This window comes from Mirounga angustirostris, unplaced genomic scaffold (genome assembly GCF_029215605.1).
Source record: "Mirounga angustirostris isolate CCGP_5_RB_7025 unplaced genomic scaffold, mMirAng1.0.hap1 SCAF_16, whole genome shotgun sequence".
Taxonomy (NCBI): Eukaryota; Metazoa; Chordata; class Mammalia; order Carnivora; family Phocidae; genus Mirounga; species Mirounga angustirostris.
The window spans coordinates 25,769,546-25,910,174 of record NW_026991724.1 but is presented as its reverse complement, the minus strand read 5'-3'; the positions used below and the strand labels follow the sequence as shown (position 1 = coordinate 25,910,174).

The 140,629-nt window shown below is 44.3% G+C and overlaps 2 protein-coding genes across 6 annotated transcripts; both read right to left on the bottom strand.

Annotated features, from left to right (window-relative positions):
• Window positions 1-27,204: 27,204 nt before the first annotated feature.
• On the bottom strand, window positions 27,205-40,365 carry SLC38A7 (solute carrier family 38 member 7). Of its 4 annotated transcripts, none has more exons than XM_045891005.2 (12): window positions 39,079-39,354; window positions 38,638-38,768; window positions 37,113-37,534; window positions 36,034-36,232; window positions 35,651-35,795; window positions 34,565-34,663; window positions 33,875-33,932; window positions 33,549-33,663; window positions 32,047-32,194; window positions 31,444-31,643; window positions 30,595-30,649; window positions 28,588-29,020 (listed from the first exon to the last, which is right to left on the bottom strand). In XM_045891005.2, exons 3-12 carry the CDS (start codon window positions 37,380-37,382, stop codon window positions 28,918-28,920), a joined length of 1,392 nt encoding a protein of 463 aa, XP_045746961.1. In that variant the 5' UTR covers window positions 37,383-37,534; window positions 38,638-38,768; window positions 39,079-39,354; the 3' UTR covers window positions 28,588-28,917. The 4 variants fall into 4 exon arrangements, 3 of the variants coding, with proteins under 3 accessions (XP_064437315.1, XP_064437314.1, XP_045746961.1); XR_010408206.1 differs by having other exon boundaries at window positions 28,899-29,020; window positions 30,513-30,649; XM_064581245.1 differs by lacking the exons at window positions 30,595-30,649; window positions 39,079-39,354 and adding an exon at window positions 39,361-40,365 and having other exon boundaries at window positions 27,205-29,020.
• Window positions 40,366-43,332: 2,967 nt separating this feature from the next.
• Window positions 43,333-68,846, bottom strand: GOT2 (glutamic-oxaloacetic transaminase 2). Of its 2 annotated transcripts, none has more exons than XM_045891004.3 (10): window positions 68,626-68,846; window positions 57,385-57,541; window positions 55,602-55,730; window positions 53,042-53,101; window positions 52,355-52,516; window positions 52,016-52,120; window positions 50,481-50,631; window positions 49,633-49,798; window positions 45,130-45,280; window positions 43,333-44,569 (listed from the first exon to the last, which is right to left on the bottom strand). In XM_045891004.3, exons 1-10 carry the CDS (start codon window positions 68,712-68,714, stop codon window positions 44,447-44,449), a joined length of 1,293 nt encoding a protein of 430 aa, XP_045746960.1. In that variant the 5' UTR covers window positions 68,715-68,846; the 3' UTR covers window positions 43,333-44,446. The 2 variants fall into 2 exon arrangements, with proteins under 2 accessions (XP_045746960.1, XP_064437313.1); XM_064581243.1 differs by lacking the exon at window positions 43,333-44,569 and adding an exon at window positions 44,758-44,896 and having other exon boundaries at window positions 68,626-68,834.
• Between the last annotated feature and the right edge of the window lie 71,783 nt (window positions 68,847-140,629).

The window sequence follows — 140,629 nt, the reverse complement described above, 5'->3', positions numbered from 1 at the left end:
TTGCTTTTTATTCTATATATTACCACACTGTTTGAACCATTTACAAAGAGGATGTATTCATGTTTTATTTGTGTAATTTAAAATTTTTCTTTTTTTGAATTTTTAAAAAAGAGACAAAGTGAGACCCATAAAGGTCAACTATCTAAGGTCAACTCGGTAATTCTACAACTAGTTCAGGCCTCAAACATAGATCTCCTAAAATAAGTTGAAATAAAACTGAGTTGCCTTTCCCCACTTCGGTCTGTCTTTGCCAGAAAAATGGTTTGCTACTTTATACTGAGGCTGTTCCAGGACATTCTTAAGCCCACTGCCAGTCCCTCCCTTGAAACTACATCAATACCACTCCTAGAATTTGACCTGTCCTGGGGACTTAGCCAGGTACCTGCAGGATTCACACAATAGCCTGAAGATCAAAGTCCTTCAACTGTGTGTTGTCAAGAATTCTGGGTGGCTTCTGTCCCTACTAGAAAGCAAAGAGACTTACAGAATGTTCACAAACTGTAAGAGGTAATGGAGATCACCTGGTGTACCTTTTTCATTTTACTGAAAGACATAGTAGGAAATCATGCCCAGACAAACTATTTTACTAGAGACCTTCACAAAGGATTCACTGAATCGCCTATACAACTCAGCAAATATGTGTCCTGGTGTTCAAACGTATTTAGAAACAGGATATTTCAGTCACCTGTTGATTACTCACCTGGCCTCTTTCCTTAGCCTTCTTCCAGTCCTTCACCCTCCAATTAATTGTGCATCCCCAGCTCTGGAAGAACTTTACAAACTCTTTTAATTGTTTCCCAAAATAGCCTGGAGGAGGAAACCTACCTGTTAGGAAACAAAACCCTTATTGAACTGGGTTGCAGTTGGTGGAGGCAAATTTACCCAGAAGACAAAGGACTTTGAGACTTTAAGATCTGTGTGAACTATATTATTTTTGAGGTGCTTGGAAGAAGGGTAAGGAGAAATGCAAGACTTATTATTTCATGCTCCTGTTTTTCAGTCCCATTTATCAGGTGATTCATTAATTTAATTCACAATAGGTTCTTTTTTTTTAAGATTTTATTTATTTGACAGAGAGAGCGAGAGCAGGAACACAAGCAGGGGGAGTGGGAGAGGGAGAAACAGGCTTCCCGCTGAGCAGGGAGCCCCATGCGGGGCTGGATCCCAGGACCCTGGGATCATGACCTGAGCCAAAGGCAGACAATTAACGACTGAGCCACCCAGGCGCCTCTCAATTCACAATAGTTTTGACTACCTTACGATTCTCTGTCCTATCCAAAGCAACTCCCTGACAGCCTAACCCTAAATCCTGATCTCCTTCCAGCCCATCACAACTGGCTAGCAACAAACTCCCGACTCCCCAGGCACACATGCTTCGGTATTATTTTGGTGGCTCTATCCTGAGGGGAGGATGTCCAGGGAGGCACACTGCAAAAAGCTCAGGGAGAAATTCTGAAACCCAAGTCCTAAACCAGGCCATACCCCTAACTTTCTGTGTAAGTTTAGAGCCCATTCCAGCTCTAAAATCACTTCCCCTCCCTGGGCCTTTATTTCCCCTTCTTCTCTACTCTGAGGATATTGGACAAGCATTACATGGCTCCCAAATTGTGGTCTGTTGACTTCTAGGAAGCCAAGGACTTGCTGTGGGGTGCTGGAATTCTTACATGCACATAGATTTCTTTAATCAACCTGTATTCTAACAGTACGATTTTATACTATCTCATCCACACTTCAGGACCCTGTGAGGTAGGGACTGAGTTATTTACCCCATTTTACAGATCATAAAACGGAGGCTCAGAGAGGTTGAGTCACTCACCCTAGGTCAAATACCTAGTCAATGGCAGAACAAATGTTGTAACCCAAACAGTCAGACTTCAGGGCTCACATTCTCAGGCACCACACTCTCAGCTGTAGTTTGGAAAAACCCCTGCCCAGGTAACCTAGCCATAACGTTCAATGGCCCATTAGCAGCCAGATATTTTCCAAACCAAAAAAAAAAATGTGATGTGTCATCTGACAGGGTGTTACGAATTAGTGATACAAGGTTCTGAAAATACTGCTGTGTGTTTGGTGTTTTCCAGTTGAGTTTACATTTAAATTATTAGATCCTCTCCTTAACAGGAAATTTATCCTAGGACTGTATAGGAGCTTCTGACTTAATTTAAGGTTACTTATCCCACTGCCTCTTTTCATGAGAAAACAAGGAAGAAGCTAGGAAGTAAAAGGTAAGGCCACACGTCACCTCCTTTGGTTCATAAATACTTTAGAATTATCTAAATGAATGTTTGCAAACAAATTGGGGCAAGTCTAAGAAGCCTGCCTGGGCTCTAGGCAGATGAGTGCAACTTAGGACACCTGACAGAATTCTGAGCTGGACAGAATCTATGACTCTGCTTTAATTTTCTGTGTCGTCCCTGATTACAGACCTGCTGTTTGAAGTAATTGCCTGGAAGCTGGACCATGAACCCAAACTCTTCATCCTTCGCCCATCTGGGCCCCTGCCTTGGCAGATAGTTCATTTATTATTATAAATTTCTCATGGAAACTCTCTCAGCTGCAACTTAGACTTAACATTATTTTCTTTTTTTTCTCCTTTCCCCGGACTTAACATTTTTAATCTAACATTCATCTCTACTATCAGCTTAGGGAACTTAGAGACCTCAACTTATACCATATCCTGAACTGCAGGTGGGAGGGCGCCAATAAATCAAGATTGTCCTCCAACTCCTCTTCAGCACTCCATATTTCCCTCTTTAAGGTATAAGTCCATCAAACATTTAATCTCTTCCAAATACAGCATAGAGTCAGGAATCTGAGAAAAAAAAGACCCCTGCCTTTTACAACCATTTACAGTCACTCTCTGGAGAAGCAAAAGACAAACCAGGTAAAAAGTAGTGAGCAAATGAAGCCTGTATGTTACCTACAGAACGAATGGGTCAAACATCTCAACACTGGGGGCACCTGGGTGGCTCGGTCTGTTAAGCATCTGACTCCTGATTTTGGCTCAGGTTATGATCTCAGGGCCATGGGATGGAGCCCTGCGTTGGGCTTGCGCTCTGTGCAGAGTCTGCTTGTCCCTCTCTCTCTGCTCCTCCCCACCTGCACTCTCTCCTTCTCTCTTTCAAATAAATAAATAAAATCTTAAAAAAAAAATCTCAGGGCGCCTGGGTGGCTCAGTCAGTTAAGCGTCTGCCTTCAGCTCACGTCATGATCCCAGGGTCCTGGGATCGAGCCCCGCATCAGTCTCCTTGCTGAGCAAGGAGCCTGCTTCTCCCTCTCTCCCTCTGCCGCTCCCCCGTTTGTGCTCTCTTGCTCTCTCCGTCAAATAAATAAATAAAATCGTTAAAAAAAAAAAAAAAAATCTCAACGCTGGAAAATGGTCCAGGAGAAATACTTTTGCTAAAACTCTTCTAGGATGGGAGCCTGGGTGGCTCAGATGGTTAAGCGTCTGCCTTCGGCTCAGGTCATGATCCCAGGGTCCAGGGATCGAGTCCCTCATCAGGCTCCCTGCTCAGCGGGGAGCCTGCTTCTCCCTCTGCCTCTGTCTCTCTCTCTGTCTCTTATGAATAAATAAATAAAGTATTTTTTTTTAATAAAAAAATAAAACTCTTCCAGGATACACACATTAAGCTAATCACCTGTCCCCTTTCCGAAAAAGGTGGGCTGAACAGCCAACCCTACTGACCCAAAAAGGCTTTTCATGACCAGGGATCCTTGAACTCAAATATACTACTGGGGTCCTATGAACAGCTTTCAGTATTTCAAAATGCATATCCTTCCCCACTCTTTTACTAAGTTCATTATTTTTGGTAGGTAAAAATTCCCAAATTCAGAACCCACAAGGAAAATAATAATCAAAGATCTTTAGAATAAAACATGGATCTTTCTATTTTGAGGCCCATTCCAGCTCTAAAATCTGAGCTTAGGTAGTCTCATTCGTTCACCTGAAGATAGAAATATGCCCATATTTGTCTTTGTGGCCCTGTGGTGCTTGGTTTGTTTTAGAGTAGTGAAAGATGAAAAAATGTACATGACAGGGGCGCCTGGGTGGCTCAGTCATAAAGCATCTGCCTTTGGCTCAGGTCGAGATCTCAGGGTCCTGGGATTGAGCCCCGTGTCGAGCCCCGCGTCAAGCCCCGCGTCAGGCTCCCTGCTCTGCGGGAAGCCTGCTTCTCACTCTCCCACTCCCCCTGCTTGTGTTCCCTCCTCTCTTGCTGTCTCTCTCTCTCTGTCAAATAAATAAATAAAATCTTAAAAAAAAAAAAAAAAAGAATGTACATGACAATCTCCAGGTCCAAATAAAGAAGAAAGCATTTTGAGAAGGGTCTTAGTCCATCCAAGCTGTTATAACCAAATACTAAAACCGAGTAGCTTCTGAACAACAGAAAATGTATTTTTCACAATTCTGAAGGCTGGGAAGTCCAAGATCAAGGTACCAGCAGATTCGGTGTAGAAAATGGCCTTCTTCTTCTTTTTTTTTTTTTTTAAGATTTTATTTTTACGGGTGCCTGGGTGGCTCGGTCGATTGAGCTTCTGCCTTCAGTTCAAATCATGATCTTGGGGTCCTGGGATCGGACCCTGCATGGGGCTCCCTGCTCAGTGGGGAGCCTGCTTCTCCCTCTCCCTCTGCCGCTTCCCCTGCTTGTACTCTCCCCCCACCTCGCTCTATCTCTCAAATAAATAAACAAAATCTTTAAAAAATATATTTTATTTTTAAGTAATCTCTACACCCACCATGGACCTCAAACTCACAACCCTGGGATCAAGACTCACATGCTCCACCCACTGAGCCAGCCAGGCCCCCCTCGATGGCCAACTTCTTGATGTAATCTTACATGGTGGCAGGGGCAAGGGAGCTCTCTGGGATCTCCTTCATAAGGGCACAAATCTCATTCACAAGTGCACCACCCTCATGACCTAATCATTTCCCAAAGGCTCACCTCCTAATATCATCGCATTGGGGGTTAGGATTAACATACAAATTTTGGAGAGACACAGACATTCAAGTCCATAGCAGTAAGTTTACTTGTATTTTGGGTTGTTTAACTTTTAGCCATCGGCCTCAGGATGGCTCATAGTAGGTGTTCTATAAATATGGAACAAATAAATGAATGAATGAATGACTCTTGAAGAGAATCAACTCCAGAGAATAATTTCTTTTTTTTTTTAAAGATTTTATTTATTTATTTGACAGAGAGAGAGCGAGAGAGGGAACACAAGCAGGGGGAGTGGGAAAGAGAGAAGCAGGCTTCCCGCTGAACAGGGAGCCCGATGTGGGGCTCGATCCCAGGACCCTGAGATCATGACCTGAGCTGAAGGCAGTCGCTTAACCAACTGAGCCACCCAGGTGCCCAAAATCATTTCTTGTTTAATAGGCTGTTGATCAAAAATAAATACATATATACATACATACATACATACATAAAATAATAGGCTGTTGATCATATACAATATCTAGTCCTGCCTTCTTGATGCAGACAATAGACAAAAACAGAAACATCTGTTCAAAAAAGGGGGGATGGGTAGAGGTGTGGGGAAGTAGCTTTCAAAGTTACCTTTATGTGAGAAAGCCTATCAAAGTTCCACCCATGTTAAGGTTTACTCTTTCCAAAGCGATGTCATGAATTGGATCCCTCCCATCCGCTCTGGGACGCAGGATATGAGCCAGAGAAGGTTTCTTGTCCTCTGCAGATGGGAAAATAGAGACTCAGAAGAGGTTAGTGACTCTATTAAGGTCACATAGCAAATTCAGGGCAGGACCTTCCCTGGAACCCAGCACTTCTGGAGACATCCAGGAGCAGGCTACTGTCTATTCTCCTCACACAGACCTTTTTTGTCCAGATTTCACCATATTGGCGAGAGTAGCATGGAGCTTTGGAGAAGGAGAGTGAGAGTGCATGGAATGGGATGCACCCCAAAAGAAGCAGATTGGATGTAAAGGAAGACTCCAGCCGCTGGGAACTTACCCATAGCTGAGGAAGATCACAAGTAGGGGGTGTTCTTCAGGAAGCTCTTGAATGTCTCCAGAGCCTGAACAGGTTGATATTGGGGCACTATGACACCTGAGCCCTATGCAGAAGCAGGGCCAAAGAGTACCAATTATCTGGCTAGTATATGTTTCTGTCGAGCAGTGTTTCTCAAAGTGTAGTTCCATAATCAGCACCAGCAGCACCATCTGGGAACTTGTAGAAATGCACATTCCTTTATGCTCCAGCTCAGACCTCCAAAACCCTGGAGGTGGGACCCATAGCCTACCACCCTCCTAGTGATTCTGATATGTTTTAAACTTTGAAAACCACTCTTCTAGAGTTAACATTTTATACGAACTTTTTTTTTAGCAGAAAAAGTAGTACCTTTTTTTTTTTTTCTTATTCTACAGAGGCCTGGAGAGAGAAATAGGGGAGAACACCGGAGAAGTTTGGGGCTTCTTGGGGAAGGTGGTGTTTGAATGGGGACTTTATGACTCTCACCTCGGTCTTCCCAATTATATTCTCCAAGCGATGGGGCTTCTGACTGCATCTATTTTCCTCAGTTCCCCAAACCGCCACTGTCTTTAGGTCTAGAACCAGTCCTGGGCTCTCAAGCCAGGACTCTGTTTCTTTCTGGCTGGGTCCTATTTGGCACCTTTCACTCACTGAAGGGTGAGGAGCTTCCCTCCCTACCCCCAGGAGGACCTAGCCCAGATTGAGTCCCGAGTCATCTCTCCTGAGCAGGTTCTGGTGAAGCAATGGTTAGGAGTTGGGTGACCCTACCTTGGTTATGAGGAATGAGATCTTCCCCAATTCTTTAAAGAAGCCAGCAGCCTGTTTGTTCTAGAACCAAGGACGGTAGGGGCTCACTACCTGGGAGACCAGAGAAGTGGGTCACTCAGCAACTGTTTTCTCTACAACCTCTGCAAAGGGGTTTCTCCTTAAAGTTGCCCTCAGACCAACTGACTGCTATTTGGGTTTTCTCTCACAGCTACCGGCTCTGAGGGCATTTAGAGCTGGAGCATCAGGTACTTATGAGCTACCACCCCTCCACCACCGGGGCAGAACTCTCATTTCTTCCACAAATAATCACTGATCAGACATCCACTATGTCCTAGAATGTCCTTCATAATAGTGCAGGCCCTTCAGGTGCTGCTCGCTGTTGCTCACAGACGAGCAGAGAAGCCCACTGTCAAACAACAAATGGCGAGTGTGACAAAGGTTAATAAATGGGGAGGCACAGAGGCGCCTGGGTGGCTCAGTCGGTTAAGCGTCTGCCTTCAGCTCAAGTCATGGTCCCAGGGTCCTGGGATCGAGCCCAGCATCGGGCTCCCTGCTCAACGGGGAGCCTACTTCTCCCTCTCCCACTCCCCCCTGCTTGTGTTCCCTCTCTCTCTCTCTGACAAATAAATAAAATCTTTAATAAAAAAAGAAATTAAAAAAAATAAATGGGGAAGCACAGTGAGCTTTGGGGAGTCTACAACCCAGTCCAGGGATTCAAGGCCTCTCTAAGGATGTAGAAGGAGTAGTTCTCTGGATAGAGTGACAGAGAGAAGACGCATCCCAGCAAAGGTCTGAGCCTTACAGAGATGATACTGGCATCTTTGAACATCTTTGCAGAGCTGAAAGGCCAGGAGAGATGGAGCTAGAGAGGTAGCTGGCTGGAGGCCTGCTAGAGCAGCCTGGGTCAGCCCTCTATCCTAAGGGCTCGGGGAGGGGCGCCCAGCTGGCTCAGCATGCGACTCTTGATCTCAGGGTCCTGAGTTGGAGGCCCACATTGGGTGTAGAGATTACTAAAAATAAATAAAGAACAAACAAACTAAGAACTCTCAGAAGCCTTTGAAGGCTGGGGTAGAACAGGTGACGTACTAATCGGGGCACTGTTTTAAGGTCACACTGGCTGTGCCCTGGAGAAAGGGTGGGTGCCCCACCAGAGAAGCTACTGGGAGACTAACCAGGAAGCTGCTGCCAGAGGCCAGAAGAGGGGGTGGCTGTAGCGACAGAGGAAAGTGGGGCCACCAGACATGTGGGAAGTAAAAGTGTGGGGCTTTGGCAACTGATGGGGTATGAAAGATGAGGGGGAAAAAAGCGAAGGATTATCTACCCCAGGTGACTTCCCCCCTGAAGCAGGGAGACTAGAGGACTGAGTTTGGGGGCAGTGATGGTGGGTTCAGTTTTGGGGTTGAAGGTACCTGTGATTCGCCCAGGTGGAGAGATTCAGAGGGCACTGGGCTAACGCTGCTGGAGATGGAGCTGAGAGCCAGACTTCTGATGGGGACTGAAGTCCTGGGGGGGGGCCTTCAAAGGGCAGAGGCACCAGGGCTCTGAGAAGAGCTGCTTTGCTCACAGTTAAGGAGGGAAATGCCTCGGGGCACCTGGCTGGCTCAGTTGGAAGAGCATGCAACACTTGATCTTGGGGTTGTGAGTTCGAGCCCCACATTGTGTGTAGAGATTACTTGAAAAAAATAAAATCTTTGGGGTGCCTGGGTAGCTCAGTCGGTTAAGCCTCCAATTCTTGGTTTCAGCTCAGGTGTTGATCTCAGGGTGGCACGTTAAGGCGCATGTTGGGCTCCATGCTGGGCATGGAGTCTATTACTACAAAATAAGTCAATGATTCAACCTAGTAATAAAAGAGAAAAAATAGGGGCACCTGGGTGGCTCAGTTGGTTAAGTATCTGCCTTTGGCTCAGGTCATGATCTCAGGGTCCTGGGATTGGGCCCCACAACCGGCTCCCTGCTCCGTGGGGAGTCTGCTTCTCTCTCTCTCTCTCTCTCCCTCTTTTTCTCTCTCTAAATTTGAGAGAAAGAGAGAGAGTCAGCAAGAGCAGGAGGGACAGAGGGGGAGGGAAAGAGAATCTCAAGCCGACTTTTTATTTATTTATTTATTTATTTATTTATTTATTTATTTAAGAGAGATTGAGAGCGAGGGGGGGGGGGGTGAGCAGCAGAGGGAGAAGCAGACTCCCTGCTAAGCAGGGAGCCCAACGCAGGGCTCAATCCCAGGACCCCCGGATCACCACCCAAGCCGAAGGCAGATGCTTAACTGACTGCCCAGGCACCCCAAAATCTTTTTTTTTTTTTTTTAAGATTTTATTTATTTATTTGACAGAGAGAGAGATAGTGAGAGCAGGAACACAAGCAGGGGGAGTGGGAGACCCAGGATCCCCCCCCCTTTTTTTTAAAGTCGGTTAGAGCCTCAGAACAGCCCGGCCCAGGAGGATGAGGATTAGTAGAGAAGCTAAGAGAGGTCACAGAAGCCAAGAGCATTGAGGGACTCAAGTGTTTATTTACAGTCCAGCAAGGAAGGGACTGACAAGGCCTTGGGCTGTGTGACAGGGCCAGTGATGACCTTGGAAAGAGCCATTTCTGTGGAATGAGGGGGCAGAAACCAGATTGGAATGGGAGCTGTAGCTGGAAGGGAAAGGAAAGTTTGTTTGTTTTTTTTTAAGATTTTATTTATTTATTTATTTGACAGAGAGAGACACAGCGAGAGAGGGAACACAGCAGGGGGAGTGGGAGAGGGCAAAGCAGGCTTCCTGCTGAGCAGGGAGCCCGATGTGGGGCTAGATTCCAGGACCCTGGGATCAAGACCTGAGCTGAAGGCAGAGGCTTAACCACTGAGCCACCCAGGCGCCGCGCCCCCCCCCCCCCCCCCCGCCCCGCCGGGTTTTTTTTTAAGGAGAGATTGGTGCACATTCAAATGCTAATGAACCGTTTTGGAAAGACGTTATCTCTCCTTTGGCTTTAGATAGCTGGAGGGACAAGGTCTCCTTTGTTTTCTGCAAGGAAGGAAGAAATACTTGGCCTTTGATCTCTCCAGCCCTCCTCTTCCTGAAGGTTCTTCTCCACGGCAGAAGTATCCAGGGAGAGCCCCCATTCGGAAGGGCCCCGAAGCCACTCTTCCCCAGGCTGCTGACTTCTGGAAGAATGAAGGGCCGCAGCACTCCACCCCCACCCAGCTTCGGGCACCATGTCCCCACCTGCTACTGCCAGGCCTCCACACACCTCTCCCCACCCAGGAAGTTGCAAGCCAGGTCAGTGTCCCCTTTATAGACAAAAGGGCACAAAGGTCATGCTGCCCCAGCTCACAGCAGAAAGGGGCCATGTCACATGCTGCCTCAGGTCCTGAGAGTTAACCTGGGAGTTATAGAGAGAAGCAGCTGGGAACTGGGATTCCCAGGGTCCCTCTTCAATCGGCAAGAAGTTGCTCCTAGATATGGGCCTCCCCAGTCCCCCAGGATTACAGCTCTCTCCCACACCTTCTTCCTGGACCCTACGGCCCCCACCTCTATGTCCTCTGCTTCTAATTGCAACAGGGGCCTCTCTCTCCCTTAACCATTTCTTCCAACAAATATTTGAGTCCTTACTATGTTCCAGACACTGTGCAGGTGCTGGGATTGTAACTGTGAACAAACATCCTGCCCTCCATTTATTTATTCATTCATTCATGATTTTTAGAGAGAGAGAGGGAGAGAATCTTAAGCTGGCTCCACGCCCAGCGCGGATCCCTATGTGGGGCTCAGTCTCACAACCCTGAGAACATGACCTGAGCCCAAATCCAGAGTGGGACACTTAACTGACTGAGCCACCCAGGCGCCCCCTGCCTTCCAATTAATATCTGCTCTCTCTGCCCTGCCTCTCCCCAAGAAGACCCTTCAGTCCTGTGAGGTCCCAGCCTCGCTGTCCTGCCTTGACCAGTGGCTGCCAGATCTCAGTCCTGCCTTGACCAGTGGCTGCCAGATCTCAGGTTCCCCGGCACAGTTCCCCAGGCGGGGACGGCATCCCCGCCGCAGGTAATTCGGGTTCACCTACAAGTACAGGGTGGGGCACTGATGTATTCAAGCCCTGCCAGGGCTGGAACCATTAGGAGGTGGAGGCAGTGAGTGGAGGAGGGGGTTATGAGGTAGAAAGCCTCAGATATTCCTTCCCTCCATCCCGTTATCCCATGCTCAGGCTCCCCTAAACTTAGTGAATCCCACAGAGATGTTCTTTTTGGAATCCCACAAGCTCTTTCCACGTTTTATACCCCTGAAGGCAGAACAAAGGAGACAGAATTTTGTCTAGTACATTGCAAGGGAGCAGTTGGGCAAGACAGCCAAGGAGAGACTGTCTGCTGGGAGGCAAAGGAGAGACTGGTGGGGTCTATAGCTAAGGGGAGGAGTCAGGAGGTATAGGAACGTATAGAATTCTCCTTTTTTGGTCCCTGTGTCCGGTTGTAAGTAGTCTATTGATCAGCTACGGCCTGTGGATATTTAGAGGTGGGTTGCCTGATGAACCCGTTTGCATTCAGTTCTGTCGTCACTGTGCGCCCTTGGCATCACTCAGCTTTCCACTGCTCAAGTCTGTTGCCTAAAAGCAGCCTCTACATTTCCCCCCAGAAAGATCGACAGTGACAGATCTTAGGCATTTGGGCAGAGGTCTCATTTTCAGTAGCTGCTTCATGCTGGATGGGGCGGCGGGGGAAAGAGGGCAGCATGCTGTCCTTACCTAAATCTGTTGGTCCATCAGGGGTTCTGTGCAGTTAGAGACCAGAACATGGTATTGTATTAACGTTTTGATAGGTGATTTGAATGAAACTCCTTGGTGGCCAGGTCCACGGGATCCTCCAATGGTATGGGCTGGAATCTTTGCTGAATCATCATCATTCGTATGTGGAATTGTTGGATTCTATAAGAGACACATTTAACAAAGAGATTAAAGAGGGGGGACCAATAACAAGGAGCACAAGTATTGAGGCCAGGGGCAAAAGGGAAGAAGCCAGGATAGCCATGACCAGGTTTCTTTCCAGGAAAACCATCTTTTGTGTTGCAAGGTCCCAAAGGGAGGAAGCTTGTTGAAATCAAATTATGGACATTTTCTTGTATTTGTGTTATAAAAAAGCGTTCCACGGAGGGGCCATACCTCTTGATCTGGGAGTTTATACCGGGGCCAGGAAACGTTATATAAAAAGATGAGACATTTTTCCTTAGGCCTTTGGGGGGGGTCAAATTTGTTCCAGTTTTTAAGAATACAGCCTAAGGGCGAGTCTAAAGGAATAGAGGGGATTTGTCCCATCGTGGGAAAGATCAGCTGCCGATTCTCAAAGGGGTGTCCCACTAAAGGGAATGGGGCGCCAACTAGTGGTCACAATTTCAGTCGGGGCGCCCCATTGACCTGGGAAAGGACCTTTTGCAGGGCAACTGACTCTAGTGGGGCAACCCAGCAAGGAGAAGGTGGCGGCAAATGGTAATTGGAAGCCCTGCTGGGGTGTCCCCCTGCAACAGGGAAAGCTGGACAGCGGGTGAGCAACTGGGTCAGAAAAAGGAGGACTCACCACTCACACTTAGGAACCTATTTAGCCCACAGACCAGGATGGCGGCTGGCCCTGTGGGAACAAAGGAAGAAAGGTGGGGCCCTAATGAAGCAAAGCAGCTGAGAGGCAGCCAACATCAGGAAAGGCTTCCAACTGAGTCCAGAACGTGTGCCGATTCACCCTGGACAAGCTGCTGCTGCCAATTGAGCCGCACATTGGGAACGGAGGCCTGGGAGGGACTGAGTGGAGAGGGGCGGAAGGGGGTCTTTCAGCCTCATAGGCAGGGACAGTCCAACCCGTTTACTGTTAGACCCTCAGACACACTTGGGAGCTGCCCTGGCCAGAGATCTTGTTGTCTGAGGAGTAATAGGGTTAGACCAGCCAAGGGCCAAAAAGAGAAGGGAGAGGGAGGGAAGGATCCCTCCAAAGGGCAGGACTGGAAATCCCTCAGCTTTCTGGGCAAGGGTGGTCTGGCAGGTTCCTCTTTGGACTTCACCGAGGAGTAGCCTCAGCCAGAGATGGTCAGTTCCCCAAGGAGTTTAACTAGAGTCAGCCCACAGAGGGCAAGTCCCCAGAAATTCCTGGAGATTCTGAGGAGAGTCCTGGGGTTGGTAGAGGGGCCTCGTAAGGGCCACCAAATGTGGGGCGACCCAGTCGGGTGGAGGCAGGTGGCATGGGTGGTGAGAGAATTCCCCCGAGCAGAACAAAAGCATGCACTGCAAGGGAACAGTGGACAGGACAACCAAGGACAAACTGTCTACCGGGAGGCAGGGGTCGGGGCTAGAGTTATGGGAATGTATGGAATTCCCTTTTTTAGTCCCTGTGTCCGGTTGTAAGTTGCCCATTTGTCAGCTAGGGCCTGTGGATATTTAGAGGTGGGTTGCCTGATGAACTTGTTTGCATTCAGCTCTGTCGTCACCGTGGGCCCTCAGCCTCACTCAGCTTTCCACTGCTCAAGCCTGTTGCCTAAAAGTGGCCTCTGTACCCTAGGTGACTAGGATGGCACCTCTCTAAGCTTCGGTTCCTTTATCTGCAAACCTACTGTGGAGGTTTGGAGGGTAAAATGAGATGAAGTATGAAAAATACTCAGTGCCGAGCATAGGAGGAATTCATTTATTCAACAAGTACTCATTAAGTGCCTCCTGTGTGCTAGGTAGTGGGAAGGTAGCAGCAAAAAAGCAAGTTCCTGCATTCATTGATTTTGCACTAAAACGGGGAGGGGCAGGGGATAAACAATAATAAATACACAAAGCAAGCTAGGCAATGGAAGTGCTGTGAAAAGTAATGAAGCAGAATAAGTTGCTGGAGTGACAAAGAGGTAGGCAGCTATTTTTGTTTGGGGAGATCTCTCTGGGGAGGATCTGATCAGAGACCCGAATGAGCTGAGGGAGGAAGCCAGGCAGGCATCTAGTAGCACAGGGTTCCAGGCAGGGGACCAGAAAGTGCAAAGACCCCGAGACTGACATCTGGTGAGTCTGCAGGTGAGGCTGAAGCAGAGCCATGGTGGTAGTTGTGGTGGTGATTGTGGCAGTGGTGGTGATTGTGGCGGTGGTGGTAATGGTTGTGGTGGCGGTGGTGGTGGTTGTAGCGGTGGTGGTGGTGGTGGTTGTAGTGGTGGTTGTGGTGGTTGTAGCAGTGGTGGTGGTGGTGGTGGTTGTGGTGGTTGTGGTGGTGGTGGTTGTAGTGGTGGTTGTGGTGGTTGTAGCAGTGGTGGTGGTGGTGGTGGTGGTGGTGGTGGTTGTAGTGGTGGTGGTGATTGGTGATGGTGGTAATGGTTGTGGTGGTTGTGGTGGTGGTGGTTGTGGTGGCGGTGGTTGTAGTGGTGGTGGTGGTGCTGGTGGTTGTAGTGGTGGTGGTGGTGGTGGCTGTGGTGGTGGTGGTGGTGGTTGTGGTGGTGGTGGTTGTAGTGGTGGTGGTGGTGGTGGTGGTTGTAGTGGTGGTTGTGGTGGTTGTAGCAGTGGTGGTGGTGGTTGTGGTGGTGGTGGTTGTGATGGTGGTGGTGGCTGTGGTGGTTGTGGTGGTGGTGGTGGTGGTGGTGGTTGTGGTAGTGGTGGTGGTTGTAGTGGTTGCAGTGGTGGTGGTGGTGGAGGAGGAGAGGGGTAGAGTGGGAGGTCACAGAGTAGCCAGAACTGTGGGGTCCTGTCAGCCGGGGTGAGGACCCTGGCTTTCCTCCTAGTAAGAAGAGAAGCCATAGAGGATCTTGAGCTGAGGATGATAGGAATTTTAAAAGACTACCACAAGGACAGGAGACAATAGGAAAGCAAGGGTGGCAGCAGAAATTTGTTATGGAAAACCCAAGTTCAACTGCCCATCATTTGAAAAGCCAGTACTCAGGAGACAAGGTTTTCGTTTTGTTTTTTTTGTTTTGTTTTGTTTAAGAGACAAGGTTTTTTTTCTATAAATTTTTTTTAAAGATTTTATTTATTTATTTGACAGAGAGAGACATAGGGAGAGGGGAACACAAGCAGGGGGAGTGGGAGAGGGAGAAGCAGGCTTCCTGCTGAGCAGGGAGCCCAATGTGGGGCTCGATCCCAGGACCCCGGGATCATGACCTGAGCCGAAGGCAGACGCTTAATGACTGAGCCACCCAGGTGCCCCTAAGAGACAAGTTTTTTTTTTAAAGATTTTATTCATTTGCGAGAGAGACAATGAGAGACAGAGAGCACGAGAGGGAGGAGGGTCAGAGGGAGAAGCAGACTCCCTGCTGAGCAGGGAGCCCGATGCGGGACTCGATCCCGGGACTCCAGGATCATGACCTGAGCCGAAGGCAGTCGCTTAACCCACTGAGCCACCCAGGCGCCCCCCTAAGAGACAAGTTTTGATTGGAAAGGAATATGAGCTTTATTCAGGAGGCTGACCACCTGGGGAGAAGACAGACTCTTCTCCAAAAACCAACTCTGAGGTTTCTGCCTGGCCCAAAGATTTGTAAAGGAAGTTTAGGGCAGTGAAAGGGGAGCACAATGGTCTGTAAGACTTCTTGATTGCGGGCACACTCCATGGTGCCAGCTACACACATTATCTCGGTTCTCAGAGGTTGTGCGTTGGTGCCCAGGGATAGAGGGATGGTTGTGTCAGAGGGTTTAGTTCTAAGCCTTTCAAGGAAACAATGCGTGATCTATAGATACACAAAGAAAGGTTTAGTTAATCAATCACAAGGGCTAAAGGTGCTTGCTAAAAAAGACTGAAGGGAGCGCCTGGATGACACAGTCGGTTGGGTGTCCAACTCTTGGTTTTGGCTCAGGTCGTGACCTCAAAGGTCGTGGGATTGAGCCCAGAGTCTGGCACATGCTCTGCGTGGAGTCAGCTTCAGATTCTCTTTTCCTCTCTCTCTCTGCCCTTCCGGCTCCTGCGTGCGCCCCCCCCCTCTCTCAAATAAACAAATAAATCTTAAAAAAAAAAAAAAAAAAAGACTACTAAGGGGTCTTTTTTGGAGGGGCCAAGGCAGCGGCTTCAGCATCACCAAATTAGGGGCACCTGGATGGCTCAGTCAGTTAAGCATCTGCCTTCGGCTGGGGTCATGATCCCAGGGTCCTGGGATCGAGGCCCCCCGGGGCTCCCTTCTCAGCTGGGAGCCTGCTTCTCCCTCTGCCTATTTCTCCCCCTGCTTGTGTGTGCTCTTTCTCATTCTGACAAATAAAGAAATAAAATCTTAAAAAAAATAATAAATAAATAAATAAATAAATAAATAAATAAATAAAATCTTAAAAAAAAAAAGAATCACCAAATCAGAAGGATATTACAATAGTTCAGGCAACAGATGATGGTGGGCTGGACTAGTTGTGAAGGTGGAGAGAAGCGATATGGGTAATAATTATCTCCAGACCAGAGGGAACAGTCCTCATCGTCTACACCCACCTGACCAACCACTTACCCGGGTGGCCATGTGGCACTGGTATCTTGAGACGAGGTTGCCCATGTTGGCAGCGCCACGCCCCTGGGAGCCATGTGCCCCCCCAGCAGGGTGAGTAGAAGTGGAGGGTGTTGAGGCAATGCCCGGAAGCACGTGGGAAGCCTCTAACACCTGCAGAGAGGAGTCATTCCAAGGTCCTTCCAGGGTTAAGGGTAAAAACACAATATGCGGGCGCCTGGGTGGCTCAGTCGTTGAGCGTCTGCCTTCGGCTCAGGTCATGATCTCGGGGTCCTGGGATCGAGCCCCGCATCGGGCTCCCTGCTCCCTGGGAGCCTGCTTCTCCCTCTGCCTTTCTCACTCTGTCTCTCATGAATTAAAAAAAACAAAAAAACAAAACCACAATATGCTACACTTCTGGCCATAGGGTCCAATTACTTTGACACCCAACATGCTGACAACTTACAGTAGAGCACGTGAGACCTGAGCTTGCGCCCTCTGGCCTCTGACCCCGGGAACACCTCCATGCCACAGGATGGGGAGCTGAAGGCACTGCGACAACCCTCCCCGGGGAAGAGAGTTACCAAGTACCACCCAGCTCTGACAGGCCAGTGTGCTCCGTTCTGATCTAGGGGCCGGAGTTCACGATTCACGTCTGACAGTTCGGCTCACTGAGACATGGGCGAAAGCTTTCGGGTCCTCTCATCCCACCTGTTCCCGCTTGCAGCGCTCCGGCGATCTGCACTCGCGCATGCGCAGCAGGAGCTGGGCCGGGCTGCGGGGCCGCCACGCTTCTGGGCAGGAATCTGAGCTCGAGCGCCCGGTAAATTCTCAAGTGTTAATTCTTGTTTGAAAACCAAAGTTTGGTGACCTGGAATAGCTCCCTGTGTACAGTAGTCCTTTATCAAAGGTCAAATGAAATTGCGGAAAAATACAAAACAAATAAGTAAACAAATAAAAGGGTGAGGCACTCTTATTTTGGGATTCCTGCAATGGCTCCTCAGAACCCTGAGGGCCCAGCACCGGGAAGCAGAGGCAGAAACACTGCTCAGGGCACCCATCTCCCCTGAGTTGTCACCGTTCCTGGCCAGAGACCTCCTGCTGCTTATTTTGTTTAAAAACATAGAGTGCTGGGTGCCTGGGTGGCTCAGTTGGTTGAGCGACTGCCTTCGGCTCAGGTCATGATCCTGGAGTCCCGGGATCGAGTCCCGCATCGGGCTCCCTGCTCGGCGGGGGGTCTGCTTCTCCCTCTGACCCTCCTCCCTCTCATGCTCTCTGTCTCTCATTCTCTCTCTCTCAAATAAATAAATAAAATCTTAAAAAAAAAAAAAACATAGAGTGCTGGGGCCCCTGGCTGGCTCAGTCGGTAGAACATGTGACTCTTGGTCTCTGGGTCCTGAGTTCAAGCCCCACACTGGGTGTGCAGCCTATTTAAAAAATCATAGAGTGCTGTAGTTTGCATGTATCACTTAATGAGATCAGAGTCAATTCAGAGTTACCCCTAGACTAACTCTTACTTATTTGCACTTAGATGTGTACACCCTCTTGGGTGGGAGAGACAGGTACACCCTCTTGGGTGGGAGAGACAGGTGCTGTGTGACAGCAAATGCTGCAGGTGAAATTGGGGACGGTCCTATCTCTTGCAACAGAGTGAATGTTCTCTCTGATGGGTCAGGGCCTGTCCACTGAGAGTTTTGCCAAGGCCTTTGTAGGTTTCTTCTGGATTAGGGCAGGGCAGGGGGCAGGGTCCTTCTCCCAGGACGCTGTACAGCCAGGGGCACAACCCTGCCCTTAGACACAAAAAAACTGAATTCTAGTCCCCCCTCTAGGTCTCATCTTAGTGACTTCAGTCCTCTCAAACACACAGGCAACACTCAAAACCTATTAGTGCTTCCTCAGGTCAAATCAAAAGGTGGAAGTATACGGAAGTCATTCAAATGCAAACTACAGGATTCCTCGCAAATTACTGGTATCAAGGTAGAAAAGATACAAAAAAGACAGATCTTATAATATCACAGATTATCAAAATATTATACAGTTTGCCCTAACATAGAGCAGCTTTCCCAAGCTGCTGCAAAATGATCCTAAAATTACCAGCCAGAAGAAACAGTACAAGAATAAAGTTTACGTTTACATTGGCTCCCCATCATAATTATTCTCCATGCTGGTATCCTCAGAAAGATCTTTATGATACAGGCAGTAATGACAGACATTGAAATCTTTCCACTCTTGATTAACCCTCCTCAGTTTCCTTCTGCTGTAGATCTTTTTGAAGCTTTCTGGGACCCGGGGTTGAGGTAGTGCTGGTATTGAATCAATCGAATTATCCTTGCCATCCTTTCTTTCTGAACAGTTAACAAAGTCCTTACTCCAGCCCTACCCCTGCTGCTGCTGAGGATGCGCTCAGCGAGCCCCTGTGGTTTATTCTCTCTGTCCTGCTGTTGGGATGGATATTCTGGTAGAGGGGAAGGGAGTTCGATATTAGAGTCGAGAGTCAATTTACTGAAGTTCTTTGTTAATACTTCGGAGATAGTTTGAGAGGCACCTGAGCCCTCCTGGGAATTCTCTTCACTGGGCATCTAAGTGATCCCGGGGCTCAGGTTGGGTAAAGCTGCTTTGGCGAAGCCACTGGAAGCCTAGTCATAGACTGAAGCTCCACCTAGATCTTCGGGTTCCAGTGGGAAGTGATGCTCAAGACTCAACTTGCTGCGAAGTAGCCTGGAAAGAACTTTATAGCCCAGAAAGAGCGAGAAAAACCCAAACTCCAACAAAGTGTGGCATGGCAAGAGAAAGAACAAACCTCTGCATCTGCAATTTAAAAAGCAAAAAGAGGGGCGCCTGGGTAGCTCAGTCATTGGGCGTCTGCCTTCAGCTCAGGTCATGATTTTGGGGTCCTGGGATCGAGCCCCGCATTAGGCTCCCTGTTCCGCAGGAAGCCTGCTTCTCCCTCTCCCACTCCCCCTGCTTGTGTTACCTTTCTCGCTGTCTCTCTCTGTCAAATAAATAAATAAAATCTTAAAAAAATAAATAAATAAAATAAAAAGCAAAAAGAAAGGGGCGCCTGGCTGGCTCAGTTGGTGGAGCATGCGACTCGATCTCAGTGTCATGAGTTCGAGCCCTACATTGGGCATAGAGATTACTTAAAAAAAAGGGGGGGTGCCTGGGTGGCTCAGTTGGTTAAGCGACTGCCTTCGGCTCAGGTCATGATCCTGGAGTCCCGGGATCGAGTCCCGCATCCGGCTCCCTGCTCGGCAGGGGTCTGCTTCTCCCTCTGACCCTCCCCCTCTCATGCTCTCTCTCTCTCAAATAAATAAATAAAATCTTTAAAAAAAAAAAAAGGAAAATGAAATAAAGCTTAAAAAATTATTATATATATATATATATTAAGATATATATAATCTTTAAGAATAAATAAAGAGGGGCGCCTGGGATCCAAGCCCCACCTCTTGCTCCCAGCTCAGCAGGACCCAAGCCCACGACCCTGAGATCATGATCTGAGCCAAAACCAAGAGGCAGCTGCTCAACCAAATGAGCCCCCCAGGTTCCCCAATTTAACTTTCTTTTTACATTTTATTTATTTATTTTAAATAATCTACACCCAATTTTGGGCTTGACCATCAAGAACTTATGACCTTGACATCAAGAGTAGCATGCTTTACCAATTGAGCCAGTCAAGCGCCTCTCTTCTTCTGATTTTTTTTTTTTAAGATTTTATTTATTTATTTGAGAGAGTGAGAATGAGAGAGAGTACATGAGAGGGGGGAGGGTCAGAGGGAGAGAACAGGTAAAGGGCCAACTTTTGTAAAAATACTTTTGTGAAGTGAAGAATGCCTATCAAGTTCAGTTATTGTCTTCTACCTGAACACAAGACTTTCTGGACACATTGATATGGTGAGCAACTCTTAAAAAGACTGTCTTGGTCTTTTATTGTCTACTGAAGAGAAAGTCTACTTTCTCACTGACAGGTAGAAGAACATTCAGGCTCAGAGCAATGTGCCTTTCTCCAGGTGATGGAAAATATATATTACCTCTCATCTCAAAAACTAGAGTGAGTGTTTCCTTATAAACAGCTCAAGAAGATGAACAACATTGTTTAGGATGAAGGTTTAAAAAAAAAAAATTAAAGCGATGAAACTTTTTTTTTTTTTAAGATTTTATTTATTTGTGTGAGAGAGAATGAGAGACAGAGAGCATGAGAGGGAGGAGGGTCAGAGGGAGAAGCAGACTCCCCACCGAGCAGGGAGCCCGATGCGGGACTCGATCCCGGGACTCCAGGATCATGACCTGAGCCGAAGGCAGTCGCTCAACCAACTGGAGCCACCCAGGCGCCCTCTTCTTCTGATTTTTTAATTCAGCTATCATACTTTTAATTTTTAGGTGCTAGCTTTCATTTTGCTTATTCTTTTTTTTTAACAATTTATTTATTTATTTATTTATTTAGAGAGCAAGTGTGTGTGTAAGTAGGGGGAGGGAGGGGCAGAAGACGAGGGAGAGAGAGAATCCCAAGCAGACTCCTTGCTGAGCACAGAGCCTAACGTGGGGCTTGTTCTCACAACTGTGAGACCATGGCCCAGCCAAACCCAAGAGGTGGACACTCAACTGACTGGGCCACTCAGGCACTTCTAAAGAACTTCTTCTTTTTTTTAATACTCTTTTTAAAAAATATTTTATTTATTTATTTGACGCAGAATGAGAGAAAGAGTGAGAGGGGAGAGCATGAGCCAGGGGGAGAGGCAGCAGCAGACTCCCCGCTGAGCAGGGAGCCGAGTGCAGGGCTCTACCCTAGGATCCTGGGATCATGACCTGAGCTGAAGGCAGACGCCTAACCAACGGAGTCACCCAGGTGCCCCTCAGATGTGGTTCTTACCTTTGCTTCTCTGTAGGTGTTCTCCCTACCTCCCCCCTCACCTGGCCCTAGCTCCTTAAGGATTTTTAAATTTATCTTTGACTTTTTGTATTTTGAAAGTGATATGACTAGGTGTCATTTTTTCTTAAACTAATCTTCACACTCAATGTGAGGCTCACACTCACAACCCTGACATCAAGAACCCTATGTTCAGGGGTGCCTGGGTGGCTCAGTGGGTTAAGCGACTGCCTTCAGCTCAGGTCATGATCCCGGAATCCTGGGATCGAGTCCCGCATCGGGCTCCCTGCTCGGCAGGGAGTCTGCTTCTCCCTCTGACCCTCCTCCCTCTCATGCTCTCTGTATCTCATTCTCTCCGTCTCAAATAAATAAATAAAATCTTAAAAAAAAAAAAAAAAAGAACCCTATGTTCAGGACGCCCGGGTGGCTCAGTTGGTTAAAGTCTGCCTTCAGTTCACATCATGATCCCAGGGTCCTGGGATAAGTCCCGCATTGGGCTCCTTGCTCAGCAGGGAGCTTGCTTCTCCCTCTGCCTGCCACTTCCCCTGCTTGTGCTCTCTCCCTCTGACAAACAAATAAATAAATAAAATCTTAAAAAAAAAAAAATCCTATATTCTACTAACTGAGCCAGCCAGGTGCCCCTAGGGGTCATATTTTTTGGCATTTATACTGCTTGGTGTTCTCTGACCTTCCTGGATCTGTGGTTTGGTGTGTGACATTAATTTAGGGGGAATTCTCAGTCATTATTTTTTCAAATATATATATTTTTTCTGTTCCTTTCTCTCTTCTTCTGGTACTCCCATGATGTATATGGTACTCCCTTACAGTTCTTAGATTTTCTTTTCTGTTTTTGTTTTGTTTTTAATCTTTTTTTCTATTTACTCTTCAGTTTTAGAGGTTTCCATTGAGAAATCCTGAAGCTCAGAGTCTTTCCTCAGCTGTATCAAATCTATTCATATGCCCATCAAAGGCATTCTTCATCTCTCTTTGAGTATTTTTGATCTCTTGCATTTATAATTGGTTCTTAGAATTTCCATCTTTCTGCGTACATTGTCCATGTAGTCTTTTTTTTTTTTTTAAGATTTTATTTATTTGACAGAGAGAGACACAGTGAGAGAGGGAACACAAGCAGGGGGAGTGGGAGAGGGAGAAGCAGGCTTCCTACGGAGCAGGGAGCCGGATGCAGAGCTCGATCCCAGGACCCTGAGATCATGACCTGAGCCAAAGACAGACGCTTAACCACTGAGCCACCCAGGTGCCCCAAATAAATAAAATCTTAAAAAAAAAAAATTCCTTGTCTGTTAATTCCATCACTCTTGCCATATCTCACCGTATTTTTGGCCTTTAATAGGTCTCATAATTTTTTCTTGATAACTGGACATAATGGACTAGGTAAAAGGAACTGCTGTAAATAGGCTTTTTATAAAACAGTGACCAGGTACTGGAGGAAGGGAAGCATTCTGTAGTCCTATGACTCAAACACAGTCTTCAGTGTTTCTGTGTGCCCCACACACGCTTCTCATTCTCTCCTGCTTGCCGAGTTTTTATTTGCATGATAGTTTGTGAATTACCAAAATACAACTTAACTTTCTTTTTAAAATATTAATATTTATGCAGTTGATTGTTCTCAAATCATTTAATTCTTGTCTCCTGTCCTCTCTAGATGGCACAGGGCCAGTAGAGTGGGCTGGACCTCTCTATTTCCTCTCCTCCACATGGAAGGCTAGAGGGGGCTGGAGTTGGGTATGTGCCTTCCCTTAGGTCAGTTTGGCTCTGATAAAAATCCCAGCAGGATAGGCTCTGGTTAAATTTTAAGTTTCCCTTGAGGGCAGATCTTGTTAAAGAACACAATGCTCTGGCACGTTTCAAAATGGTGTCTTCTCCTCTCCCCTCCTGGAAACTCGAGGGGATTTTTCTCTGCTGTTTACTATGAGAACCTGTAGAGTTCCAGGAGGCAAAATGCACCGAAGTGGGCCCCCTTCCCATGACTGGGTCCCCCCTGTGTTTTTCTCTCTCAGATTTGTGCATGCTGAGCAATTCATCAGTGAGAGCTCTGGGGGCTCTACCCTGACATGGGTTCCTGCAGAGCTTTCTGCTTGTGGGCTTCTGCCCTATTCTTGCCTGCCACTCTCTCCGGTTTTGGGGGCGGGGGGTGGGGGAGGGCAGGGGTGTGCCCTGTAATCTGATATCTTGCCCATCTAAGAGGAGTTGTTGACTCTGCAGTTTGTTCAGCTTTTTTATTTGTTAGGATGAGCCACTTCTAAATTTCTTACAGGCTGGACTGGAAACACGTGAAGTTCATTTTTAATGGAGGAATGACTAAAAGAATCTTGTGCCTAGGAAACAGAGTGTTCCTGCACAGGACAGTGTGTCTGCCTTCTTCCTGGCTACAATGTCTCTGGCCTTCTTCCACGCCTACTGAAATTTGTTTCATTGTATCACAGCAATGAATTATTACCAAATCTGGATTTGGAGTATCTAATCTACATCTAGCAAAACTGATTTCTGTGATTATTTGGTTGGCTGATTCCCCCACCAGACTGGAGCGTAGAATCTAGGGAGGTGGTCCTGCCCCCAGTATCGGGGAATCACTTGGGAGCATTGGGCCATCGCCAGTCACCAGGAGCCCTCAGAGGAGTCTCCTCTTTCATAAGAAGAAACACACGAAGATGACCTCTATTGACCAAAGGAAGACACTGCAGTTACTCTCCTTCCTTCCAGCACAGGGACATGATCAACATGATCCCTGCCAGCTTCCAGGCACTTCACACATGTTATTACGCTACTTGTCCCTGGATTTACAATATTGACATCTACAAGGCGGGCACCATTGCTCCCACTTTAGAGGTGAGAAAAGCGGGGTTGAGAGACGTGAATTGATTCTCTGAGTTTCTGCATCGTAGGAAGCATTGCTAAAATCCACCCCAGGTCTGTCTGAGACCAAAGGCTTGCTCTGTCCACCAGTCCCCTGCTACTGAGTGTGGTCCAAGGACCAGAGCATGGGCAACATGGGGGAGTATTAACAATACAGACTTCACGGGGCGCCTGGGTGGCTCAGTGGAGTAGGTGTCCGACTCGTGGTTGCGGCTCATGTCATGATTGGCTCATGTCATGATGGGCTTATGTGATGATCTCTGGGTCCTGAGACTGGAGCCCCGCGTAGGGCTCTGTGCTCAGCGGGGAGTCTGCTTGGAATTCTCTCTCCCCCTTTCTTTCTGCCCCTCCCCCCTCAAATAAATAAATAAATCTTAAAAAAACAAAACAAAACAAAAAACCTAAAACCTTAATACAGACTTCAGGCCCCACCCCAGACCTACTGAATCAGAATTTGTATCCTAAGGAGATAAAAATTTTGTCTGTACCTTAAAGCTTGAGGAGCACCCTGACTCCCAGGAAGTGGTAGGGGAATCCGTTTGTCTTCTTGAGGAGACACTGAGTTCTCTTATTTATTCTGTGAACGTGAATTTCTGGCTACAAAGCACTCTGTCATTTTTCATGCACTGTCTTTACATAGGCTCCCTTTTCCCCTGGGAGGTAAAAAAGGTCAGTTTTTATCATTCTGATTTCAGAGCTGGGAAAACAGAAGCCCGTTGGGGTGAAGCACTCTGCCCAGAGCTACAGTCAGCAGGCATCCCAGCACTTGACATGGACTGGCTGGGAGGACGATCCAAGGGTTCCAAGATCTGGTGTTGGCGCCAGCACAGGGATCGAAGGTTCCTGAGCTTGCCTTCAGGGGTCAGAAAGCACAAGGCTGGCTCTGAGAGAGCCTTCTGCTCACTTGTTTATCCATGCATGATGAGTGTGGTCTGACTCCAATTTTACTACCTGTGTGTCCCTGAGCAAACTATCTGATAATCTCTCTTAGCCTTCTCTTCAGAGCTATTGTAAGGATCAAAAGAGGATGATGCAGGGCCGCCTGGGTGGCTCAGTCAGTTAAGCGTCTGCCTTCCACTCAGGTCATGATCCCAGGGTCCTGGGGTCGAGCCCCGTGTAGGGCTCCCTGCTCTGCGGGAAGCCTGCTTCTCCCTCTCCCTCCCCTCCCTACTCGTGCTGTCACTCTCTCTCTCAAATAAACAATCTTAAAAAAAAAAAAAAAAAGGATGATGCAGGTGAAGTGCTGGCATGAGGTCAGAACCCTAACAAATGGTCGTTGCTATTCATTCATTTGCTCCACAACTATAGGACCCGTGCCTACTATGTGCCAGGCTCCGTGCTTACTATGTGCCAGGCTCCGGGCCAAGATTCCAGATGGACAGAAGTGTTAAAAAGAAAACCACAGGCCCAAGGTGGAGTTGTTTGCCCCCGGGATAGCAACCTGAAACTTCAATGCAGTTTCAGCCTCCAGCAGAAATGTCTTTTAACTGATGAGCCAGGAATTTCTCGTCAGCACCTAGGAGGCAATCTGTCACCTGGGCCCTCTCCATCCCCCAAAGGAAGATGAAGTAATCCACCTAAGATTCCCCTGCCCCTCCCTTTAAGAGGTGACTTTGCCTGAAGCAGTCCTTTCTTTTCTTTTGCTAATAACCACGTTGTCCCACTCCCCTTCCCTTCAACACCTTCCATTTTGCACAACTCCTTGGAGCTTCTCTGTACTTGCTAGATAGGATACTGCCTGATTCATGAATTGCCTAACAAAGCCTATTTGATCTTCAATTTCACTCAGTTGAACTTTTTTTTTTTTGAGGGAGAGAGGAGGGGCAGATGTAGAGAGAGAATCTTAAGCAGGCTCCTTGCTGAGTGCAGAGCCCTATGTGGGGCTCCATCTCATCCCTGAGATCATGACCTGAGCCAAAATCGAGTTGGACATTTAACCAACTGAGCCACCTAGGTGCCCCTGAATTTTGTTTTTTGAACAGGGGATGTGCCCTTGCTCCCATGGAGATTACAGTGTAACGGGGAATATATGATCAAGTGCTTATAACTATGGTGAACAAGACAGGGAATGTCTTGAGTATAATGAATGAATGGACGAATAGGGCTATTTGCCTTTAGCTTAGGTGTAACCCTTCCCTCTGTTCACCCAGAGGAAGTGAAAGCAAACCTCCAGCTCTGGTCTCCATAGTCCCGTGTGAAGCATGGCCCAAAGCTGTCTCACCCCTCCAGCCCTTCAAAATACTAGGCCACTGGGCGCCTGGGTGGCTCAGTTGGTTAAGCGACTGCCTTCGGCTCAGGTCATGATCCTGGAGTCCCAGGATCGAGTCCCACATCAGGCTCCCTGCTCAGCGGGGAGTCTGCTTCTCCCTCTGACCCTCCCCCCCCCTCATGCTCTCTCTCTCTCAAATAAATAAATAAAATCTTAAAAAAAAAAAAATACTAGGCCACTTCAGAAGTATTTTCTCTCTGGAGAGTCCCCAGTCCCATTCCCAGGAGGGAAATGGAGTGGGGTGGAAGATGAGCTGGTTAGACTTTACCCTACGGGCAACTCTTATCCCGGCTGCTCTCCCACACCCAGGTGATAACCCACGGACAATGGCCACTTTTCAGTTCTTCAAATGCCAAGTACCAAACACGAAATTTTCCCCCATGCAGTTCCCATGGCCTGGAAAGGTTCCCCCACCTCTCCCCACTTAGTTTATTCCTACTCATCATTCAGGGGCCAGCTCAAATGCCGCTTCTTCCAGGAAGCCTTCCCTGACTCCCCAGACAAGCTTCAGGCCCCCAAAGAGAACATTCTATATATTCTCTTGTTGGCACATATCACAACTTGCAAGTACGTACTTGTGTGGCCACTTGCTTGGCATCAGTCATACCCAGGAGTCTGAGAGTGGAGCTGCTGTTTTGCTGAGTATTTTCCTGCCGGCCCTGAGCAGTGCCTGGCTCTATAACCAGGGCCTGCTCAACACATGCCTCTGAAGGGATGAGGCTGGTTGTTCAGGACTTTGAAGCTCGTCCCAGAATGTGAGGTCAGCGAGACACACAGCACAGAGACTGGTCTGAAGCCGTGCGGTGTGGGGAAGACGTGAGGACTGGAACCAAGGCAGACGCAGCGGGACAGGAGGTTGGTGGTGGTGGTGGTGGGGGTGCTGATGGGATGGGGAAGAAAGGGGAGGCATCAAGAGCCACTTATATATTCCCATCTCAGTGAAGGGAGCATGGCAGCACTCATGCCTGAAACAGGGGTCAAAGTCGGTAAGGCCCAAAGTCCTCCCGCCAGCCCCTCCCCCACCCAGCCTATCTCCCTCCCATCAGTGGCCTGGACTCTGTCCCCAGCACCAGACGGAGGCCACACAGCTCAGCAGCACAGCCCCTTTTTATTAACCATCCTCTCTGGTACGAATGTGCACAAGTAGGAAAGAAACAGTAAAATACCCTGGCGTGGAGGGCAGGGCAGGGGGCTCCTGAGGTGAGGCCAAGTGGCCAGATTCCAGCTCCTCCGGACACGGGTCTCTTTCTGGGCGGTGCCCCCCATCCCCCACCCCTCAGCTGAAATCCGACACCAGGAGGCTGCGCAGGCCTGCTGACAGGACCGTCCTAACCGTGCTGGGGCTGAGGGAAAACAGCAGCGAGGGTCTGGCCCGAGGGCCCGAGGGCGCGGGCATGTGAGGAACGGCTGTCCTCCAGTCTGGAAACTGAGCAGAAGCCCAGCCGGCCGCCGGCCAGCCTCTGCTTCTGTGATCTCAGCACCCTGAGTGGTGGGCTGCTGGATGGGGGGTCCCACTCACCCCTGCTGAAGAGGGACCGAGGAAATGCTGGGAGTTCCAGGTGGAGGAAGCCCGAGTCAATGCCTGGGATTGGTGGGTCAGAGTGAACAGCCAGAGAGAGAAAGGGGAATGCAGACCAGGAGAACAGTGTCCTCCTCACCTCGCCTGGGGCACAATCCAGTGTAACCTCAGGCCAGGCCTGGTGGACCCCTGGAGCTGACAAGAGAAGGTCGGGCACACCCCCTACTACCCCCCAGGCTTATGTGAGCCGGAGAGACTGAGCTAGGAAAATGGGGTAGGGGCTGAAGAAATGAGGTGGGGAGGGAGCAGACAAGATCTGGACTGGAAGGCAAACTTCCAGACTGGCAGGACTATGCTCAGTGACAACTCAGCAGCTCTTCTTCTCCGTGGGCTATCCTGCTAGGGTGACAGGGGAGAGGTGACTAGAGGGCAGGCAGAAGAGAAGCTACCAGAGAGGTTCACCCTGAGCCCGACCAGCCCAGCCCGCATGGGTGTGGAAGGCTCCCAGTCTTCTCTATCACCCACCCTGTGCCTCTGAAGCGAGGGGTCCACCTGGAATCAGAAAGAGAGAAGCAGCCGTCCTGCCTAGGGAAAAGCTGACTGAGGAGTCCTCACAGCACCGTGATGGTGCGGCACGGCCCCCGGCCTCGGGTTCGGAGCCGGGCTGGCACCGTTTGTAAACATTAGACTTGATGATGTCTGGGGATGGGGGAAGACAGGGAGGCCTGGACCCTCAGGTATGGGGAAAGAGGCCCCAGGATGGAGTGGACAGGGCCTGACTCGATTTACCTCTGTGCTCCCTTTGGAAGTTGCCAGATACCAGAGAAGCCACTGTGGGCCAAGCGGCTGACAAACTGGAGCAGGCCCTGAGTGCCGGGGTAATGAGCGCAGCCCCTGCTCAGGACAGGCTGCTCTGTGAAGGATGGTGGTGGCCCTTTGCCCACACTCTTTCTCCAAAGCAAAGTCAGGCTGGGTTCTTTTTTTCGGAGATGTTCTGACCCTCTTTCCCCATGTTTTTCAGGCATGGAGAAGTTGAGAGTTGGAGAACAGGGAAGGTTCTTCTGTGACACGAGACCTCCTCCCCCAATCCTCGCACTGCCGGGTTTGAGCTGTCCAGAGGTGTGAGGCCTGCTTTCACTCCAGAACTGTCCCTGGAAAAGGATGTCCAGATGTCATCCCAGCAGGAAAGACGAATGATGTTGGACTCAGGGTGGCCCCACAGCTCAAGGAGATGGGTTCCTGGGTCCAGTGGCAAAAGCCATGTGTTGCCTGTGAGGCAGTGGTTATGCCAAGAGATCCACAAAGATGGCGTTGGCTGTGGTCTGGCCAAAGATGAAGGCTCCCAGGGTGACCAAGAGGACACCATAACTGACCAGCGCCCACCAGCTGTAGGGTAGAGGAGAGAGAGGCCTAGTAAGTCAACCCACGCTTGACTTTGCAGACTTTTATATATATATATATATATATATATATATATATATACAGTATATATATATAAATGTGTATATCTGTATAAGTATATATATATGTATATATATATCAGTTAAGCATGGCCCAAAGCTTAATTATTGTAATTACTTATACCACTTCTCCCGTGGGTAGAACACTTCCTACTTCTAAATGACTTTTCATACAAAGGTATGTGGGACCAGTCTAGATCCCTAAACTTGGTCAGGAGACCAAGGCCTAATGGGATTCACTAACTACTCACAGCAAGCCAAGGGCAGAACCAGGATTAGAGCGCATGTGTTCTGATGGAAATATGTTCAGGAAAAAGCAGTTCACATGGAGTGTGATCCACTCCATTTACAAAAAAAGCAGACATCTGCAAATCCATGTATCAAAGATAGCAACAGGGCATTATAAGAATATAGCAGGATATTGAGATTAAGGGTGATTTTAATTTTCTTCCTTAGACTTGTATTTTTAAAGTTTTCTATAATGAGGGGTGCCTGGGTGGCTCAGTCCATTAAGTGTCTGCCTTCGGCTCAGGTCATGATCTCAGGGTCCTGGGATCGAGCCCTGCATCGGGCTCTCTGCTCGGTGGGAAGCCTGCTTCTCCCTCTCCCACTCCCCCTGCCTGTGTTCCCTTTCTTGCTGTGTCTCTAATAAATAAAATCTTACAAAAAAAAAAGTTTTCTATAATGAATATTTCTTGCACAATAATTTTTTTTAAAAAGCTTGCAACCTGTTTTCAACCTCTGTACTATTCGAAGAAATGTGGATATTAAAACAATGTTGTGTTTTTCATCTATCAGACTACCAAAAACTTGAAAGGCTTTTCCATACAATACCGGCAGGGCTGTGCAAAAGAGAGCACTCTCCCTCTCTGCTGCTAGGACTCTGACTGGTACCCGCCTTTCTAGAGGGACATTGGAGCCCTGTGCAAAAGTGAAAATGAGCATGTCCCACGATCCAGCAATTTCCTTCTAAGAATTGATCCTGTCAAGATCCTCAAAATAGGTGTGCCAAGGTGTCCGTGTATAAGAGTATTCATGCATTCATAAAACAGAACACTCTGCAGCCCTCAGAAAAGAAAAGTGGACGGATCTTCTTGTGCTGACAGAGAGTGATCTCCAAGACAGATGGTTAAGTGAAAGAAAGCAAGCAGTAGAAAAGCCTAGCATGAAGCCATTTTTGGAAAACCCAAACTAGACACAGAGCCTCATGTGCTTGTGCATACACATGCATGCTTCATGCACAGAGAGCTCTCTCAGGACGAGGGATTGGTGGGGAGTGGGCTGTGGGGGCAAGAGGGACTTCCACATTCTTCTCCGAAGTCCTTCAGTAGCATTGGAACTGGTACAACCAGCATGGATTAAAAAGGGATTTAGAAAACTCTTACGTTTTTCAAGTACAGAAGTCTCTTGATCCCTACCTGTTTTCGGCCCCCCGTGCCCCTGCCAGACCATCCCTCATCCAGCACTTCCCTGACAGGACCACAGGGTGCCCTGCTTTACCTGGCCGGCTTGACTTCTTCCATCTCAGAGAGTTTGGCTTGAATGAGGCACAGCCCTGGAAGAGAAGAGGAGGCCCCCAGAGCTCGGGTGGGCTCCTTCCCTCGGGCCCATCCTCCCCCTTTACCAAGAGGCCGTGGCAGTGAGTGGAGAAAGGCCTGCGTGTGCTCTTCCAGATAATACCCTGCCCCCACGCCACACACAGCTGGAGGCCAGCACCTGACAGGCACCCCGTGGGCCGCACGCGGGCCTCAGAGCTCATGGGCGGCAGCGGAAGGTGATTCAGTGGCAGCGCCCACAACACCTGGGGCCCTTCCCAGTGTCCTTCTGAGCAGGTGTGGCCGCCACTGCTCCAAGCACCGTGGCAAGGACTTGCCAGCTGGTCTCCCGGGGAGGAATAAGCTGGGTACAGGTGGAACTCGTGGCTGGGCACATGCGACCATTTCCCAGGGATCTGGCGGCAGACTTGTGTCTGAAGTCTCCCGACCTCTGCATCGGGGTGCTGCCACCAGACCCCATTACCCTCTGGGCTATCACGGCCTGAACCAGCCTGACCCCTCATCAGCAGGCAGCAACAGATGCGTGAATGAAAGGTTAAGAGTGCAGGCTGTGCACCTAGACAGATCTGGGTCAGAAAAGCTGCTACCCAGTAGCTGAGTCTGTTAACTTCCTCCCATCTCCTCATCAGCAAAGTGGAGAACACACCTGTGCTTTCTTTTCAGGAGGGGCAGGGGTTAGCACAGAGCCCAAGGTGGGTGGTTAATAAGCACTAGCAGGAAAGCAAGGGAGGAGCCGAGGCCGAGAGGCCATGGGCGCCAGTGCTGCGGGGAGGGAGGTGCCGGGGGTCCCCACCTGGGAAGACAAAGATGAAGCAGGCGGCCAGGCCTCCAATGACCGAGATGACCTTGCCGATGTCAGGGATGAAGAGCGCCAGCAGCAGGGTGAGCAGGAACCAGACGAGGGTCTGCAGCACGCGCCGCCTCCGCTCCCGCCCCACGTCCTCCTCCACCGGCATCCCCTGGTAGCGTAGCCACAGGCCTTCGACCACCGCCCTGCCCACGAAGACAGTGGCTCAGAGGCCCCCACTTCCAGTTCCCAGAGCCAGACCTCTGAGCGGGTAGACTGGGGGTATGGCCCTAAGCTCTGAGACTGTTCCCTGTTCTGTGAAATGGGCCTAGCAGGACTCCTCTTGTGGTTGCCATGGGGACTGGCTGGGATGGCGGATGCGATGCGCTTAGTGCCTGGGCTGGCCCAGGATTCCTCTCCCCCGCAACCCTGGGAACTGATACTATTATTCTCCTTGGGTACCTACAAGGCTGGGTGTTCAGGAAAGGATCTGGACTACAGGTTCTTAGAGGACTCACAGAAGGTCAAAGGACCATGTTCAAAGGGCTTACAAAAAGAGAGGAGCCTGGGGGGGAGGGAGTACCCCCATGGGATGGAGAGGGGGCTCACCGCCCACAGAAGTGCAGGATGGGGTAGGAGGTGAGCACGCTCAGGATGATGAAGGCACGGGCAACGGCCACAGCCATGTCCTCGGAAGGGTAGGACAGGAGCACGTCGGGGTCCACGGCAGCTCCAAAGGTCAGGAAGCCACAGATGCCTGAGGACAGGGACAAGAGGGCTAGGCAGGGGCGATCCTGGGAGGGTAAGGGGATGGACTGTTGACTCCTGGGTGCAACATCAGATGGGGAGGGCGGTGGAGCAGCTCTGGAGGCTAAGAGGGTGTCGGGCTGGGACCCGAGGCCTTCTCCCTGACTTCTCCCATTCCATCCCCACTGCCACCTTTGTCATCTTGAGCTCGCCCAGCACATTCCTGTGTCAGGGCATCTGCATGAACATTCTGTCTGCCCAGCCCCTCATACCCCCATCCCCTCACCATTCAGGTCGCAGCTCAGATGTCCGCTCCTCAGAGAACGCGTCCACCCTGCCCATCTACCATAACCCCTGGCCCTGGGTGCTCACTCACACCACCTTGCTCTATATTCTTCAGAGCACTACTCTCTGTGTTTTCTTTTTTAAACACTTGTTCATTGTGTATCTCCCCAGCCAGAACACGAGCCCCAGGAGGACAGGGACTCTGCCTATTTGCCTCTCTTGGTCCTGGCTTTGTCTTCAGAGGTAGAACAGTGCTGGCCCCCTAACACCTGTGGAAGGAATCACAGGGCCTGGACTTCCTGGTCTTCTGGTCCTGCTCTGTCATCCAAACCATTCCCCGCATGGCGCCCATGGCCATTTTTTGCCAAGACGTGCCCCTGCTTGAAATGCTTCCTCTCTGGCTCCCAACAGTCCTCAGGCCCAATAGGACCTATCCGTTCCCTGTCTGGCCCCACTGCCTGCCACCTGCCCCCAACTCACCCCACTCCAGACCTTTCTGTCCCTGCCTCAGGGGCTTGGCATTTTCTGCCTCTGTCTGGAATGCTCTTCTCCCAGCCCTTCAGATTCTGGCTCCTCATCACTGGGGGCCCCCCCAGATGCCACCCCCTGAGAGAGGAGCCTTCTGTGAACCACCCCCTTTCTGTGATCCATGTTGGCTGTCCCCACCTCTCCCAGTCCCACTCACATCTTCCCTGTTTGACTGTCACAGTGGCACTCGCCACTGTCTAGAATGCCTTACTGATTCCTCATTTACTCTGTGAGACTCTCTCTGCCTAGACCGTCAATTCCACGAAAGCAGGACCATGGCTGTCAGTCTCCACAGCATCCCCCATGCTGGGAACGGTTCCTGGCACTTAGCAGGCACTGACTGAGAGCTGCTGAATGAATGGATGAATATATCTCTCTCATTTGGGCGGGAGGAGGCCCAAGGCAGCCCAGGTTCAAGCCAATGCCTACAGAAGTGTTTTTGATATGCTGGGAGTGCAGGGCTATCCCCAGGAGAGCTGGGCCAGAGGACATGGAGACAAAGGCGGAGATTGGGAGCACTCCAAGTCCAGCCCTCAGAGGGGAGCACTCACCTGTGCCCATGTAGACAGCGAGGGCAATGATCATGGCGGCTGTCACCACCCCACCCCAGGTCTTCACCTTGGGCCGCCGCATGCTGTTGAAGACGGGCACGCTGCTCACATGGCACTGTTACGATGAAGGTCACAGTTATGAGGGGAAGTAACCCCTTCCCCGGTTTCCAGAGGGAGGTACTTTGGGGACAAAAGCCACAGGACAAGTCCCAGGGCCCCAACTCTGTCTTTCCTCCCAGGATGTCCCCATCCTCCCTGTAATGTGGGTTCCAGCCCGGGGTGGGGAGCAAGCTGAGAGGCCGAGACAGGAACCTTGCAACCGGCACCTGAAATCCGAAGCAGATGGTGGGCATAGCATTGAACACGGTCACCCAGGAAGCTGGCCTGTGGACAAACACACACGGATCTGCTGCCTGTGCACCCCCCAGAGCCACTGACCGCTCCCATGCCCTTCCTCTTCACTCAGCCCACCATGACCCTCCCCCAGCACTATTCTACACATTCAACCCCCCTAAGTCTGGTAACAGGGAGAGGGCACCTCTCCATTTCACAGGTCAGTAAACTGAGGCTCTGGAAGACCCTCCAGGGACCAATATCCCGAATTTCTGGCTCCTGCACTCGGGCTTTTGCTTTCCTTTCTTTCTCTTTCAAACACAAGAAACTTTTTTTTTTTTTTTTAAATGACAAAACAGCTTCATCCTCATACAGAAAATACAGAAGTTACAGATGAGCACAAGTAGTAAAAATGGAGAAGTCCACCCTGGTAGTCTCCATAACCAGAGGCCTCGTCTCATGATGACTCATCTTGTTGGATATTGGTGGCAAAGTCTCCCCATCCCTGGTTCTCACTCTTCCCTCCAATAAAAAGAGATTCCTGCCTCCTTCCTACAATGACCGATGAGTCAAGTTCTGGTGAGTGAATGAGCCTTGAGAAGAGCACCTGTGTGGCCTTTTGATGTCTGACCTAGCACCTCCCGGGGCCCAAGTGGTGGCGTCCCCCGGGGGTTCTTACCCACCTGGTCAGGATGTCCCCTGGGGTCATTTCTTTATCTGGCCAGATATATTTGATGATAATGATGGCAGTGACGTACCAGGTGCCCACGACGCTCAAGAAGCTGCCAGAAAGAATGGACTGAGCTTCCTCTTCCCCAGCCCCAGCTGCCCTCTCTCTACTTCCACCCCAGGGAGTACCCATCCTCAGCTCTCGTGACCACAGTGTCTACCGAATGAATTGGGAGACTATTCCAAACAAAGATTAAAACGATGCACAAGAAATAAGTTTTAGAGGGGTGCCTGGCTGGCTCAGTCAGAAGAGCATACGGCTTTTGATCCTGGGGTCATGAGTTTGAGCTCCACGTTGGGTGTAGAAATAAACTTAAAAAAAAAAAAAAAGAAATAAGTTTTAGAAAAACTGGTCACAGCTTGGAGGGAGCTGAACCCAAGAGGTGGCAAGACTGATATTTCTGACCATTAGGAAATGCTCTGGTTCAGCTCCATGGCTCAGAGGTCTGGGCTTGAAAGCACATCTGTTAACTTCCATCCGTGCAGCCCCCACTGGGTGACAGCTGCGAACAGGGCCCTTCAGAACTAGGAGACACTGGAGGGAAAAGGGCTGGGATGTCAACATGAAAGGGGAGCTTGGAGACAGCTGAGTGCGACCCTGTCAATTATGGATCGCAGGAAACAGCTCAGAATCACACAGCTTTTCAGACCCTGAGCCAGGAAGCCAGTCCTCTCCCTTCATACCAAGCTGCAGGGAACACAGGGCCAGGCTTGACAATTCCAAATGATCAAAAATCCACTCTCCCCGGGAAAACCATAGCCCTGGCCAGGAAGCTGCCTTCACACTCCTGATTATCATCCATCCCTTCTTTGACAAGGACATTTGGAGTGGAGTCTCTCACTGATGCAAAGGGCCACTGTCTTCCTTGTTGCTGACACAAAAGGAAACCTTAGGCTGGAAGCTTTGCAAGCCCTGGCCCACCCTGCCTTGCCCGCTCTTGCTGCCCCAGAAGGAGAGGGCTTCTCCAGCAGTGCCTGGGTCTCTAGCTGCCTGTGATTAGAGCTTCCGTCTGGCCTGGGCTGGGCTGGGGTCTCCGAACCTGGCATATTTCTGGAAGCCGATCTCTCTGGGGATGGAAAGGGGCAGGATGAAGAGGAAGGCCGTGAGGCTGATGGTGAACTTTCGGTCTGTGTACCAGGGGCTGCCGCCGGCCCCCTCAGGCTCCTTCGCCATCACAGCTATAACTGCACAGGAAGGAAGGAGGGAACATCACGCCAGGCCCCTGCAGACTGCAGCCCTCCTGCTCTGGTGAGCCTCAGGGCCTCCATCAGTGTAATGGGCTCAGCAGCCAGGAGGGAGGATTTGCAGAAGAATGCTGGACCCAGGCTAGGCCCCGGGGCAGGTGTTTGTGCCTGTTCCCTCCCCCGGGGATCCCCAGGGCCGAGGGGGAGGGATGAAGGATGTCTGGAGGGGGAGCCTCACTCTTGTCTTGTTGGTCGCCGATGATGATGAGGAAGGCGATGCAAGTGCCGAAGGTGTAGATGGCAATGGTCACCTCACAAAGCACTCCCGTCAGCTTGCCACACACGGCCCACACCACCTCCTGGTAGGTCCTCTCGTTGCTGGCCTGGGAGCAGTAGGCCAGGATGACGAGGCCGCTGATGATGAAGACCAGCATGCCCTGCAGGCAGGACAGAGCCAGAGGGTGTGGGGAAGGCCTGGCAGCAAAGGGCAGCCTGGTCTTGCTCAGCATTTACTAAGCCAATGCCCGAAGCCAGTTTGGTAAATGAGTCTCATCTTGTGGGCAACTTTACCAGATTGCTGGAGGCTGCCGAGTTGAGGTTTTCTCTCAAAACAGAAGTTTTGTGGAGAATTTCAAACATACACAAGAGTGGACCGGATGGTATCACGAACCCCCATTCACCCATCACTCGGCTTCAAAAATAATCAATTCGTGGCTCATGTTGTTTCTGCTACTCTCCCCCCCCCCCCCCCCCCGGATTATGTGGAAGGAAATAGAGGCTACCAAATTATGTCACCAGTAAATAGTTCAGCATGTAGTTCTAAAAGATAAAGGCCCAGGGCGCCTGGGTGGCTCAGTCGTTAAGCGTCTGCCTTCGGCTTGGGTCGTGATCCCAGGGTCCTGGGATCGAGCCCCGCATCGGGCTCCCTGCTCAGCGGGAAGCCTGCTTCTCCCTCTCCCACTCCCCCTGCTTGTGTTCCCTCTCTCGCTGTGTCTCTCTCTGTCAAAGAAATAAATAAAATCTTAAAAATAAATAAATAAATAAAAGGGCTCACTTTTTAGATATACACTACACAATTATTCATTTTGCAGCCGATGTCCAAACTTCCCTGATTGCTGGGAAGCACTCTGAAGCCTCATCTGGGCTCAGAGGAGAGAATGCTGGAATAGATTAGTAATGCCTGCCAAGTATGAGGGTGGGGAGAGTGGCCGCATGTGTCATGCACTGACTATCCCGGATGCAAAACCTCTCTTCTGGGGGAAGAGCCCAGACCCAGCACCCGAAGTGCATTTCTGCCCTAGCGGCCAGCACACTCACCATCTGCAGTGTGACGCCGGCCGCCAGCCCGCCTGCGGTGCTGAAGGCTGCGGGGAAGTTGAGCAGCCCTGCACCTAGGCAGGCGTTGACGACGATGAAGATGGCCCCAATGGTGGAAGTGGTGCCTCTGCCCGGACCCGCAGGAGAGGCCTCCCCTTCGCTCTTGGGGGCTGTGTCCACACAGGGACTCTGTAGCAGACGGGCCCGCTCCCCAGAGTCTGAGCTCGAGCCCCACTCGCCGAGGTCACTGTTGATGCTGACCTCGGCCATGGCCCCGGGAGCCCTCTTCCCGCGGGGTCTGCAGATTCGGCCTCACAATCACATCCCCTGGGCAGCTGAGGGAACACCTTCAGCTGGAGGGTGGTGCCAGCCTGTTTGGAACTATGATCCCAGGAGGCCTGTGAGCTCCAGCTCTTCTCAACCTAGATGGGAGAGACAGGTACTACTGTTACCCTGGGATGGGCACAGAAAGCTGAAACAACATTCTGAAGGTCAGATGGCGGAGACTCAAACCCAGGGGTGCCTCTGTGCAGAAAACGGCGATGGGTGCCACAGTGCAGGGTGGCAGAGACAGAAATACATCCGATGCGAATCCTGCTTGCTTCAGGCTTACAGACCCTCAGGGTCAATAAGACATAAACATAAAACAGAGGAGTACTAACACATCAGCACGACAGAGAGGCTCCACGTTGGGCAGGAGTATCATGGACACATCTTATCTCATTCAGTCCTTACCACAGTGGTCATAAGGTTCAGAAAGATCATATCACTGACCCAGGGGCACATATTAGCAAGACAGGATTTGGATCTAAATCTATCTGGCTTCTCAGCCTGTTTCTACACCAGAGTTGCAAGAGCAGCCCTCACCTAGAACTGGGGGTATTTCAATGTATTACAGTCCCACATATCTCCCTCTGGCTGAGTCTAAATTCTGCGTAGCTTTCAAAGCTGTTCAAAATTCAAGGCTAATTAATTCTCACTCTTCTCCCGAGTGACTGACCTAACCACGCCCATCAGAGAGGCATCCCTCTGATGCCCTCAGTACACTGGGGGGGTTTAGAATGGCTAATGAGACCCCCTAGGTAGTCAGATGCTTCTCATTTCTCCTACTGGTGATGGCTGAACAAAGGTGGGAATCGTACACTCCTGAGAGGTTAAAGGAAGAATTTGGATGCTCTCAGACAACTGTCACCAAGCATACACCTCAGCTCCAGAGGGAATCTCTCTCTGCTGGCTCCAAGTCCAGAAAGATCAGTCAGATGCTACAGGGCTTCCTCTTATGCAACCTGTTACCCAACCAGTAACTCAGCAAAAAATCAAAGCTGTGAGTAGTGGAGGTAGAGTTTGGGGCTCCCAGCTTTCCAGCATAGCTCCAGACAGAGCCCTGCGAAGTCAGCACTCCCAGAGCTGTGAGACCTCCTCATCCACCCTGCTTCCATCTCAGACACAGAGGTCCCTGCGCTGGTCCAAGAGTTCTCAGCTCTCCTTCCCAGAAAAGTCCTCAGCTCCACAACTCCCAGCTTACCTGCTATTTCCACCTGATGGTCTAAGGTGGAGGGTGTGTTGCTCCTTACAGCTCTTTCTCCCCAAAGATCTGGGATCTGATTTTCCTCACTTCCCTCGCTGGCCCCAATCTCTTCTTTCTCAAAACTTCACCTAAAATCGGCAGTCAGCAGAGAGAAGAGTTTGAGCTGTTTCTGCGCTGGTCAGCAGAGTGAAGGAAACTGAGAAGCTCTGACACCAGATCAATCAGGGGAACAGGCCCAGGGAAGGGTAAAGGGAATGTCACAGCAGGTAGTTGGCAGAATCAGAACTACAAGCCTGACATCCACAGGCTCAGGCCAGAGCTGTAACCACTGCCGCGGGCCCCCTCACATTCCAATCGGAGCGGGTTCCCAGTCCAGCCTGGGGCTGGATCCCAGAAATACGCAGGGTGGGTTGCATTGGGAAGAGGGCCAGGACGCACCCGGAGCGGAGGGGAGGATCCCCAGGACCGAAGCAAGGCGAAGGGGCTGCTGTGAGGTAAGCTAGGGAGACGCTCCGGGACTCGATCCGGGCCTAGCACCAAGTGGAGACAGTGGGGCTAGGCTGGGCAAAGCCGGCCCAACTGAGGGCGGGCGGGGGACCGAGGACGCCGGGCTTCCGAGCCCTGCAGGGAGTGGGCAGGACTCTGCCGCAGCGGGGGCCCCAAGGCCCCGGGACTTAAGCTTCCACCCTGCACAGACAGCCTCTACCTTCCTCCACCTACCTACACTGCCTCACACCCGAGCCGGCTGCAAGGACACGTGAGCCGCGGTCACATGACCGCCGGGACTCCTGCGGGCCGCGGGAGGCGCTGGGAGTTGTAGTTTTCCACAGGCTCTGGTCTTGGAGGGCAACAGCTCCCTGAATCCTCAACCCCGCAGCATTGACCGGAGACCCTCTGCGGGCCAGCTCACCATGCTTATCCTGTTAAGTTTTAATCCTGGGTGGCTCAGTTGGTTAAGCGTCTGCCTTCGGCTGGGGTCATGATCCCAGGGTCCTGGGATCGATTCCTGCGTCAGGCTCCCTGCTCTACCAGGAGACTCCTTCTCCCTCTGCCCCTCCTTCCACTTGTTCTCTAATAATAAATAAAATCTTTAACAAAATAAAAAAAGATTTATTATTTCAGAGAGAGAGCGAGAGCGAGAGACAGAGTGAGCCCTAGGGGAGAAGTGTGGGGGGAGCCCCATATGGGGCTTGATCCTAAGACCCTGAGATCATGACCTGAGCCAAAATCAAGAGTTGTATGCTTAGCCGACTCAGCCACCCAGGTGCCCCCAAATTCACCCTTTTAAAGTGTCCAGTATAGTGGTTTTTACTATATTCAGAGTTTTGCAGCCTGCCTAATTTCAGAACACTGCTGTCACTCTTCCTAAAACTCTGTAACCATGAGTAGCCAGTCTCCGCTCCTTTCTCTAAGCCCCTGCAAACTACTAATCTATTCTGTGTTTCTACGGAGTTGCCCATTCTTGACATTTCATAAAAATAGAATCATATGTGACCTTGTGTCACAAGAACATCCACCTCAGACAGATTAATATATGTGACCTTCTCATCACATATATTTTGCCTTCTACTGTTTTCAAGGCTCATCCACATTGGAGCATATTTATTGCTGGTTAATATGCCATTGTTGGGCTATTCCCTATTTTGATTATTCATTTCAGCAGTTGACTGGACATTTGTGTTGTTTCCAGTTTTTTTTTTTTTTTGAAGATTTTATTTATTTTTTTGACAGAGAGAGACATAGCAAGATCAGGAACACAAGCAGGGGGAGTGGGAGAGGGAGAAGCAGGCTTCCCGCAGAGCAGGGAGCCCGATGTGGGACTCGATCCCAGGACCCTGGGATCATGACCTGAGCCGAGGGCAGACGCTTAACGACTGAGCCACCCAGGCGCCCTTGTTTCCAGTTTTTGGCTAGTGTGAATAACAGTGCTATAAACACTCACATACGTTTTTGTATGGATGCATGTTTTCATTTATCCTCAGTATTTACATAGGAGTAGAATTGCTGAGTCAAATGGTAACTGTTTAAACTTTTGAGGAACTGCCAGACTGCTTTCCAAAACAGCTGCACCATTTTACATTCCTATGAGCAGTGTATAAGTTCCCAATTTCTCCATATACTTGGTAACCCTGGGTATCTTCTCTTTTTCCTTATACCCATCCTAGTGGGTATGAAAAGATTCTCATTGTGGTTTTGATTTGCATTTCCCTGCTGTTAGCAACTTTTCATGTGCTTATTGGCCATTAGTATGTCTTTTCCGGAGAAATGTCTATTCAGACCCCTTTTCCAGTTATTAAGCAGATTGTCTTTGTATTAGATTTGTACTGGTTCTTTATATATTCTGTATACAAGTCCCTTATCGGGTATGTGATTTGCAGTACTAATCTCAACATTTTTTAATAAGATTGTTGTTTTGAAAAAGTTGGTCTTTCAGTTACTGGATATAAGGTAAACTAGTGGGATGGCTGGGTCTCTCAGTTGGTTAAGCCTCTGCCTTCGGTTCAGGTCATGATCTCAGGGTCCTGGGATCTGAGTCCAGCATCAGGCTTCCTGCTCAGTGGGGAACTTGCTTCTCACTCTGCCTGCCCCTGCTTGTGCTCTCTCTCTGACAAATAAATAAATAAAGTCTTAAAAAAAAAGTAAACTAGTAATTTCTGAAAGCCCCCAAAATTAAAAACAAAAATCAAAAAAATCCCCCAAATTCCCAAGCCTAGAAGTAAGGAAAGAGTTTAAAAGTTTTTTTTTCGGGTGCCTGGGTGGCTCAGTTGGTTAAGCGACTGCCTTCAGCTTGGGTCATGATCCTGGAGTCCCGGGATTGAGGGATTGAGTCCCACATCGGGCTCCCTGCTCAGCAGGGAGTCTGCTTCTCCCTCTGATTCTCCCCCCTCTCATGTGTGCTCTTTCTCTCTCTCTCAAATAAATAAGTGAATAAAATCTTTAAAAAAAAAAATTTTTTTTTTTTCCAAGGAGGGATGCCTGGGTGGCTCAGTCGGTTAAGTGTCTGCCTTCGGCTCGGGTCATGATCCCAGGGTCCTGGGATTGAGTCCCACGTCAGGCTCCCTGCTCAGTGGGAAGTCTCCTTCTCCCTCTCCCTCTGCCTGCCGCTTTGCCTGCTTCTGCACTCTGTCAAATAAATAAGATCTTAAAAAAAAAATCAATTCAGATTTGGGAACTATTATACCTTAAATTATAACAGAACAAAGGCATGACTCTTCTGAGTAGGCAAACCACCTCCTCCATCATGGGCAAGAACATTAACATCTTAGAGCCTGACTAAGAAACTAGGAAGGGGTGAAGCTAACAGTCTGAACAGTAGAGAGAAGCATCAGGTTCATACCCACCAGCTCTGTTTTCAGTGAGGAATGGGACTTGGTCCAGAGTGTGCTGGTAATACATGTGTTTAAAAATAACAAGTCAGCAGGGTGGTTAAGTTCCTTTTTTGGTTGAGGTCTTGGCAGCCAACTTTCAACCTTTTGGCTCCAGACAAGGAGACTTAGCAGTCAGTCCCTTTATGGATCAGTTGATATTATTTATTGCTTTTCCTTTTAAGATATTTCCAAAGACACCCCGTGATCTGGTCCATTCACTTCCTTTTACCACCTTGGTATTTCCATTGGCAACAGGAACACAGAAGAACCAAGGGTCAGGAATGACCCCCCCCCCCCCCCACCCTGTGCACCGTGTCCCTCAGGGAGCTAAGAGAAACAAGAGGTCACTTTCTTCTTTCCCCCCAAATGTCTAAACACTGTGGATGGGCTCTGGGCCTGAGTCCTGTTCCACTGTCTGTCTGGTCAGTAGCCGGCCCATCTCGAATGGTTCCTAGCACTAAGCACAAGGGGACAGAATAACCTTGGGAGGACTGATGCTAAGCAGGTGCCCCTGCTAGATGTCTGCTGACAGCACATGACTTCATGCTAAAGGTTGCACACTGGCCAACTACTGTTTGCATCTCGCTAGCAAATCATTTTAAAACAACTGAATTAGTTGCCAACTTTTAAGCATCAACAGACCTCCCATAAAAACCGGGATTTCCATTTTATTTAAAAAAACTTAAGACCTGGGGTGCCTGTGTGGCTCAGCTGGTTAAGTGTCTGCCTTCAGCTCAGGTCATGGTCCCAGGGCCCTGGGATCGAGCCCCGCATCTGGCTCCCTGCTCAGTGGGAAGCCTGCTTCTCCCTCTGTCTGCTGCTCCTCCCTGTCAAATAAATAAAATCTTAAAAACCAAAAAAACCACAACTTAAGACCTGCAACCCTGAACTTTGATTCTCTTGGTGCTGTCACTTCCCTACCACTCGCCAACACTGAGGATGAAGGCTGCTCACCAGTCATGATCTATCTACTTCACATCCCTTTTTTACTTTACATTCACTGTTTGCTTCTATTACCTACTTGGCTCCTGTAGACACCAAGTCGTCACTGCCCCTCCGCTTCTTCATCCCTGCTCTAGCTACAGTTTCCTTCGAGGTATTCCACTTGTCTGCCAGAGTTCAAAGGATTATACCCACATTTTCAACACTGCTGGACTGGACAAGCCGAATGGCAAGACAAAGACGAAGATGTGGCTTTTGTTTACATTCGGAACAGCTCACACGCCTACTGGCTTACGGGCAGCTGAATAGGCCTGCAGGCTTCTGGGACATACGGCCACTCCTAGCCTTTCCTCCCATTAAAGAAGAACATAGTAGACACTGGTGGGGTCTACGGTAACTTTATTTTAGCAGAGAAACCAGGCTGCCAAGAAGTCTACATGATTGGAGCAGATGGTGGTTATCTTTCCAAAGGGTGAAGCCTGAGCCCAGCTGGCAGCACACAGAGGTTAAAACCGAAGTGTAGAGGTCCGCTTGCCTGGTTCTGCCCTGCATTGCGCTCATGGTGTGAGATGAGAGACCGCACAACCGTACTGAATGAATGGATCCAACCGGGCAGAGGCGACATCCCGACAGCAGACAATCAATCACTGAAGACGATGCTGAACTCAAGTGCCGTTACCTACTCTCTGCTATTCTCTGATGAGAAAGGTGAGGGTACAGGAGGAGTAGGAAATTATCTTCTTGGTTCTTTAAATAAGGAAAGCTAGAGCATGGGGCAGGTGGTCAATCAAGCAGTAGCACAGGATGAAAATGTAGGCTAGTTATAGATCTCTGTGCCAAGGAAAAGAACAGCAATGATAAGGGAAAAGAGAGGAACATTAAAATGCCTGAAAGTATTGAAAAGAAGAACCTTTTTTTTTTTCCTTAAATAAGACAGGAAACCGCATCTTTTTATTTTCCTCACTGTAGCGGCAGCAGACTTGCTGGTTTTCACGAAACATGATTTCTGTAACGAGGTCTGTTGATAAGCTTGCTCGATCGCGGGAGGACAAACACAGGGCTGCCTGTCAGTGTTAGAATGAGCTCTTCCCACAACACCTCTTGCAGGTGCTGTTCTCATGCTGCATCTAGAAGTGCCCCAACACCATAAGATGCTGCAGTTAAAGCTTCTGAAATACTGCAATGGCATGATCGACATGGTTTTGGGGCTATGTCTTTCTTGTACATGTAAACTCTTTTGGAATAGCTGAGGTTAAAGGATGAGCAGGAGTTCGGTTTTGAGCCACAAAGTTTCAGACACCTGCCACGGATGCCTCTGCCCTATTTCACTACATGTTCTTTTCTGTGAAACACATTCAGTGGTTGAGTATTGTGTACTGTGGTTGAAAGAAAGGACCTGCTCACCCCCATCCACCCTCCTTCTCTCTCCGTGTGAATCTCACAACAGCAGGGGCCATAGGCAGGAAGGTTGTCTCTGGTTCCTCCCGCCAGGGAAATTACTTGGTGACCTGGTGAATCGCATGGGCAAGGTAGCCCACGTTGCCAGAGGTGACCCCTGCCACAGAGATGCGGCCGTCCTTGGTCATGTAGATGGAGAACTCCTTGGTCAGCCTCTCCACCTGCAGAGAGGAGAGTACAGGAGCGTGTTCTAGGCGGGGGGATTTGCCCAGCCCAGGCGGTAAAACAGGAAAATAACAAGAAACTCTATTTTCTCGCTTAAACCCTATTCCCAGAATTTGGTGGGCTAGCATAGAGAGAAGGATAAAAAACCATCTTAAAGTCAGATGAGGAATTCTGAGGTGTGAACAGGTGAAAACAAATCTTAGATCCAGCATTTGTAGGAAAAAACAGATCCAGAATGCAGCTATGGAACAGCTCAGCTATGGCTCCTATCAGTATTCAGGCTCCTGCTTGTTCTGGTATCTCTTCAGAGAAGCAGCAGTAGTCTGGAGAAAGACCAAAACACGCTCTGCTTTTCGGCGATCTGCAACCTCATGGCGACACAGACAGGGAAACAACTACTAACAGAACAAAATGAATGCTACCCTCTTCCTTTACCTAACAAGCCTCCAAAATGCCTGTTTCAAGGGTAATCTGAATAGGTAGGGGATCTGTGAGGAATTCCAGTTTACGAGGACTGATCAGTCGGTCAGCTGAGGAGAAATCGGAGCCCACTCACCTGCTCGGGTGTTAGTCCTGTGAAACAGAACATGCCAATCTGGTCGGTGATGTGCTGCCAGTTGTGAGAGGAGCCCTCCTTCTTGAGGTTGGAGACCAGCTGAGTTCGCATGCTAATGATGCGGTCGGCCATGCCTTTTACTTCCTGCAACCTGTCAAACAAGAAACAATAAAAAAAGCCCCTGGGACGCAGCTCAATTCTGGACAAGCACCACAGATAAGCTGCAGCTCACAGCAGTTTTACCTTCCTTGAGTATTCCCCTAGTGTGCCTTAATTCTCTGTCCTAGCCCAAGTCAGATGCTGTCGCTGGTTCAAGAAGTGAAAAGCTCTTTTACAGCATTGTTTTCTATCAGAACACTATTTTGATTAGGCACCTAATGATTAACGTGATGGAGTTACTAAGAAAGATGAGGGGGCACGTGGGTTGCTCAGTTGGTTAAGCATTCGATTCTTCATTTCAGCTCAGGTCATGATCTTGGGGTTGTGGGATCGAGCCCTGTGTCGGGCTCTGTGCTCAGCATGGAGACCACTGGGATTCTCCCTCTCCCTCTGCCCTACCTCCACCCCGTGCTCTCTCTCTCTGAAATAAATGAATTAAAAAAAAAAAAAAAAAAAGATGGATGAATGACTCAAATCTAGGAAGGCTAAGGCTCTCCATCCTTTATGCAGGGAGCAAAAGTTGTGTTTTATTTTTTAAATATTTTATTTATTTGAGAGAGGGGGAAAGAGAGCAAGCATGAGTGGGGGAAGGAGCCCCGAAGTGGGGCTCAATCCTGGGAGCCCAGCATCATGACCTGAGCCGAAGGCAGACACTTAACTGACTGAGCCACCTAAGCGCCCCAAAAGCTGTGTTTTAAATAGTAAACTATGACCTTATTTTTAACATGGAAGGAATACACACTCCTGCTTTTGCAGTTAAGACAGTGCATTGGGAACCTATGATGTTCCCTTCTCACCACCAAGCCATGTGCTAGGTGGTGAGAAGGGAGAGTTCAGACATGGTCCTTGCCTTTAAATCTTACAACTGACACTAGGAACAAACGTGTAAACCACCAACTATGGAATAAGGCAGGACAATGTAAGAACCAACCGAACAGTGCTGTGTTGAAAGCCCCAGGAAGAGAGGGTCAGTTCTATCTGGTGGCTGAAGGCAGTCCTCTGATACACATGGCTCACTCGATTCTGGACATAATCACTGCCTTCCTTAGATCCTCCTCTTCCCATTCTGTACCTATGGCTCTAGGGGAAATTCTTGCCCAACTAGACGACTGTAAAAACATTTATAGTTTACCTCCCTGTTCTAATGTGTTCATGTTCTTAAACCATCTATGATGATGTCATACACAGTTACAACGGGTCACATTGCCAATTAGAAGTCAAACAAAATTAGTCTTAGTTATTTTTATTTGACTCAGGTAAACATTTAAAATTGGGCACTTGCACATAAAAACATGGATTTGTCCTCTCTGGAAAAAACTGGCAACACTTCACTAGCAGTGTGATTCCTGGCTGGAGCTAGAGCTCCTGACCCCTCTAGGGATGACATTTGATTTTAAATTTCCTATGGTCCCAGGGCACCTGGGTGGCTCAGTCGTTAAGTGTCTGCCTTCGGCTCAGGTCATGATCCCAGGGTCCTGGGATTGAGCCCCGCATTGGGCTCCCTGCTCACCGGGAAGCCTGCTTCTCCCTTTGCCACACCCCTGCTTGTGTTCCCTCTCTTGCTGTCTCTCTGTCAAATAAATAAATTAAGTCTTTTTTTTTTTTTTTTAAAGATTTTATTTATTTATTCATGAGAGACAGAGAGAGAGAGAGAGGCAGAGGGAGAAGCAGGCTCCCAAGGAGCAGGGAGCCCGATATGGGACTCGATCCCAGGACCCTGGGATCATGACCTGAGCCGAAGGCAGACGCTCAACCATCTGAGCCACCCAGGCGCCCAAATTAAGTCTTTAAAAAAAAAAAAAATTTCCTATGGTCCCATCTGTCCAGCTCCATTTACTTTCAGGCTGGGGTCCTAAAAGCATGGAGGCTATGACCACAGCTAGATCCAGGGCAACTCCAGCAAAGCCCTTCCACGCTCTTTGGTGCCCATAGAATGAAGTTCTGACTTCTCATGATATTGGTGAAGGTGCTTCATCATCTGCTCCCAGCTTCCCAGCTTTGCTGCCTTCTCTATCCTCCTCCCACTCAGAGTCGAGGCCACAAGAACTACCTGGGACTTTCGAAGCACGTCCTAGAGAAGGCACATCGTGCTCCTGTGCCTGTCCTCATGCACAGCTCTGTCCGGTTCTCCTTTACTCTTCATTCTCTTTGGGGGAAAGGCATTCTTCTCTCTTCAAGGCACAGCTCACAGGCTGCTGTCTTCATTATATCGTCCTTTATTCCCCACTAGAATCAATAGCCCTTCCTTTGGTCCACCTTTATTCTTTGTCTCTTGTGTCAAAGCCGTACGTGTACCTTTCTCACCGGATTATAAACTCTCCACAGGTAGAAATGCCTCACTCATCTAGCACAGTACCTCTGCTATCTTTGTACATGACAGACTTCAAAGGTGTACTGAAGTGCACACATTAAAAAGAATATCTTGATAACCGTTAGGAAATATAAAAAACCACTTACAAATAGGAAGTAAAATAAATAAATAAATAAAAAGCTTAGTATGATGCTAAGAGACAAAAACAAAACCAAACCTACAACATATATATATAGGAGTAAGGTATATAGTATGTTACCATGATGGAAAATAGTGAACAAAGACAAAAGGTGGGTTATAATGACTGGATTTACAGTTAATTTTTTCCCCTCTCCCAAACTTTCTGAAATGTACTTACACATTAATTTTTTTAAGTTTTTTTTTTTTAAAGATTTTATTTATTTTTATTTGAGAGAGAGAGAATGAGAGAGAGCACATGAGAGTGGGGAGGGTTAGAGGGAGAAGCAGACTCCCCGCTGAGCAGGGAGCCCGATGCGGGACTCGATCCCGGGACTCCAGGATCATGACCTGAGCCGAAGGCAGTCGCTTAACCAACTGAGCCACCCAGGCGCCCCACATTAATTTTATAATGGGAAAAATTATAAATTAAAAAGTAGTCAGTTTTTTGGTAGACCTTGCATGGATATATTTAACTAAAAAGAACTACCATGAACCAGACTTACTTCAATGTTTCACAGGAGTAATTTAAGGTAGAAAGAATAGCAGTCGTGTGATAAGTTGGGGAGCTGCAGATAAAGTTCCTTACAAACAACAGACAATCCCCGAGAAGCTGCTCAGGGATCTAGCCTCTCAATTAACCAGCTACAAAGACAAACTCTTGTCTGACAAATCACATTGTTCATGGGCATCTTGGCTTTTTATTAACTTTGAATTGTATAGAGCAGGGGTTGGCAAACTTTTCATTTTCAAATTTTTATTTAAAAACTTTTTTTAAAGTTCCAATACAGTTAACATGGCAAACTTTTTATAAAGGGCTAAATTACAAATGTGTTAGGTTTTGTGGGCCATTTGCTCTCTGTCACAACTACTAGAATCTGCCATATGGCACAAGAGCAGCCACAACATAATTCATCAAAAATGGGTGTGGCTGTGTCCCAATAAAACTTTTTAAGAATAAGGGGCAGACTAGGCTTGACCCATAGAACAGTCTGCCAATCTCTGATCTAGAGCAAGTTTTCTAAATTGTGCAGCATGACCTGTTAGTAGCTCATATACTCAAGGTAGTTGGATGCAACTGACATTTAGAAAATATTGGAACAGGGCGCCTAGGTGGCTCAGTTGGTTGACTGACTGCCTTCGGCTCAGGTCATGATCCTGGAGTCCCAGGATCGAGTCCCGCATCGGGCTCCCTGCTCGGCAGGGAGTCTGCTTCTCCCTCTGACCCTCCTCCCTCTCATGCTCTCTGTCTCTCATTCTCTCTCTCTCAAATAAATAAATAAAATCTTAAAAAAAAAAAAAAGAAAATATTGGAACACATGAAGCCTAAGTATTGAGTTTTTGACAATAGTTTCAGTTGCATATATGTTTATAGGTAATGTGTGTTCAGGGTCATGATACAAAATACCTGTCTTTGTGGACTATGGTCCAAGAGGCTGAGTAACACTAAGTTAGAGCACAGGTGCCAAGAGATTCAGGTGGTAAGGCTAATAAAAGTAAAAAATAAGCAGAAATAGTGATTCAATGGTAGCTATTATTGGGATAAGAACCAAAAATATGATGTTCTTAAAAAAGCTTTCCTATGTAAGTTACTTCAATTTGAACCTCAGTTGAGGAGAGGGGAGGTTTTACTTAGCAGGGAGATAATGGAATAAAAAACCCCTGTGTTTCTGAATTACGTTTATCTCCAATGTATCTGAAAGGGCTACCAAAATGCACATTCCTCTCTCCCCTCCTCCCCTTCCACATATGGAAGCTGGGTGATACTGTATGTCACTACTTGCCAATTATAAACGAGCTTGGAAAGATCGGTGGTGGGAAAGGCAGATGGCTGGGGAGCCACAATGCGCTTTTACCATTGTTTTCGCAGGTCAGGGCTGGTCAGGATGGTCGTGGCAATCCGGGCACCATTGACTGGAGGGTTGGAATACATGGGACGGATCAAGATCTTCAACTGTGACTCCACCCTTTTGGCTTCATCAGCATCTTTGCAGACCACAGTGAAGGCTCCCACACGCTCACCTGGAAAGACACACATGGATCTCGTCTTTCAGTTTTCTAATCTAACATGCTAAAGCAAATCATGATTCAATTTGCTAGATGTTATGCTTCCACCAGAAGTGCCACAAAAGGGGGCGCCTGGGGGCTGTTGTTAAGCGTCTGCCTTCGGCTCAGGTCATGATCCCAGGGTCCTGGGATCGAGCCCCGCATCGGGCTCCCTGCTCCACGGGAAGCCTGCTTCTCCCTCCCCCTCTTTCCCTGCTTGTGTTCCCTCTCTCGCTGTCTCTGTCAAATAAATAAATAAATAATCTTAAAAAAAAAAAAAAGTGCCACAAAAATATCTGTTACAAATTAAAAGCTTTCAACAACCAGTATGGTTAATCTAGAAATAACAGGAAGTTTGAGGACTCAAAGGTCTTTTTTTTTTTTTATTATATCCATCTTCTTGGTTTGTGGAGCAGTCACTTCTTATTTACAGAAGCAGTCATTAGTTTTCCCTGCTGGAGGAGTTCAGAGACATGAAAGATGTGACTGAGATCAGTAAAATCCATGTTACCTGTCTTTCTTCTCTGGGTAACACACACACACACACACACAGAGCATACACCCCACCCCCCAAATTGGTATCGCTGTGGCATCCTCTTCCAGAACTTCTTCAATCTTATCAGCACACACACATCACGCACTGGGTCCTTTAGCTCACCGTATAAGCCCATGTTCTTGGCATAGGATTGGCAGAGGCAAACATTAATGCCCTGTTCGATGAAGTGGCGTACGGCCCAGGCATCCTTGTTACCATCACCACTGGCAAAGCCTTGGTAGGCCATGTCAAAGAATGCAAAGAGATTGTTTTTCTGGGAAGGAAAAGAGAAGAGCAAAGCTTTAGGCAGTCCCTCTCAAGAAGCTCCACATGCTTGCCTGTGCTTATTGGGACGATGTTTGCCTCACATAGAGTCAACAGTTTTCTCCCCCAGTGTTGCCACTGTTGAAGATCTTGATCCGTCCCATGTATTCCAACCCTCCAGTCTATGGGGTCCGGATTGCCTCGAGAGGTTTAATTTTCCTTGAGTTAAGACATCATCATATATATTTTTTTACTTTGGTGGATATGGTCCCTCGAGAAGAAAAGATACTCTTAATTTCAATCTTCCCAGAAAGCTGCTTGATCAAACAGGAAGCTCTTTTCAGGCCCAAAGGAGTCTGGGTAATTACTCTGGTCCAGTCAATACAGGACCAACATCAGTCTTTTCTGGGGCTAATGTAACTCTGGCAGTCTCATACCCAGGACTCATGAGAACCATCTCATCTTCAAAGTGCTCTCTGAATGCTCTTTCTCTCTTTTTTCCCCTCTGTTTTATTCTGTTTGCATCTTATGTTTGATAGAATGTAAAGAAAGGGAAATCAAAAGAAGTGAAAATGGGGGTACAAGGCAACAGGAGTATTTTCCTCTGTTGGAATTTTTTTTTTTTTTTTTTAAGTAAACTCTACCTCCAACGTGGGGCTTGAACTCATAACCCTGAGATCATGAGTCACATGCTTTACCAACTAAGCCAGACAGGCGCCCCTGCTCCCTTGAAATTTTGACTAGTGCCTTCTCTGACAGCTGACCCTGTGAATGATAATGGCCATGCCAAGGAAATAGGCCAGGACAGGAGACATGACAAAGTGTATAAAGGACGAACAAGTAATCCTGGCCAGGGCAAATGTAGGTGCCAATGAGAGACACCCTGCGGCCAGTGGATGCCCACTGTACAGGCTAGCCAATGACAAGGTTCCTCAGAATTCCCTACACCCAGCATCCAGGCTGAAGAACAGAAATTATTTTCAAGCTGCTCATGTACCACCACTTAAGAACTGTTAGTTAGGCAGGGCGCCTGGGCGGCTCAGTCAGTTAAGCGACTGACTCTTGATTTTGGCTCTGGTCGTGATCTTGGGGTTGTGGGATTGAGCCCCGTATTGGGTTCTGCGCTCAGCAGAGTCTGCTTGAGATTCTCTCCCTTCCTCTGCCCTCACTTGTACGCATGTGCGTGTGCTTCCCCCCTCAAATAAACAAAAATCTTAAAAAACAAAAACAAAACAATCCCAAACTGCTAATTATGCAAATAAGCAGCTCTTTCCTGACAACTTAACAATGTGGGCTCAAGGGTAATTAATTCTCATTGTTAAGACCTTGCCCAGTTAAGCATCTATGGCCAGTTACTGAACACAAACTGTCGCCAGTCAGCTCACTCTCCTTACCTTCACCACTGTTGCTATTTCCTTCCACTGCTCAGGACGGGGGTCCACTCCTGTGGGATTGTGGGCACAGGCATGCAGGAGAAGAACGCTTTGCTGTGGCATTTTCTAAAAAGAGACAACCAAAAGATAGGTGACTTTGCAGCTCTGAAGGCGATAACTTACCTGAAATGCCACAGGCTCACTATTTTGGATCAGTAACAAAGATAACCTGAGATCTGGGAATTAGTTCATCCCCAGTATTTTAAGTCAGATATTGAGACCCAGCTGGGAGGCATCACATCTCCACAAGGAGGTTTGCCTCCTGTCCCTTCACCCCCTTGCCCTGAAAGTCACACTTACCGAAATGTCCTCTATAGCACCTGTGAAATCAAAGCCGCACGTCTTGGGCTCATAGTATCGGTAACCATGCAGCTGCATGCCAGCATCCCTGAAGATCGGCGTGTGATTTCCCCAGGACGGCTTGGGCAGAAAGACATCTCGGCTGAACTTAAAAAATCTTTGCTAAAAGATGGGATGAAAGGGAATGGAAAAGTGAAGAAGGAAGAGGGGAAAAAAAAAGAGCTGATATATTTCACTGAGGAAGACATTTTCCTCTTTGAAACTCAGCTTATCTTTATGAATGAGAGATAGTAACGACGCAGCAGCAAGACTGCGTGAGTTGGAATCTAAGCTCTGACAAGTAAATTCGCTGTGTAGCCAAGGGCCTGTCTGGGCCTCACTTTCTTCCTTTGTAAAATGGCGGTAAGTGAGCCTCCTTCATAAAGAATTAAATGAGTTAAAACAAAAGCTGGTAGTGACAGACAGGTGCTCAATAAATTAGATTTATTATTATTATCATTCTGTCTTCCTTGTAATTTCTTCTAAGTATTTTCATTTTTCTTACCCCCGACTCCGTTTATCAGAGAACAGGAACTCTTCCAACTTTGTGGAAAGTTGTCAGCAAACACACATGCAATAGGAAACGCCACCATCCTCAACTTAACAGACTGTCTTACAGCTCTTTCCTGCAGGAGTTTTCAGACTCACCAGAAAACTGGCTCCGATCCTCAAGGCCCCAGTTCCAGAAATGGTCTGCACGGTGACATACTGAAGGAGAGACAGCACGGTCAGTGAGGTGGGACACTCTCTACAGGCCCACAATGAACAGAACGGAGGCCAAGCCCACAGAGCAGAGCCCTTCCTTCTTCAGAAGCTGAAGACAACCTTCCAAACGGTATTCAGAAACGAGAGAACAGCACTATTGTTTCATTTCCCCATTTGCTAAGAGACAGACTGACTCTCCTCGTGAGTTCTCAAAAGAGCCATCTCTTCAGTTTCCCACACCTTTGCTGACGGAGAAGCTAACTCCTCACGGCTTGTTATCAGTATCATACCATATTGCAGGAGGAACATTCAGGATACAACCTCTTCCCCCACATGAGAAAGAGCTGATTTATACAGAGAAAAAAAGACACTAAGAACAGTCAGTACACTAAAATATTATTCCAGAATTATACAAAATTGAATGAGTCTCTGAACATCAAAGTTCCTTGAAAAGCAAGTCAACTTATTATTATTAGAATAATAAGGATCGCTACATTTTAAAGGCTCAGAAGTTCCACTTTGCGAGTTTCCATAGTCTGAAAACATTATCTTTTTTTTTTTTAAAGATTTTATTTATTTATTTGAGAGAGAGAATGAGAGAGAGAGAGAGAGCATGAGAGGGGGGAGGGTCAGAGCTCGGAGAAGCAGACTCCCCGCTGAGCAGGGAGCCGATGCGGGACTCGATCCCGGGACTCCAGGATCATGACCTGAGCTGAAGGCAGTCGCTTAACCAACTGAGCCACCCAGGCGCCCCATGAAAACATTATCTTTTGAGTAATAGGAAGGTGCCTGAGGTAAATCTGTTTCTTCAAATCAGTCAACTTTAAGGAATAAGAAACCACAGATTTTTTTTAAGGCACCATAGAAATTTAAGGTCTCTGAAACATAAACCTATTTTCTGCCCTGAAGGGCAATAGAAGAAATGGGGGGAACCTAACAAACTCTTTACCAAAGTTTGTCCCTGCAAACTTTGCTGTGACAGAAATAAAAACCTAACTGCGGGGGTACCAGGCTGGCTCGGTAGAGCATGGGGCTCTTGATCCTGGGGTTGTGAGTTCGGGCCCCACGTTGGGTGAAGAGATTACTTAAAAAAACAACAAAAACCAAACAAACCTAACTGTGGATCTGATAATACTAATAATCCACAAAGGCACAGCAATTTATGAACAAGCTGTTGTTATTTTAGCTAGATAGAGCTAAGCAAAAATTGCAGAAAAATATGGAAGCTTCCATGAGGGGTTAATAAGTGGTTGATTGTTCGGATATCAATCAAACCATGGATTAGGATCACTATTGTCTCACCCTGTGGTGGAGGTTGTATGCTTTTCTCTTGAGTTAATGAACTAACGTGGACTTAGACCAGCCTTATGAATAAACTGTATTTATTCTGGTCTTGGGGGAGGAAGGGGAAAAATGTTGGCTTAGTTCTGCTACTTTGTATGTTTTTCTCCAGACTTACCCAGAAAAATAGATGTTTAAACATACGAATGTATCCATTAATAAACACATTTGTTTCAAAGGAAAGTAAACTATAGTGCCCGAGGCCACAGGTCACTGGGCTGTTCACTGGCCTGGAAGCATCTGCCTGCCCAGCGCTACTCCTCTTCTACTCTAAGCACTGAGGCTGTGCATACTCTGTGGGTGCACACAGCCATCTGCTTGTGCAAAGTCTGTGTTCAGTGCCATCTTTCTTCTACAATAAGAGGGCCCCCAGGGAGACGGAAGGAGGAGACACTAGGAGACAGGTGTGCTTCTCCCTCGTGGCTGCACGATGCTCTCTGGAACTGAGAGACGAGGGAGGCAGCAAAAGGGAGCACGGTCTGCTCTCTTTTAATGTCCAAACTGGCCATGAAGGGGCAGCAGAGGAGTGCCAGACTGGTCCTGGCCCTAAGAGCCCTGCCTGTGTGCTTCCTCCATCCAAGCTGGAAGCCAAGAACATGAGGGTAGCGGCTAATTATAGGCCTAAAACTGGGCATAGTTTGGCATTTCTTCTTCTTCTTCTTTTTAAAGATCTATTTATTCATTTGAGAGAGAGAGGGAGAGCACGAGTAGAAGGAAGAGGCAGAGGGGAGGGAGAAGCAGGCTCCCCACTGAGCAGGGAGCCTGACGCAGGGCTCGATCCCAGGACCCTGTGACCATGACCCGAGCCGAAGGCAGACGTTTAATGACTGAGCCACCCAGGAGCCCCTAGTTTGGCATTTCTAAAGCATATTCAGTATAAAATGAACATAAGCGCACAGAGCAGTGTCAACTCTTCAGTCAAATTACTATTCCATTTTCAGGATTACTGCTACATTTTTACAATGGGTGTTACATGAAATCCTTTATTTAATAAGTGCCAGCTTACTTTCTAAAGAAGAGATATTAGCAATAGTGCAGCCACCTCAAAATAATCATCACAAAGTGATGTATCTTTTTTTATTTATTTAAATTATTTCAAATTTGTTTAAACTGTTAAATTTAAAAACAGACTCCGTATGATGCCAGAGTGTGCTCTGCTTACCCGGCTACTTTTCAACACTTCGTTGTTCTCACCCAGGGCTAGCTCTGCAGATGCCTTACAAAAGTCAGCAAGTCCCGCGATGGGCAGGTACTCTTTGTCCAAATTTTTTGCAGCAATCTGGGCCTCTGCCTAGACAAGAGAAAAGGTATCTGCCTAGTTTCTTCTCCTTACCTGGAATTACTATGATTAGTATTTAATGTTTTACAAATTCAGTTTATATATTAAATACAAAGGAAGTAAAGCCTTGTTTTTATTTGGAAATACTGTCCAAGAAAAAGGGTAAGTGCTATACCTGAAACTAATATGACACTGTATGTTAACTGGAATTTAAATAAAAACTTGAAAATACATACCCCCAAAAAAAACAAAAACAAAAACCTACAGTAAAAAAGAGTTGGTATTTTATACCGTAGAACAGAAATATTTGAATTTTTAAAATTATATTTTATTGTTTTTTTACAGTTAGGTTTTATATGGATGGGCATACAATGTTTTCTTGGTTAATATTTAACATACGGCATTCTTGGAATGCACAGGAACAAGATTTATGAGCAACACTTAAAAGAGATATAAGATGATAAAATCAAACTGAATACATAAAAAAGTATTTCAAGGTAAAATGCCAGTCTAAGAACTTCAAAGAGTTAATAGTAGCAGCCACATCTCTTCGTGCTTTGGAGACAGAGGTGAGATTGCCCCTTACTAGCTGTGTGACCCTGAGCAACTTAGTAACCTTCCTGAGCCCCAGTTTCTTCATCTGCTGAACAGGGAACAGCTGCTACAGCTCTTACCACTAGCTGAAGACCTGAAGAAGGAATGTACAGAAGCGTGTGGTGGTATTCCAGCTTACAAAATAGCTGACTAATACTTGCTGAATACTTTAAACTGACTGAGACCAAAGCAATCCCTGCATGACCTGAGACCCAGCAGCCAGCAGTTTTCAATAGGTCTTCTCATCACAATGGTTTCTCGAGCCCTTTTTTTCTACTCAGAGAGTTCTAGAGGTAACCCTTAACCCACACTCCCACTTCTTCTTTCAGGGGTTCATTCAGCCCATGTTCTTACTTCAGTGGCTCCTGAGGCCTGAGCCAGCTGGTTGCAGGGCGGTGCAGCTCAGATGATTCCGGAGTGCCGTACCCTCACCTGAAGTACTCCTTTGTAACTTGCACTCACTGTGCCCAGTTCTGCTCTATGGAGGAATGACACATCACCACCCCACTTTTGGAAGTGACAAAGAAGCATTCATATATCAACAGAGGAGGTGTAGATGGAAAGGAAACACACACTTCCTTTTAAAAAACTGTTCTAAGGGGATTAACTATTTGAAGTTATAGTGATAACCAAAAGAAAGACTAGTGATAAAAATACAACAAAAATAAAGCGAATTACTCTATAGTTCAGTATGAAGAAGGGACAGAGCATGCCTGTCTAGGAGAGCTTATTAAGGCAATCAACATGAGAGAAATGGAAAATAAAAGCAGTAAGCCTCATCCACAAAGGGCTATTCTTATAACCAAGAGGCAATGCTTAAACTCTTGGTCCTTTTGTGCACCTTCAGGATTAAACATGACACTATGCCTGCTTTATAAATGATCACAGAAGTTCAATCTTGAAAAAGACCACATAGTTCCAATCTGTCACTTTTACAAGTGATTCAAGCAGTTGGTGCCAGAACTAGAAGCCAGGTCTCCTAACTCCCAGCCTGGCACTTTTTCTGCCACTCTCCAGGAGCTTTCTTCAGTTTATTCATCCCAAGAAGGCAGGAGAAAGATGGCAAACTCACCTTCCGGACACTAGGGAGCACATAAGGCTTTCCATTATCATCCCGGTAGGCACCAACTCCCAGATTCATCTTTTTGCTGTTGGTGTCTCTCTTAAAGGCTTCTGTGACTCCCAGGATGGGATCTGGGGGCCCCATTTCCACATGGGTCCACCAGGAGCTGAAATGAGAAATAAAAGAAATCAGTCACAGTAGCTGGATTTCCATGGCCAGAGACATCTCAAATCTGCCAAAGCACTTCACAGAGGAGGGCAGAAGACCAAAGACAATGTAGGCCAGCCAGATGCCCTATTACATCACTCGAGTGTTGGGGTTTACTTTGCTGTGCACCACTCCCACATTCATCCTGCTGGCTTCAGAAGCCCTGCCAGCTGGAGGCGGGGCACTCCCTTCCACACCTGTGGTCTCCAGGAAGCAGCCCAAGGCAAAAACTGTTTCTCTGGTTTGTCCCTACCCGCTATTGATTTGGGGTTTGGTTTCTGGTTCAGCTATGGCCAGTAAGCTAGTCCTCATTGGCAGCAATGATTGTGAATCTGGTTTTAGGATCTGACCATTCAGTAATCTCTGAAAATGCGTAGCAGAGATCTATTCTCTGTTGGGTGAGAGATGACACATAATTTGGTTTGTTGTTTGTTTGACTTTGTTTATTTGAAGCTTAAATCAAGAATTTTGCAGTTCTGGGGTGCCCGGCTGGCTCAGCTGGTGGAGCATGATCTTGGGGTTGTGGGTTCGAGCCTCACGTTAGGTACAGAGATTATTTAATAAAATCTTTAAAAAAAAATCTTGCAGCTCTTCTTTTTTTAAAATCAGAACTGTGAGGTTTTTATATTTATTTTTGGCCTGTGGCTGAAGTTGTAAACCTAAAGAGCTATAAGAGGGGTGCCTGAGTGGCTCAGTCAGTTAAGTGTCTGCCTTCGGCTCAGGTCATGATCCCAGGGTCCTGGAATTGAGCCCCCGCATTGGGCTCCCTGCTCGGCGGGGAGCCTGCTTCGCCCTCTCCCACTCCCCCTGCTTGTGTTCCCTCTCTCGCTGCCTCTCTCTCTGTCAAATAAATAAATAAAATCTTAAAAAAAAAAGAGCTATAAGATCTCTATATGTCAGTAATTCAGAAAGGCTTTTTTGTTTTACCTCTCAGTGTCTGAATGTGAAATGTTTTCCAGCTCTATAGGGTACTGATAAATTGAGATCATAAAAATCTTGGGGCACCTGGGTAGCTCAGTTCATTAAGCGCCCAACTTTGATCTCAGCTCAGGTCTTGATCTGAGGGTTGTGAGTTCAAGCCCTGTGTTGGGCTCCACTTAAAAAAAAAAAATCTCAAAGGTACTCTGGTCTGACTGTGTTATAAAGACTGAATTTCTAGTACTTTAAATGTGCTACACAAAAGTTTTTTCTTAAAGAAACTAACTCAAATGTTTAAAAAATTCAAGTTCACATCAGTGATATAAACCTTTGAGACTAGCTGAACTGATTTAATAAAAATAGTTATGTCTTTTATTTATTCATGTTAAGCATGATACAAGTATACATTTTATTCTGTGGCTTTGTTTTTCCCTAAACTTATACTGGTTTACTGATACTATAAGCTAACATTATTCCTATATAATGTTTAAAATTATGAAAAATGTAAATTTGTGTTCAACTAATCATTACTGTGACATATTTTCACCTCACACTTGTCAGAATGGCTAAAATCAAAGACACAGGAAACAAACATTGGCTTGTGGAGAAAAAGGAACCCTCATGCACCGCTGGTGGGAATCCACGGTGTAGCAGCCACTGTGGAAAAGAGTATGGTAGGGGCGCCTGGGTGGCTCAGTCGTTAAGCGTCTGCCTTCGGCTCAGGTCATGATCCCTGGGTCCTGGGATCGAGCCCCGCATCGGGCTCCCTGCTCAGCGGGAAGCCTGCTTGTCCCTCTCCCACTCCCCCTGCTTGTGTTTCCTCTCTCGCTGTCTCTCTCTCTCTGTCAAATAAATAAATAAAAATTAAAAAAAAAAAAAAGAAAAGAGTATGGTGGTTCCTCAAAAAATTAAAAATAGAGGGCGCCTGCCTGGCTCAGTCAGTGGAGCATGCACCTCTTGATCTCAGGGTCGTGAGTCTGAGCCCCACACTGGGTGTCGAGATTATTTAAAAAAGAAAAAGAAAAAAGTTAAAAAAAGATTAAAAATAGAATCACCATATGATCCAGCAATTCCACTATTGGGTATCTACTCAAAATAAAACAAAATTAGAAAAGATGTATGTCATCATATGTGAACTACAGCGTTATTTATAATAACTAAGATATGGAAGGAAGCAGCCCAAGTCTCCATCCATAGATGAATGGATAGAGAAGATGTGGTAGAATGGAGTATTCAGCCACAAAAAAGAATGAAATCTTGCCATTTGCAACAACATGGATGGATCCAGAGAGTATAATACTAAGTGTAATAAGTCACAGAAAGACAAGTACCATATAATCTCACTCACATGTGGAATTTATGAACAAATGAGCAAAGAAGAAAAGAGACAAACAAAAAACCAGACTCTTAAATATAAAGAACTGGTGGTTTCCAGAGGGGAGGTAGGTGGGTGGGGGAGGTGAGTGAAATAGGTGAAGGGGAATAAGAGCACACCCATCTTGATGACCACTGAATTACGTATAGAATTGCTGAATCGTTATACTGTACACCTGAAACTAATATAACACTGTATGTTAATTATACTTGAATTAAAAAAAATAAAATAAAAATTACATATTTTTTCTTTTTAAATATGAATTTAAGATTTTATTTATTTATTTGAGAGAGAAAGAGAGAGGGAGAGGGAGAGAGTGGGAGAGAGCGCGCGCATGAGTGGGGAGAAGAGCAGAGGGAGAGAAAGAGAAGCAGACTCCCTGCTGAGCAGGGAGCCCGATGTGGGGCTCTATCCCAGGACCCTGAGATCATGACCCGAGCCGAAGGCAAACACTTGACCGACTGAGCCACCCAGGTGCCCCTTTTTTTAAAGATTTATTTGAGGGGGGGGGAGAGAGAGAGCGAGAGCGAGCGAGCGAGTACAAGTGGGGGGAGGGGCAGAGGGAGAAGCAGACTCCCTGCTGAGCAGGGAGCCAGACGTGGGGCTTTATCTCAGGACCCTGAGATCATGACCTGAGCCAAAGGCAAATGCTTAACCGACTGAGCCACCCAGGCGCCCCTATTTTTTCTCTTTTATTAGAGTCATTCATTCATTCTTGGACTCCACCCTCAGCATGGAGCCCAACCTGGGCCTTAACTCACCACCCTGAGATCAACACCTGAGCTGAAACCAAGAGTCGGAGGCTTAACCTTAGATTGAGCCACCCAGGCACCCCAGTAGGTTAAATTTTTTAGTTTAAAAAAAATATTTTATTTATTTATTTGACAGTGCGAGTGAGAGAGGGAGAGGGAGAAGCATATTCCCTGCTAAGCAGAGAGCCTGATGTGAGGCTCAATCCCAAGAGCCTGGGATCATGACCTGAGCTGAAGTCAGATGCTTAGACTGAGCCACCCAGGCATCCCATAGAACAGTTTTAGATTTACAGAAAATTGAGCAGCTAGTACAGAGTTCCCAACAGCTGCCCCTGAAGAGTTTCCTCTTATTATTAACATTTTATATTAGTAGAGTACATTTGTTACAATTAATGAACCAATACTGACACATTATTAAATCCACAATCTATTCAGATTTCTTTAGTTTTCACCCAATGCCTATTTCCGTTCTAAAGGCCTACCCAGATATCATATTGCGTTTACTTGTCATGTCTCCTTGGGCTGTTCTTGGTGGTGCAGTTTCAGATACCCCTTGTTTTTGATCACTTTGACAGTTTTGGGGAGTACTGGTCAGGCATACTGCAAGATACCCCTCTACTGGACTTTTTTTTTTTAAAGATTGTATTTATTTATTTGAGAGAGAGAGAATGAGAGACAGAGAGCACGAGAGGGAAGAGGGTCAGAGGAAGAAGCAGACCCCCTGCTGAGCAGGGAGCCCAATGCGGGACTCGATCCCGGGATTCCAGGATCATGACCTGAGCCGAAGGCAGTCGCTTAACCAATTGAGCCACCCAGGCGCCCCCCTCTATTGGACTTTGATATTCTTCTCATTAGACTGGAGTTATGGGTGGTTAGGAGAAAAGTAATTTTATTTTGTAGTATGTCCACTTGAAGATAATTTCTAAGATCTTTAAGTAACTTAAAATCTTGGACTAATATGAGTTAATTAATGGGTTACTTAATTATTGGATACCTAGATAATTTCTAAGACAGGATACAGACACATTGATTACTAAGCATAATTTTTATATACTTTTATTTCCTATTTTTTATTTATTATTTTTTATTTTAAAGATTTTATTTATTTATTCATGAGAGACAGAGAGAGAGAGAGGCAGAGGGAGAAGCAGGCTCCCAAGGAGCAGAGAGCCCGATGCGGGACTCGATCCCAGGACACTGGGATCATGACCTGAGCCGAAGGCAGACGCTTAACCATCTGAGCCACCCAGGCGCCCTTATTTCCTATTTTTATACGTGCTAGAGAGGTTATAGCTTTGGGTCATTTTATTAATTAAAAAATTTTTTGGGGGGGTTAAACAACAAATTTATTTTCTCACAGTTCTAGAAGCTAGAAGTCCAGAGCTTTGGGTCATTTTAGTGAACATGTTCTTTGTTGTCATTTTAAGGGGGAAAAAAAAGTATATATATATAAAGTATAAAAGGGATATATGTGTGGCTGTAGAAGCTGAACTATGTGCATCCACTAGTCTGCTAAAATGCTTATGTAGGATTGACATCAGTGCCCTCCCCTCGGTTTTGTCTGTGAAATGGAAGTTACTTTGGTTAAAAGTTATTATTAATGAGTGGTTGAGAACATACTAGGATCAACTATCACAGAGAAATGCAACTTTGTATATGTTTTTGTTTTTCAAGGAAAAAAGTTGTGTTGTCCTAAGGCAGTGGTCCTCAACCATTTTGGTCTTTGGATCCCTTTTTATTCTTTTTTTTTTTAAAGATTTTATTTATTTATTTGAGACAGAGAGAATGAGAGAGAGCGAGCACATGAGAGGGGGGAGGGTCAGAGGCAGAAGCAGGCTCCCCGCCGAGCAGGGAGCCCGATGCGGGACTCGATCCAGGGACTCCAGGATCATGACCTGAGCCGAAGGCAGTCGCCCAACCAACTGAGCCACCCAGGCACCCTGCATCCCTTTTTATTCTTAAAATATTCTTTTTATTCTTAAAACTTGTTGAGGGTCTGAAACCTTGTTTTTCCTTAAAAAACAAAACACAAAACATAGTTCCTCACATATGAAATGGCTTTACAGTCATGTTATGTTTAATTTTAATGTTGTCATTTTAATTAAATAGATAAACAATGATTAATTCTCAGGCACTCACAATCTTATCTTAATCAAGTGATCAAATATTTAACAATTTTTTTGATTCAGCCTTCCCAAATTGAATCCTAAATATAGAAAACATAAAACTTTCAGGCGATCTTTCACCTAAAACTACTTTGAGATTTCTAAGAGGGCACCCAACAAGCACCATCCATGTTTCCAATAAACACTCTCTTGGCAGCAGGATGCATTAATGTATCAAAATTGAGGCTTTACCTCATGGTAAATTACTGTTCTGAGAAAAAGATTATTCTACCCTTTTCCTGCAGGGCAAATAAGCAAAAAGCTTTTTACAGTTTTATATTATAGAAAACAAAATCTTTTTTTAAAGATTTAATTAAAAAACTTTTTTAAAGATTTTATTTATCTGACAGACACAGCTAGAGAGGGAACACAAGCAGGGGGAGTGGGAGAGGGAGAAGCAGGCTTCCCGCGGAGCAGGAGACCCACGAGGAGCTCGATCCCAGGACCCTGGGATCATGACCTGAGCTGAAGGCAGATGCTTAACCATCTGAGCCACCCAGGGGCCCCAGAAAACAAAGTCTTTATGATCTCCTAAATCAGTCATTGAGAATGTGCTATGTGCTAAGAGCTGGGAATATAAAGAAGAGTAGAACAACTCCTCACTACCACATTAGCCCAGGGGGATGACCCCGTAGGGAGTTCTAAACAATGCAGGCTGGGCTGGGGGGATGATGTACAGTGAAAAAGACAGGCTCAGAGCACATAATATTTTTCAGAGCCTTGATGACAGGACCTAATAACCTGGGGAAGGGGGAGAAAGAATAGGATTAGGGAGGCTTCCAGGAGGAGGTGACATATGAGGTGAGTGCTAAGGATGACAGGAGGAAAAAGGCATTCCCAGCAGAGGCATAAGAATAAAGGCTAAAGGTGAAAAAGAGCTTGGGGAGTGGTGGTGTTGCAGTGACAGGTGGAAGCTAGGGAAGCAAGGTTCCAAATTACCCAGGGAACTAGCTCAGGTTCTCTTAGTAATCATTTATCCAATCTCAACCAATTGAACGTTTTAGCACAGCACAGTGAGAGTTCTCTGTGCTCACCATGCTGACAAGCTCAGTGAGAATTTCCTTCTCGAAAATGGTTCTCTTGTTGAACTCGTCAGTGGCCAGTCAGCACTTGTACACCTCACTCCTCCATGAGGCACACTGGATGGCTCAGCACAGCATTACAGAGTTAAATTCATGCTCTTCTGACACGTTGAAAACTGCCTTAGTATTAGTAGCTATAATTGTTACATACAGTTAATTCTGTTATTGAAGGGTAGATTATTCCATTTTTGGATTTCCTAGGCTTTTATTCGCTTGCCTTAGATAATGTCAGTACTGGGCAAACTGCATGGATTCAAATAACAGCTCAGCTGCCTACCAGCTTGGGTGAGCACAGGCAAGCCAATTAAGTTCTAAATCTCAACTTTCCTTATTGTAAAATGAGAGCATAACAGTCCCGATTGTACAGGGTTGTTAGAAGGATGAAAGGAGTTATTAAATATAAAACTCTGAGCCTGGAACAGAGTGAGTGCTTGCTGTTAGCTGGTATCATTGCTACTAAATTATTACTTCTATGCTTTCATTTGTAACTACTGGTGAAGCAAGTATGTAGATAATTCAAGAAGCATATGGTCATAACTTTACGACCAAATACAGGTCTTTCTTGCTTTTCAATTATTTCTACTTTTTCTACAGCTTTGGGAGACAGTATTACCATCCTTTCCCCTCACTAGTTCTATTGCCAGGACTCAAATTCCCCCCTTTTTTTCATTGATGTAGGCTGCTTAGTTGTTCCAGTGTCTAAGCAACAGTATGAAACAGATACCTTGAAGCAACTTCTGACCTGGGCCTGAAGAAAGCTTCCTTTACTTCCTACCCACAATTCAGGCCCTGAAGACATGTAGCCACCTGCCTCTGTACATCACTGTCATTAACTGATGAGTGAAAGGAATACTTTGAATGTCAATGACATATTATAGAAAACTTCCAGTAAGCAATTTTCATTTTAAAAAAGATATCTCTGTCTCTAAGGCCTTTAATCAACAACGACAGGACTGTGGCCCCAAGCCACAGGACAGAAGGCACCATTCTTTTTTTTTTTTTTTTAAAGATTTTATTTATTTATTTGAGAGAGAGAGAATTAGCACACATGAGAGGGGGGAGGGTCAGAGGGAGAAGCAGACTCCCTGCCGAGCAGGGAGCCCGATGCGGGACTCGATCCAGGGACTCCAGGATCATGACCTGAGCCGAAGGCAGTCGCTTAACCAACTGAGCCACCCAGGCGCCCCAGAAGGCACCATTCTTATTAAACGGTGTGAAAAACACTTATTCATCGAGTTCTTTCAAAAGTTTATTGAGCACAGAGATTTTCTCAGAAACCATGGCCTTGAGTCTTTTGGCAGAGATCTGATCAAGAGTGGTATATTTTAAGAATTCTAAAAGCAATTTCATAATATTGAATCTTAATCTAAATATAGGAGCAGGGATACTCAGTTCAATTAGTTCTACATTAGTAATCATGTTCAGAACCTTTGTGCCCTTCATCACTCCATTCCTTAAAAGGGTAAAGACTTTATGCCCACAATATAAGAACCATGATGTTTTAGTAATAGATGAAAACAAGAGTGCTCTAGGGACAAAACTGATGCTGATAACCTGTGGCCTCCAAACCGATTCCTACCAATGTACTTTGGACATAAGTGCAAAGCCTCAGCCATTGCGCAATGTTGACTAGCAAACCAAAAGATGTTAGGTACAAACTATCCAGATAAGCATTTCTAATTCAAATGCCTTGCAATTTTTCTGGGAATCTCTCTGGTGCTTTGTAGTTTAAAAACATGCTTTCCCTCACATTCCTTTTTTTTTTTTTTTTTAAGATTTTATTTATTTATTTCACAGAGAGAGAGACAGCGAGAGAGGGAACACAAGCAGGGGGAGTGGGAGAGGAAGAAGCAGGCATCCTGCCGAGCGGGAAGCCCGATGCAGGGCTCGATCCCAGGACCCTGGAATCTTGACCTGAGCTGAAAGCAGACGCTTAACTGACTGAGCCACCCAGGCGCCCCTCCCTCACATTCTTATTTTAAAATAAGAAGAGAAGTTAATTTGCTCATGATCACAGAACTAAAAATGGCAAAGATGGTACTACAATTGTGATCTTCTAATACTGGTTATTATGCCACTATTGCACACTGCCTTTTTTTTTTTAAGATTTTTACTTATTTATTTGAGAGAGAGAAGAGAGCACGTGTGTGCGAGTGGAGGGGCAGAGGGAGAGAATCTTTAAGCAGACCCTCCACTGAGCGCAGAGCCCGACTCGGGGCTCAATCCCATGACCCTGAGATCATGACCTGACTTGAAAACAAGAGTAAAACGCTCAACCAAGGCACCCAGGAGTATCCCCCCTTTTTAACATTTTTATTTATTTGAGAGAGAGCGAGTGCATGCTGACTTACTAAAGGGTATCATGTTCTCCTTCAGTTATTTCACTAAAAATGAAATAGTCAGGATAATTAAGAACAGATCATTGTAAATCAAAATACATTAGCATATTTTCCTTTCTTCATTGACCTGGGACTAAGCTTGATTTCATGTCACTGTTTTCACAGCACAGTCAACAAGACAAGGTTAAATGTTGAGTGCTTTCTGTTTAAAAAATGCAGCTAAACGAAACATTTGAACTTAGAGTTCCCTTTAAATGACCCAACACCAATTAAGTATTTCATAGGATAAATCCTCAGTTCTTCAGAATACTGACTGCCAAGGTTGAATTGTATTAAAATGAGCTGTTTAAAAAAAAAAGAAACTTCAATTAGTTGAGTTTATTTTAAACGTTTTCCCTTTGGATTTTGTTAAAGATCACTTCTACAGTGGCAGCAGTGAAGGTTCTCACTTCCTTGTTACCTGAACAGATACCAGCCCAGGCTAGATACCGCATCTGGCTCTATCACTCAATCATACATCATTGTTTAAACCTGAACACCTTTTCAGCTGCAGATGCTCAAATATTTTAACTTTACATCAATGAACAAAGTCGGTAAGGATTCTGCTCTCATGGAACTTACATTCTCATTGTGAAAAGACAGAAAAGAAAAATGAGTCAGCCACTCAAACTCAATGACTAAAAGGTCACACCCATAGGGATTTTCACCAAGCACTTTAAGCTTTAGGCTACCCAGCCAAATCTGTAAAACAATAATTCCTGTAAGACCACTACAGTGTTGAAAGACTTTCTCTTGCCCATAATTTTAGACACCGCTTTCTCTTCTCCAAAAGTGCTGCGTAAATGATAACCCCTCTCTAATTCTGCTCCACTAGATAGGCTGGCTTAAAGAGCACACCTTGACAGGGGGCCAAGGAGGAGCTAAATCAGGGAGAGAGAAAGTGTGAAAGCCCAAGCAAAACTGTGCTGCCAACAGTGTGAGGCTGCGTAAAGGACAAACTGTCCTGCGGGCTTTGAAGACGACATGCAAACGATCGAGGCACGCCTAACAGGCCAAGGCTTTGCTGCTTTAGTCAATACCTGGCTGGAGGTGGGTTGGACGCTAGGTTCCTCATTAGGTGGTACTTAAGGATACAGTCCCAAATCGCCTTGAGTGAATTAATCGTCTGGCTCAGGTCCTCAGGAATTACTAATTCGTTTTAAACTCGGTACTTTTTTATTGCAACACTCAGCACACGGTGTGAAATTACATATTTGTCATTTTTTAAAAAAGATTTTATTTGACAGAGAGAGAGAGACAGTGAGAGAGGGAACACAAGCGGGGGGAGTGGGAGAGGGAGAAGCAGGCTTCCCTTGGAGCAGGGAGCCCGATGCGGGGCTCGATCCCAGGACTCCAGGATCATGACCTGAGCCGAAGGCAGACGCTTAACGACGGAGCCACCCAGGCGCCCCATATCTGTCAGTTTTTTGAGTGACACCTGTCTCTTCCTCAGACTCAGCATCTGGTCTAGCACCTGACTCTCAGAAACTGAGGTGACAAACTATTTACTAAGCGAGTGCAGAGCGAGGGGGAGAGGAAGAACGGCGACTTCCCTACAAACAAAAAGGAGGTAAACTACACCTTGACCCTTCTCTATGCAAAGGCCACGCGGCCCAGGGGTCACCGGCGACTCAGGCGGTAACACGGAGACGGGGTGGGGGGAGGGAAGGGAGGGAGGATGCCACCCACCAAGGTCAGGGGATGCAGAAGCGAAAGGTGGGTCTGAAAGCCAGAGCCCCCCAGGAGCCTTCCCGCCGTGTACTTCCTATCCCCCCCCCCCCCCCACGACCGGCAGCACGCTGCGGCCTCGCCAACCTTGCTCAGGGCCGAGAGAGGCCAGGACAGGTGAGCCCCGCCACGCCCCAGGGTAACCCATCAAGGGCACCCGCGCCCCTCCGCGCCGCAGCCAATCGGCGCGAGGCAGTTTCGGCTGCGCGGCCAATCGGCGCGAGGCAGTTTCGGCTGCGCGGCCAATCGGCCCCAGGCCGGTCGGCACCGCAGCCCCGTGTGTTCTCCCCTCGCCACCCCACCCCCACCCCCACGGCGCCGAATCCGCGTCTCGTGACCCCCCCACCCCTGAATGGGAGTCCGGGTGCCGTAGAGGGCCACACTTCCTAACCCCGGGGGAACGCGTTGGCGCGCTCTCCTACGGTCCTGGGGGCAAGGGAGGGGAGGGATGTAGGACCCCGACGGTCACTTTGAGGCGCCGACGCTCAGTTATCAGCCCCCAGGGAAGCCGAGGGGGTGTCAGAGAAAGTGTGTGCGTGGTGCTCGCGCTTGTGCTTGGGGGCGGCGGGGAGACGTCCTGGGGCGTCCGCAGCCCGGCTGGGCAGGCCTGTTGTCCCCAGTTCCGCCTCGGTCTCCCCTGCTTACCTGGCTCTGGCAGAAGCCGCAGCAGCGAGGCCCGGCTGGAAAGCGGCGGCGACCCCGGACAGGACGCGGCCGGAGTGCAGAAGGGCCATGGCGGGCGGCAAGAAGGCAGTGGGTCGCAGCAGGACGGAGCGCAGGGCCAGCGGCCGTCGACACGGAGGCGCGGGCTCCGGCTGAAGGTAAGGACAGCGACTTCCCCGGGGGCGGCTAGAGCGGCCGCCCGCCGGCCCGAGGGTCGTCACAGCGCACCCTGGCGAGGCCTCCTGCGCCGAGCGGTGTGTGTGGGCTCGCCGCCGAGTTGGCGTCCCCGGGACCACGTGGTTCCTGAGAACGGTGACCGCGCGGTTTTTCGCGGTTCGCGGCGCCGGAAAAGCTTTCGTTTAATCACGACGGACCGGACGGTAGAGCTGCTATCGTGCCAGTTTGAAAGCTGGGAAAATGTAGGCTGGTGTAGGCTAAGTACTTTGCCTCCGGCCTTACGGCCAGTAACCAGGGTTGCCGGTCCTCAGTCTTGCCTAAGGGCAAATCACCTCGCCTTCCTCCTGAGTTTCCTTAATCCCTGTTTGTAGAGGATAACGGGCGGGTCTCGTGGGGGTATTTGTGAGGATTAGGTGAGATTAGCCGATTATGTCTAAAAACAGCCTGGTTCAGTAGCGCAAGATAACCCGTGGTTACTAATGACAAACTCGAGTTTGTCAAATACTTGCAGTTGTGTGTGGAAGGGATTAATCACTTTTAAAGGAAAAAGTGAGTGAATTTGAGATACCAGAAGTTGAAGAACGATGCAAACAAGTCCGCTCTAAAGATCGGCTGTTTCTCTGACACTTCTAAAAATCCCAGGTAGAGCTGTGTCCCTTGCCGACTTAATTTATTTCCTGGGGTATCTCACTGCCTGAATGAATAAATCCAAACACCTATCCCAGGTCGTATTCTAGGCCCTTCCCAGTCTAGCCCCAGCGAACTGTCTCAGACTCAGACTCACTTGCTCTCTCCCTGAACTCAACCTGTGCTCCCCCAGGCCACAACTTTGGATTCCACCACTTTGGATTCCTCCACTAGATTAGCTGCTCTAACAAAGTACCACAAGCTGGGTGATTTAAAACAACAGAAACGTATTCTTCTACAGTTCTGGAGGCTAGAAGCCCAAAATTGAGGTGTCAGTAGGGTTCATTCCTTCTGGAGTCTCTGGGACGGGAATCTGTTCCCTGCCTCTCTTCCAGCTTCTGACAGTTGCCAGCAATCCTTGCCAGCAAGCAGTTCCTTGGCTTGTAGATACGTCATTCAATCTCTGCCTCTGTCTTTTTTTTTTTTTTTTAAAGATTTTATTTATTTATTTGAGAGAGAGAATGAGAGAGAGAGCATGAGGGGGGCGAGGGTCAGAGAGAGAGGCAGACTCCCTGCTGAGCAGGGAGCCCGACGTGGGATTCGATCCCGGGACTCCAGGATCATGACCTGAGCCGAAGGCAGTTGCTTAACCAACTGAGCCACCCAGGCACCCATCTGCCTCTGTCTTCACATGGTATTTTCTTCCCTGTGTGTATGGCTGGGTCTCTTCTTTTCTTGTAGGACATGACTCATATTGGATCAGGGCCCACCTTAATGGTTTCATCTTAAGTTGCCAGTAACCAAGGTTGCTGGCATCTTGCAAATTAGTCACATTCACAGGTACCTGGGGTTGGAACTTAAACCTATACTTTGGGGGGATGCATTTCAACCCATAACAATTACTATCTTTAAGACCCAGCAATTATACTTCGAAGTATAGATCTTGGAGACCTCACACATGTATAGGATGTTAGTGAAGCATTGTTTACAAAAGAAAAACACAGGAAACAACCGAGTGGCTCATCAACAGTTAAACAGATGTGCTGTTATAGTCACATAATGGAGTGCTATAGAACTACTAATGTGAATGAGCTCAATTTTTAAAAAAGATTTTATTTATTTATTTGACAGAGAGAGAGAGTACAAGCAGGGGGAGGAGCAGAGGGAGAGGGAGAAACAGGCTCCCTGCTCAGCAGGGAGCCCGATGCGGGGCTAGATCCCAGGACCCTGCGATCATGACCTGAGCCAAAGGCAGACGCTTAACCAACTGAGCGACCCAGGCGTCCCACTAGTTTACTTTTATATCCAGTAACTGAAAGACCCAGGAGCCCCTGAATGAGCTCAATTTATAGGCATCAACATAGATAAACCTCAAAAACATTAAAAAAGCAAGCTGCAGAACCCTTTACGTCAGATTTAAGATATGCAAAATCATTTCATATATTCATTCGTTAAAGTATGTATAAGTTTGAAAAAAATACAGGATCAGGAGGGGATAATAGGGTGTTTGCCCTTGTGGAGGGGATGGCACAACTTTGTCATATTTGCTTCATAAAAAATTACAGATAATATTAACAGTCATCATTTTGGGTGTGTTTATTTGTTATACTGGTTTCTGTAATATATATATTGAACTCCCTCATTCGACAGCTAATTTGAGTTACTGGTAGGAAAGATAGATGGGGAGGGACAACTCTTATGAAGTAGAGAGAAGGCTGATGCAGTAATCCAGGCAAGAAATTCTGATTGCCTGAGTTCAGGTGGAAATAGCAATTCCGGAAAAAAGGTTACAGATCTGGGATCTATCGATGAGGTAGATAAAAAGGGTTTGGTGAGTAGATGCAGGAAGAGGTGGAAAAGGGGTTCAAAATAATTGCCAATATATCAGTTAAAATTGGGGTTGTCTACAAGTAATAGAGACCCCAAATAATTGGCTTGAAGGAGATAAAATTTACTTCTCTGACATAAAAATCCAGAGATAAGTAGTCCAGGGCTGGCACGGCATTTCTGCCCACAAAGTCCTCAAGGACCCAGGTCCTTCCGGCTTGTGACTTGGAGCTCCCTGGGTGTGGCCATCGCCCAGTATTCTGAGGTGGTAGCAACAACCTTAGCGACATGTCTCCAGTCCAGGCAGGAGTCTCAAGGAAGGGGCAAAAATAAAAGATAACAGTGCAGAGGGTTCACTCTATCTATGTAGATATTTAATTTTTTAATTTTTTAAAGATTTTATTTATTTATTTGAGAGAGAGCAAGAGGGAGTGCAGGAGCATGAGCAGGGGAAAGGGAGAAGGAGAAGCAAGGCTCCCCACTGAGCAGGGAACCCCATGTGGGGCTTGATCCCAGGACCCTGAGATCATGACCTGAGCCAAAGGCAGAGCTTAACTGACTGAGCCACCCAGGCGCCCCACACTAGCTATTTTTGAAAGGCACTAAGAGGAGGAGACAGAACATGATAAAGATCAGATGGAGGAGAGGGAGCCCAAGGAGGGCCCAAGGGGGAGGACTCAGTTCTAGCAGGGAGCTATCTCGTGTCAACAGGGATTGACAAAGAAAAAGCTTCACTGGCAAATTAATAACTCCTCTCAATCCAAAGCCCCACGTTCTCTACTCCAATCCTGTTAAAGTCATAACTTCTAGAACTCTAGAAACCGAAAAGGTTTTCAGAGCTCATTTAGGACAGTGCTTCTCACACTGTAGTGTGCATCAGCACCACCCAGGGGTCTTGTTAAAATGCAGATTCTGATTCAGCAGGTCGTGGGAGGGGCCTGCAGTTCTGCTCTTCTAATAAGCTCCTAGGTGAAGCCAATGCCGCTGGCCAGTGGACCACATTTTGAGTAGCACAGATCTAAACCATACCTTGCCAGCCCTTTATAGGTGTCCCAGGAAGCTGTGTCCCCATCTCCAGGCTTCCCACTACATACATGGAAAATCTGAGGCCAGAGAGGGACGAATTGCTTCAGGTCACATAGCCAGCTGGGGATTAAGACTAGAATTAAAAGCACGGATGAAGGGTAGATTCCTTTTACCAATTTCAGCACCAATTACAGATATTTGGGAGGATCCTCAATCTGTTCCCAGCCCTGAGTCAGCCCTCTGGTCACCTGCCCAGGAATCCAAGCTAGAGGATAGATGCCGTGGGTCAGCCGTCAGGCTGCAGGCAGAAAAGAGTTGGTCTCCCCCAGTCTAGAGGACGGAAGACCCCGAAAGAAAGGGAGAGTTCTGCAAAGACTCATGGCTCTTTTGGGGAGCCCTCTGATGATCAACACCTGGGTGGTTGAAGGAGGCAGGATTGGGTAGAAGGAGAAGCTGTGCCAACAGCAGTAACAAGGATCTGAGACTGTAATGGCCCCAAAGAGTTGTCCTGAACTGGGGCAATGGGGCCTGGCTTTTTTTTTTTTTTTTGAGACAGAGAGAATGACAAAGAGAGAGCACATGAAAGGGGGGAGGGTCAGAGGCAGAAGCAGGCTACCTGCCGAGCAGGGAGCCCGATGCGGGACTCGATCCCGGGACTCCAGGATCATGACCTGAGCTGAAGGCAGTCGCTTAACCAACTGAGCCACCCAGTTGCCCGGGCCGGGCTTTTATACCTCTGCATCGACTCCCCCTCCCAGACTCCCTCTCACCCCATCCCGCTGAGTGACCTTGCCTGGGCAAATGAATGCTACAGTGGAAAGAGAGGCCAGGGGACCTGAGCAGCACCTCACAGCATCTGGTACATAACTGTATATAGAACCTCTAAGGAGAGAATATTCGAAGTGCCTGTGTGTGTGTGTGTGTGTGTGTGTGTGTGTGTGTGTGTGTAGCTGTAGATACACATGTCTGTCTTTGGTGTTTATGGAGGGCATGCATGTGCACTTGGGGTGATTGTGTTTAAGTGTGACCCTGTGTTTGGCATTTGTGTGCATATGTGGAAGTGAGTGGTGTGTGTCTCCGAGGGTGTCTGTGTGTGCCCGTTTGCATGCGGGTATTCGGTATGTGGCAGTGGTGGGGACTGGTTGTGTGCCAGCTTTCGAACCCATCAGGCAAGAAGCTCTGTGGCCCCTGTCCCTGAGGAGGACAGAGGAGGCCAGCTTAGCCAGGGTAGGGGGTGCTGGGCTGCCTCGGCGGCCTTGGGTGGAGAAGGGATAGTGCTGGTCGAGAGGGCCACTCTCATCTGAAGAGGTAGCCCTTTCTTTGGACTGCCCAGAGTCTTTTGTATCCTCCCGACCCTTGCCCTCTCTGCCCAGCCTGCCCCAGGAGAAATGCAAAGCCTCAGAAGAACGGCTGGGGGATGTCTAGGGGAGGGCAGCGCCCTGCCACCGTCAGCCTCCTCCTAGCAGGAGGCAAGAGTGGGTAGTTTCTGGTGACTGGGGCCCTCCTCGGGGTGGGAGACCATCTCCGGAGCCCCCCCAGAGTATCCTGGTCTCTGACACGTGGACCCTCTGGAAATCTCTCCCACTGGCTCACAGCGTGGCTGCAGACACTTTTCTGCGTATCTGAAATTACTCTGGAAAAGTACATCCACCCTTCTCCACCTGATAACTCTAAGGATTTTAATAAATGATTTAAAAATACTTTATTAATGGCGTCCACCTGTGGCTCCCCTGTTGTACAGCCCTATTGTGCGGGAATGCCTTGATTTCTCTCGGTTCTGCTTCACACTTGGACTTTTCACTCGAAGGAGAACCATCTAGCTCCCCTGTTGGCTAGGATCATGACAGCAGGAGCTGCGGGGTTCTGGACTTACCCCGGGCTGGTACTGGCCGCTTGCAGCGAGGGGGCGCAGAACAGCTCACGGGGCAAGGAGCACCTGTGTGGGCAGGGGCCTTGTAAGTACTCAGCAGGTGCAGGTTTTAGGAGTCCAGAGTTGAGAGTGGTTGCTGCTGGCTGGGGAACCAGGAGAGGTGACGTGGAAGAGATAGCACATGAGTGGGACCTCGAATGAAGAGATATTTCTTTCTTTTTTTTTTTTTTAAAGATTTTATTTATTTATTTGACAGAGAGAGAGACAGCGAAAGAGGGAACACAAGCAGGGCGAGTGGGAGAGGGAGGAGCAGGCTTCCCGCTGAGCAGGGAGCCTGATGTGGGGCTCGATCCCAGGACTCTGGGATCATGACCTGAGCCGAAGGCAGACACTCAATGACTGAGCCACCCAGGCTCCCCGAAGAGATATTTCAATGTCATCATCTGTCCTTTCCAGCTTTCAGTGTCTGGGAAACCAGGCTGGGACACAGATGTCCCCCCCCCCCCATTCACACGCGTGACGGCTAAGTGACTTACTCGGGGCCATCCAGAGCACCTCTCGATAGGGCCTAGCCTTTCAGTTAATTGACCTATTGTTCTTTCCAGTCAGTTCCACCCCTCCTGGCTGCCTGTGCTGCATCCACTCTGCCCTGCCCATGGGAGTGAGGACCAGGGATCAGAGCCAGGGCTGAGATCTGAGGGCCTAAACACATCCACCCACAGATCCCAAGTATGTCCTGCTCCTACCTATCCCAAGACCTGACATGCTCATAGTTGAGTCATTTCTGACTTATCTACCGATTTCCTTAAGCCAGAAATCCAAGAGTCATCCTTGATCCGGCTCTCCCTCACCTCCCATATTCCCCAGTTGACCTCCAGAACATGTTGACCTCCAGAACATGCCTGGCAGACCACCACTACTAAAACATTTATTCCCTCACATATTCTTCACAATGAGGCTATGAAGTTGGCACTCTCTGAAGTCCATAGGTGAGGAGGGGCAGAGCTGGTTTCAGCCCCAGCTTTCTCATTATTACAGGAAATGGAAGCCAACTGTCCCTTGCCGTCCACATGACCAGCACCATCAGCCCTGTGCTGAGTCACACCAACAGCCACTCACTGGACTGTTTGACTCTAGTCTTGCTCCTTCTATACATTCTCCATATAGTAGCCAGTGGGATCCTTCTAAAACATATGGCCAATCCCATCTCTCACTTGGCTTAAAACTCTTCAGAGGCTCCTCGAGATAGAGCCCAATCGCTTCCATATCACCCTTGAGAGGCCTTGCGGGATCTGCCGACCGTGAAGAGAGGCAGGGGGCTGGCCTCCCATGTCTTGGACAATGCCAATGCTGCCCCCACACCCCTTGGGTCCTTGTACTCTCTTGGTGGCCCCATTACGTGCCTAGACCTGTATTAGCCACCCGAGGGGACATTGCAAAAAAAAGGCCAATTATAAAAGAACATGTTGCATCTGTCTGTGAGCATCTTAAAGGTGGAAACTGATCTCGAGTTCTCTAAGTGCAGTAGCAAATGTAAACACAGGTCCTACTCCTGCCAGAGGAATGCAGAACAGAGACAATCAGCCTGGGATGTCAAGAAAAATCACTTGGAGGAGGAAACACTTGCCCTGATTCTAGAAGAATGAGTGAAAGTTTATTAAGGGGGGAAAAAAAAAAGGAAGGGCATTGCATGGATGATGGCACAGCACTTGTCAAGTCTGGAAGATACCAGGGACGAGGTAGATGGACAAAGTCAAGATGCTCCCAGATATCACATGAGCTGGAGAGGGGCAAGAGATGTCCCACCAGCAGTCTGATGAGGTTTTCTTGGCAGGATTATCAGCCCCGTTTTATAGGGAAAGAGAGTGTGTGAGGCTCAGAGAGGTCACATGGCTGGCTCAAGGTCACAGATCAGTGATGTCAGAACCAACCAGGTCTTCCTTGTTCCTCTCTCTGCAAGTGTCGTGGCCCTGACAAGGTGACTTAGGGGATTCAGACAAGCCCCAGGCCTCACTCAGCTGACAGTAGGGAGGGCAGGGAGAGGGTGCAGTCCGTGACCTCAAAGCCAAGTCTGGAAGCTGCCCCGGGGAGAGATTCCCCGTGCTCAGTGATTAAGCGCATTTGAGCTCCTCAGCACAGTTCAGAGAAGTAGAAGCCAATGTATACATTCATATCATTTAGTTCCCCCAAGTAAGCTGTGCTTTAATCATGCTAAGGCCCTGACAGAGCCACACACACACAAAAGAACAAACTTGAACTTCAAACTTGAAACTGTTCTTTTGCCTTAATCTAAGCCATGTGTCTGGCCTCCCCCTTCGAGGCCCAGGTGTAGCTCTCACTGCTTTTGGAGGTTGAAGTCAACTCCTTCACACAACTTAAATGAGTGTTTTTGTCATTTAAAAAGTTATTAAAAAAAGGAAAATGTCAGGATCACAGCAATCCAGGCCATTGATTTAGTAGACACAGGCTGTCCCCCAAACTGGAGAGAGCATTTCCCAACGAGTAAGAGTGACGTCAGTGTGGGCACTGACCACGGGAGGTATGATGCAGCCTTTTTGAAAAGGCCCAGATGGGCTTGAGCTGTTCCACATTTCCAGCTTTGCACGTTGGAAGCTACGAGGCTAATGCATACGCACAGGACCAGAAGGCTGCTGCAGAAGGCTGCACTGACCGTGGAACTGCTGGATCAAAAGAAATGCCATTTTGGGGTGCCTGGGTGGTTCAGACGGTTGAGCGTCTGCCTTTGGCTCAGGTCATGATCCCAGTGTCCTGGAATTGAGCCTCGGCGTCAGGCTCTCTGCTCCGTGGGGAGTCTGCTTCTCTCCTTCGCCCTCTGCCTGCCGCTCTGCCTACTTGTGCTCTCTCTCTGACAAATAAATAAATAAAATCTTAAAAAGAAGAAATGCCATTTCTTCAGAACAAAGCAGTAATCTCAAACTGCATGAGAACACAGAGACCCCCTAGCTCAACTCCCTCACTTCCAAGATGGAAAAAAATGCATGATTTGATAAGGAGGATGACTTGCTTCAAATCAGGAGTGAGTTCATGGTGTAGGCAGAATTAGAATCCAAAGCTTCCAGATTCCAGACCATTATTCTTATTGGATATCGCTGTTTAGAAGGCAGGACAAAGCTTCATGATTACATGTCCCCCCACCCCCCACCCCCAATCTGATTACTAAAGAAATGGCATTCCCAAGAATGGTGGAAAACCAAAGGGTGTTTGGTGGCAGTAAGAATGTTGGACAGTTTATTTATAAACTTCTAATATGGGGGCACTTGGGTGGCTCAGATGGTTGGGCATCTGCCTTCAGCCGGGCTCCCAGCTCAGCAGGGAGTCTCCACTAAATAAATAAATCTTTTTTTTTTTTTTTTTTTTTTTTAGATTTTATGTATTTATTTGACAGAGAGAGACACAGCGAGAGAGGGAACACAAGCAGGGGGAGTGGGAGAGGGAGAAGCAGGCTTCCTGGGGAGCAGGGAGCCTGATGCGGGGCTCGATCCCAGGACCCTGGGATCATGACCTGAGCCGAAGGCAGACGCTTAACGACTGAGCCACCCAGGCGCCCCTAAATAAATAAATCTTAAAAAAAATAAATTTTCAATATGACTGTCTTCTTTTGTGTGCTTGCTGATGGGTGTGTGTTTGACTTGGGTGGTTCTTTGTCAATATGGACCTGTTAGTTGCCTGTGCTGTGTGATTTCTGGTCCACAAGATCATTGCCTCCCACACCTGAGCTTGAAACTACAGAAAGAAACGTAAGGGTAAATGATGATAGAGAGGAAAAAAGGTTGTTGACCTTTGAAAGACTCTTAGATCACCTGGTCCAGCATTTTCTACAGTACAGTCCATGGGCTGATAGTTCGCTATCATGAGGAAGAAAGGGTCTGTGCTTAAATGACATTTTGGAAACTTTGGCTTACTTCAAATCCAACAGGTTTCTTTTCTTCAGGTCTCTCTGACTTTTTACTCTATGCCTTATAGATTTTTTTTTTTAAAGATTTATTTATTTATTTATTTGAGAGAGTGAGAATGAGAGAGAGAGAGAGAGAGAGAGAGAGAGTACATGAGAGGGGGGAGGGTCAGAGGGAGAAGCAGACTCCCTGCCGAGCAGGGAGCCCGATGCGGGACTCGATCCCGGGACTCCAGGATCATGACCTGAGCCGAAGGCAGTCGCCTAACCAACTGAGCCACCCAGGTGCCCCGCCTTAGAGATTTTTAGGGGAGACTTATCAGATGCAAAGTCTCCCAGACAATGTCTGTATCCACAGAACCCTTTCCCCACCTAGAATAATCTCATGAGTTTAATGCTTCTAGGAAAGCATCTTTTAAATGTTAACCTTTTCCAGTATTCTACTTTTGCAGATGAGAACACAAAGGTCTGAGAGAGAGAGAGAGATGACCTGTCCTTCGTCACAAATCTGGTTAGTGGTGGAACCAGAGCTCAAACTCATGTTTTCAGACAGAAATCCAAGAACCAAATCCCTTTCTTGTTGTCTGCTGTGCCCCTTTGTGTTTTTAGTAATTAATAAATAAAATAAGGCACAGTGACTGACAAATAATAAGCTAAGTGCATTATTCCCATGGTTTGATTCAAACCCTTAAGGGATAAGCATTGGGGCCAAATAATATTCCATTATGTATACCACATTTTGTTTATCCATCTATCAGTTGATGGACGTTGGGTTGTTTCCACGCTTTGGCTATTATGAATAAATTCCCCGTTTTATAAAGCACTGAGTTAGAAATTGTGTAAGTCTGAGATTTTACCTTACTTACAAGCTTACAAACTGGCCTGGCACAATTTTTTTTAAAAAAGATTTTATTTATTTATTTGACAGAGAGAGAGATAGCGAGAGCAGGAACACAAGGAGTGGGAGAGGGAGAAGCAGGCTTCCCGCCGAGCAGGGAGCCTAATGCGGAGCTCGATCCCAGGACCCTGGAATCATGACCTGAGCCGAAGGCAGACACTTAATGACTGAGCCACCCAGGCTCTCCAGACTGGCACAATTTTACATACATACTGACAGAAAACAAGAGACCCCTGGGTCAGCGACACAGATTTATTACTCACAGAAAAACCAGGATCCAGGGCAACACTTCCTCATGTTCCAAGTTCCTCAGGGAAATGTGATGAGAGCTGGGTGTTACCTGCACATGGAGTGGGGTGCCTCACAGAAGAAGAACCCTAAAATTAGGAAACTGATGACCTGTCCATCTTCCCCTCTGGAGAGAGAGATTACTCATTACCCTGGAATGTAAGTGAATCTCCCAGGGAGAGAGAAGGCTTATCTTTACTACTCTGGGACATCTCTGGGGAGGTAATATCCAAATCTCTCAGGAGGGAACTTATCTCTAGCTTCTAAGGCTGTTTGCTATTCAAACATATCTTTGGCTCAAAAGGCCCAGGCTGTGCAGAAAGTGAGAATTCCAGGGAGACTTGTCTCCCAACAATGTTATGGACATTGAAGCTTAACATATAAACTGTTTAACTTTGTACAAGTGAAAGTACTGGGAAAATAAATTAATGAGTGAATGACCTAGGCAAAGCACTCTCTACTAGAGATGTGAATGACCACCTAATGCTAGGGGTCAAGGGAGGAGTAAAGGTGTATGAGTGCACAACTATTTTGCACAAAACAGACCACACTGGCTTTGCAATATAGCTTCCCTGGAAACATGGTTAAAGCCTCAGAGTTCTCATGCTAGCCATGAGGAAGGCCTCCCATGCTGGCCTTAATGTTAGCTTCCATTGTCTCTCTTTTTATTTATTTTTTATTTATTTTTTATTTTTTTTAAAGATTTTATTTATTTATTTGAGAGAGAGAATGAGATAGAGAGAGCATGAGAGGGAGGAGGGTCAGAGGGAGAAGCAGACTCCCTGCCGAGCAGGGAGCCCGATGCGGGACTCGATCCCGGGACTCCAGGATCATGACCTGAGCCGAAGGCAGTCGCTTAACCAACTGAGCCACCCAGGCGCCCCCATTGTCTCTCTTTTTAAAATTGAGATATAATTCACATGCCATTCACATACCATAAATGAGCCATTTGAAAGTGTACAATTCAGTTGTTTTCAGCATATTCACAAGATTATATGACTGTCACCACCATCTAATTCCAGAACATTTTCATCACCCCAGATAGAAACCCCCAACCATCAGCAGTCATCTCCATTCCCTTCCCCCATCCCCTCATACAATGCATGTCTTGTGTGTCTGGCTTCTCTCACTAATGTTTCCGAAGTTCGTTCATGGTGCTGCATACATCTGCACCTCATTTCTTTTTGGGGCCAAATATTCCATTATGTATACCACATTTTGTTTATCCATCTATCAGTTGATGGACGTTGGGTTGTTTCCACTCTTTGGCTATTATGAATATTCATGTGCAAGTTTTTGTATGATCATGTCTCATTTCTCCTGGAGGTACACCCAGGAGTGGAATTGCTGGGCCATATGGTTACCCTGTGTTTAACTTTTTGAGGAACTGCCAGACTGTGTCCCCCAGTGGCACCGCCATTTTATATTCCCACCAGCAATGTATGAAGGTTTGAATTTTTCCACATCCTCACCACTTCTTCTTTTTTCAGAAAATTATGGCCATCTTCGTGGGTGTAAAGACGTGTCTTATCGTGGTTTAGCTGTGCATTTCCTGAATAATGATACTGAGTATCTTTTCGTGTGTTTATTGGTCATTTGCGTATCTTCTTTGGAAGTATCTTTTACCCACTTAAAAAGTTGATTATTTCTCTTTTTATTGTTGAGGTATAAGAATCCATGGGGCAACTGAATGGCTCAGTCTGTTAAGCGTTTGCCTTTGGCTGAGGTCATGATCACCAGGTCCTGGGATCGAGCCCCATGTCTGGCTCCCTGCTCAGCAGGGAATCTGCTTCTCCCTCTGCCTGTCCCCCCTGCTCGTGTGTTCTCTCTCTTTCTCAAATGAATAAATAAAATCTTAAAAAAAAAAGAATCCTTTATACGCTGTGGATACTTGACCTTATCAGATATATGACTTGCAGATATTCTGTGGGTCATCTTTACTCTATCTTGATGGTGTCCTTTGAAGCGCAGGAGTTTTAAATTTTGATGAAGTCCAATTTATCTATTTTTTCTTTTGTTTCTTGTACTTTGGGTGCTGTATTTAAGAAACCATTTTATAATCCAGGGTCACAGAGATTTATCCCTGTTTTATTTTAAGAGTTTTATCATTTAGGCCTTTGATCCATTTTTTTTAAGAAAAGATTTTATATTTGAGAGAGAGACAAAGACAGCACAAGCTGGGGGAGATGCAGAAGGATAGGGAGAGAAGCAGACACCCCGCTGAACTTGGAGCCTGATGTGGGGCTCAGTCCTTGAACCCTGAGATTATGACCTGAGCCGAAGTCAGATGCTTAACTCACTGAGCCCCCCAGGTGCGCCATTTTTTTAAAAAAAGATTTAATTTTATTTATTTGAGAGGGAGAGAGAGGAGGGGGAGGAGCAGAGGGAGAGAGACAAGCAGACTCCACACTGAACACAGAGCCCGACTTGGGGCTCAGTCCCACGACTCTGAGATCATGACCTGAGCCAAAATTAAGAGTCTGACGCTTTGGGCGCCTGGGTGGCTCAGTTGGTTAGGCGACTGCCTTCAGCTCAGGTCATGATCCTGGAGTCCCGGGATCGAGTCCCACATCGGGCTCCTGGCTCAGCGGGGAGCCTGCTTCTCCCTCTGACCCTATCCCCTCTCATGCTGTTTCTCTCTCTCTCTCTCAAATAAATAAAAATAAAAAATCTTTAAAAAAAAAAAAAAGAGTCTGACGCTTTGCCGACTGAGCCACCCAGGTGCCCTACCTTTGATCCATTTTGAGTTAATTTTTGTGTATGGTGTGTAGTAGAGGTCCAAATGCATTCCTTTGTATATGACTCTCCAGATGTCCCAGCATTATTTGTTGAAAAGACTATTCTTTCCCCATTAAGTGGTCTTGGCATGGTTGTGGGAAAACAGTTGTTCATAGATTTATGGACTTATCTCAGGGCTCTTAATGCTCTTCCTTTGATCTATGTCTGTTTTTATGCCAGTACCACACAGTCTTTATTTCTGTGGCTTTGTAGTAAGCTTTGAAAATAAGCAGTGTGAGTCCTCCAAACGTTCCTTTTCATGATGTTTTGGATATTTTAGGTTCCTTGAATTTCCTTATGAATTTTAGGACCAGCTTATTAATTGATGCAAAGAAGCCAGCTGAGATTTTGGTAGGGATTGCATTGAACCTGTTCTGTTAAATCAGGTTGGAGAGGATTGCCATCTGAACAATATTAAGTTTTCTGATCCACAAAGATGGGATTTCTTCCCATTTATTAGATATTCTTTAATTTCAACAATGTTTTGTAGTTTTCAGTGTACAAGCCTTGCTTTTATTTGATTAGATTTGTTCCTAAGTATTTTATTCTTTTTGGTCTATTATAGGTGAAGTTATTCTCTTAATTTCATCTTTAGGTTGTTCATTGCTAGCGTATAGAAATACAGCTACTTTTTTATATTGATCTTGTATCCTGCAACCTGCTAAATTTGCTTATTAGCCCTTATAGTGTTTTAGTGGATTCTTTGGTGTTTTTTAAGTATAAGATCCTATCATGTCTTTCTGATCTGGATGTCTTTATTTCTTTTCCTTGCTTAATTGCTCTGGTACTATTTTGTACAATGTTGAATAGAAGGGGCAAGAGTGGACATTCTTGTTCTTGATCTTGGGGGGAAAGTTTTCAGTCTTTCACCATTAAGTAGATTTTTCAAATATGCTATTAATGAGGTCGAGGAAGTTTCCTTCTCTTCCTGGTTTGTTGAGTTTTTTTTTTTTTTTTTTATCATGAAACGGTGTTGGATTTTGTCAAATGTTTTTTCTGAATCTCTCTTTTTTTTTTTTTAAAGGATTTTTATTTATTTATTGAGAGAGAGAGAATGATAGAGAGAGAGCTTGAGAGGGAGGAGGGTCAGAGGGAGAAGCAGGCTCCCTGCTGAGCTGGGAGCCCGATGTGGGACTCAATCCCAGGACTCCAGGATCATGACCTGAGCCAAAGGCAGTCGCCTAACCAACTGAGCCACCCAGGCGCCCTTTTCTGAATCTCTTAAGATGGTTATGTAGTTTTGTTTTTATTCTGTGGCTATGGTATATTATATTGATTGGTTTTTGTGTTTTGAACGATCTTATATTCCTGGGATAAATCTCATTTGGTCATAGTGTATAATTATTTTTATGTGCTGTTGGGTTCACTTTGCTAGTATTTAGTTGAGGATTTTTACATCTATATTCCTAAAAGAGATTGATCTTTAGTTTTCTTTTTTTCGTCATGTCTTTATCTAGTTTTGGAATCAGGGCAACAATATGGGTCTCATTCAATGAGTTAAGAAGTGTTCCCTTCTCTCTCTCTCTCTTTTTTTAAGTTATCTATTGTTTCCTGAATGTTGTTGAAGTATTTTCGGCCACCAAAGCCTTCTTGGAATCTGAAAATATTTCATATCCTTGCTCTTGACCTTGCAATCTTGTCTAATAATGGAAAGACATCAGTATTTCAGGTTAGAAGACCTAGAATTGGAACCTGCTTTTACCTTACCTGTTATGTGACCCTGAACCAATTGTTTGAGAATTAAGACAATCATTGCCTTTATTATCACTATCCTTTTTATCTCCATAATTTATTGACTATTTATTATGAACTTTATATGCCTTTATCATCTTTAAATTTCACAACAAACCTATGAGCAGCTACTACTATTGTCCCCATTTTGTAGGTAAGGAAATGTGGTATGATAAGCCATACTTCTTAAATTTGTGAGCTTTGGCACATGGCAGGCCTGCAATTTTAACTGAAGTAGTCTTGACTCCAGAGGCCACAGTTTAGTAACCAATTGCTAAACTCTGTTGAAGCGCCTCTCATTGTGTGTGTGTGTGTGTGTCCACGCTCCTGCATACATGTGCATGTGCACGTGTGTGTGAATAAATTATCCTCTATTTCACACAAGCCTATGAGAGATGTGTTATCATTATCGCTAGTAGTTGAGGAGACTGAAACTCAGGAAAGTTTCAAAACTTGCAATAAATCAGAAGGCTAATAAGTTGTATTAATGGCATTTGAACTAAGAGCTCCATGTCTGCAAAAGCTAATCCCTGTCTGCTGTATGATCCTGTTGTTTCTGAAACTCCGTCTCCTCATGTGCAAATAAATGTAATTAAAACTGTTTCCTGGGCGCCTGGGTGGCTCAGCTGATTAAGCGACTGCCTTGGGCTCAGGTCACGATCCTGGAGTCCCGGGATCGAGTCCCGCATCGGGCTCCCTGCTCAGCAGGGAGTCTGCTTCTCCCTCTGACCCTCCCCCCTCTCATGCTGTCTTTCATTCTCTTTCTCTCAAATAAATAAATAAAATCTTTTTTTTTTTTTAAAGATTTTATTTATTTAGGGGCGCCTGGGTGGCTCAGTTGGTTAAGCGACTGCCTTCGGCTCAGGTCATGATCCTGGAGTCCTGGGATCGAGTCCCGCATCGGGCTCCCTGCTTGGCAGGGAGTCTGCTTCTCCCTCTGACCCTCCTCCCTCTCATGCTCTCTGTCTCTCATTCTCTCTGTCTCAAATAAATAAATAAAATCTTTAAAAAAAAAAAAAAAGATTTTATTTATTTATTTGACAGAGAAAGACACAGCGAGAGAGGGAACACAAGCAGGGGGAGTGGGAGAGGGAGAAGCAGGCTTCCTGCCGAGCAGGGAGCCCGATGCGGGACTCGATCCCGGGACTCCAGGATCATGACCTGAGCCGAAGGCAGTCGCTTAACCAACTGAGCCACCCAGGCGCCCCAAATAAATAAAATCTTTAATAAAAAAAAAAACAAAACTGTTTCCTAACCGTGACTAAGAGGAGTATCACGTGAGACTGTAGTATATGAAAGCCCTCAAAAACGTTGTGTGTCATCATGATTGCCTATGCTCATTTTTGAGCAAGTCGTCCAAGACAAGTCTTCCCTGGGAGGTGCCATCTTGCTGACTTTTTGACTTCAGTATTGGCTGGCCCTTAGATTCACTTGTCTAATTTCTTTCTTTCTTTCTTTTTTTAAAGTAGGCTCCATGCCCAGCATGGAGCCCAATGTGGGGTTTGAACTCATGACCCTATGATCAAAGACCTGAGCTGAGATCAAGAACTGGGTGTTTAACCCACTGAGCCACCCAGGCACCCCCTAACTTGTCTAATTTCTTTAGGGCCTTGTACAACATAGGAGGTAATTTGCTTTTGTTAGAAGGATGACTTAGTGATGATTCCAGCATAAATAGCCCCAGGCCTATGTGTCCTTGTGGGATTCCTTCGTATCTTGGCAAAACGTAGTCAACCTGAGACCCAAGGACATGTCTTCACAGTCTTGCTAATCTAATACAAAACGCATCGAATCAACAGGTCTTTATTTTCCCCACCTCTGAGAGACTCCACTTCTCCCCACGAAACAAAACAAAGGGATAGTTTTTGCCAGCATTGAGGTTAATTGGATAATGTAAATTCCAGCTGAGCGTTATCACAAGTTACTGGATTCTTGGCCTGCATTTCTGTAGATGCTTCCTTTGAGTTAAACAAACGGCACAATTAGGAAGCAAAAGATATTTATTACACTTGTTTTTGCCTTGAGAATATGTCTCCTCTTAATTTTGAAAAGACTTTCTGAGCACAAAGTTTAGATCAGAGGATGGTTCACAGCCTCCAAATGACAGGATTTGCATGAAAAGAGAGTTTTGACTTTAATTTTTTGAATAGCATTATTGAAGTATCTTCACATAATATATAATTCACCCTTTTAGTGTACAGTCAGGGTGCCTGGCTGGCTCAGTTGGAAGAGTGCATGACTCTTGATTTTGGCGTCAGCAGTTTGAGCCCTACATTGGGTGTAGAGATTACAAAAAAAAAAAAAACAAACTTAAAAAAACACAAAATGTACAATTCAGTGGTTTTTAATATATTCACAGAGTTGTATAACCATCATTACAATCAATTTTTAAAAAATATTTTATTTATTTATTTGACAGAGAGAGACACAGCGAGAGAGGGAACACAAGCAGGGGGAGTGGGAGAGGGAGAAGCAGGCCTCCCGCTGAGCAGGAAGTCCGACATGGGGCTCAAACCCAGGACCCTGGGATCACGACCCAAGCCGAAGACAGACGCTTAACGACTGAGCCACCCAGGTACCCCACAATCAATTTTTGAACATTTTCATCACCCCTCAATGAAATTTTGTATCCTGTAGCAGCTTCCCTCCATTTCTTCCCTCCCCCACCCTGACTAAGCATCCTTTAGTCTACTTTCTGTCTCTATAGATTTACCTATTCTGGGCCTTCCGTATAAATAGAATCATACAATAATAATATGTGGTCTTGGTGACTACATTTTCATTGTGAGTCACATTAGTTCCTGCTCACAGAGCAACCATAAATGTGCGGAAATGTTTACTGTCTGTTCTTAGTGGCTTAAATCATTTGGTTCACATGACCCTGGGCAATCTCAGCCACCTCTATCCTGGCTTTGCCAAAGTTGATTTGTTCTAGGATTGCTATCTCAGTTCTTTCTCTCTCTAGTCTGTTAATAGTAAAATGTCTTCTTCCAACAGATTGAGGACAAATAGAAGAAAAGTACTGAATAAATCCAACTCGAGGGAGATCCCATGTGTTGGCTTAGATGTTAGTCATTTCCCTTCATATCTGCTTTCATACTGGTCCTCTGGCTTCAGTGTCCGTTATCATGTCAGATGGGGTCATGGTACTTGCTGAAGATACTCTCTCTTCTCTAACCTGAGTGAATTGATGTGCTCAAAACAAGGACTCAGAGTTCACACAGATCACGTGAGGGGCACAGAAAGTACGGATAATTAGAGTCTTGACCAGATCCACAGGAATGAATAGTTTGGATGTTATTTTATGCAGCGTCTGTGAAATGGTATTTCAGATACAGAAGGAAAAGTGTCTTTGCCTGATTCCCCTGATCAAAAATGTTCTCTTGGCGAACTGCTACATCTGTCACGGAGGCCTTCATGATTTTGTCCTTGATTGGGTACAGTCAGTAGATAACCAGTCATGTCCTAAGCAGCCGAATGCATGTGGGGACAGTTATTTTCCTGCCATGTCTTTCCCCACGCAGGTCACTTGTGCTCCCTAACACCTCTATGCCACCATAAGGCTGTGCATGCCTGCTTTCCTCAGCAAACTCTTCCTCATCTTTAGAATGAGCTCAAGCTCTGGCTCTTCTCTGGAGTCTTCCCTTATTTCTTCCACTTTGTGTTTTCTCAGCATACTTGTGGCAGATTGAAACACAGAGCCACAGTGTTCTGCAACTCCTCCCATGGAAAAGAAGAGTTTCTTTCCTCCTTTGCCCTCTTGGAATGCAGCCTGGGCACCCATGTGTACAGAAGCTCTGCCTAGCCTTCCAGAGGGTGGGAGGCTAGTGCGGGAAAACCTAGGTGCCCTGATTGATGTCGGTAGTCAGAGCCTTCTAGTTGAGCTACCCAGTGACGACAGCCACATGGGTGAGCCCAGCCAAGATGCAGAGTCACGACCATATAAATGATTGTGATTTTAAGCCACAAAATATTAGAGTGGCTTGTTACACAGCAGTAGGTAACTGATAACAACAGGCAATTTTTCTTGGTGTTTATAAAGGTCACATATGAGAAAGAGGTCGTAGAAAACTATGTTTGGGAAGGAGCATTGTTCTCAGTGGAAAATCCTCTCTTTCTGCCATCTTCTTTATATAGTTAACTCCCATTCACTAGGTCTCAGATTAGGTCACCATTCTCTGAGGATCCTTTTCTGACTACTCAGAGTCAGGGTCAGGTGCCCCTTGGATGGGGCTCCTTTGCACTCTGTTTTTATTATAGTACATTTCATGCAAATATAGTTATATTTACCTTTTTTTTCCCCCACTCTATTTTCACTGCAAAGGCCCTGTGAGGGCAGAGACAGAGCCTACCTCCAACACCATTGTGCACCTAGAATTTGGCATAGTGTATCATGTATATGGAAGAATTTTCTGCTTATGGATCTCATTGATTCATCAAATATTTACTGGTGCCCTGCTCAGGCCATCTATTCCATATGTGGGACAGCACTTGGTGTGACGATGCTCTTCCTTTTAATGAGACAAACTCTGTATACCTTCAGTTCATAGGCATGCATCTGATCACCGGAGCCAGAAAAGAAATGCTGTGCATATTTGAGGACAGGGGCTATGTCCCCCTTATAAAATCATCTCTTCTTTAGCTCTTGGCAGGAGAAATGGCTGAGGATCCTGGAGGCATCTGGCCTGGAGCCTCTGGCCCTCTTGATGTCTCTTCTCTGGTTAATAAAACTCATCTTATGTCATAATAAGAACTTGGCATCAATATCCATTCTTCAGTTAAGCAAAACACGTCATAAATGTAGCAAGACCTTGGCCCCATCAGGAGAGGTCTGACTAAGTCAGAGTATGATGACCATTTCCGTTGTTTAGAACTTTACTCTTTTATTAATGCAACCTAAGCCCATATTGATTTGTTGACTATCATGGTCCTGTGGCCAGCAGTAGTATATAAAAAAAGACTTCTGGGCCAGATTTCTGTAACATCTAAACTTAAACTAAGAATGCAGTTTATTTTATTTTATATATTAACATTTTTTAGAGCAAGTGTGGCAATTTTCATATAAATTAAGAAAGTTTAAGGACACCTGGGTGGCTCAGTCGGTTAAGCATCTGCCTTCAGCTCAGGTCATGATCCCAGGGTCCTTGGATCGAGCCCTGCGTCGGGCTCCTTGCTCAGGTGGGAGCCTTCTCCCTCTCCCTGCTGCTCCCCCTGCTTGTGCGCTCACTCTCTCTCTGACAAATAAATAAATAAATAAAATCTTTAAAAAAAGAAGTCGTCACTGGAGATAGAGCATATTAAATAACATTCAGTGTCAGGATTCATTAGCCCCCAAGGTCAACCAGGAGGTTGTGCTTTGCACATCCAGGGATTGCAGGAAACCCACAAACAAACGATTCACTCACGTTTATTGAGCACTTCCCCATGCCAAGCACTATGAGGTAACTTTATTCCCTTTTGTTACTTCAGGAAACTGATCCTCAGTGCAGTCTAGCCACTTCTCCATTGCCTTGCACTACATAGTAATAGAAAAGAAATTCAAACCAAATTTGTCTGATTCCAAACCCCATTCTTTCTACTGTCACAGCTTTTCATACAGTAGAGGAGGGGGGAAAACAAAAATATCCAGTTTTCTGAAAAGAATTTAGTGTCACTTGCAACTTTTTTCCCTTTTACAAATAAGATCCAGTCAAATTAAACAAAGAATTTTGCCAAATCCTAATTAGACATTTTCTTAGCAAAGACAAGCCATAGTTAAATGGAAAGGAATGTGGAATTCCAGTCAGCGTGAATTCTCACAGGTATTGCATAAAATGCAGTTTTCTGTAATCACAATAGCACATGCAATGCCTCATCACCATGTAAACTTTTTTCTTTAATTTTTTAAAACAGAGCTTTATGCCTGGTGTGGGGCTTGAACTCACAACCCTGAGATCAAGAGTCACATGCTCTACCAACTGAGCCAGTCAGGAGCCCCATAAACTTTCTTTTTTTAAAAAAATATTTTTGTAAAGATTTACTTTATCTATCTATCTATCTATCTATCTATCTATCTATCTATCATCTATCTACCTATCTATCTATCTATCTATCTATCTATCTATCTATCTATCTATCTACCTATCTATCTATCTATCTACCTACCTACCTACCTACCTACCTACCTACCTATCAGAGAGGCAGATGTGGGAGCCCGATGCGGGACTCAATCCCAGGACCCGGGATGATGACCTGAGCCGAAGGCAGACACTTAACCGACTGAGCCCCCCAGGTGTCCCTCTCCAGTGACTTCTATATCTAAAATAGGAAGTAAGGAACAGATGCAAGCTCCCTCTGCACCTTGAGATTTGGTGGTAATAAAAGGTCTTTTCTCAGCTTGGACATTTTTTGTGGTGGGTGTGTGTTTAAAATAGCAACACTTGTATGTTGGTAACAGTGCAGGAGTGCAGGGGTCAGTGTGCACCTGTGGAGAGGACTGCCCCCTCTCAGGAGATGTTTTCTGAATCAGCCTCCTGACCTTTCAGCCGGAGGCAAGGGATCAGGACCCTCTAGTGTTCTGTAAGCATATTCCAGAGTATTGCGGAGGTGGTCTGGGCTGGTTGTAGCATCTGTGGGCGGATGCTGCCATCTCGTGGTGGAAGTGTCAGAATGCTCCCCGCAGGACGAACCTCTAGGGCATCGCTGCTGAAACACTGGACTCCTTATGCTCCTCTGAGTCTAGCCCCACAGACTACCTCCTTCCCCTTTTTCCTTTGCTCCCAGAAAAGCCCAGAGGAAGCTTTTCTAGTCTAGGAGGAAGCTTCTCTTCTGTTCTACTTCTAACCAAGTAGCTTGTATTAGGGTTCTTAAGAGAAACAGAATCTGTAGGATCTGTCTGTCTACCTATAGATATTTATTATGAGGGATTGGCTCACACTATTATGGAGGCTGAAAAGTCCCATAATCTGATGTCTGCAAGCTGGAGGCCCAGGAAAGCAGGTGATGTAGTTCCAGTTCAAGCCCAAAGTCCTGAAGACCAAGGGAGCCAATGGTGTAAGTCCCAGTCCTAGTCCGAGGGGAGCTAGTGTGTGAACAAGGGGAGCTGATTGTGTAAATCCTGATCTAAGACTGGAGGCCCAAGAACCAGGATTGCCAGTGTCTGAGGGCAGGAGAAAATGAATGTTTCAGTTTAAGCAAAAAGCAGATTTGCCCTTCCTTCCCCTTTTAATTCTATTCAGGACCTCAGTGGATTGCATGATGCCCACCCACATTGGGGATTATGATCTCCTTTTCTCAGTCTACCAATTCAAATGCCAGTCTCCTCCCAGAACCCTCACAGACACACCCAGAAATGTTTTACCTGCTCTCTTGCCATCCCTGAGTCCAGTTAAATCAACACATAAAATTACCCATCACATATTCCTAATGCGCTCATACTTTTGATTCCTCTTCTTCCTGTGGCTTAAAATTTAGATAAAAATATCAAGAGGGGGCCGCCTGGGTGGCTTAGTCGTTAAGCGTCTGCCTTTGGCTCAGGTCATGAGCCTGCTCCCTGCTCGGTGGGAAGCCTGCTTCTCCCTCTCCCACTCCCCCTGCTTGTGTTCCCTCTCTCACTGTCTCTCTCTCTCTCTGTCAAATAAATAAATAAAATCTTAAAAAAAATATATCAAGAGGATTTGCATTATCTTTCTGATTTCTGCTTTGGGTTGTTTTTCTCCTGAGGCAATGGTGATATGACCAACTACTTGCTTGTGTCCTAGGAAGTGAGATCAGGAAAGCGTACCATAGAGAGAAAATATCTCAAAATATTGTTCTGTCATGTTTCACTGGTAAATCTTTGTGGCCTCAATGTATGTCTACCTTAACTTCTGATCACAATTTCAAAATAACCATTACTACTTTTCCGGAGCAGGGTAGCTGATAGGTCAGAAAAGCTGGTGAGCACTGGAAGATAGGGTGTGTGTGTGTGTGTGTGTGTGTGTGTGTGTGTGTGTGTGTCTAGTGGGGAGGGCAGTTGGGTTCTGTCACAATTAGATGGTTCAGGCACATGATTTGGTTCCTTTTGGGTTTACGAGAGACTGGGAACTAGAGAACCCTGGAATTGAGGATACTGGGATCTTTTTGCCTTCGCTACCTGCACAGAGAGCCTGTGGAAATTCTCAAAACCTACCCTCTCTCCATCTGCCTTCCAGAAAGACTGTAAAGTGACAAGGCTTATTTACCTGTGGTGTTCAGTTCCCACCTGCCTACTGGAATCACCCCTCAGTCCCCTAGGAAGAAGTTCAGTTATTTTAGAAATGCTGGGCATGATACAGGAGCTTTAAAGACAAGTTTAGAATTCCCCTCCCCCTTCTAGGTCTTCTGGGAATTGTAGAGAATTGAATCTTCTCCATCATATTTTACCAAGGCTTCATTTGCTCCCTCTTCCTTTTTTTTGCTGACAACCCAAATGTGGTTTTAAACCACTGGATAGAAATGCAGTGATTTTTGAATATGATTTTGTATTCTGCAACTTTACTGGATTTGTTTATTAGTTCTTTTTTTTTTTTTTTTTAAAGATTTTATTTATTTGACAGAGAGAGAGACAGCTAGAGAGGGAACACAAGCAGGGGGAGTGGGAGAGGGAGAAGCAGGCTTCCCGCAGAGCAGGGAGCCCGATGCCGGGCTCGATCCCAGACCCTGGAATCATGACCTGAGCCGAAGGCAGGCGCTTAACGACTGAGCCACCCAGGCGCCCCTTGTTTATTAGTTCTAATAGGTGTGTGTATGTGTGTGTGCACGCAGTCCTTAGGGTTTCCTATACAGCTGACCCTTGAACAATGTAGGCTTCAACTATGTGGGTCCATTTGTTTATTATGTGGGTTTCTTTAATAAATACATAAATGTATTTTCTCTTCCTTATGATTTTCTTTCTTTCTTTTTTTTTTTTTAAAGATTTTATTTATTTATTTGAGAGAGAGAGAATGAGAGAGCACATGAGAGGGGGGAGGGTCAGAGGGAGAAGCAGGCTCCCCGCCGAGCAGGGAGCCCGATGCGGGACTTGATCCCGGGACTCCAGGATCATGACCTGAGCCGAAGGCAGTCGCTCAACCAACTGAGCCACCCAGGCACCCTTATTTATTTATTTATTTATTTTTTCTTGCCCAGTTGTTCTGGCTGGGACATCTAGTACTATTTTTTTTTCCAGTACTATTTTGAATACAAGTGATGGGAGTGGGCATCTTTGTCTTGTTCCTGATCATAGAGGAAAAACTAATCTTTTCACTATTAAGTGTGTTGTTAGCTGTGCACTTGTCATACATGGCCTTTATTATATTGAGGTATATTCCCTTTGTACTGACTTTGTTGAGTTTTTATCATGAATGTATGTTGAATTTTGTCTCATGTTTTTTCTGTATCTATTGAGATGATCATAATTTTTATCCTTCATTATGTTAATGTGGTGTATCATCCTTCCTTATTTGCATATATTGAACCATCCTTCTATCCAGGGATAAATCCCATTTGGTCGTGGTGTATGATCCTTTTAAGGTGCTATTGAGGATTACTGTATCTATGTTCATTAGAGATATTGACCTGTAATTTTCCTTTCTTGTAGTATCCTTGTCTAGTTTTGGTAACAGGCTAGTGTAGACCTTGTAATATGAGTTTGAAAGGGTTTCCTCCTCAATTTTTTGGAAGAGTTTGAGAAGACTTGGCATTAATTCTTCTTTAAATGTTTGGTAGAATTTACTAGTGAAGCCATCAGGTCTTGGGCTTTTCTTTGTTGAGAGATTTTTTTTTTTTTTTTTTTTTTTACAGATTGTATTTATTTATTTGACAGAGAGAGACACAGCAAGAGAGGGAACACAAGCAGAGGCAGAGGGAGAGGGAGAAGCAGACTCCCCACTGAGCAGGGAGCCCGATGTGGGGCTCGATCCCAGGACCCTGGGATCATGACCTGAGCCGAAGGCAGATGCTTAACGACTGAGCCACCCAGGCGCCCCTGTTGAGAGATTTTTTGATTACTGATTCAATCTCATATGTTATCAGTGCATTCAGATTTCCTATTTCTTCATAATTCAGTCTTGGTAGGTTGTATGCTCCTAGGAATTTAATTTCTTCTAGGTTGTCCAATTTGTTGGTGTATACGTGTTCATAACAGTCTCTTCTGACTTTTTGCATTTCTGTAATATTAGTTATAATGTCTCCTCTTTCATTTATAATTTTATTTATTTGAGTCTTCTTTTTCTTTTTTCTGTCTAGCTAATGGTTTCTCAGTTTTGTTTCTTTTCAAAAAACCAGATCTTAGTTTCATTAATCTTTTCTATTATTTTTCTAGTCTCTATTTCATTTATTTCTGCTCTGATCTCTATTATTTCCTTTTCTCCTAACTTCAGGTTTAGTTTTTTTTTTTTTTTAAGATTTTATTTATCTGATAGAGAGCGAGCACAAGTAGGGGGAGCAGCAGGTAGAGGGAGAGGGAGAAGCAGGCTCTCTGCCAAGCAGGGAGCCCGATGCGGGGTTCAATCCCAGGACCCCTGGAATCATGACCTGAGCCGAAGTCAGCCACTTAACCGACTGAGCCACCCAGGTGCCCCAGTTCTTTTTATAGTTCCTTGAGGTGTAAGGTTAGGTTGTTTATTTGAAATCTTTCATTTTTTTTTAAATTAATGTAAGCATTTATTGTTATAAATTTCCTTCTTAGAGCTGCTTTGCTCCATCTCATAAGTTTTGGTATGTTGTGTTTCCATTTTTATTTGTTTCAAGATTTTTTTTGATTTCCCTTTTGATTTCTTCTTTGACCTATTGGTTGTTCAGGAGTGTGTTAATTTCCACATATTTGTGAATTTTCCACTTTTCCTTCTGTTACTGCTTTCTAGTTTCATACCATTGTGTTCAGAAAAGATACCTGATATGATTTCAATCTTCTTAAATGTGTTAAGACTTGTTTGTGACCTAATGTATGATCTATACCAGAGAATGTTCCATGTATACTTGAAAAGAATGTGTATATATTTTGTTGCTGTTGGATGGAAAGTTCTGTATATGTTAGGTCCATTTTATACTTTTTTTCCCCCTCCCCACGCCAGGTCCATTTTATCTCTAGTGTTGTTTTAGTTTGCTATTTCCTTACTGCTTTTCTGTCTGGATGATGTATCCATTGTTGAAAGTGGGATACTGATGTTCCCTACTATTATTGTATTATTGTCTACTTATCCTTTCATGTCTGTTAATATTTGCTTTATATATTTAGGTGCCTTAATGTTGGGTGCATATGTATTTAAAATTGTTATATCCTCTTGATGAGTTGAGCTCTTTATCATTATATGGTGACCTTTGTCTCTTGTGACAGTTTTTAACCTCAAGTCTTTTTCGTCTGATATAAGTATAGCCATCTCTGCTGTTTTTGGTTAACATTTGCATCTTTCCCCATCCCTTTACTTTCAGCCCATGTGTGTCCTTAAAACTAAAGTAAGTCTCTTATAGGTAGCATTTTGTGGGATCTTATTTTTTTAATTTATTATTTTTTTTTATCAATTCAGCCACTCGGTGTCTTTTGATTGGAGAATTCAAACCATTTACATTTAAAGTAATTATTGATAGGTAAGGACTTACTATTGCCATGTTGTTAATTGTTTTCTGACTGTTTTATAGTACCTTTGTTTCTTTTTAACTTTGTGATTTCATTTTTTCTCCCCAGACACAGACAGGGTGAAGGCAGGGGTGTGATTAGATGATTTTTTGTAGTCATATATTTTGATTCCTTCTTTTTTATCTTTTGTGTATATATTACAGGTTTTTAAAATTTGTGATTACCATGACCCAGATATAAGATATGTAAAATATCTTACATATATAGCAGTCTATTTTATTTTTATTTATTAAAATGTTTTTTAAATTGAGAAGATATTTTATTTTAATTAATTAATTAATTAATTAATTAATTAATTATTTTTTAAAAGTAGGCTTCACACCCAGTGTGGCACCCAATGCAGGGCTTGAACTCATGACCCTGAGATCAAGAGTTGGATGCTTAACAGACTGAGCCACCCAGGTGCCCCTAAGGATTTTATTTTTAAGTAATCTCTACACGCAGTATGGGACTTGAATTTAACAATCCTGAGGTTAAGAGTTGCATGCTCTACTGACTGAGCCAGCTAGTCACCCTTATAACAGTCTACTTTAAGTTGATATCAAATTAACCAAAACTATACTTTAACCTCTCCTACTCCCACATTTTGTTACTGATCTTACAATTTACATATTTTATATATTGTGTATCTGTTAACAATTATTGTAGCTAGTTATTATTTTTTTATTATTATTTTTAAAGATTTTATTTATTTATTTGAGAGAGAGAGAGAGAGAAAGCACATGAGAGGGGGGAGCGTCAGAGGGAGAAGCAGACTCTCTGCCGAGCAGGAAGCCTGATGCGGGACTCGATCCTGGGACTCCGGGATCATGATCTGAGCCGAAGGCAGTTGCTTAACCAACTGAGCCACCCAGGTGCCCCAAGTAGCTAGTTATTTTCAAATTCTTTTTGTGTTTTAGCTTTTTTTCACTTTTAAAGAGACTTTTTATTTTATTTTATTTTTTATATCAGAAATAAAAGTTATTTGTCTAATTAAAAAACTGAATTGTTTTATTGTTGAGTTTCACAAGTCTTAAAAATATATTCTAGGTGTAATCTTTTATCAGTGATATACTTTGCAAAAATATCTCTCCCTTTTTGGCTTCTTTTTATTCTCTTACCAGTCTTTTGGAGTAGAAGGTTTAAACTTTGATGAAGTTATTTTATTGTTATTTTAATGGATTGTGTTTTTAGGGGCATATCTAAAAAATCTTTGCCTAAAGGTTGTAGAATGTCACTCACATGGTTACATTACTATATACATGATGTGTACATGTGTATGTATATGCATTTATATGTATATATATATACATAACGCTCTGTATATTTACTATATAAGATGTGTACATGTGGAGTTGCCTGGCTGGCTCAGTTGGTAGAGCATATGACTCTTGATCTTGGGGTCATGAGTTTGAGCCCCACGTTGGGTGTAGAGATTACTTAAAAAATATTAAAAATAATCTTTGCCTAACCCATGGTCACAAAGATTTTATGTTTTCTTCTGAAAAGTTTCTAGTTTTAGGTATTATGTTTAGATTTATCATCTATTCTGAGTTAATTTTTGTATATAGTATGTGGTATGGATCCAAGTTATTTTTCTTTTCTTTCCTTTTTTTTTTGCATATAGATACCCAGTGTTATAGTATTATTTGTTGATAAGGTTATTACATTGTCTCTGTGCCTTTGTAAAATGTCAGCTCTCGGGGCGCCTTGGTGGCTCAGTTGTTAAGCGTCTGCCTTTGGCTCAGGTCATGATCCCAGGGTCCTGGGATCGAGCCCCACATCAGGCTCCCTGCTCCGCGGGAAGCCTGCTTCTCCCTCTCCCACTGCCCCTGCTTGTGTTCCCTCTCTTGCTGTGTCTCTCTCTGTCAAAAAATAAATAAAATCTTAAAAAAAATGAAATGTCAGCTCCTCCTATATACATAATTTTCCCCTCCCTGGACTCTATTGTATTTGTGTATCTTAAGGCAATGCCATGCTGTTTTGATTGCTCTAGTTTTAAAAAAATTCTTAAAATCAGGTAGACTAGTCCTCCAACTTTATTCTTTATTCTTATATTTTAAAGTTATTTTGGTTATTCTAGATTATTTACATTTCTTTTTTTTTTTTTTTAATATTTTATTTATTTAAGACAGAGAGAGAGGGAGAGGGAGCATGGGCAGGGGGGAGGGGCCGAAGTAGGCTCCCTGCAGGGAGCTTGATGCAGGGCTCATCCCAGGACCCTGGGATCATGACCTAAGCCAAAGGCAGCCGCTTAACCAACTGAGCCACCCAAGCTCCTCTGGTTCTTTACATTTCTATATGAATTTTCTAGAATCACCTTATCAATTTCTAGGAAAAAACATGCCAGGATTTTGAATGAGATTGCTTTGAATACATAAATGAGCTTGGGAGAGAATTTACAACTCAACAACCTTGAGTTTTCTAACCAATGATCAAGGTATAGCTCTCTAGTTATTTAATTCTCCTTTAATTTATCTCAGCAGTATTTCATTATTTTCTGAGTAGGGATCTTTACCATCTTTTTCTGGTTTATCCTTAAATATTCAATATTTTTAACTGCTGTTCTAAGTTGTATTTTAAAAATTTCAATTTTCATCAAAACCTAATGATGCAATGTATGGTGACTAACATAACACAAAAAATAAAATTTAAAAAAATTTCAATTTCAATGGTTGCTAGTATATAGAAACATAACTGATTTTTGTATATTGATTTTGCATCCTACAAACTTGTTAAACTACCTATTCTAGTAGTTTTTCAGTTGATTTTATCTATTTTTTCACATAGGTAATTATGTCATCTGTGCACAAGGACCATTTTCTTCTTCCTCTGCAGTCTGGAAACTTTATTTCTTTTTCTTCCTTGATTGCACTGTCTAGAACTTCCAGTACAATGTTGAATAGAAATGATAAGAATGGACATTCTTTGATCCTTGGGGGAAACATTCAAGTCTTTCACTTTTTGTTTAAATTTAGTTTCATTTTTTAAAAAAGATTTTATTTATTTATATGAGAGAGAGAGAGAGAATGAGCAGAGGGAAGAGGCAGAGGGAGAAACAGGCTTCCCGCCGAGCAGAGAGAGCAGGGAGCCCGATGTGGGGCTTGATCCCAGGACTCTGGGATCATGACCTGAGCCGAAGGCGGACGCTTGACCGACTAAGCCACCAAGGCGCCCCTCTTTTTTTTTTTTTAAGATTTTATTTATTTTTTGACTGAGAGAGACAGTGAGAGAGGGAACACAAGCAGGGGGAGGGGCAGAGGGAGAAGCAGGCTTCTTGCCGAGGAGGAAGCCCGATGCAGGGCTCAATCCCAGGACCCTGGGATCATGACCTGAGCCTAAGGGAGATGCTTAACTGACTGAGCCACCCAGGTGCCCCAAGTCTTTCACTGTTAAGGATGATGTTAAGTGTGGGTTTTTTTGTGAGTGGCTTTTTTCAGGTTGTAGAAATTATTTTGTATTCCTTGTTTGCTAGAGGGTTTTTTTTTTTTTAATCAGAAATGGATGTTGGATTTTGGCAAATGCTTTTTCTGCATATGTTAGGATTATCATTTTTTTCATAGTTGTTAGTGTAGTAAATTACATTGATTTATTTTGAATTGTTAAACTAACCCTGCATTCCTTGAACAAATCCCACTTGGTCCTGATATGTTTGTTATCCTTTTAACATAATGTTGGTTTGGTTTGCTGAAATTTGGTTAGAATTTTTGCATCTATGTTCAAGAGGAATATTTGTCTATTTCTTATCTTGTAATGTCATTTTCTGACTTTGGTGTCAGGAATGGCCCTTGGAATAAGTTGGGAAGTCTTTCCTTCTCTTTAATTTTTGAAGAAATTTGTATGGAATTGGCATAATTTCTTCCTTAAATATTTGGTAGAAAGCACCAGTGAAGCCATCTGGCCCTGAAGTTTTTTTTATGGGGTGTTTCAAATTAAAATTTAAATTCCTTTTGTGGATGGCAATTTTCAGGTTACCTATGTTTTCTTTAATGAGTTTTGTTAATTTGTGTCTCATAAGAAATTTATCTATTTTAGCTGTTTTTGAATATATTGTCTTAAAGTTGTTCATTGTATTTGCTTTTTTTTTTTTTAAGTAGGCTCCATGCCCATGGAGCCTAATGTGGGGCTTGAACTCATGACTCTGAGATCAGGAGCTGAGCTGAGATCAAGAATACAATGCTTAACTGGATGAGCTACCCAGGCACCCCAATATTTGCTTTTTATCCTTTAATATCTATAGACGCTTAAATGATGTAACTCTTTGATTCCTGATATTGGTAATTCGTGTCTTTTCTCTTTTTCTTTTAATCGTTCTGGCTAGAGTTTTATTAATTTTATTGATATTCTCGAAACAGCTTTTAGTTTCATTGTTTTTCTCTATTGCCTTTTTGTTTTCTGTTTTATTTATTCCACTTTGATGTTTATTATTTCCTTTTTTTCTGCTAAATTTCTTATTCTAGTTTTTAAGGTGGAAGCTGAAGTTATTGATGTGAGACTTTTCTGTATAAGTACCGCGTGCTAACCGATTGCGCCACTGGAGCTCCAATGTGAGACTTTTCTAATATAGGCATTTAATCTTTTTTTTTTTTGAGAGAGAGAGGGAGGAGGGACAAATGGAGAGAGAGAGAATTAAAAAAAATATTTTATTTATTTACTTGAGAGAACAAGCAGAGGGGAGTGGTAGAGGGAGAGGGAGAAGCAGGCTTCCAGCCGAGCAGGGAGCCTGATGTGGGGCTCGATCCCAGGGATCCAGGATCGTGACCTGAGTCGAAGGCAGACGCCCAACTGACTGAGCCACCCAGGTGCCCCTACAGAGAATTTTAAGCAGGCTCCATGCCCAGCTTGATCTCATGACCCTGAGATCATGGCCTGAGCCGAAATCAAGAATTGGATGTTTAACCAACTGAGCCACCCAGGCACCCCTAGTCATTTAGTCTTATAAATATTTCTCTTAGTACTGTTTCAGTGGCATTCCATAAATTCTGATATGTTGTGTTTTCATTTTCATCCTGTTCAAATACTTTCCAATTTCCTTTTTGATTTTGTTTTTGACCCAAGGGTTATTTAGATGTGTATTATTTAGATTCCAAATGTTTTGGGATTTTCCAGAGAACTTTGTGTTATTGATTTCTAATCTAATTTTTTATGTGGTTAGAGAACATACTTTATATGAATTGAGTCCTTTTGAAGTAACTGAGACTTGATTTATGGCCCAGGATAAAGTTTTTGTTTTTTGTTTTTTGTTTGGTAATTGTTCCTTATACATTTGAGAAGAATGTGTATTCTGATGTTGTTTGAGTGTTTTATGAGTTGGCTGATAACTGGTCAAGCCTAATATATCTTTGCTGATTTCCTATCTACTCATTATCAATTATTGAGAGAGATACTGAAATCTCTAACTATAATTGTGGGTTTTTCTATTTTCATGACCTACACTTTGAGTGCAATATTTTTAGGTATCACTTGCTTCTAGGTCTCACCTGCTTGGGATGCTTTTTCCGACCTCTTGGCTCACTCTCAGAATGAGGTGCTTACAGAACACATTTTACTTTTTCTCTAGGAGCACTTACCACAGCATTTAATTGCCTATTGATTTTTCTGTCACCCCCACTTGATCTTGATGTCTTGACAACAGTAACTGGGTTTTGTTATATTCTTATATGAAAGACTCAAGAAATATTTGATGATATAAAAAAGATATTTGAGGCTCAGTAAATGAACATGTGGCATAATTAAGAACAGGAACAGAATTCAGTAGATTCAGGGAATGGCAGGGAGGCGTGGCAGTGGGAATGTGAATACCTTGGGATTTAACAAAAATTACTGGGGAAGACATGACTTTTTACGTAATGAAAAATGAAGAGTGAAAGTTGATGAGAACATCTGACACTGGGTTTCATTAGCATCAACTCAAATTAGGATGGGCATATCCTTGGTTTTTTTCCCCTTCCTACCCCATTTCTAAAGGATCCATGTAAAATGTTGACCAAGAGGTGGGGTATGGGCATCATTTGATGCTCATATGTATGCATAAGGATTACACAGATTACAAAGGCCGGGCCATATAAATGAGAATTTTCACTTTGTCCACAGTACCCAGAAGTAGGAAAATTCATGAGAATATAAGATATCATGATTAGTGAAGAGAGCTTGGGGTCTGAATCACTGGTACATAGTTAGAGTCGTAGGACATATGCAAAATTTTGTATCAGAAAAGAGGTGTAAAAACAAAGCAAGAGGGTGATTCAGGACAAAGTTTGAGAAAGAGAAAAAGGTGCCAAAGATGACTTTTTTTTTTTTTAACGTAAGCTCTCTGCTCAACATGGGGCTTGAACTCACGACCCTGAGATCAAGAGTCATGCTCTACCGACTGTGCCCCCCTTTTCTCTCTCTCTTTTTTTTTTTAAGATTTTATTTATTCATTTATTTGAGAGAGAGAGAGAGAGAGCACACGAGAGGGGGGAGGGTCAGAGGGAGAAGCAGACTCCCCGCCGAGCAGGGAGCCCGATGCGGGACTCTATCCTGGGACTCCAGGATCATGACCTGAGCCGAAGGCAGTCGCTTAACCAACTGAGCCACCCAGGCGCCCTGTGCCCCCCTTTTTTAAAGAGATGACTTCATTTTAGGCCTTCTGTTGTGGGGATGGGCCGCCAGGCTTAAAGGGCAGAGCCAGGCTCTGCTAGACCAGGTACAACCTTCAGAAGTACATTTGGTATCATTCTAAAGTAGTCACAGAAGGAGGCTCTTTCAATGCTTAAAGACCCAACTTGCCAGAGTGAAGACAGATGGTGAGCAGCAATCACTGAATGAATGGGTAGAAAAATGTAAACTTCATGGAACATTTTATCTCCCATCTGTTTCCCTCTGTAATTTCAACTTGGTGCAATAAATCCAAGTTTCCCACTTCCCTTCCTCTGGTTACTCAGGTTGCCTCTGTCTTAGAAGTTGATAGGCAGCCAGGCTGTTTTGGAAGAGACCTGTTTAACCAAGATGTTGAGCATAGAGTTTCCGAAGATGGCGCCCCCTCATTTAGGTGTTAGATGTTTTCCTACCCTGGGCTTTGATTCTGCATGTACAGTATCCTCATAAAGAGACAGGAAAGAATTCATTCAGTAGCTTTCTGTTCCAATACTCTGCCTTAGCCACTTACATATGTACTCTACTGGTGTACTGATAAATGAATTTCTTCAGATTTCTGTCGAGGAACTGGCAATACAGATATAAATTTGATATGGTCCTTGCCCTTAAGGAGCTCATTGTCTAGTAGAAGAGAAAATGAATGCTTATTGTTTTAATTATCTATGTAATAATTTATGATTTCCCACAAATCCATGGGTTGGCTGTGGGTTCGCTGGGCTCAGTTGGAAAGTTCATCTGCTTGTCTTGCTTGTAGGATGTCTCATGCAGATGCATTTAGCTGCCTTTTGGGCTTGGCTGGGAGGTCCAGTATTGCCTGACTCCTATGTCTGGTGGCCCAGTGTTCTTCCACATGGCCTTTCTCTTTTTTTGTGGTGTCTCATCATTGAGTAGTCTAATCCAATTTTCTTTACAGCAAAGTGGCTGACTTCACCAGGGAGAAATCAGAAGCTGCCAGGTTTCTTAAAGAAGAGGACTAGAAATGGGCGCCTGGGTGGCTCAGTTGGTTAAGTGACTGCCTTCGGCTCAGGTCATGATCCTGGAGTCCCGGGATCAAGTCCCGCATCGGGCTCCCTGCTCAGCGAGGAGTCTGCTTCTCCCTCTGACGCTCCCCCCTCTCATGTGCTCTCTGTCTCTCTCATTCTCTCTGTCTCAGATAAATAAAATCTTAAAAAAAAAAAAATAAAAAAAAAAAAAGAGGAGGACTAGAAATGACATCACTTCTGGTGCATTTCATTGATAAGGGAAGTCACACTGCTAGCCGTGACCCAAGAGGAGAGGTAGTAGATTTGATGGGTACTCTCTCTTTCAAATAAATAAATAAAAATCTTTAAAAAATAATAAAAATAAATATAATGAGGAAACATTTTTTTTAAAAGATTTTATTTATTTGACAGAGAGAGACACAGCAAGAGAGCGAACACAAGCAGGGGGAGTGGGAGAGGGAGAAGCAGGCTTCCCGCCAAGCAGGGAACCCGATGCGGGGCTCGATCCCAGGACTTTGGGATCATGACCTGAGCCGAAGCCAGTTGCTTAATGACTGAGCCACCCAGGTGCCCCAGGAAACATATTTTTAATTAATTTTGTAAGATATTGTACACCAGTAACATGATTTTCTTCTCTTTGTTACTCTCAGTCAAACCCAAACAGAGCCTAGTCACTTTTATAGCCTGCTCCATTTGCTGCATAGATCTCCTGTCCATGTATTTCCCCCTGACATTCTCTCATTAACCTCATAAAAGGCTCTGCCCTGTATCAGGGCATTAAGTGCCTGATGGGGCAGTTGCCTTGACCAATTGCTTTACATATAAGAAAAATGAAGTAGGGAACAGTTAAATGACCAGCACAGCAGAGAGTCAGGATATGTGTGCTGACCTGAGTCAGAGCAGCAAGGAGGACATTGATGACCTGTATGCACAGGGCACGGGTAGGTGAAAGGTCAAGTTATAGTCTGGTAGACCAAATACATAGGGAATAGATGGGCGTACTGCTTTGTAGCCTGGCAGCCTCCGGAATAAGTCTGGGATGGAGCTGTGATAGCTGATAACTCAGTTCCCTTTGCAGAGGCTGGCAAACCCATGATATTTACTTTTGTAAGAGTCCTACAGGTTCAGGATGGAAGCATCTGTAACTTTGCGATGATTAAGGACTTTCATCCTGATTAGAATTACACACAGCGGCAAATGAGAGGAACCATCAGAATTTAAGTAGCTGCTCAACAGAACGAATGCAGTCATTTCTGAAGTGGGTTGTTAACTTATTACTTGCCCTCTTGTTTTTCATTTGCTTCAGATCTGGGTATGTGGATTCTGGGGCCTTGGGGATGGCAGCTGGGATTGGAATATTTAATGTGGAGCGCCTCCTATCACTCTGCCTCATTACCGAGGCTCACCCTCATCATTCATCAAAAGATTGGTAGCCCCTCAAGGAGGAGTGGGAGATTGCACCATGTCTCTCCACAGGTGCTTTGTCAAGCCCCTGGTTATTTGTCTAAGTTGTCTGTACACATCCCATGATGAAGGGAAAGGACCCATGTAGGAGCCCAAACAATTCAGTAAGGACTTCCCAGATCAATCTATTATTACCTCTTTTCTTGTGATAAAACAATATAACTGCTCCATACTACTAATACTCGCAATAGTAGCGGTTTCCAACCTATCTTACAACGGGCCAGGCAAGTTATGCATATTATTTTGAATCCTCGTGACAACCCCTTTTGCAGATCAGAGCACAGATTTCTGCATTTCAAACCTTTAAATCCTGGTTCAGATGCTAGCATTGATGTTTGGTTTTCTGTGATGGGCATTGCAATCGCAGTTTTCTGTCTTATATGCTGGGGAATGGGAATGCTAGGATAGGCCCTGGAATATAATTTCCTGATTTCCATACCCTCTTTTGGTTATTTCAGTGAATGTGGGCAACCTGGGTATACAATTCCCAGTGTTGTATTTCTTTCCTACCATTTTTTTCCTACCTTTCCTACCTGGGCAGCCAGGGGAGGATGCTCGTGGGACTAAATCAGGCTTGGGCAGCAAGAAATCGGGTCAGACACAAAATAGACCAAAACACAGAATATATGGATTTATTTTGGATCATCTTCCACTCTGAGGCATGGCAGGCTTCTGCTAATTGGGGGTGGTGGTGAACATTTTAAAGCTACACTTGAATCAATAATGACCAGGCATAGCTTGAGATAACAGGTAGTATTGACCAGGAGAGAAATCTATTGCATGTGTAGGGGAATTCAGCAAGCTGAGCAGAGAGCTTAGTGTCATGGAAAGAACACACACTCTGCAGTCTAACAGACAGTGGTTTGAGTGTTGTCCACAATTGACCTTGTGACCTTGAGCAGTTCTCGTGAACATTCTGAGCCTCAGTTTCCTTGTCTGTAGAATGCACCTACCTACTAAGCTTGTTCTGAGGAAGCTGTAACTACTCATTGCCAAGGCTTCCTCTTCCTGAGGCTCTATGATAACTGCTGTAAGTACGCTCTATGTGTGTCTTTATGCTTTTGTTAATGTTTGGATACTCACAAATACTTAGTTTGGATATCTGACCATCTATCTCTGCTATTATACTTTCCTTTACCTTTTCCCTGTTTAGTGGTTATTGACATTGAGTTTGAACCTACCGGCCTATCCATGCTCTACTCAAGACAAAGAGGACGTGTTTGGTGGCCATTGTGGAATTCTTAGTGAGCAGGAGACTCCTGGATGCTATCATGGAATAAAAGGAAAGAATCCAAGCAGAAGGCAGAACATAGAGCATGGGTCATCCAGCTGCTCTTCTCTCTGGGAAAAACCATTGGGAGCTCCAAGCCCTCAAGGGTCCAATCTCCCAGATCTTTGTGTACAGAAGTTTCACAGAGTATTATCCCTTTGCAAATTCCCTTAACCATCTATTTGTGTCTTGTCTTTGGACTTTATCAAATGTAACCTCATGCTATCATTATTTTCTAAGAATCTTATCACTGTTTTCATATTATGGTGTCATTACCAATTCCACAGTACCTCGTTGAGAGTTGGCCCATCGTAGGTGCTTAGTGTTTTTGTTGTTGGTTTCTTTTTAAGGAAGAAATCAAAAGAAGGGAGTTGCCATTTCAATTAATTCACAATACTTCACGAGGTTGTTATACAGGTATGTTCAGTTAAACACATACTTGAGTGTCTGTGTAAAGCTAGAATTTGGGTATACCAAGATTTATTGGAAATAAACATAGTCCTTGCCTTTGAGATTCCCATAGTTTGGTGTACAAAATAATCATACAATCAGGATATTTCATAGTATAGCCCTGGATATTATGCAAAAAGTAAGGGGAGTAATATCGGGTTTTAGGCAAAGTTTTTGGACATGGCACCTATGATGAACCTGAATGAATGGATAAAAACCATCCACGGGGAAAAAAAAGGATGGCACAATCCAAATAAAGAAAATAGCATTAGCAAAGCCAGAAAGTATGTGGGAAATTTGGTGATTCACCAGTTTGTGGGAAGCAGTTTGAGTGATCACACCATAAAGTACAAAGTATAATATTTTGGAGGTGAGCAAAGGAGAGTGGATAGGAGCCAGATCAGAAACAGTAAGTAACTCTGTATCACATTAAGATAAAGATGTTATATATAAATAATATAACATAGTCAGGGGCACCTGGGTGGCTCATTTAGTTAAGCATCCGACTCTTGGTTTCAGCTCAGGTCGTGATCTCGGGGGTCTTGAGATCGAGCCCTGTGTTGGGCTCCAAGCTCAGTGTGGAGCCTGCTTGGGATTCTCTCCCTCTCCCTCTGTCCCTTCCACTTGTGCTTTCTCTCTCTCCCTCTCTGATGTAAATGAATGAATCTTTAAAAAAAATAATATGACATGGTTAGAACTGTCCTTAGCCAGGTCGCTCTGGCTGCTAATTGGGGATGAATTTATGATGTTGCAATACCAGAAGCAGGGGAGTAATTTGAAAGTTGTTGCAACAGTCCAAGTGAGAGAAATTAAGGACCTAAATTAGGATAGAGAGGAGGAAGAGGAGGATGATGATGAAGACAGTTGTGAAACTATTACTACTGATAGCAGCAACATTTTAAGATTTTTTTTTTTATTTATTCATTCGAGACACAGAGATACAGAGAGAGAGAGAGAGCGAGCATGAGCAGGGGTAGAAGCAGAGGGAGGGGGAGAAGCAGACTTCCCGCTGAGCAGGGAGCCCGATGCGGGGCTCGATCCCAGGACTCTGGGATCATGACCCGAGCCGAAGGCAGACGCTTAACCATCTGAGCCACCCGGGTGCCCCAATAGCAGCAACATTTTAATAATCCTTGCTGTATTATAGGTTCTGTTTAAAAGATTTTATAGGTATTAATCCATTTATTATTATTTTTAAAGATTTTATTTATTAGAGAGAGAGAGCGCACAAGCAGGGGGTGAGGGGCAGAGGGAGAGGAAGAGGCAGACTCCCCGCTGATCAAGGAGTCTGTCTCTGGGCTCAATCCCAGGACCCTGGGATCATGACCTGAGCCGAAAGCAGACGCTCAACCAACTGAGACACCCCATGTTAATCCATTTAATTGTCACACTGACCCTATGCAGTTGGCATTGATATTGTCCCCATTTTACAGATGAGGAAACTGAGAATCACAGGGTACTTACATCATCAAAGATTCCAGGATGAGAAGTGGCAGGGCCCGAGTGAAGGCCAGGAAGTATGGCTCTGAGTCTGTGTCCTAACCACTGTTGCTTCTTTTGGTCTTGAAACAACAACAGGGTTTGTCATTACGTTATTTCCACTAAAGGAATCTCCTCCTTAGCAAATTCTTATAATTAAAAACAGAACTTTCTCCTTTGGTTAATAGTCCTAGAACATTTACATGGTACCAAGAAGCAAAAAGAGAAAAATAAAAACAACTCCATTCCCAACACTTTTGGGTAATTACTAAAAACAACTTGTGGTTCGATTCTATCTCCCTCCCTCCTGTCCTCTCTCCTACCTTCTGTTCCGTGTGTGTGTGTGTGTGTGTGTGTATACACACATGCTTTTGGAGCATCATTCTAAGGAATTAGTTATTTTTAATATTATTTTTAATAACTGCATAATATTTATTTATTTAAGGATTTCTTTTTTTTTTGAAAGATTTTATTTATCTATTTGAGAGAGAGAGAGTGAGAGACACAGAGCATGAGAGGGCTTAGGGTCAGAGGGAGAAGCAGACTCCCCACCGAGCAGGGAGCCTGATGCGGGACTCGATCCCGGGACTCCGGGATCATGACCTGAGCCGAAGGCAGTCGCTTAACCAACTGAGCCACCCAGGCACCCAAGGACTTCATTTTTAAGTGATCTGTACACCCAACGTGGGGCTTGAATGCACAACCCCAAGATCAGGAATCACACACTCCACTGATGGAGCCAGCCCAGAACCCAACCCCTTGTAATACTCATTTTTATTTATTTTTTATTTAATTTAAAAAAAGATTTTATTTTTTATTTAATTGAGAGAGAGAGAGAGAGAGAGGGCACACGTGAGAGCATGACAGGGGGAGGGGCCAGAGGGGGAGAGAGAGAATCTCATGGGGCTCAGTCTCATGACCCTGAGATCATGACATAAGCCGAAACCATGAATCAGGTACTTAACCGACTGAGCCACCCAGGTGCCCCTATAAAACTAATTTTTAATATGCAAGACTTGTTAACTGGATTAACGTGGGTGAGTAAGGAAGAAGAAAAGTGACAGATTTAGTATGATTCCAGTTTATGGCTATGTATGTGGTGATGCAGTGAGGAACAGAGAACTTTGGAGTATTGCATAGGCTCACAGAAGGGAGAATATGGTTTAGACATGCTGAGTTTGAGGGTCTTTTGTATTATTTAAGTAAGGATACCTGCAACCAGCTTAATATGAAGGTGACCAGCAGAAATTTATTATTTTTCCCATTTTACACTTGGTGAACTTAAGACTCAGAAGGCAGGTCACTTTACCAAAGTTCAAAGACCTTATCTGTCTGACTGAAGCTCATGTTTTTCACGTGTGTGTGTGTGTGTAAATGTATATATAAAACCATTATGAATGTAAACAAATTAAGAAAACTTGCTAATGAGTTAAAAAATATATATTTTTTATCATACTCAGTTTCAGCCCAATTATTATTCTGGTCACTGTCACCTCTTACTTTATTCCTCACAGAAGGGTGAATCTTGCCCTAAGGAAGTTTAGAAGCTGTATTTGTTTAACATTGCATTAAAGACCCAGCACCCTTTGGCTAAGATAATTTTAGCTGCTTTGCTGCTGTTTGAACCGACAAGATGCTGTAAAATGAGGGCAAAAAACCCAAGAAAACAGACAAAAAATAAAAACACCAAAATCCCAATGAGACTGATAGTGTAATGAAATGGAAAGATTGGGATGTACCAAATAGGCCACGTCATTTTCTGAACATTGCCTAGTTCTCTTTGGGAGTTTTCTGATCCTTGGCTATTTGTGGGGCCCAGTGGTTGTTGCTGCTGATTTAAGGTTCTATTTCTGTGAAGCCAACTGTAATGCATTTATTCCAGGGGGAGATCTGTAGGGGACGAGGCAGTGTCTTCCAGATGAAAGGAGGCAAGGGAAAGGAATGATCTGATAAGGTGGCATGTGTCTAGAAGCAACCACAGTGTGTAGAACTCTGGCCTGGGCCAAAGACTTTGAAGTACATCCAGGTTATCCCTCCCCTCGTGTCTAGCTCTTTCTAACATAGCTGGCATTAGTCCCCAAATCACTGTGTGTGCGTGTGTATGAGCACACACACACGCACACATACCACTCCATTGCGGAGAGTTGGACCACAGGCATTTGCCCTCTTGGACTGCCTTTCGTGGGACCTAGTTTTTCCTTCTAAAGCCACACAGAACATGTGCCTCACTCCTTCCCCATAATGTTGCTTTAGAGAAATTCGGGGATCTCAATAAAACTTCCCCTAACTAACCTTCTTAAATCCCTGCAATTACTTTTCTTTTGAGTTTTCCACTTTGGTATATTTTCTTTCAAGGTGCGGCATCCAGAAAATTGGTGCACTTAGAGTTTTAAAAAGTTTATTATGGGGGCGCCTGGGTGGCTCAGACGTTAGGCGTCTGCCTTCGGCTCAGGTCATGACCCCAGAGTCCTGGGATCGAGCCCCGCATCGGGCTCCCTGCTCCGCGGGAAGCCTGCTTCTCCCTCTCCCACTCCCCCTGCTTGTGTTCCCTCTCTCGCTGTGTCTCTCTCTGTCAAATAAATAAAAATATTAAAAAAAAAGTTTATTATGAAATATTAATATGTAAGTGCAGAAGGGAAATTTGGTAGAATGTATTGACAGGAGGCCTTAGATCCTGAATTGGCCCTACCAGTTACTGGGTGGAGACTTGAGGAGCCTGGTTCTCTATTCTGAGCATCAGGTTTTCCATCTGTAAAATGGTTGGTCTTGGATTAAGAGATCTCTATGATCTCTTCTGGTTCTGAATGGGCCCAGTGACAATGGAGGATGAACATTATTGAAAAATTATATTTATTAAAGATATAATACAAATGATTATGAACTTTTTAAATAATTTTTTTATAAAAAAAGGATTGTAAAAATGAATACAAAAGGATCTTAAATCCTACAGATATTCCCTACTAATGGAAAAGAGTTACACACAGAAAGACTTAGAAAATAAAAAAAATACTATAAGGTATACAGTAAAAAGTAAAAACCCCCTTTCTGATCTCCACTCCTGGAACTTTTTCCCAAAAGATTTCAATATAGCCAGTTACTTCTGTTTCTCTTCCATTCTCCCCCCTCCTTAGCCCCCCAAAAGAGAATATCAACTTTTTAAACAAGAATATAGAATTTCTAAATGTCTGCTTCTTTTCTGTGGCCTTGGGGAGGCATGGATCCACGCCCACTGTCCCACACAGTTTCTCCTGCAGCATGCACAATTAGTTGACCACAGAGACGGGTGCAGTCATAGAACTCTCTGGTAATTATTATGGTTTGGCTCACAAACCTGAGTGCTAAAAAGGCAGTCTTGAAGTGCTCAAACATGAATGAAATTGATTACAGGAGGTTTCATTGGGATGGCAGCTTTTAAGTAGAGCCCCGGTACCTACTGAAATGATTTGTGGGAATCCTTATGATTGTGATGGAATCTCTTGGGAATTGAAAAGAAACATTAGCACAGGGCATTATCTATTGAAATCAGTTTTTTTTTGTTGTTGTTGTTCCAGTATGTGAGTTGGCGTTGAAGAAGCCTTGTCTTATGTTTTATGGTCTCAAGAGGAGAAGAGTCCTTGTATGGATGGTTGAAATAAACCTCTTGAAATTCTGTAGATTTTCATTTTAGATTTTACTCCTGTTAGTACTCACAAGACAAATAAGTAATTACCTCCAGCTGTGGTCTGGTCTATAAGATATTTCAGCCACGCCCGACTTTTAGGAACTTATAGGAACTGAAGATTCCACTTCCCCTAAATATCTCCCTCATAATATAGCAACTGAAAGTCCTTCTACTCTAATTTTTATTTTTATTTTTTTAAAGATTTATTTATTTATTTTAGAGAGAGAGAGTGCATGTGAGCGCAGGGAGTAATGGTAGAGGGAGATGGAGAGAGAGAATCTCAAGCAGACCCCCTGCTGAGCACAGATTCCCGACATGGGGATACAGCTCATGACCCTGAGATCGTGACCTAAGCCAAAATCAAGAGTCGGACGCTTAACCGACTGAGCCACCCAGGCGCCCCATATGTTTTATTTTTATTTTTTGAAAGATTTTATTTATTTTTTTAAAGTCATCTCTACACCTAACATGGTGCTTGAACTTGCAACCCTGAGATCAAGAGTCACATGTTCCACCAATTGAGCCAGTCGGGTGCCCCTGAAATTCCTTCTACTTTAGATATTTCTTTAGATTTATTAAGATATGTTTTAAGGCTTTATGATTATAAAACATCATGTGCCCATTTTTATTGAGGCATAGTTGTATAAATTATTAATTAAATTAAAATTATTAAGTTATATAAGTTATTGCATATAGTAATATATGGCACATGTTTAAAGTATGTAATTTAATAAAATTGACATATGTATATACCTGTGAACCCAATACCACAATCAAGGGAATGAACATATCAGTCTTTTTTTTTTTTAAGATTTTTTTTTTATTTATTTGCGAGAGAGAGAATGAGAGACAGAGAGCATGAGAGGGAGGAGGGTCAGAGGGAGAAGCAGACTCCCTGCTGAGCAGGGAGCCCGATGTGGGACTTGATCCTGGGACCCCAGGATCATGACCTGAGCCGAAGGCAGTCGCTTAACCAACTGAGCCACCCAGGCGCCCCCTGAACATATCAGTCTTAATCCTAGTTTTTCTCATTTCCCTTTATAAGTCTTTCTTCTTGTCCCTCTTCATTCTGCCCCCCACCTCCCATCCCTGCAATGAATGATCTGTTTTCTGCACTATATTGGTTTACATTTTCTGAAATTTATATAAATAGAATTACACAGTATGGTTTAAAAATTTTTTTTCATTAAAAATTTTTTCATCTGCCTCCTTTTACTCGACCTGATTACTTCGGGATTCTTTCTTCTTGTGTATACCAATAGACCATTCTTTCTATTGTTAAGTAGTATTCTCTTGTGGATATAACACAAACTGTTTCCAAAGTGATTGTACCATTTTACATTCACACCAGCAGTGTGAGAGTTTCAGTTCCTCTATGTCCTTGCCAATATTTGGTATGGCTAGTCTTTTAAGTTTAAAAGTGTGTAGGGCTATATAATTGTGGTTTTAATTTGCATTTCCTTAATGACTAGTGATGTTGAACATCTTTTCTTTTTTTTAAAGATTTTATTAATTTATTTGAGAGAGAGAGAGGGAGAGAGAGAGAGTGCACAAGCGGGGGAGTGCCAGAGGGAGAGGGAGAAGTAGGCTCCCCGCTGAGCAGAGAGCCCTACATGGGGCTCCATCCTAGGACCCCAGGATCATGACCTGAGCCAAAGGCAGATGCGCTTAACTGACTGAGTCACCCAGGCCCCCCGTTGAACATCTTTTCATGTGTTTATTTGCCATTCATATATCTTTTTTGCTGAAGAGTTTGCTTAAATCTTTTGCCAATTTAAAAAATTGGGTTGGGGCGCCTGGGTGGCTTGGTCGTTAAGCGTCTGCCTTCAGCTCAGGTCATGATCCCAGGGCCCTGGGATCGAGCCCCGCATCGGACTCCCTGCTCCGCGGGAGGCCTGCTTCTCCCTTTCCCACTCCCCCTGCTTGTGTTCCCTCTCTCACTGTGTCTCTCTCTGTCAAATAAATAAATAAAATCTTTAAAAAAAAATTGGGTTGTTTGTTCTCTTATTTTTGACACTTGAGAGTTTTAAAAAAATATGTTCTGGAAACAAGTACTTTATCAGATATATGCTTCCCAATTTTTTCACAAGTTTGTGGGTTGTCTTTTTTTTTTTAAGTTTTTATTTATTTGAGATAGAGAGAGAAAGAGAGAGAATGCTTGAGCAGGGGCAGGGGCAAAGGGAGAGGGACAAACAGACCCCCGCTGAGTGCAGAGCCTGATGAGGGGTTTGATTCCAGGACCCAGAGATGAAGTCAGATGCTTAACCAGCTGAACCACCCAGGTGCCCCATGGGTTGTCTTTTAATTCTATCAATAGTGACTTTTGAAGAATAGACATTTTCAGTTTTCATGAAGTTCAGTTTATCAATTTTTTTTTTATGGATTGTGCTTTTGGTGTCCTATCTAACAAATCTTTGTCTAAACCAAGGTCACACAACGATTTTCTTCTATGTACTTTTCTAGAAGTTTAAATTTTATATTTGGGTCCAAATGGGTTAATTTTTTTTTTTTAAGATTTTATTTATTTATTTGAGACAGAGAGAATGAGAGACAGAGAGCATGAGAGGGAGGAGGGTCAGAGGGAGAAGCAGACTCCCTGCTGAGCAGGGAGCCCGATGCGGGACTCGATCCCGGGACTCCAGGATCATGACCTGAGCCGAAGGCAGTCGCCCAACCAACTGAGCCACCCAGGCGCCCCAAATGGGTTAATTTTTATATATGGTATGGGATATATATCAAAGTTATTTTTGTTTTGTTTATATGTGGATATATAATAGTTTGATCTTCATTTGTTGGAAGACTATTTTCTATGATTTTTCCATTCATCAGTGTGTCTGCCTCTAGATGTTCTATTCTGTTCTACTGATCTGTTTGTCTATTTCTAGTTGGGACTATCTGCCTTGAATTGGAGCAGTTGGAGCATCTTCACTTAATGTGATTACTAATCTGGTTGGGTTTAAGCCTGCCATCTTGCTCATTATTTTCTATTTGTCTCATCTGTTCTTTGTTTTTTCTTTTTCTGCCTTCTTTTGGATTTTTTTAAAAAGATTTTTATTTATTTATTTGACAGAGAGAGACAAACAGCGAGAGAGGGAACACAAGCGGGGGAGTGGGATAGAGAGAAGCAGGCCTCCCACTGAGCAGGGAGCTCGATGCAGGGCTTGATCCCAGGACCCTGGGATCATGACTGAGCCGAAGGCAGATGCTTTTAATGACTGAGCCACCCAGGCGCCCCTCTTTTGGATTATTTTTTATGATTCTATTTTTATCTCTTTTTGGGCTTATTATCTACCACCCTTTGTGTTGTCACTTTAGTGATTGCTTTATCATTTATTGTATACATCTTAAATGAACACAATCTACTGTCAAATGATACTATATCACTTCAGGTATAGTACTGGAATTTTACGGTAGTACACTTCCATTCTCCCCTCCCAGAATTTATATTTTAATTATCATACACTTTACATTTATGTAAGTATAATAAACCTATAATACACAGTTAATAATTTTGTTTCAACAGCTATCTTTTAGAGAGATTTAATTAAATAAGAAAAAATTATTACTTTTGTTGTTACCATTTCTGGTGTTCTTCATACTCCTTTGTGTAGATCCATATTTACATCTAGTATAATTTTCCTTCTGCCTAAAGGACTTCTTTTAATATGTAGTATGGGTCTGCTAGTGATGACTTTTTTGGCTTTTGTATTTATGAAAAATTTAAAATTTCTCCTTTCATATAAAAAACAGCTTTATTGAGATGTAATTCACATACATGCACCAATTAAAGTATACAATTTAGTGGTTTTTGGTTTATTCACAGAGTTGTGCAATCATTATCGTAGTTAATTTTAGAACATTTTCTATCATATTAAAAAGAAATCCTATTCCTTTTATTTATTTCCCCCTTCTGCCTCAACCCCCCCAGCTCTAGGTACCCACTAATTTACTGTTTGTAAAGTTTTGCATATTTTGGACATTTTCTTTTCCTTTTTTTAAAAAAATATTTTATCCATTTATTTGACAGAGAGTCACACAGCGAGAGAGGGAACACAAGCAGGGGGGGTGGGGGAGGGAGAAGCAGGCTTCCTGGGGAGCAGGGAGCCTGATGCGGGGCTCGATCCCAGGACCCTGGGATCATGACCCTAGCCGAAGGCAGACACTTAACGACTGAGCCACTCAGGTGCCCCAGACATTTTCTTTTTTTAAAGTTTTTATTGATTTGAGAGAGAGCGAGCACAAGCAGTGGGGAGAGGCAGAAGGAGAGGGAGAAGCAGACTCCCTGCTGAGCAGGGAGCCCCACGTGGGGCTTGATCCCAGGATCCCAAGATCATGACCAGAGCTGAAGGCAGATGCTTAGCTGACTGAGTCACCCAGGTGCTGCTATTTTGGACATTTTCATAGAATAAAATAATATATGTGGACCTTTGTCACTGGCTTCTTTCTCTTAGCATAATGTTTGCAAGTTTCATCCATGTTGCTTTCCTTCCATTTAGAAAGATATTTTTGCTGGGTATAGAATTCTATTATGTTGCTGTACTGTTTTCTCCCTTGTGTTGTTTCCAATGAGAAAATATGTCATTGTTATTTTTCTTTAAATATTTTATTTATTTGAAAGAGAGAGTGTGCATTCGAAGAGAAGGAGTGGGGGGAGGGGCAGAGGGAGAAGCAGACTTCCCGCTTGACTCAGGAATCTATTTCAGATCCCTGGGATTATGACCTGAGCTGAAGGCAGACGTTTAACCGACTGAGCCACCTAGGCGCCCCTGTCATTGTTATTTTTGTTCTCTACATAACATGTCTTTTTTTGCTGACTGAATTTAAGGTTTTCTCTTTACTACTGGTGTGAACAATTTAATTATGGTGTGCCTTGGTGTAGGTTTTTTTTTTTTAATGTTTCTTGTGCTTGGGATTCATTTGATCTTTGATATGTGGGTTTATAGTTTTTATATCATGGATGCTCTTTGAATTTTATTGGATTCTTTTTTCTCTCAGTGTCATATTTTGAGTAATTTCTGTGCTATATCTTCAAGTTCACTATTTTTTTTCTCTACAACGTCTAATCTTCCATTACTTCCATCCAGTGTATTTTTTTTATCTCTAGAAGTTTGATTTGGGTATTTTTATATCTTTCACGCCTGTACTTCAAATTCTAAACATATGGAATACAGGTATACTAACTGTTTTAATGTCTTGCTAACATTTCTGAGTCAGTTTCAATGGATTTTTCTCTTCATTATGATTGTATCTTTTTACCTCTTTGCGTGTCTTAATTTTCTGATTGGCTGTCAGATATTGTGATTTTTGCCTTACTGAGGGCTGGATATATTTTGGATCCCTATAAATATTTTTGAGTTTTGTTCTGGGACACATGAATTACTTGTAAGTAGTTTGATGCTTTGGGTATTGCTTTTAGGAAATATCACGTGGGACTTGAGCAGAGCTCTCCAGGGATATTTTCCATTACCGAGACAAGACTCTACTGTGTAGTCTACTCCATGACCTGTGAGTCATGTGGTTTTCTAGTCTGGTTGGTGGGAATAGGTACTATTCCCAGCCCTATTTGAACACTGGATACCTTAATCTTTTTAGATAGTTTTTTCCCTGATCCAGGCAGTTTCCTTACATGTATGTACTGATCAGAATTCATTAAATACTTGAAGAGTACCCTCTGCAGATGGCTGGAGTTCTCTCTCTGTATACCTCCTTCCTCACTGGTACTGTGTGCTATAGACTCCAGGCACTTTGGTTTCACTGGACTCTTAGATTTTAGTCTTTTCAATGCAGGGAGTCTGCCATGTCCTGCCTGGTTTCCTCTCCATGTGCAGAGGTCTGGACACTCTCTTAAGAGAGTGCACTGAGGCAAACCTTAATTGTTTCCCATCTGTCAGGGATCACTGCCTTTGTTGCCCAATATCCAGTGTCTTGAAAACTTTCGTTTCACATATTTCACCTGTTTTTTGTTGTTTTATTTTTTTAAAGATTATTTTTTATTTATTTGACAGAGAGAGAGACAGCAAGAGAGAGAACACAAGCAGGGGGAGTGGAGAGGGAGAAGCAGGCTTCCTACCGAGCTGGGAACCTGATGCGGGGTTCGATCCCAAGACCCTGGAATCATGATCTGAGCCGAAGGCAGATGCTTAATGACTGAGCCACCCAGGCACCCTTGTTGTTTTAGATGTAAGAGTAAATCCAGTCTCTGTTACTCTATTTTGTATAATTTTAAATTTGAAAAAATATAGACAATAATTAAGAAAGACATAAAATTAGCCATCACCTTATATTTTAGCAATAACTGCCATTAACTTTTTTTTTAGTGTTTCACTCATAAATCTTGTATGCTCTGTAGTAAAAATGGTTTTTGGAGTCAGACAGACTTAGGAGTAAACTTTCCACTTACTTTTTGTGTTACTTTTTGTAAGTTACTAAAGCTCTCCTGCCTTAGTTTTTTCACCTGTAACAAAGAGGTAATGATACTTTTACCTCAGAGGTTTGCCGTAAGGACTGAGTAAAACTGTATTTGTAAAACACCTAGTACAGTGCCAGGTATATAACAAGTGCCTGAGAATGGATAGTTAATGCTTATGGGCAGGAGTTAGGGAGAAAAAAAGGCAGAGAAGCAGATTTAGGCATAAAGACAGCCATTGTGAGTCCCAGGGAAAATGCCACAAAGTAAATGCTATGGTGCATTTTTGCTATGGTAAAGTTTTGGGCATTAGACCCTTGATGCTTGGATTTGATGGCAATTCAGAAAGTTTCATAGTTGGCTGGCACAGGAAGTGCAGCCGGGGTGGAGGAACACGGAAACTCATATTGAAGATGTGGATAAGTAGGTATCAGTGTGGCATAATAATCACCATCATAAAAAAGAGAAATCAGAGCAATAAAGCTGGGGGGAGTGATGTAGGGGTTCACCCATGCAGGTCTCGGCTGATAAATAATAAACCCATTAAGACAGTCCAAGCTCCAGTGGACCAGTTCTTTGGTCCTGGAATTACTTGTTCTCTGGGCAGGAGGGGAAAGTGGAAGCGTTGATTTTTAGCATGAAAGGACTTAGCTGAAGGCAAATTTAGCCTCTTTTTAAACTCTAAGAGCTCTATGAATAATATGATCTAGCCGTTTATTCTCCCTTGATGGATTTCTTTATATCATCAAATTACATCACTTGCTGTTGCTCCTAGTTAAAGCTTTTAATCCCCTATCTTGGTTGGGCCAGATGTGGTGTGGAAGGTGATTCAAGGTCAGTAATTTGGTCTCTGGCTCCTAAGTTTTCACTGTGTTTTCTTTCTTCAGGAGATAAAAGGGGCCCATGAGCACTATAGTCTGTTGAATGACTTTCATTTATAACTTTAAAAGGGGTTGTCTGAAGGCTTAAAAAATTTCCCAAGGTGGGAGTTTTAATATTCAGAGATGCAGCCTGCTTTTGGAAGCTGAATTCTTTGTTGCTGACAAAAATCAGAAAAGCTGTAGAGTTTGGGGGAAAAATTCTTGTTTTTAAAATTACTTCTGAAATCACAGCATTATTGTTAGGAAAATGTTCACTTTGTGAATAATGGGAACATAATTCCCATCCCCACACCAGCCCTGCCTCAGAGACTCAGGGCTTTATGCTGCTTGATATAGCAGTTACGGGCTCTGTGTATTGTCTTCTTGAACTGGGGTCAGACTTTCCAAAATCCCTCTTTCAATTCAACAGTCACCTGTGTTTTTTCAAAAGTTTCTTCTGTATCACCCCAACCTCCTATTTCCCAAAGGACAGAAATCAGACACATAGTGATCCCAGGCTGTGTCTTTAATATTGGAAAAGGCATGACTCCAGGGCCAAGACTATGGAAAGAGGTCCCAATGAAGTGCCTTATCCTGAAACTTTTCTTCCATGGATCCCATGGCATAATGCAGGATTACTTAAACTTGGCACTGTTGACATTCTCTGCTGGATAATTTTCTGTTGTGGGAGGCTATCCTGCGCTTTGTAGGATGTTTAGCAGCATCCTGGGTCACCATGCACTAGATGTCAGTAGCATCTTCTCTGCCTCCAGTTGTGACAACCAAATATTTCTTCCATCATTGCTAAATATCCCCCACGTTGGGGAAAGAGGAGCAAAATCACCCTGAGTTGAGAGCTACTAACATACTAAAGGTCTGGGCTTTAGTATCAGGCAGACCTTGCTAAAATGTGACTGTTTATCAGTTGTGTGGCTTTCGGATAGTTAATTGATCTTTTAGGCCTCCGTAGCTCCATCTGTAAAATAGAGATGTGATTCCCTACTTCATGTACTTGTTCTAGGGTTTAAAGAAACAATGCCTATAATAGCACAGTGCCTGCTAATGCTCTTCCTTTCTTGCCTCTCCTTTCTCCCTAGACCCCTAGTCCCTTACTTCTCCATCAACTTCGGCTGGCCCCGATCTTAGATTTTCATAGTATTCTGATTTTCTTACTGAGCTCTAATGTTGTCTTGATTGGCCTGATTCCTGACCTGTGACCTGATAGCAATTCTTTTATTCTACATTGGTAGGTTTTGGTGATGAGAAGGCCTGGGTAACTTTTGTGGGATCATGCTTTAGTTATCAGAACTACTATTTCAATATCTTTTAGCCCACTGAATTTTAGCCCAGGCACATACATGAGAAACATCAGGAAGAATTTTTGGTTACCCTAGGAAAGAAATTTGGAACATCATGATTAGAACCTGCTGGAGGGGATTATTGAGAGAAGGTAGGACTCACTTTTCTTGGAAATTGATTACAAATGGATACATGGCTCCTGCTTGAATTTGTGTAGATACAGTCCTTTTTTTAAAATAAGGAGAATTAAAATTATCTTCTAATATTACAAAGAGAAAATATGTCTAAAGTGAATTCTAAAAAGTGGTAATACCTTGGGCGCCTGGGTGGCTCAGTCGTTAAGCATCTGCCTTCGGCTCAGGTCATGATCCCAGGGTCCTGGGATCGAGTCCCACATCGGGCTCCCTGCTCAGCAGGAAGCCTGCTTCTCCCTCTCCCACTCCCCCTGCTTGTGTTCCTGCTCTCGCTATCTCTCTCTCTGTCAAATAAAAAAAAAAAAAAAAAAAAAAAAGTGGTAATACCTTTCACCACAAACTCAATAACATTAGAACCTGGCATAGAGACTCACACAAAGAACAGTGAAATCAGAATTGGAAGATAAACTTGAGGTCATCTGGCTCCATCTTTTCTGAAAGCTAGACATCTAACTTCTCCCCAGTATGCTTGATTTGTGGCCATGCAGTCTCTTCTTGAATACCTTGAGAAATGGGACTGTCACCCTGTTCTCAGAGTTCGTTTTATTTTGCATGCTTATGAGAAAATATACAATTGCAACATGAGGGCAAAATCAGGTTCTTGAAGTCACCACCCATTTATCCTTGTTACAGGTCCAGAAACTACATAAGACTAGGCAAGACTCAGAGGGACTATCATCTGTGACAGACTTTTTTTCAGCAGGTTCAAACGTTTTGGTTTTTCAACGCTTTTATATAGTAGGTATCACATGTAGTATATACTGTACTTCCCCAGATGTGGACACCATACTCCAGATATCTGACGGGTACAGGACTCCTTCGTTTATCTAGCTTACTATCCAATAGCACAAAGTTGGCTCAATATGAGCCTATAGCTAACTACAACTTTTAGGTCTTTTTTTTTTTTAAGATTTTATTTATTTATCTGACAAAGACACAGCGAGAGAAGGAACACAAGCAGGGGGAGTGGGAGAGGGAGAAGCAGGCTTCCCACTGAGCAGGGAGCCCGATGTGGGGCTCGATCCCAGGACCCTGGGGTCATGACCCCCGCTGAAGGCAGACCCTTAACGACTTAGCCACCCGGGCGCCCCAAAACTTTTAGATCTTAATTAAAGTTAATATGAGCTAATCTTTTGAAAGTGACAGTGGAGGCACTTTTTTTTTTTTTGGATGCAATAAATTATTTTGGATTTTGTTTTAATTTATTTTATTTTTTAGGGGTGGAGGGGCAGAAGGAGAGGGAGAGAGAGAACCCTTTAAAAAATTTTTTTTTAAAGATTTTATTTGACAGAGGGGCGCCTGGGTGGCTCAGTTGGTTAAGCGACTGCCTTCGGCTCAGGTCATGATCCTGGAGTCCGGGGATCAAGTCCCGCATCGGGCTCCCTGCTCGGCAGGGAGTCTGCTTCTCCCTCTGACCCTCCCCCCTCTCATGCTCTCTCTCTCTCTCTCATTCTCTCTCAAATAAATAAATAAAATCTTAAAAAAAAAAGATTTTATTTGACAGAGAGAGACACAGTGAGAGAGGGAACACAAGCAGGGGGAGTGGGAGAGGGGGAAGCAGGCTTCCTGCCAAGCAGGGAGCCCTGTGTGGGGCTCGATCCCAGGACCCTGGGACCATGACCTGAGCTGAAGGCAGTTGCTTAACAACTGAGCCACCCAGGTGCCCTGAGAGAGAGAATCTTAAGCAGACTCCACACCCAGCCTGGAGCCTGACTCGGGTCTTGATCTCACAACCCTGAGATCATGACCTGAGCCGAAATCAAGAGTCAGATGCTTAAAGAACTGAGCCACCCAGGTGCCCCATTATTTTGGATTTTATCTTATTTTATTTATTTATTTTTAAAAGATTTTATTTATTTATTTGAGAGAGCAAGAGAAAGAGCAAGAGAGCGAGAGACAGTGAGAGAGTGCACGTGTGCCCACGCACGAGTGGGGAGGGGGCAGAGGGAGAGGGAGAAGCAGACTCCCCGCTGAGCTCTATCCCACGATCCCAGGATCATGATCTGAGCTGAAGGCAGACACTTAACTGACTGAGCCACCCAGATGCTCCTTAATTTACTAGGAGGTCTTATTTTTTTGAAGATCAGTTTCTTAATCTGATAGTAAGGGTAATGGTAAATATTTGAAGGGTTCCTGTAAGGATTAGAGAGAATTTTGTAGAGCATTTGTCAGCTAGTAAGTGCTCTATGTATTGTAAATATTTTATTTATAATTTCAAGAGTTTAAAAATTTCTGTGGTTAGTTTTAATCATTTGTTACTATATGACAATAACATTTTCCATTAAAAATGTTATCATTTAGGGGCACCTGGGTGGCTCAGTTTGTTAAGCATCCAACTCTTGATTTTGGCTCAAGTCATGATCTCAGGGTTGTAAGATTGAGCCCAGCATGTCCCTGTCCCTGTAATTTTTAAAAAGATTTTATTTATTTATTTTTAGAGAGAGTGAGCACAAGCAGGGGGAGGGGCAGGGGGCTGCCCTGGTTGGATCCTATGACCCAGAGATCATGACCTGAGCTGAAACCAGGAGTCAGACGCTCAAACAACTGAGCCACCCTGGCACCCCTCTATAATGTTTTTATAAGAATATTAAATAAATGGAATCTTATGGTATGTAACATTCTGACTCTGGTTTCTTTCCCTTAGCATAATGCATTTGAGATTCATCCATCTTATTGCATATATCAGTTCTTTTTAAAAAAATTGCTGAGCAGTATATCACTGTGTGGAATACCAGAGTTTGTTGATCCATTCCCCAGTCGAGGGACATTTGGTTGTTTCCTGTTTTTGGCAAAGATGATGAAAACTAATGTAAATGTTTGTGTACAGGTTTTTGTGTGAACGTAGATTTTCATTTCACTTGGGTAAATACCTTTAAGTGGGATTGCTGTGTTGTCTGATAGTTTATATATATATATGTGTGTATATATATATATATAACTTTATAAGAAACTGCCAAACTGTTTTCCAAAGTGGCAATACCATTTTGCATTTTGCATTTTTGCCAGCAATATATGAAAGTTCTACTTGCTCTTCATTCTTATCAAATCTTGGTATTGTTAGTTGTTTTTTTCTTTTTTAGTCGTTCGAGTGGGTGTATGGCAGTATCTCATTATGGTTTCGATTTGCATTTGTCTAATGATCAGTAACATTAAGATTCTTTTCACATGATTTTTGTTTGGTCTTTGCATTTTCTTTGGTGAAATATCTGAATCTTTTGCCCATTTCTTGTATTATTTGTTTTCTTATTACATTTTGAAAACTTTTTTTTTTCAAAGATTTTATTTATTTGACAGAGAGAGACACAGCGAGAGAGGGAACACAAGCAGGGGGAGTGGGAGAGGGAGAAGCAGGCTTCCCGCGGAGCTGGGAGCCCGATGCGGGGTTCGATCCCAGGACCCCGGGACCATGACCTGAGCCGAAGGCAGGTGCTCAACGACTGAGCCACCCAGGCGCCCCTACATTTTGAAAACTCTTTGTGAATTGTGAATACAAGTTTTCTGTCAGATGTGATTTGAAAATATTTTCTCCCAGGCTATGGGGTTTTTCACTCTCTTAACATTGTTGAGGAGCAGAAGTTCTTAACTTTGTTGAAATAAAATGTACTGACTTGTTCTTTTGTGGATAGTGCATTTGGTATCATCTCTAAGAAATCTTTGCCTAACCCTAGGTCACAAAGATTTTTCTCCTATGGGTTCTAGACATTTTAGAGTTTATTTTATATTCAGTCCTATGATCCAATTAAACAAATTAAAAAATATATTTTATTTAGGGGCACCTGGGTGGCTCAGTTGGTTGTCTGCCTTTGGCTCAGGTCATGATCCCAGGGTCCAGGGATTAAGCCCCGCATCGGGCTCCCTGCTCAGCTAGAAACCTGCTTCTTCCTCTCCCTCTGCCTGCCGCTCCCCCTGGTTGTGCTCTCCCTCTCTGTCAAATAAATAAATAAAATCTTAAAAAAAATAAAAAGATTTTATTTATTTGAGAAAGAGAGAGAGATTATGAGCAGGGTGGGGAGGAGCAGAGGGAGAGGAAGAAGCAGGCTCCCATTGAGCAGGGAGCCCGACACAGGTCTTGATCCCAGGACCCTGGGATCATGACCTGAGCCAAAGGCAGACGCTTACTTAACCAACTGAGCCATCTGGTTTTGAGAGAGAGAGAGAGAGAGAAAGTGCGAATGGAGGGAGGGGCAGGGGGAGAGAATCTTCAAGCAGACTCCCTGCTGAGCAGGGAGCCCAACATGAGAATCCATCTCATGACCCATGATATCATGACCTGAGCTGAAACCAAGAGTTGCATGCTCATCCGACTGAACCACCCAGGTGCTTCCCTATGATCCAATTTGAGTTAATTTTTGTGTAGGAGCAATGTATAGATCTAGGTTCTTTTTTTGTTGTTTGTTTTGTATTGATACTTGTTTTTTATAGCACCAGTTGTCAGAAAAGAGTATGATTTCTCCATTGATGTATCTTTGCATCTTTGTTTGAAATGAATTGACTACATATGCAAAATCTATTTCTGGACTTTTTATTATTTTCCATTGATCTATGTATGTATTCTTTTCTTCAGTATCACATTGTCTTGACTATTATAATTTTACAGTGATCTTGAAACCAGGTAGTATGAGTCCTACTTTGTTCTTATTTTCAAAACTTGTCTCGGCTATTCTGATACCTTTGCATTTGCATACAATTTTTAAAAAATCAGCTTTTATAAAAATTTCTCATTGGATTTTTATTGTATTGAATCTATATATTGATTTGGGAAAGATGACATGTTAACAATATTGAGTCTTCCAGTTTGTTTACATGGTATGTATAGCCATTTATCCAGATATTTTTTGATATCTTTAATCAGTGTTTTGTATTTTTCAGCATATATGTAGTTAATATATTTTATCTTTAAGTATTTTTTCTGCTGTTTTAAATGATTTTTTTGCAAAATTAAATTTTCAATACTGCTAAAATATAGAAATGCAATTGATATTTGTATGTTGACTTTGTATCATGTAACTGATAAATTCATTTATTCTATTAATTTTTTTTTTTTACAAATTCTTAGACTTATCTGTGTGAACAACTTTGTCATCTGTAAAAAGAGTTTTATTTGTCCTTTCCAATCTGTATTCCTATTATTTATTTTTCTTATCTTATTACATTGACTAGGGTTTTCAGTACAACATTGAACTGGAGTGGTAAGAATGGAATTCTTGCCCGTTCCCAATCTGAAAGGCATTCTACCTTCATCATTAGAACATTAGATGCTATCAGGTTAAGAAAAGTCCTTTCTATTCCTAGTTTACTGAGAGTTTGTATTATGAGAGGTTTTGAATTTTGTCAAAGGCCTTTTCTGCACCAATCAAGATGATCCTATGATTTTTCTTTAATCTGTTCATGTGAATTATATTGATTTTCAAATGTTGAATCAGCTCTGAATTAAGATATATTCCAATTGGTCATAATGTATTATCCTTTTGATTTGTTGTTGATTTTACTCACTAATATTTGATGAAGCTTTTTGTGTCAGTGATCATGAGTGATATTGTTCTGTAGTCTTCTTATAATGTCTCTTTCATCTCTGTCTCTGTCAGAGTACTGTTGGACTTATAGAATGAGTTAAGTATTCCTTCCTCTTCAATTTTCTGGAAAATTTTGTATAGATTGCTATTATTTCTTCCTTAAATGTTTGATAGAATTCACCAGCCATTCAAACCTGGAGTTTCTTTGTATGAAGGCTTTAACTCTGAGTGAATTTCTCTGAGAGGTATCAGGCTACTCAGGATATCTATGTTTTCTTCAGTAAGCTTTGTTGGTATCTTTCAGGAAATTTGTCCATTTCATCTGAGTTGTCAAATTTATTGGCATGAAGTTATTTATAATATTTCCTTATTATCCTTTTACTATCTGAAGAATTTGTTGTGTTGTCACCTTTCTCATTCTGATATTGGTAATTAGTAATTTTTTCCTTATCTGTCTGACAGATGGTTTGTTTATTTTATTGATATTTAAGAACAAGCATTTGTTTTCATGTACTTCTTTATTTTCTGTTTAAAAATTTTTTGTTGATTTTTTTAAAAGATTTTATTTATTTATTCATTTGAGAGAGAGAGTGAGCACGAGATGTACCATGAAGTACCACAAACTGAATGGCTTTAACAAGAAATTTATTGTCTAACAATTCTGGAGGATAGAAGTCCTAGTGTTGTCAGGGTTAGTTCCTCCTGAGGGTTGTGAAGGAAGGTTCTGTTCCAGGCCTCTCTCCTTGGCTTGTAGATGGTCATCTTCTCCATGTGTGTCTTCACATCATCTTTTCTTTTTTTTTTTTTAAAGATTTTATTCATTTATTTGACAGAGACACAGCGAGAGGGGGAACATAAGCAGAGGGAGTAGGAGAGGGAGAAGCAGGCTTCCCGTGGGGCAGGGAGCCTGATGCGGGGCTTGATTCCAGGACCCTGGATCATGACCTGAGCTGAAGGCAGATGCTTAACGACTGAGCCACCCAGGCGCCCCAACACATCATCTTTTCTTTATGAATGTCTGTCTCTGTGTCCAACTTTCCCCTTTTATAAGGACCCTAGTCATATTGGATTAGGGCTCACCCTAAAGACCTGATTTTAACTTGACTAGCTCTATGAAAATCAGGTACAGAATCCAAAGATGTATTCTGAGGTACTGAGACTTAGGATTCTTTTTTTTTTTTTTTAAAGATTTTATTTATTTATTTGACAGAGAGATAGACAGTGAGAGAGGGAACACAAGCAGGGGGAATGGGAGAGGGAGAAGCAGGCTTCCCGCTGAGCGGGGAGCCTGATGCGGGACTCGATCCCAGGACCCTGGGATCATGACCCGAGCTGAAGGCAGATGCTTAATGACTGAGTCACCCAGGTGCCCCGAGGCTTAGGATTCTGACATATATATATATTTTAATTTTTAATTTTTAATTTTTATTTTTTTTAGGGGGAAACAATTCAACCTATAACATCCTCACTATAGGCTTCTCATTCCTCTAGCTTTTCTTTGCATTTAAGGTAGGGGCTGATTTGCCAGAGGGTTTTCCTCCACCATCAGCTTCCTCACCATTCAGCTTTAGGTCTTTTCTGTTGCCTCTCTCCAGCAATAGATTATTATTAATACTTGATGCCTGTTGGCCTGTGGTGGTTGCAGAGGAAGGGTCATATTTTCTGTTGTTCTGTTTAAGCCTTAGTATTATATAAGACCTTTGTCCTGGGTCTTGGGGAGGGAGTCTTCTAGGAATTCTGCTCCCCTCCCTCACAGCTAGAGGCGATCTCTAATGGTCTTTGTCCAACATATGTTCCTGCCCCTTCCCCAGGAGTAGATTTTTTCTGTTCCGTTTCCTCAACTGCAATGGATTTTCACCTATGCCTTAGAGATAGATGATAGGCCTGATACGTTCCTCTATGAAACAGGTATGATAATAACCATAGCCACTCTACAGATATGTTTTATGATAAAATGGTATGAATTAAGTACAAAGCACCTTAATAATAGTTAATAGATTATTGTTTATTGTACGTCACTCAATAGTGTTTTTCTCCATATTTTCATGTTCTTTGCAAGGTTGAATTCCTCCCTTTTACATCTCCATCTAAGTCATTACACGTGATGCATGTTATAAGTCGTGAACACAATAACTTGCCTAAACAATTTTCAGAGCAACAGAAATGATATTATTCAATGTCCTATTTGGTGTAAGTTCTATTCAACATTACATAATGTGAGGTGAACTTTCCAGAGAGCCCTTCATGTTGGCAGTTGGAATATTATGATAGAGTTCTCCAAGAGCAATATTTTGTCTGGTGAGACATTTACACAGGGCAATGAAAATAGGGAAAATCCAAATTACAGTTTAAAGTAGAGGTCATAAACAGGAGAGTGAATTGCAAGACTGGAGGCTATTAAAGTTAAAACCCCAACCACAGGCAAAAGAGATAGCCTGATGGTATTTAAATAAACACTGTAGACACTTTGAGGATTCTGTGGCAAATATAGATGAAGTGCATGTGTAGGGAGTAATACGGAGGAATTAGGGAGAAGGGGTCACTGTGATGGTGAAGTAGAGGGTATGATTACTTACACATGTGCCCTGCCTTAGAAAGTTTGTGGCCCACCATTTCCACCTCCAGGATTTGAGCAAAAACAAGATGAATGTGAATTTCATCTCTTCTCATTGTGATATGTGGGTGTACAGAATGGTACCAGAAAAAAAACCTGGAGAAGTACATGGTGAGTGCACAAGAAATGATACTTATTTCTGGTATCAGTGATACAGAGAAGGCTTAAGGTGATCTACCTCTTGATTCCTTAATTCCATAGTTGAGAAGGAGATTAATCATTTTTTAGGTAATTAATAGGAGCACAGAACCTTTTGTTCACATATATACAACTCATTAGCAGAGCGAAGTACCAGCTGGAGGCAGGTAATTTTCCAGCTCCTCCAGAGAATTCTTCGGTGATGGATATTTTTCAAATTTTCAAGCTGCATTTTTTTTTTTTTACTAATGGAAGTAAAAACGGGAAGTGAGTTTTAACCCCATGTTTAGATACCTCTGGTGTCATACCATTGTCTTAGTAGTGTGTCCCAAGTGATCTATTCCATGGATTTTATGAGTCAACTCATTCTTTAGGCTCATTTCAAATCCTTATCTACCTAATTCAGCATTCAGTTTTTCCTCTCTACTTTCTTTCTTTTCTATTTCTCCCAAACATCAATATGTTGTGGCTAAGACTGAGTAGCCAGCTCCTGTCCTTTATCTTTTCTCATATCAGATTCAATCCCCCAGTGACTGGGTCACCCTTTAGGAACAGAGGTGACACCAACCCAAAATTTGGGCTGTCTTTACTTTTTCAAATGTTGCTGCTGGTCTTCAGGTTTGGAACCAAGTGAATTTCTCTACAGAATACTTGGGAATACTTTCTTTGGGGAAAAAAAATGACATTCTTTGGGCTTACAGAGTTTCATACATGAAAGCCAGTCTTTGTAAAGGATTTTTCTTTCTTTCCTTCCTTCCATTCTTCCTTCATTTTCATTAGCTTTGAATATGCACTGTGTGCTAAATTCAATAACCATTTGGTTTCAAAGAGTGAATATTCTTCAAGCATGGTTAAATCAAAACAAAGAAGGGTGGAAGAGGGGCAAAAGAATACAAAATTAGATTTCATAAATGTCTGGAACTAATAAGTTAAAAAGCCAGTGAGAGCTATGGTAGTTTTTCTTCTTTCCTCCCCTTCTCCCTCTTCAAAACAAGTGCTCATCTCTGGTCTAAGACAACATGGGAAATAAAGTGGGCAGGTGATGTGTATAGGAGGAAACAATTGGCTGTCTTCTGGAGATGTCACCTGCTTTCTTGAGATTGGAAAATATAGTTTCTCTAGCTCTTCCTTTCTCTTTCCCTGTTCCCAAGATCTTGATTTACAGACTTGGATTCCTTTCCAGTAGTCATGTAGACTCTTGGGAATAAGATACTCAACAAGTATTTCCTGAATGCCTTCTTTGAGCCAGGTACAAATTCTAGGTGCTAAAGATACAGAAATGAGAAGAGAGTGCCTACTCTCAAGGAGATGAGAGTTAGTTAGTAGTAAAACTCCATGTATTGTTGTAGTAAGAGCTTTTTACTCAGATTTATGGAGGGAAACAACTCTCCCTTTTCTGAAAATTCAAACTTTGTTCTTACAAGTGTTAGAGAAGTCCTGCTTGAATCTAAAATTGCACAGCTGTCAGTAGGACATGTTGTTGGTCAATTGTATTAAAATAGTTTCTTTTGGATATTCTGAATACTCCTCAACTCAAGAAAACTGAACTCATCACTTACCGTTACTTCTCACCTCTCAATACACACCAGCATGCAAACACATGGAGGAAAAGGCATTGCAATTCACCCACTTGTCCACATTAGACACTTAGGAGATTTTCTCAACTTATAACTTATTTCCACGTTCAATTGATCTTGTTGAAATAGTTCTTTTTAAAATTTTGCTAAGGCATAATCTCTCAAATCTGTTTCCTCTTCTTTACTCTTCCTGGTATCATTGTCAGACATACATTATCTCTTACCTAAATCACTGTCATAGTCACCTAACTGATCCCCCCAGCTTTCAATCCATGTTCCTTCCATCCATTCTCCAAGAACAGTGTCTCACAGACAGTGGTTATTGTTAAAGTTGAATAAAAAGGAACTTTGGTGCATTAGTTCCCTTGTCCCAAATTACCTTGATCTTAATATCTGGGGAGATCCTTTCTTCTGTTTGGCCATCTCTAGATCTCTTTTTAGTGCTAAGATGGTGGTGTGATTTATATCTCCACTGATTGAAAAAATTAACACTTTTAAATGAATTGTTTTGTTTATTGAAATCTCATATGAGGGGTGCCTGGGTGGCTCAGTCAGTTAAATACCTGCCTTCAGCTCAGGTCATGATCCTGAGGTCCTGGGATTGAGTCCTGACTTGGGCTCTATGCTCAGTGAGGAGTCTGCTCCTCCCTCTCTCTCTGCCCCTGCTTGTGTGCTCTCTCTATTTCCCTCTCAAATAAATAAAATCTTTAAAAAAATAAAATCTCATATTCATTTTTAAAATATGTGCAAAACATTATTCATTTAATCTATGGACTACATTTTGTGAATAGAAATTCACATATTATGTGTACTATGTAGAAAGCTCTCTCCATGAGCTTGTGACCTAGTGGTAGAAATTACTGTTCTGGACAATGTCCCTTCTACAACAAAGCAAAATACAGCCTTCCTCTGGTAAGTAATGAAGTGTAAATTTTCCTCCAACAGTGCCCTGGTAGTTGTACTTGATGATAAGCAGATCCCTACCCATAATATTTCACTATTTAGTTAGTCTAAAATTTTTTTCCAGCTTATTCTTCTGTTGTTTCTGATAAATACTATAAATTCTTATTATACTACATACTCTTATCCTAGGATGTGCAGAAATATTTCTTGACTCTGTGCCTTAGCTTGTGTTCTTTCTGTTATAAGCAGTGCATTCTTTCTTTCACATTTTTTGCCTATTGAAATCCTACCCACTTTTTATTTTATTTTATTTTTATTTTTTTAAAGATTTTATTTATTTGGGAGAGAGAGAAAGAGTGAGAGAGAGTGCACATGAGAGAGGGGAGGGTCAGAGGGAGAAGCAGACTCCCTGCTGAGCAGGGAGCCCAATGCGGGACTCGATCCTGGGACTCCAGGTCCATGACCTGAGCTGAAGGCAGTCGCTTAACCAACTGAGCCACCCAGGCGTCCCTCCTACCCACTTTTTAAAAAAGATTTTATTTATTTATTTGAAAGAGAGAGTGAGTGAGAGAGAGAGAGAGAGAGAGAGAGAGCACACATGAGCAGGGGCAGAGGGAGAGGGAGAAGCAGACTCCCCTGCTGAGCAGGGAACCCAACACCTGGCTCGATCCCAAGACCCTGGGATCATGGCCTGAGCTGAAGGCAGATGCTTCACTGACTGAGCCACCCAGGCGCCCCTCCTACCCACTTTTCGATTAAACTTCATCCATAGAACTCTTCTAAGATCCTTTTATAGAGGCATTTAATGTTACCTTCTCTGTTAGACCATAGGGGTCTGGACATCATAAATCATATTTTAATTATCTTTATGTCCTTCCTCAGCTCTTAGTACATCAATTAGCTTATAATGAGTTCTTAAAATATTTGATAAATGGATGAATAAATAGCTAACACTTATTATATACTTACTACAGGAAGGTTACTAGGTTAGGTGTGGGGTGGGTTTGTAAAAGAAGAATGAGATGTGGTCATTATTAGTGTTGTGTATTCCTCTGTGTTGTTGCAACTGCCTACAAACAAAACAAAAATTATTTTTTTGTCCTCTACTACGTTAAAAATAATATGCCAACTCTGTATTGTTCCCCAAGTGCATGCACGGAGTGGAGGAGAGAGAGAGGTGAATTGTGAAACTTTGCAAGGTAACTACTTTAAGAGGAACAATGCTCATTTAGATGTGAGTTCTGGTCTATTTGTTCTGTTTCCAGCGTGGCATGGCAAGACTTTAAAGTATTTGTATGGTGGGGGACATGGGTTATTTGCAGGCAGTATTTATACAAACTGAATTTCCGGTACTTCAGATAAGAATTCTGAATATAGTCTGAGAAGCAAAGCACAATTATAGAGTAAGGTGAGCACAATGTCTGAAGCACAGTCAGGGCTCAAAAAATATTTGCTAGGAAGAAAGAGGGAGGAGAGGAAACAAGCCGAGGCAACTAGCACGTGTCTGAATAAACAGAAGCTACAAAGTCAGAGCAAGACCAAAAAGGGGTCAATAAATGTGAACCAAAATTGGAGACCTAGAAGGCAAATGAGATCTCACTCTTTTAATTATCAGTTTATTAACGATACTATAGCAACTTAATGCATTTTTCTTCTTGCACCAAGCACCTCACAAGTGTTAATACATTTATTATTTAGAAGAGTACTTAGTTATTACCATTATAATTACTTTATGGATGAAGAAATCAAGGTTTGGAGGGAAAAGAAGTTTGCCAAAGCTCCCACGGCTAACAAATGGCGAATGTGGTACCCTGTCCTATCCAGCACACGGCTTCTCTAGGATATTCAGGAAGAGAATCTTCCTGGGTGACACAGATGCCTACCACACCCAGGCCACATCCCCTCAACTCATTAATTTTTTTTTTTAGGTTTGAGTATAGTTGTTACGCAATGTTACACTAGTTTCAGGTGTAAAACATAGCAGTTCAGCTGCTCTCTACGTTATAGTGTGCTCACGGGTACAGCCACCATCTGTTACCATACGTCGCTATTACAATGCCATTGACTATATTCATATGCTGTACCTTTTATTCCTGTGACTTATTCATCCCGTAACTGGAAGCTCGTGCCTTCCATTCCCCTTCACCCATTTTGCCCATCCTCCCTATACCCGTCACCTATGGCAACCATCACTTTGTTCTCTGTATTTATGAGTCTCTTTCTGCTTTTTGTTAGTTAGTTTTTTTTTTTTTAGATTCCACATATGAGTGAAATCATATGGTATTTGTCTTTCTCAGTCTGACTTATTTCACTTAGCATGATACCCTCTAGGTCTATCCATGTTGTTGCAAGTGGCAAGACATCATTTTTTTATGGCTGTGTAATATTCCACTGTATCTATACACACCACATCTTTATCCATTCATCTATCAATGGATACTTGGGTTGCTTCTATATCTTGGCTATTATAAATACTGTTGCAATAAACATAGGGGCACATATGTATCTTTTCAAATTCGTGTTTTTGTTTTCTTTCCTCAACTCATCTTTTTCAACTCAGCTGAGGTAGGCAGTTCCTGTCCCTGTCCCCATCCCTCCTCAAGCATGTATGTTATGGTCTCTTTCTAGTCTTCTGCCTTAGGGGTTTTTCTAAAGCCAGCAAAGGACGGTCAACTGCTAATAGCCTCAGCTCAGGGATGTAAGAGAGCAATCCTTCACCAAGGGGGAGTGAGAGTTGGTTGAAATATGTGCCAGACTTCTGTCCTTCAGGCAGACAATTCTGAGGGGCTTTCTACAGAGGCTCTCAGAAGTTCCCTGGTGGTATTGAGCTCTAGTTGACTCAGAAGTAAATAACTCAAGAACCCATCCCTCTTTTTCCGTCCTTCCCTATTTTATTCTCACCCTTCCATATTCCTGCTTCTGAAATCATCTGCACTCAACTCCTTTTCTCAGGCCCTGCTTTCAGAGGAACCCAAATCTAGCCACTAGTTAATCAGACCCAAAGTCACATCAAGTGGTATCTTAACAGACCATCAGGTATCTGAATCTGTTAAGCCATTAATATTGCTAGAGAACTATGCCTTGTACAATAATGGAAAGACGTGTTATTATTATTATTATTTTTTATTTTAAGTAGGGTCCATGCCCAGTGTGGAGCCCAATGTGGTGCTTGAACTCATGACCCTGAGATCAAGAACTGAGTCGAGAGCAAGAGATCTGACGCTTAACTGGATGGAGTCACCCAGGCGCCCCTAAAAGCCCATCTTTTGACCTTTCGGCAGTTAAAGTCATGCGGAGCTTTCTCATTTCCTTATCTGTGGTCCTGTAATGGGGACGCATGGGATTGATTTCTAGGACATGATGTTTATTTAAGAAGCAAAGCTAAGGGGAGATAAAGGCAGCTATGTGTACTGCAGCTTTAAGAGATTGATTTTGGGTTGCTGAGTGGGTCGTAAGTGCGGGTGGACACGAGGGGGCAGCCTCACACCGGGCTCTCCTCTGACCACTGCTGCGGCTGCTTTTTTCCTCCTCCTGTGCACAGTCAGTAAAACTCAACAGTTTTGTGGAAGCAGATTGATTTTTTTTCTCTTTTTCTTTATGAAGGACTTGAGTGAGGGGCCAGGGTTCACTCTGCAGCACATCACAGGAAGTGTGCGTCTTCGCATCTCCCTCTGAGGGCCTTTTGATTACAGGGAAGAGGCACCAGCTCCAAACATGCTGCGTCCAAGGACGCCGAGAGTCACCTCCCTTCCTTTGTTGTTTCTGAGTACTGTCAGAGAGCGGCTGTGCGTGAGAGAAAGAGCAGAGGGCTCCTCCTGGAAAGGAGCCGGGTGGACTGCTCCTTTGGAAAACGTCTTCCTTTTGCCTGGGTGACCTCATCCAGTCTCGTGACTTTTAGTAGCATCTCTAAGGACGATGCCTCAATCCCCAACATCTTCCCAGAATCCCAGATTTATATATTTTTGTATTCAGTGATCTAGCTGGTATCTCACGTGAGTATCCAATAGGCATTTCAAATTTGGCAAAAAAGAGCTATTTCTAATCCTCACATTTACTTCTTTCCCATGGCCTATTTTTCTTATCCCAATAATAGCCATCCCCACTCATGCAATTGCTCATGTCCCAAACGCACCAATGATGCTCTTCTCCTCTCTTGTCTCACCTCTTCCCACATTTAGCCAATTCCTGTGCAAGTTCTGTGGATCCTACCTCCATCTCCACTGATACCCCCACTCTCATCCCTTGCCTGGCCCCCCGCTGCAAGCTTCTTGCTGGACTCTGCACTGTCCCCTACCCCCTTAATCCAGTCTCTACATGTATACCAGGATGATCTTTTATAAAGGGAATTCAGAGCATTCCTCTGCTTAAGACTCTCCAGTGGATTCTATCACACTTGTAACAAAATTCACACACCCTGTCATGCACATGCGAAGTCCTGTATTATCTACTGGCCTGTTGCCCCTGTGTCAGCTCGTACCACTCTCCTCCTCCCTCTCTTGGTTCGAGAAACCTTAGTCTTCTCGATGTTCCTAAGTAGCCTTGGGCCTTTGTACCCACTAGTCTCTCCTTTTATCCTCTTCCTTTTGGTCTTCACATGAATGGCCCTCTGTGTCATTCAGTTCTCAGCTGAAATGTCACCTCTCAGGGAGAGCTTCTCTGGTCATTTCAACCATAATAGGCACCCAGTCACTCTCATGCGAAGCGAAGCATTTTTCTTGCTTATTTATTTGTTGGAATATGAGCTTCATGAGGGGTAGGGTCATGTCTGCTTTATACACAACCATATCCCGGTGACCAAACAAGACCCAACACATGAAAGATGCTGAATAAAGATTTGTTGAATAGAGAAATGATGAAATGAGCAGAAATACCACATTTGACCCTGCCAAGGGGGGGCTGCAGATTTCTCTATTGTTACCTTTCTGTTCGATCTTAGGCAAGTCACATTTCTCCTCTTTTTTTTTTTTAAGATTTTATTTATTTATTTGAGAGAGAGGGCAAGTCACATTTCTCCTCTTTTTTTTTTTTTTAAGATTTTATTTATTTATTTGAGAGAGAGAGAGAGTGTGCATAAGCAGGGGGGAGGGGCAGAGGCAGAGGGAGAAGCAGACTCCCCACTCAGCGGAGAGCCCGATGCGAGACTCAATCCCAGGACCCTGGGATCATGACCTGAGCCAAAGGCAGATGCTTAACCGACTGAGCCACCCAGGCGCCTCGACACATTTCTCCTCTTCGACATCAGTTTCTCCTTCCAGATTAATAATATTCTATGAGGTGTTTATTGTAATCTGAGAATGTGCTTCTCACTTAGGAATTCCTGAAGAAGTTGGTGAGTCACTCTGTGTGGAAAACCCTCTTGCTGTCTGAAAGTTTTCAGCACCCTTGAAACTGTTGAGAAGCGCCAAGACTTAATAGTCCCTATCTGTTCATTTTCATGTAAAGAATCACAGGTTGAAGTTGCCAGAGTTTTTGAAGTCTCCTATGAAGTTGATTGCAGGTCTTGCAACAGACGGAGCTTACCCGCTCCAGACTGTGGTTCTCTGAGTGGGTGAGCTGGAGGTCAGGCTGCCTGTCCTCTAGGCCTTTGGTGAGTGGTAGCTGGTTTAAAATTCTGGATCTGCTATTTCAGAAACCATTTAATAAGCCTAGCATATCATCTTATTGTACTTTAGGCTTTATCTAAATGAGGCAACAATTACAGACCCAGACTCTTTAGGATGCTGAAGTGCTCTTCATAACTAGTCAGGAAAGGTCACCAAGTAAATGCTTTGAAGTCTGCTAAGAAGAGAGATTAGTGAAAAACCTTAACTCTGTGTTTACCCACATCCCAGGATGTGGGAGCGTTTTATTTCCTTTCAATGCCTTTGTTGTTCTGGGATTCTGATGTTCTTTAATTTCTTGAAAAGCCGTTTCAGGTGCCTGGGTGGCTCAGTTGGTTAAGCCACTGTCTTTGGCTCAGGTCATGATCCTGGAGTCCTGGGATCGAGTCCCACATCGGGCTCCCTCCTCAGCGGGGAGTCTGCTTCTCCCTCTGACCCTCCCCTTTCTCATGCTCTCTCTCTTTCATTCTCTCTCTCAAATAAATAAAATCTTTAAAAAAAAAAAAAAAAGAAAAGAAAAGCCGTTTCATCAACCCTGTTGAGTGTATGCTAAGATTCCCTCCTCCTCCCTCCCCTACATTTGGGTCAGCCTGTACCAAAGGAGAAGGTTATCTGGGCTGTTAAACCTTTGACTCGGTGTCTTTTGAAGAGCGCATTTTGCATTTTGTTATGTCAGGATTGTAATTAGATCTGTTAATTAAGGGAAGAATGAACTTTTCCCAAACTCTGTACCTCTCTGAATTTTTGATAAGTTTGCTTAGGTTGCTGCTGCCCTTTGCTAAGGAGTATGCCACTACTCATTAACTGGCAAATTTTAATGAGGAGAGTTGATGAACGTGCTGACCTTGACAATAAATAAAACTGGCTACCACCCCAGGTCTTCGCACCTTTGGCTGCTTCAAAGTGTGTGGCATTTCTTGACTAGTGACCATTAAACTTGGGACAGTGGCTGACATTCTACCCCATGACTGAACTAGGGCCTCCTTACCCAGGCACTGTCCTGAATCACTCCCCATCCACTGCCTCACTTCGGTCTTATAATAATATCATTGTACCTATTTTAGAGAGGGGAAAACTGAGGCCCAGGAAGAGTATAACTTGCATAGGGTCATGTAACTAGTTAATAACAATGATAATAAGAACTAATATTTAATTGAGTTCTAATTATGTGCTAGGCACCCCCTCCCTCCCAAGCTCTTTACATATGTCGTATCTTGAGTCTCAGAACAGCCTTATGAGACAGGCACTCTCTTGGCCTCCATTTTACAGTGAGGTACTAGAGACAGAGAGAGGTAGAGTAATTTGTCCAAAGTCACACAGTTTTTTAATAGCAGAATAAGGATTTAAACCTAGGAAGCAGAATGCTAGAAATAGGACTTTCAACCATGCTAAGTGGGTGGCAGGTCAGAATTCCAGTTAAGGTCTGCTCCATTTTATTTTATTTTTTTAAGATTTTACTTATTTATTTGACACACACATAGAGAGAGAAATAGTGAGAGAAAGAGCACAAGCAGGGGGAGTGGCAGGCTGAGGGAGAAGGAGAAGCAGGCTCCCCCCTGAGCCAGGAGCCCGATGCGGGGCTTGATCCCAGGACCCTGGGGTCATGACCTGAGCTGAAGGCAGACACTTAACTGACTGAGCCACCCAGGCACCCACTTTGCTCCATTTTAAAGTCTATTCTCCCTCCTCTTCATCCGTTTGCTTCATTGATTTAGATATATTAAGGGCATGCATGCATGTGTGTATGTTTCTGTGACTGAACCTGGATTGTTTTAACTCCAAAGGCATAATTAATTCTTCTAGAGTTATAACAGCATCTAGAATATTCTCAGGTGTTCCCAGGCATTTAGAGTACAAAGAATAAAATTCAGATTCATACACATACATAAAGATTTCTTTTCTACTTTTCAAATATAGGAGTGCCTACTGCCCCTCAAAAAAAAAAAAAAAAACCAAAAAACAAACAAACCTAGTGAGCTGTGACACTTGAGAATATAATTAGTGGTACAATATTTAACAGAGAATTGATTGATGAAAAATTTACTTAGTGATCAAAGTCTGAGATGTAAATTTTGGCTTTGTATCTGTACTCACTGTGACTCCTTGGATTATAGCGAGTGAGAGGGTGTCTTCTGTTTGGGAGTGTTGGTAGAAAAATAGAACAAGCCTGGGGGCAGTCATAAGTAATTCTCCAGTGCTCCTTTCAAAGGTCCTCTAAAATACTAGAACTTTTAGCAATTGTGGACAATCATGCCGACATCATTTTGCCCCTTGCTTAAGCACTTACACTCCTTCTAATAATCTACAACTGCAGTAACCCTAAAAAATTACTAAATATGCAACAGTTTAAAATACACACCAACATTCACAGATGTGACAAGCATTCCCCATTTTTTTTTTTGCTAAAGATATCCTCTCTAGCAAAAATGTCACTATTTTTAGTATTTCTGTCTCTGAACATTGCCTTAATTGACTTCTTAGAAATTTCTTCAAACTGTTGGTGAAAATAATTTGACATCACTGGGTAGCTGTTCATTTGGAGAAATGCTGTTCATATTTCAACCACATCATGTTCTGTTATGTCTGCTTTATAAGAGAGACACTGAGACAGAGAGACTGTTGGTGTCTTGCTAGGGGGACTCCTGAGCAAATATTTTGTTAAAGTGTACCAATTATGAATCTCAAACCCCTTATTTGAATATATACCCTGTGATGTGCTAGTGTGGGGAAAGTCCATTTTACCCTCAGAATCATGGACATGGACTATAACATCTGGAAGGAGATTCATTTCACACACCCAGAGGAGGAAAAGTCACACTTTAAGTTAATGCCAGAGACAGATCTGGAACTCACGTGCCTGAATCTCAGAAAATAAGATTTCTGATTAAAAATATCTCCTGAGCTCATGGAAAAGGTTATTATAAACTGGGATTGCAGGAAGCAGTGAAATCAAAACTCTCTTCTACCAGGCTTGGCCTTGCTCTTTTTTTGGGAGTGAAAAAGCTGGTTCTAAAAGTGAGAGAAGAGTGCTGAGATTGTCAAGGGGAGATCTAAGAAGGTTTGTACATGAGGGCAGTATCTGCGTGGGACCTTGGAAAGTGGATTAGATTTCTATGTCTAGATCTGTGTCTTCTACGCCTTCAAAGACCTTTCCACCATCTTGCTAAAATGTGAATGAAAAGGAGGTAACACGTCCTCAGGAATCCAGGATATTAAGACCTTCGTGATGTTCTGTTTTCTTCTGAGCTCCAGCTGCAGAGAGAAGAAAGAAGGGCATTTCATTTTCTGCAAATCCTGAAAAGAGCAAAGGCATAAATGTGTTAGAAATAAAACAAAATAAAAACAAAATCCAGAAAATCTGTGAATATCTCATTCTAATTCCGGATGCTGCATAAATCAGCAAATGAATAAATCAACACTCCCAAATAGTAGGCCCTACAGGGTTTGCAAGGACTATTTTCCCAGGGAATTCTCAAGTTTAAATGCCAGAGGGTCATAAAGACACACTGTTACTACAGTTGGAACACAGCAGCCCCATTTTCCAGGACAAGAACTAAAACTTTTTATGAGTGCTGAATCAAGAGATAAGAGCCAACTTTTCAAGAACCGAAATTGTGCCTAGTAACGTTTATTAAAAACAAATAAAAATCCTAGTTCTCCCTGTTCATGCTTTCTCCTTTAAATTCTTCTCCCGAACCATCGTATAGACCCATGAATCCCTTTTTGACCTAATCAGCATTTCAACTGAATTAATATGGGTGACACATATGACATTGTCTTTTGAAAATACATATTGTTTCTTGGAACTGAGCCTGGCATTTGGGAGGGGCCATGTCTTAGTTCAAATTCTCCCAACAGAGGCTCACACATGCACTCGGGTGACTAGTTTATTTGAGATGTGACATTAGGAAGCAGGAATGAGGGAATGTGGAAAAAGACATAGGGGACAAGGAAAATCCAATGCAAGTCTAACTTATTGATTTTTAAAAATAGGTCATACTTTTGTTGTCCTATATTAGATATCCTAACCCAGGGCCACTACGATTTTTTTTTCTATTTTCTTTTAGAAGTTTTATAGGTTAATATTTAGGACTGTGGTCCAATTCAAGTTAAATTTTCTATATTTTTTAACTCAGAAAAAAAGGGAACAAACTATTGATACATGCAACAACATGGTTGAATCTCAGAATCATCTATGTTGAATTATG

Bases quoted from the DNA above. Each gene is read 5' to 3' on its own strand.
- SLC38A7 (XM_064581245.1), bottom strand. From the start codon at position 37,382: ATGGCCGAGGTCAGCATCAACAGTGACCTCGGCGAGTGGGGCTCGAGC. The intron at 35,796-36,033 runs GTGAGGCTCCCC...CTTCCTGTGCAG, and splicing joins CGGCGACCAACAAGACAAGA to TTATAGCTGTGATGGCGAAG. The intron at 32,195-33,548 runs GTGAGTGCTCCC...CCCTGTCCTCAG, and splicing joins CGCTGTCTACATGGGCACAG to GCATCTGTGGCTTCCTGACC.
- GOT2 (XM_045891004.3), bottom strand. From the start codon at position 68,714: ATGGCCCTTCTGCACTCCGGCCGCGTCCTGTCCGGGGTCGCCGCCGCT. The intron at 52,517-53,041 runs GTGAGTCTGAAA...CCCATCTTTTAG, and splicing joins GGATCGGAGCCAGTTTTCTG to CAAAGATTTTTTAAGTTCAG. The intron at 52,121-52,354 runs GTAAGTGTGACT...GTCTCTTTTTAG, and splicing joins GTGCTATAGAGGACATTTCG to AAAATGCCACAGCAAAGCGT.